Source organism: Nipponia nippon, unplaced genomic scaffold (assembly GCF_047370975.1).
Source record: "Nipponia nippon isolate SJK-2023a ecotype South Korea unplaced genomic scaffold, ASM4737097v1 scaffold_4, whole genome shotgun sequence".
Lineage (NCBI taxonomy): Eukaryota > Metazoa > Chordata > Aves > Pelecaniformes > Threskiornithidae > Nipponia > Nipponia nippon.
The window spans coordinates 104,742,806-104,886,984 of record NW_028262358.1 but is presented as its reverse complement, the minus strand read 5'-3'; the positions used below and the strand labels follow the sequence as shown (position 1 = coordinate 104,886,984).

The following is a 144,179-nucleotide window of genomic DNA, read 5'->3' as shown; positions in this document are numbered from 1 at the left end:
GAATAATGATGTTCTGTCAATCAGCAGGGCATGCCATTTACTTTTAACACTGTAATTTTGTTTTTTAATCATGTGCCAAAGAGGATAAAAATACTCAGGGTAGAATTAGAATCACTGAATTACAGAATGGATGACATCGGAAGGGACCTGTGGAGACTGTCTAGTCCAACACTCAGCTCAAAGTAGGATCAAATAGTGCAGGTAACTTAGGGCTACGTCCAGTTTGGCTTTGAATATCTCCAAGGATGAAGCCTCCATCACCTCTCTGGGCAACCTGTTCTGGTGTTTAACCACTCTCACTATTAAAAGGTTTTTTCTTATGTTTAAACGGCTTTTTCTGTGTTTCAATTTGTGCCCATTGCCTCTTGTCCAGTCAGCAGGCACCAATGAGAACAGTCTACTGCCCTCTTCTTCATACCCTCCCAGGTATTTATACACATTGATAAGATCCCCCTAAGCCTTCTTTTCTCCAAGCTGAGGAGTCCCAGCTCTCTCACACTCTCCTCTCCATCTGACAGATGCTCCAAGCCCTTAATCACCTTTGTGGCCCTTCACCGGACTTGCTCCAGTAAGTCCATGTCTCTCTTGTACTAGGGAGCCCAGAACCGGACACAGTACTCCAGGTGTGGCCTCACCAGTACTGAGTAAAGGGGAATGATTGCCACTCTCAACCTGCCAGCAGTGCTCTTCCCAGTGCAGCCGTGGACACTGTTGGCCTTTGCCACAAATGGTCATTACTGGTTCATGATCAGCTTCTTGTCCATCAGGACCCCCAGTCATGGCATTCCTATAGGCCCATTTCTCCAGCCTGCTGAGGTCTGTTGGAAGGGCAGCACAGCCACCTGGTGAACCAACCACTCTTCTCAGTTTTGTATTGTCTGCAAACTTGCAGAGGGTGCAGTCTGCTACATCATTTACATCATTAATGAAGATGTTAAACAGGAGTGGCCCCAATATCAACCCATGGGGTACACCACTAGTGACTTGCCTCCAACTAGACTTTGTACTTCTCATCACAAGCCCTTGAGCCCAGCAGTTCAGCCAATTTTCAGTCCACCTCACTGTCCATTTATCTAGCCCATGTCTCCTCACTTTGTCTATGAGGATGTGATGGAGACTGCCAATAGCCTCACTAAAGTCAAGATAAGCAACAGTCACCGCCCTCCCCTTCCCTACTGAGCCAGTCATCTCATTGTGGAAGGTTATGAGGGTGGTTATGCCTGATTTCCCTTTGCAATTCCATGCCGACTACTCCCAATCACCTTTCTGTCCTGCATATGTTTCAAAATGGTTTCCAGAAGAGTTTTCTGCATCACCTTCTGAGGTTCTGAAATGAGGCTAACTGTTCTGTAATTCTGTAGATCCCCCTCTCTTGCCCTTCTTGAAGAAAGGAGTGACATTTCTTTCCTTCAGTCCTCAGGAACCTACCTGAATCACCATGGCCTTTTTAAAGATAATTGAATGGCCCTTTTAAGGACAATTGAAAGTCACCTACAAGGGCATCAGCCAACTCACTTGGCACTTGTAGGCACATGCCATCAGATCCTGTGGACTTGTCCATGTCCAGTTTTTTAAATATTCCCTAACCTGATCTTTCTGTATCAGAGGTGAGTTTTCCTTCCTCCAGTTTCTTCTGTTTCTCAGAGGCCTGGAATTGCTGAAGTCCAGTCTTACCATTGAAAACCAAAGGAAGAAATAATTTTCTGTTCAGTTTTGGGCCCCTCACTCCAAGAAGGACATCGAGGTACTGGAGTGTCTCCAAAGAAGGGCAACAAAGTTGGTGAAGGGTCTAGAGCACAAGTCTTATGAGGAGCGGCTGAGGGAGCTGGGGTTGTTTAGTCTGGAGAAGAGGAGGCTGAGGGGAGACGTTATTGCTCTCTACAACTACCTGAAAGGAGGCTGTAGTGAGGCGGGGGTTGGTCTCTTCTCCCAAGTAACAAGCGATAGGATGAGAGGAAATGCCCTCAAGCTGCACCAGGGCAAGTTTAGGTTAGATATTAGGAAAAACTTCTTCACTGAAAGGGTAGTCAGGCATTGGAACAGGCTGCCCAGGGAAGTGGTTGAGTCCCCATCCCTGGAGGTATTTAAAAGACGTGTAGACGTGGTGCTTGAGGACATGGTTTAGTGGTGGACTTGGCAGTGTTAGGTTAACAGTTGGACTTGATGATCTTAAGGGTTTTTTCCAACCTTAACGATTCTGTGATTCTATAAGAAAGTCATTGTGTACCTTGGCTCATTGTCCTCAAACTTGTTTGTCATCAGGGCCCCTACCCCATTCAGCAGTGGCCCCACGTTTTCCTTAGTCTTCCTTTTGCTGTTGATACATCTGTAGAAGTCCTTCTTGCTGTCCTTCACATCCCCTACCAGATTCAGGTGGGCTTCAGCCTTCCTAGCCTTGTATACTCCTGTATTCAGAGATCTGTCCCTTCTTCCACCTCCTGTATGCCTCCTTTTTATGTTGGAGTTTAATGAGGAGCTCCTTGTGCATTCATGCAGGCTTCCTGTCACCTTTGCTTCTTTACTGACCTAAACTTTTTGTTTTCAGAATCTTGTTGTGTGAAAAGTTCCTCTCTTTGTTCTGTTGTGCTTTGTAAGTATATGCACCATTGGCTAGCTACCCTCTACAACATTACAGATTCATCGAAAATAGGCTTGGTAAGGGCCAAAAGAACTAACACTTCTAATAGTTGATTGTTTAATCTCCTTCTTTAAAGACTCTGGCTTCATCATCGTCATCACTGTAACAGTGATTGTTAGCAATGTAGAAATATTACTTCTATGCATACAAAATTGTGCTGTAGTATGGTTGCAAAAGAAATCATGACACTAACCTGTGTGACCACAAAAATGGAGGATGAAATAATTCAGCTCCCTAAGGTTAATGTAACAATATGAAGAAAAAAACTGCCTCGTCTTCTGGCATGTGAGAATACTACTTATCTACAACATATCTTCTGAATAGGCTGAAGAAAAGGAATTGTGCATGTTCAACTGTATATTACAAATTGGTGTTCATGGATTAGTCTTCAGACATATTCTTTTAGGAATAGTCCCTACAAAAGTTCCTTTGTATATTTTCCACATTAGATATTTGTTCAGATACACATTTATTAAGGACAGTTAAATTAACCACATAATAATTTTAAATAACATCTATGAAAAATATGTGACATACCACCAAAATGATCCGTTGAGAAATACAATTTTACTTAAAAAGTTCAAATATATTTTGAACAAAAGCCACCATTCAAATACTGTTTCATGTAATTAAATATCTCCTCAATGGTATCCATACAACCCCTTTAGCAGCTAGCATCCTGGAAGAGCTGCTATGGCCAGGCTTCCTATCAGGACTTTATAACTCCTGTGAATGGATCGGCACTTCAGAGATAAACGGGATATTTTTTAATATGTATTAGTAGGTATTACTACGTTCCAGAAAACTACAGAAAGTAACATAATGGTTGACTGTGTATTATTTGTTTAACGTCTCGTTTTCTAGAGAGAAACCTCGGAATGCTTAGTTCAGATTTTGTCATTTTCTGCATCATACATAGTTTTTCAATTTAATTGTAATTGTTAATTTTTGTCATAACAGGAAAATTCAGCTTGGGCAATTAATGGGCATTTTAATTTCATCACACTGAAAAACATAAATTAATGCCTAATTTTTGCAAAGAATGAAGGGCAAGATTTTGATAAGTAACTAGGGTTGAGTTCTTTGTAAGTATATTAGGTGCTTATTTTCACTGAATCTGTTATCTGAAAAGCTTTTATCATCTGGTCTTTGTGGCACCATTTTTAATTGTTTAATTTTTTACATCATAAAGGGATCCAGCAATCAGATGCAAAATGCTCTGTAGTTTTTTTAAAAAAAAAGTTTTTGAAACTGAATATTGAAACTGAAACTGGTACGAACAAGATATTTAATTACTTAAGAAAATCTCTTCCAAAAAGAAGTTCAAGAAATACATTTTACCTTGCAAAATGTTGTTGATGGAATTGGATTGAAGTATTATTGGTTAAAATAGTCTTGTTCAGTATTTCCATGTTACAAATTGAGATCCACAGGCTTTGCTTCCCATCAGGTATTCTTTTACTGTGCCATTTTGATCCCTAGGCTATCATTGTCTGGACACACAAGGCTTCTGATACTCACATTTTCATACACAGTAGCACAGATAAAATGAAATGCATCTCTGAATGTCATAACCCATCAAAAAGTGCCATAGATTTCAAATTCCAAATACCTCCACAATTGCAATTGATAATGGTTGTTGCACTGTTATGAGACCAGAAATGCTTGCAGAAAGAGCTAATTTTCCACTTAATGATTTAGTGAAAAGAATTATTTCAGTTTTCCAATGCTGAAGTATTTTTGAATGCTTTTCAGACTTTTTTTCATACTCAGGTTATAGGAATAAAACTTGCCATCACTCCTTCACCTTGAAGTTTCATACTAAGGTTTTAAAAATTACAAATAGCATAAAATAAACAAAAACCCCCAACATTTCACCATTGCAACTTTATTAGTTAGTTCTATAGTGAATTAGTTGTTTATGAGCAGCATAATTTCAAAACTGAAAGGCAGACATGCAGGAAAACTCACTGTATAACCAAAATTCCCTTCTCTCAGTGCTCATTTCTCATTTTCCCCCTAATACTACCTGCTAAGTAGATAAAAATCACTCTGGATCAAGCACAAATCACATTCTTGCTATTAAAGAGAGCAAAATTAATAACATCTTTTCTTCTTCCTGAAATTGGCTTTAGCTTTCATTCTCTCAAACCAAGCTAGTTTCCCCTTTCTCCTAGAACTGTTCAAATAATTTTTCCCAGTTTTATTCCCTGCCCTTTATGTATTGCTTAGCACACTGTTATCAGCAATAGATTTCAATATCCACATACTAGATGCCACCTGCCACTGAAACCCCAGGCATCTGTCCTTTGTGTTATTGCAATTATGCATATTGTCCTTTGGCTATCGGGGGGTAGAATTTCTAGAGTTTTCTTCCCCCAAAAGATCTGAGTAATATGTCTGATGCACCCTGAAGAAACTTGAGAAAGTAAACAACACTGTCTGTTTACACAGTAATTAACAATATTTCCCCACTTAACAATATTTCCACAAAAAAAAGAAAAAAAGGAAAAAAGAAAAAAAATACTTTCTTGTGTTTGAATGGGCAAAATAACTAATTAATATGTATCTCTGTTAGACTGTTCCCCACTTCTATTTTGTAGTCTATGGTAAAGGAGTCCAGCTGTTGGAAAAAGTTGATCCCTTGTCCCAGTCATGATGTTACCATCATCACCACTTGTCGTTACTGCTGCACTTATCACCCTTCTCCTCTGCCCACCTTTTCCAGCAAACCCAGCAGGGTTTCATCTCTTGCAAGAGCAACATGGGGGCACTGACTAAATTCTTAACAGGACAGGGAAAAGAAACTGGTGTCTCCTTCCCATTTTCTTAATGTTACTCTTTTTAAACTTGATCCTGTCACAGGCTGCAGCATGGTTAAGCATTCACCCAGGTACACTGAACTGAGGTCTCTCACCACAGGTTTTCAGTTCTAAATAAAAACGCTAGTATCAAAACATATTGGAATGCTAACAATGCCTCAAATGCTTACATAACTGATTGCAAATGAGGATTAGCCTGCCCTGGTAGCTACATTTACTTGCCAGCAGATGCTGGCAGAACACTTTTTCCCTGGGGAGGTTTCTCTCCATCTGCAGTTTTAAATAGCTTTGGATTCCTCTTTTGATCCATTTATCAACAAAGGTCAAAAGCAAATTTTTTGTTTAAGGTTTCAAGCAGTGTCCTAGTAGGCAAAAGAGGAAGTTATCAAGACTCCCTCCTCCGAGCAGAGGGACCTTATCACTGGGCAGTAGAAATGTGCTCACATATCCTTACTGTCTCTCACACTATAGGTTCTTGCTTTTTTTGTCCAACCAGTGGCACAACTCCTTCAGGAAGAATGGTTGCGGTTCTATTCTCGCATATTCTCAGTCTTACTTTTGCCCTGGCAATGAGGATATTCCACTAGGAAATTGAAGTAGGATGTTCAAAATGCTGGGAAGGAAGGACAGAGAATCAGTTATTTTAAAGGTGTGCACATACGTCTAAACCTAGTTGTAACCCTTAGCCTGGGCACTCTTGTGCCAGGCTCCTATGTAACACAGGGATGGATCTTTTTCCCTCCTCACCTAGCATCTTCCTGAAGGACAAACACTAGCACTGTGAATTCTGTGTTGGGCTCTGGGCTGGGGTTACATGCTAAATGTGGATTTTTCCTATGGTGGAGCTAAAGACAGCCAACCCTAGCAGATGGTTCAGCTGAGTCAAGATAAGACAAGTAAGAAAATTACCGTGAAACTGTTCTTCCTTATACCTTTTATCTCCTTACTACTTCCTCATTTAGAGACGTTATGAATTTCAGGGTGAGCTGTTTCTTCTCCTTCCAGATAAACGTCAAGGTAAATTTACAGCTCTGGCATCAGCTATATCATTTACATGTATATACTACAATATCAGCTGTGTTGTGACTGTGATCACTGTTTCTGTGTTTATAACATTCTATCTGACAGATAATACAATTGAACAGATTGGAAAAAGTATTGTTCCCTTAGTCTGGCTTCTGCAATAAAATGATACATTAGATAAGCGACACATTATGTTTTGCACTGATGTCTCAGCACAGTTTTATATTTTAAGTATTATTGTTAGCTAAGCAGCCTTTACAGTATGCCATTATTTACACTCACGCAATATCTTCAAGGGTAGCATCCAAGAGCAGATGTCAGACATTGTAGCCTTGTAACAAAAGCCTCTAGCCTATGATAAACATATAAAAAGGAATGTTCTTAAGAAGGCTCTCAGGTCTTTGCCCTTCTGGAGCCTGAGAGCCACATGCGACCCAGTGGAGTCAATGGAAATCTTTTCATTAACTTCAGTGAGCTTTGGATTAGTACTTCAAGTTGCTGTAGTAGTCCTGATTAGCCACTGTACAAATGTTAATGAGATGAGCTGAACAATGCCCTTAGAAGCTAGAAAGACAGAAGATATTTTTTCATCCATCCATTTATGACAAGGGTGAAGGGCCACGATGGAGGAATGTAAAGAGATACCACACAGTGTCTCAAGATGGGAAATGAAAATGCTCATTATACTCTTTAAAAATCCAGAGGGATTTAGATGGGTGAGTTTCTATTGGCTCCCTAATAATTCCTCTTAAGGATAAGTCCATAAGAGGAATTAGAAGGGAGATAATGACTGAGATTGATATACATTTGCTGTAACTTCTTTCCTGTCTGTCAGGACCATACCTATAGGCTTTTAAGCATTTCAGTGACATTCCTTAAGTGGAAAACCACCAATGGATACTTAAAAGTAGCTAAAGTGATTACAGCTGATCACTTTAAAGTCTAAAAAATACCTATTTTCTCAAAATGCTAATTCATTGCCACAGCAAATTCTGGATAATAAAGACATAAAAACAGGTTCAAAATTAATGAGGCATATTTTTGGAAGAAATGTTCATCTACAAGTATTAAAAATAATGGTGTGGATACAACTGAGCCTTGTGAAGTTTCTATGAAAAACATTCCTGGGAGAATATACTTAGGAATTCTATTTCCTAAGCACCCACTCTTGGCCTCTATCATAGATATTACCTTAGATAAGCTAGATGTCTTGGTTTTCAGTGTGAACCCAAAACTGACTGCTACTAGGCCAAACAGCGCATTTTAAAGGTTGTGATTGTCAGGGCGGGAGACAGAAACTAAGGAAGATAGAACAAAGACATATAAAGACATAAACAGATCAGCTGTGCATTAGATGGAGGTGTCTCACAGACATATACAGTTCATGTTACTCATTTGAAAAAGAAAAAAATACTCTGAAAAGATAGCAAAAAACAGCCTACTGAAAGCAATAAAACTTCACTGGAATTAACATTAGATTTAAGGTAAATAGTCCCATATGTCTAGATTTGTTAAGGTTTTGTCCATTATGTTGTCATTTGCCAAGGTCATATGTCTTGGAATATACATGTTGTTTATATCTTGGAAAAATTACAAATTGCCATGTCCCTCCTCCCAGCAGGAAAGCCTGGATGGAAGAAGTTTCTCACTGTTCTCATGTTAAAACTTTCTGTGTAAAAATAGAAAAATGTCATGACACCCATTAACTTTGTGAACCCTCAAATCATCTCCTAACATAAAAAGAAAGGACACTTGAGAAAATACAAAAACCTTTACACTATTGCAACATGAAGTATTGTTGATACCGAAATCTTTCATGTTTGTTTGTCTGTACACGCTCAAACAGATTTTTTTCCAATACATTGTATATTTTACAGTATATTATACAAACAATAAGCAATTGGAACAATCTCTGTCAAAATTTTGAGAAAGTGAAATTATATATTGCATTTTTGAGCAAGATATGATCAAGAAATCTTAATTTAACACAAGAATAACTGGATGAAAATCAGTGAAGGTACATAAGGAATTTAAGAGCACTGTTTTAATTCCAATTAGTCCCATGATTCCTTGACAACTATCAAGAAATGAAATTTCTACTAAAGGGAAAACTGTCGCTTACTTCAGTGCAGCCAGAATCACGCTGTATCTGCTGCATTTGATTGTGCAATTGTATATGTATTTCCTTGCTTATAAAATAGTCATATTTCTACCTTTTTCCCCCTGTGCCTTCTACTATTTTGCATAACAAAATCAGTTGCATCTTTTAGGCCACTTCTCACATTGCAAGCTCATAAGTAAAATATTTTCACAAGTCCCTGGTTAGTATCAGCACTGAAATACCCATTTTTCAAAGACATTTAATTAAGAAACATAAAATATTTTTCCCCAGAATAATTTATTGCCCACCTTAACATACTTATGACCATAATGATAAACATAACAGCTTGATAACAATCTCAGGCATTTCATTCAATCTTTTATCTCTTTGTGTATTAATATGTCCTCAATTTGTGACTTATCACCAAGGTTTTTGCCATCATTCCAAATGAAATCTGTTTTAAAGCCATATAATTTGCTCTTGCTTTTCTAGTGACCTTGAAAATTTCCCCATAAGTCTCAAAATAAGTTGTGCTTTACATTATTGATACCCAGTCAAACATCTGTTTTGAATGCTCTCTTTACACACCTAATCAGAGCTGCCGGTGGTCATTTGTTTACGTGTTCCATTCAAAACAGCAAGAGCAAAATGATATACTGGACATGAAATCTACTTTAACACCCAAATGCTGCAACCTGTTGGTCATCTGTCCATGGATGATAGCTAAGTTAGTACATACTTTCTTTAGCAATTAATTTGGAAGATGAGTAACCAAAGCTCTACTTTCAGCAATGAGTCATATCATGGGACTGTCTCTTCTCTATGCCACAAACTTTCTATTCATCTACCTATGACAGAAAGCAAAACCTGACATGAAACACTGTCATAATTCAAGACAGGAATTCTTCCTTAGGAAGGACCTCTCTCTTAAAAATTGGATATAGCAGCAACACATGTCCAATCAATGCAACTGTAACTTAAATATGCTGTTCTGCTCTTGTTGCACATATAGTTGTTTGGGAATTTTATAGGAAGTCAAGTACAAGGAATAAGTAATTTGGCCTACAAGTTCCTCCCTGCTGTGACTGCTATGTGGTTAACTTTGTTTCCATCTGCATCTTGCAGGAAGACAAAGGACTGTGATGGGTTTGACTTTGGCCGGCAGACAGACCCCCACCCCATTGCTCTCTCACTCCCCCTCCTCAACAGGATGGCGGGAGAAAATAAGATGGAAAGCTTGTGGGTCAAAATAAAGACAGGGAGATCACTTACCTGTTACCATCATGGGCAAAACAGACTCAGCTTGGGAAAAATTAATCTAATTAATTGCCAATTAAAAATATAATAGGATGGTGAGAAACAAAGACAAAAACTAAACCACCTTCCCCCCACCATTCCCCTTTTCCCAGGCTCAATTTCACTCCTTCATTCCTGACTCCTCTATGTCCTTCCCCCAGCCCCAAGTGGCGCACACTTGTGAGTCACACTAATGAATGGGGGTTGTGGTCAGTCCATAACAGCTCCTCTCTGTTGCTCCTTCCCTCTCACACTTTTCCCCTGTCCCAGTCTTTCAGGGTAAACCTGCTCCAGCATGGGTCCTCCACAGGCTGCAGTTCCTGCCAGGAGCCTGCTCCAGCATGGTTTCTCCATGGATTGCATCTTCCTTCAGGGCACATCCACCTGCTCTGGTGTGGTGTCCCCCACGGGCAGTGCGGTCCTCTCCATGGGCTGCAGGGGAACAACCTGCGTTACCATGGTCTCCTCCAGGTGCTGCAGGGGAATCTCAGCGCTGGTGCCTGGAGCACCTCCTGCCCCTCCTCCTTCTCTGACTTTGATGTCTTCCGGACTGTTTCTCACTCTCCTTTTTTCCCTCCTTCTCTGCCTGTGCAGTGGTTTGCTCTTTCATAAATATGTCACCCCCGAGGTGCGCCCACCGTGGCTGCAGGGCTCAGCCATGCCCTGCTCTGGGTTGACTGGAGCCGGCTGGAGCCAGCTGGAACCGGCTGTGTCCGGCATGGGGCAGCCCCGGCCTTTCCTCACAGAGGCCGTCCTACGGCTGGGCATAGACAGCCCGCACAATATCTCTGGACAACTCTGTCTACAACCAGCAGCTGGTAACACAGACATCCTCTTCAGATTGGCAAAAGCCACTTCCTTGGCTAGTAGAGCTTCTTTTGAGTATACCTTTGAGGGATGCATTTCTTTTAGACATCTTAACAATTTTCTGTTACTATGTATATGGTGTGCCTACAGCTCACTGGTGCCGAGAGAAGTGGGGCTCTGCAATAAAAACTAGGATTTTTTTTTTAACTGTACTGCTTGCTGTTTGATGGGGCCTATGGTCCAGGATGTTGTCAAGAGACTGTCATGGCTTGTCCAGCCCTCAGACCCCTGCTTGCTCCAATGATACGGCCATGGTGGTCAGTAATGACATTACCAGGGAAGACCTGGAGTATATCAAGCATGACTACGTGGCTCTTGGGGCAACGATGAAGGCCATGGTGGCCCAGGGTTCTTTCTCTGTAATCCTGCTGGTGAGAAAGAAGAGCTCAAGGAAGAGTGGATGGATCCTGTAGGTAAACAACTGGTTGCACAGCTGGTATCGATAACAGGGATTAAGCTTTTACAACTATTTTTGAGGATTTGAGGACTGCTAGGAAGATACAGGACCACCTGAGCAAGTGGGGCAAAATCATCTTTGCCAACTGGCTGGCCAACCTGCTGAGGAGGTTTCAACTAGGAAAGATGGAGGAGGGAGATGATGATCAACAATCAGATGAGGAAGACAGAGACTGGGGGGCAAGCAAAGGATGCAGGGTGATGTGGACAGGAGAGATGTGGTAATCATCAAACAGGGCTGAAGAGGAACTGAAGTATATGATATAAATAAGGGAGTGATGAGGGGGCAGCACTATGGGAGAAGCTCTCACACTTCTGGGAAATCAGCACAACTACAGGCTGTACACTAATGCATGTAGCATGGGGAACAAACAGGAGGAATTAGAGGTCTGTGTGCAGTCTCATTGGGATCAAAGAGACATGGTGGAATAGCTCATGTCACCATGGATGGATACAGATACTTTAGGAAAGATAGGCCAAGAAGGCAGGAAGTGGAGAGTTGCCCTTTTTGTTAGAGAGCAGCAGGAATGCATGGAGCTCTGCATGGGAACAGCTGGTAACCCAGCCAAGACCTAACTGATTGGGATCAAGAGGACAGACCACTCTGGGCAACATTGTGGTGGGTGTCTGCTACAGATCACTTTAACAGGAAGAAGTATATGTGTTCTTCTTCAGACAACTGGAAGAAGTTTCACATTCACAGGCCCCGGTCCTCCTGGTGGACTTCAATCACCCCAACGTCTGCAGGAATGGCAACACAGCAGGGCAGAAGCAACCCAGGAGATTTCTGGAGTGCATTGATAACAACTTCCTACAAGAGGTGATTGAGGAGTCCATGAGGAGAGGTGCTCTGCTGGACCTGATTCATACAAACAAAGAAGAATTAGTGAGGGGTGTGAAGGCTGGGCAGCCTCGGTGGCAAAGACCATGAGATGGTGGATATTAGGATCCTGAGGTGAAAGAACAAGGCAAAAATTCAGCTTGGTGACCTTTCTGAGGCTTCTCTAGTCCTTTTCTTTCTTATACCTACTAACAAATTTTACCATTAAATTTACAGTTCTTGTGCTTTTCCATTAGCAAATGCCTTCTAATTTTAACTGCATCATAAGTCCTTTGTATATTAGATGCCCTGACTGTTGGTGTGTTTATCTGAGCACTGAAAATTCCCAACACTGAATTACAGTCTTCCACAAATCATGCATCATAAGAAAGCTTCAGGTTTCATAAATTTTATCAGTCCTATAATCCTAGCATATTCCTAACTTATGATAGAAGCTATCCATGAGAGCTTTCAACACATTATTAGCAAAGGACACATGCAGAACAAGGTACTTTCCTCTGATTTGCTGCAAGGATTTATGCTTCTACCTCCAGTTGTTACAAGGTCTTCTGTATTACACTAATGAAAAATAAAGACTGGTATGATTCAAATTTGCTATGGGCAAATCATGTCAATTAAGGCTTGATGAATCTTGCCTGGGATATCAAGGAAACTGTAACAAATTTATAAATGGTAAATGTATGTGATCTTAACAAAGTGTTAACCCAGAGAAAGTATTGAAATCTTTTACTCAGAAGACAGCATTCAATCAGCAGTCTTGAGAAAGGCAAACTAATGAACCTTAATTCTGATTAAAACTCATTATTTGCCTCTATTTACAAAAGTTCAGCATGTCTTCTTTTCAAGATCATTATATCTTGGCCTCTATACCACCCATTAAAGGAAAACACTCATTCTGATGATTCAGATGTACTTTATAACTTTGTCTCATCCATGATGCTGTCGCTTTGAAGATACATCGATGATGAAGAGGTGCTAAACTGAACAGTTGCAACTCCTTACACTGTGATCTAGCTTCTTTTATTCTCTGATTTTCTGAATTACTTCTCTGTGGCTACTGCTAAGGATGAGCTGTATTGAGTATTGTTAAGTCAGGTAGAAAAAAGAGATAGTGGAAAAGAACAGATGTCCTTAGAGGCAGCATGCTTTCAAAATTAAGAGGACTATAACTGATATAATTGAAAAAAGTTTAAGTCACAAGAACCTTTCTTCAGATTTAAACTAGAATCCTTAAGCAAAACAACCCCATCCCATTTACACAGTCAAATATGTCCAAAGATACACAAAGTTCAGTTTTAAAGACAGAGATCACATCTATAAAACCCCAGGATTTTCACAGATTAGATTTAGTTTTTGAGGCAGCACTTTTATAATGAGGTTCATTCTTTATCGGTATATTGGGTCTGGCTGAGATGGAGTTAACTTTCTCCGTAGTAGCCTTGATAGTGTTGTGCTTTGTATTGGTAGCTAGAAAGGTGTTGGTAACACACCAGTGTTTTGGCTACTGCTGAGCAGTGCTTGCACAGCATCAAGGCTGTCTTTCCAACTTTCCCCCCTCACCAGTAGACTGAGGGTGGGCAACATCCTGGAAGGGGACACAGCCAGGAAAGCTGACCCAAACTGACCAAAGGGATATCCCATACTATATGACGTCTGCTTAGCAATAAAAGCTAAGAGAAAGGAGGAGGAGGAGGATGGGGCATTCATAATTACGACATTTGTCTTCCAGAGCAACGGCTATGTGTACTGAAGCCCTACTTCCTGGGAAGTGGCTGGACATCGCCTGCTGATGGGAAGTAGAGAATAAATCTTTTGTTTTCCTTTGCTTCTGCGCGCAGCCTTTGCTTGTGCTTTTATTAAACTCCCTTTATCTTGACCCACAAGTTTTTTCCATCCTACTTTCGCACCCCTGCCCCATCCTGCTGAGAAGGGGAGTGATAGAGTGGCTTGGTGGACACCTGGCATCCAGCCAGGGTCAACCCACCACAATCAGATAGCTCCTAGACTTCCATTCTATGTTTTTGCACACTTACAGCCTTGGCTTCCTCACTTTAATCCAATGTTGCACACAAAGGTATGAATCCCAGTACCTCATTCTTGCATTCAGTTTCCAAAACATAGCCTGAAGGAAAACTCTGGAAAGTTAAAACAAGGCAGAAATTTTAAGAGCTGTCCTTTGCCTTTTTAAATGCTGCCTTTCAACTTCTCTATAAATACCTCTATGTATTTCATAACCAAAGTTATTGTTACCTTTGACAACAGAGGTTTTTCATTGATTACTCTGAATATCTCATTTAACGATAAAAACCAATCAAATATTTTAGCAAATACTAGTATATTCTAGAAGGAGATATGGCAATAATAGTCACATATCTTCATGTGCCATATAAAATAAGCTAAAATTAAGTTAATATTCAATAAAGGCTCAAAGAATTATATAAAGATTTCCATTAATTGCAAGACAGTGACATTAATTGTAACAGTCCTAATGAAACTACATCAAATCCTCCCTGTATATGGCTGTAATACAGCTCGCTCTCTTCTCCACCCATGCTGAATTTTCTGAAAGCAGTAGTGTCTCTAAACCTGATGTCAAAATCCCTTTTTATGAGAGAGTGACTCGAGTCAGAGTACTTCAAAATATGTTTAAGTTGCCTTGTTAAACAGCAGGTAAGTACATATTATTAGTAAAGTAATTTGAGAAACTTCTTGCACAAGGGGTAAGCTTGGTCAAATTAGTTCTCATTAGATAGAACAGAATAGGTTATTTACAAAGTCAGTATAGTTTAGCTATATCTCTGAGCCCTTAATAACAGACTGATGAGTTTTTTATGATGAAAATTGCTTTCAAAAGAGTGATTTGCTAGAACTTTGTAGCTTCACCAGCTCACAAAGAATGCAGTAGACACCCATCCCCTGTGGTGTGCAACTAGAGTGCGACAGACAGAGAAACGAAAGCGGTATTATAGAGTTCTCATCACTTCCCCTTGGTCCCTGAGTTATGAGTTGCAGTACAGGATTTCCCTGTTACCTTCTTTGATGGCTCTGGTTTAATGAATCCCTGTTTCATTCTGAATGTCGTTAAATAAAACTGCAGAGACGATTTTTCACCCTACATGACCCAAAATAAAGCCAATTATGTGAGAGAGGGAGAAGAAAAGAGTTTTGCAAGAGACTAGTCATCTGGCAATACAGGGTTACCCTACTATTTCTACCATGGAACCCAGAATAGTAGAGGTGATTGGAATATTTTGGGAGCATAGATAACCAAATTGCAGAGAGAGAAATCTTGAGGTGTTAAAGTATGTTTCTCACATCTGCATTTTGTTTCTTTTCCCCCATTAAAAAGTGTAAAGCCAAATAAAACAATTTATTTAAATAAAAGGCAGCTAAACCCCATTACTTCCTGAAGAAAATTAGTTCACATACTGTGAGGGATTTGGAGAAAACAGTCCAAATATATTCTTGCATTTCGAACTGCCAAGGGGCTTCTGCCATTCTTTTTCATACTAAATAACGAAAAGCTCCTGTTAGCCTTATAAAGTTCTGCTCCCGTAACACATTCAACAGATGTGTTCTATTAGGAAGAAAATGCCTGTAGGGTATAAGTCCTGTGTACTCAGACTTCTTTAAACATGGACATATAAGGGATGCAGATACTTTGCCAGGATTATCTCTCTCTTTCTTTATGATTGAAATTCAGTGAGAATTTGCACAGGAATGAGGGAAACAAACCTGAAAAAAAAAATTCTTTCAAAAGACATAAAATATTGAGGGAACTAAATATATCCATTAGTAAGGTTCCCTTTGTGATATTGACAAAGTAACTTGAAAAAACACATTAACCTGAAAACATAACTTTTGGTTGATTGTTTACATTTAAATGAACAAAAGCACTTTTTTACAGTCAAGCTCAGGTTAGGTCCAATAAAGTTACATGTTGCAGCTAACTTTCAGACCCTTGAAACTTAAACTCAGATCTAGTCCCTCAATAGTATTTGTGGATGCTGGGCACCTCAGAATAGGTCCCAAAACAAATAACACAGAAGAAGCCAGCTCAAAGCAGCTATTAGAAAAACTATGAGGAGGAGAATGTGTCTTTGAACATCTCTATTGCCTAAATTGTCCTTGGCATGCTTATTTCTGTGCCGTCAAAGAGCTAAGAGGGATTTCATGTCTTATTCCAGAGAAATACTAAGAATGTGATCCTTCTGTCTTTTCCTGGTTCGTGCACACATGTGTGTGCACACTCAAACACCCCTTGTGAAGTGTGGGAAGACTTTGCTTTGTTCTTCAGTCTGAAGGGGCCTTACATGCACGCACAGACACACACACCTTAGAGTGACTCAGACAGTTCTCTAAGAGTTGTCACTTTGCAAGAAAGGACACTATTCATGTCTTCTGTAGATTTTTTCTACATTGAAGGATTGAAGAATCATCCATGATTTCAAATTTATGAAAAATAAAGATTTCATCAAAGAAGTAAAGACATAACATTGTTATCATGTGGCTAGGACAATCTTCTGGAAAAGAGGAGGGTTGTTTATCAAACTAGTAACTGTTTAGTATAAAATGTAGAAAGTGAACAAGGAGCAGGATTAAAATGGAGCTGCCTTCTCAGCAGAGATGCCTGGTCACTAGGCTATGATGTCACAGTCCATCCTCTGGGCTCTCTTTCTGTCTCTCTCTTACTTTCTTAATCTTAAACTCTTTCTAAATGGCAACACAACTTCTGAAGGGATGCAAAATGCCTGGTCAACACCACCCAAAGCAGCCTTAAGATAATATTCTCATGGAGATGTGTTCTCCTGGAGTGCATATGGCATAAAATTCAGGTTCTGTGCTTTCTTCATGGAGGCTGTAACTATGTGCTACTATACAGAGGGGAAGAAGGATTGAACTGAGCTTGGTTGAGCTTGGTACAATAGCGTGCTCGCATTTGCAAAGGCTTCTGTTTATACAGGGCACCTTGTGCCAGCTCAGCACCAACCCTGGCCATACAGAAGTAAAAGATTTGTGCTCAGAGTTTATGCTTCATCTAAATGCTTTAAGCATGTACAAAATGGGCAAAGTGTAGGAAAAGGGAGACTGCATGTTAATTTAGCATTTAGGCCGTTAAATTCTGTCTTTCCTCAATGAAGAAATACAATAACAAGGAAAAAGCTTGTATGAAAAAGCAGTTTTGGCACCATGCTACTGACTGCAAAACTGGGGGCAGCTGTGAATTAAAACACAAAACAGTTGATAGGGTCAATGTGGGGGGCAAAGTTGGCTATACAGAGGTAGGGCAGTTGGTAGAGCTAATACAGTTATTGTACAAGTGAGGACTAACTATGACAGCTGTTACTGTTCTTAGTAGAGGGCTTTGCACACTTAGACTGTAATAGTGTTAATTACTTCATCTCATTTGAATACAACTGAAAAAGCACAAGTATCTATTGAAATAAGTGTGGGGTAAATATTAAAAAGATGCATTTCTATGCTTTTATTTTTAAAGAACTCTCAAGTCTAAGGAGTTTTTGAAGGTTGGAAGACATTTTTTAATGGGCTTTGATAGGAAAAGGGTATTTTTATTAGGCTTAAGAGGGCTATATGTTTTATTAAATGCTCTCAAAACCAGAGACTGTTTGTAGGTAAGTGACAGTTAAAGTGACCCCAACTATAATTTATCATGCTCAGAGGCAAAAAGACATAAAAAAGCACCCACTCTGTGTTAGGGGGTCTAAGGTAAACGTAAAAACTGCACTCATCTCCCTGAGATGAATCCTCCTGTTGTATAAAAACCTGGTTGTACTTAAAGATTCAGGGAGATCTAATAGAAATTAATAGTTTACTTTCTGGTACCTAAAAAGAACTACAGAAAAATAACCTTATTTTGGTTTCAAAGTCATATAATAAAAAATTTGGAAATATCTACATTAAGGTTTCCTGTGTTATCTCAGTTTAACTTCTTTTTTGTTTATTAAATTATCGTTTATGTTTTTCCTAAATTTATTCAGTTGTGAGCAAAGCATGCAATGATATATCCAATTATGATTAAGTAGAGAATCAATGGATATCTGTAGTAACTTTGTTTTACTTGTTTATTGACACTGAAATTGTGGGTAGAACACCAGTCTTGGGATGACTTTCTTTTCAGCACCTGTTAGTATGCTTAATTCATTTTTAGGACTGAGTTTATTATTAAATACATAATTCTTACAGCTATATTCTGTTGTTTGGGATTATTTTTAGGGAAGGGAGGTAGAGAAACACTATAACTGAAGTAACTGTAAACCAAAAAAGGAGGAAAAAATAAATGCTAGTGAAGCATTGTAATTTTTCATAAGGTCTACAAGTAACTCTGTAGTTAGTTCAAGCCATCAGTAAGTCATCATTTTAAATATAACATATATTGGTAACATAAATTAACATCTCAGAATCTAAAGTCCTAGCTCTCAATTATTCAGAAATCAATGGGTTTTTTTTAACAGTTAGATAATAAATCCAAAATTGGTTTAATTACAAAATGAAGGAAGTATTTTAAAATTTGGTGTTTTATCATAGCACATAATATATATTTGTATATACTTTACCACAGTGAAGTGAAAGGTAGCACTTTATGTTGACATTTTATCCAGTAACAATTTTGATGGAGTTCCTATAGGAAAAAAAAAAAAAAAAACAAAACCAAAAACCACACCTTGATTTTGTCCATGAATTCCGAGATTTGTTTTTTTTTTTTTTTTTACGAGGAAGCAAAAGAATGTAAGTATTTTTAGTAAGCATAAGTTCTGGATTACAAAGCCTCCTGGGCATGTTATGTCATTTAAGAATTCACTCATGAATAGAAAACAAGGAAGCATCTGTGAAAAGATAAAAACTTAACTCTGATACAGAAAACATAACACAATTTTAATTAAGTTTGTCAACTAAGTACATAATTTTTATTCTGAAGGTGGGCAGCAGCCTTGTTTATACAGTGAATTGGGCATGCAAAGTCTATTGTTTAATGCATGTGAGACGTTTTGACAAAGTTTCTTTCAGACCATGGAATATTTCAAAACTTAATCATATTATTAGGAAAAAGAGATTTATGTATTTTACAATGAAGATATATATACTTACATAATAAAGATGTATATCTAAGATAACCCCTGCTTCATACAGCTTTTTCTTAAATAGACACTGAATAGGAGGGAACCTTATGTTGCACTTCAGAAGTAAACGTACCGCGCACATGTCAAGCAAGTCCTGTGGCTGAGAGCAGAAATGAGGCTTAGCCCGGTGCTGCACTCCCTGTAGTAGTACTGGCAAATTCGTGACACTGCTGCCAGGTTTGGCACCAGCAGAGATGTGCGCTAGCACCAATAATGATAACTTAAAGCACGTTTAAAATAAATTTCTCATTAGACATGAAAAAGCTTTACTACCACACATTCTGAAGTCCTAGAGAGAAGAATCTGAAAAGTTAATTTATTTGCATTTGCAAGGCCTGTAGAGTTGGTACGACCGCGGAAGTCAACAATAATTCTAGCTAGTTCCTTATTGTTTTCAGATATTTGCCTAAATTTACGGTTGCAATTACAGCTGAACTGAAGATCTACTTTTGGTTTTGGATTCTGAACATGCTTAGGTACATAAGAACGTGAGAAAATGGCATTAAATGAGTTAGGGAAGGGAATTCAGCCTATTGGCTGAGGCTGGATTAGAAATAGATTTAGTGTCTGAGACAACAAGGCTGAAGATCTAGGTTAATTTCTGGATCTTTCAGTGCCTGGAGAGCTAATACAGGTGCATATAAGTGGCAGGGACAATGGCTTCTTAGTTTGAAGGTAGATGTGAACTGCTCGTTTAAGAAAAGGTGTAAGATAGGACCTGGAGGGATGAAGGAGCATAGTGTTATTGATAGCACTTGTAAAGCACAAAGGGCTGTGAAATACCTGGCACTGGAATAGCAAATTGTTTCTGGTTAGTTTTCTAGATGTTACGGGGTTCTGGGTATAGTTATCAATAGGGATAAAGTTTGGTCCTGAGAATATAAACAGAATTCTCCAGCATCTGAAGGGTTTACCAGCAATGCTACCTACAAGAAGTATGGATTAGAGTATACCTAAAGAAAGCTTTGATTTAACCCTAAGAATATGAAGAAGTGATGAACAAGATTTCTTTTCAGGTTCCTATAGCCCTGCACTCCAGAATGCACAGTACCAGAGGCTTGAAGTGGGTCACATACACAGCACAGTATGTCCATATATACAGTCCACAACTGCATATATGGTATGTCCATATACAGTCCAAAACTGTGGAGTACAAATAAAATTTCTATTTTGGGTGGCAGTTTAACTTTGCAAATCAGGAACCAATTTTTTCAGTTCATTATGTGTGATTTGCAGGCCTAAGATGGTGTGATTAGCAGGGTAAATAGGTCAGAATGAGATGGACCTAGCCAGCAAGTCTATTGTTAAAGTTTGGTTTATATTTCATTACAGTTTGAAGATTAAGATTAAGAAGTACTGAAGATGTGGGCTACATGTAACCCATAAGACTCACAGAGTCAGGGACAGAAAGTGTTAAATGGCTAAGACTATTTCCAGAAGCTGCAAAAAAGGCAGAAAACAAGATCTGGAAATTGTAGAAACAAACCTCTTATAGCTGATGTCCTGTCTTAAAAAAAACCTAAATGTAATAAATAACCTCCTTTTACCAACAATCGATGCCCACATCAATACTAGACATTAGGCTTTCCATGAACATCCCTCATCTTGGCTCAGAAGATCCTGAACTACATTGTAACTAGTTTAGCTCTAGAGGCCTTGCTTTATAGCACCTAATCTTTAAAACAAGCATAGGTACAGCTTTAAATAAGATATACAACCTAAATCTACCTCAAATCTATGGAAAACCCACTTGCCTCTATTGCTAAACTCTTATCCCAGCTCTGTGAGACTTGTAGTTCCAGTTCTGGCATAAACATTGATTTTGGGTGTCTTCTGTACCAGTCCCTAACCAAGGCATCAGCCCTTACTCTAGTCTTAACCACAGTTTTCCTTTAAACACCAGTCTTTGTTTTAGTCTACACAGGCTACAACAATTAACTTTTTTCAGTCACTGATGAACGGTTATACTCCCTTACAATCATTACAGCACCCATCCTAGATTTATGTGAACCATATTCAAACCAGAAATAAAACCATTGACCCAGGCCGGCTGTGGGATCATCCTACTTCTGCAGGCATTAGAAAACACTAAATTCTCATAACTTTTCAGCACCTCTTGTACAGAACCCACATTTAACCCTTCCCTAGCCTCAATTCTAGCCTTTCCCTCAGCTATGGTTTAAGGGCCCACAAACTCCTTAACAGAACTTCTTGGCCCTGTATGCTCTGCTGAGTCGAGCAATAAACTCAATTTCTTCATCTGATTCTCTCACCTTACACTTATTTCTATTCCTAAACCTCATTAAAACAGTAAATCCTCCAACGCAACCATCATACCTAAAGACTCAAAAGAAGTAATTTTTTCCAACAACATTCATCCTCATTCTGCCTCCACAAAATACATCTTAAAAGACTTGAGTCCCTGCTCTTCTTAATACTACTCCATACCATAAAATTAGCCCCAGGCTTTAACTTTTGCATAGAACTATGATCCCTTCCTTTGCAGAACTAGCCTTAACTTCTTATACAGAGAAAAATCAGCTATAATTCTGGTCCTACAGACCTTACAGGAAAGATAAAGCCATTATCCCAACTCTGTAGTCCCCGTTACCATAATCTTGCTTTGTATTTTTAAACTTGTTAACAGCAGTCTGATCCGTAGGAAGGAGTGTCTAATGAGTATCATCTAGGAGATAGCTCTGTGGCTATTCCAGCCTGCCAGTGTGCAGTTAAGACAAAGGAAAAGGTTGGGGTTACAGCAAAATTAAAAGCTTACTGCATTATACTGTCAAGGCATGCTACTTGGCAAACTGGGGCTTGGACTGGACCTGGCAAGGTCTAGTATCTTAGAGTTAATTCCTAGGTTATTGTAGGCTGATAATAAGATTTGAGTTTGTTGTTGGTAGTATTATTGGGGAGAGCAGATTATAGAAATTTGGGAATAGCCATATTATGCATGGTGCTTTTACCTCCCCTCCTCACACCCCTCATGCACCCCTCCATCCAATCTTGAGATTAAGTTTAAGAACAGTAGTGATTGATTTCTTAAGGTTACTGCTGGATCTTGCTAAACATGCAGAAATTGGATGAAGGCTGAGTCTGGAATGTCTGTCTCCTTTTACTCCTTAACCTGAACTTGATATGAAAGCATACGCCTACCTTTAGCCAGAAACAAAAATGAAGTGTTTGCCCTGCTGGTTTCAACACTCATCTTAGCTCTGCATGGCTTGTGAGATGCCTGCAAGATCAACTTCTTCAGTGTCTATTCTGCCAGTGTTAACTGCATCACTGTTCCTAATCTTTGCTCTCAATTTGCATCTATTAATCATAACTGCCATAGAATGAACCATAACTCCCCCGCTCCTGTTGGCACCAGCTTTTATTCCAATACCATGAGCCTTTATTCCAATACTGTATTATCAGCTATTTGGTCTCACTTTATAACACTTTATAATGTTATGAAACTGGTGGGCACTAATATCTTACCCAGGGATTTAGGGAGGGATGAAATCTCCTGGCCACAGTGAAGTGTCTAGGCTTTTGAAAAAGGTGTGAGGTTCTTATATAAGACACAGTAAAAACTCTTCCTGAGTCCTCAAAGGCCAGCAAAAGCAAAACTTTAACTGACAGAGGTGGATGGGTTCAATGTAGTTATTTCCAGTCTATAATTCCCATCTATTGAATTCTCAGGATCATTGATTTATTGAAAATTCTAAGTTTACAGTTTTAGTAAAGGTTCCACTTAGGAGCATAACAGACATAAATTCAAAATGAGACGGGTGCTGGATGTGATACAGGTAAATATTTTACAGGTGTTTCTCTAGCTACTACAGGTACCCTTTGGTATGGTAAAGACAGGTTTGGGGTGAATGTAAGGGTTCAATAAGGACCAGGGACAAGGGCCTGAACTGAAATTCAGCTCCTGAGCCACCGAGGCCTCCAACACCACTTCTCATAGCTCTTTCACAACTCCTTTCACAGCTGTCTGATCCCAGGTTACATGGCTGCATTGTATCAGAGCTGGCCTTGACCACAGGTGGTCAAACACCTCAGAGAGGGGAAAAGCCCACAGGGGCTGTTGGTACACTGGGGGCCCTGACAGCAGGGGTGGGTGGGGAACACCTATCCAGCATTTTAGAAACAAGCTCCTACCATGAGAGCTGAATGAATGTATGCTAACAGGGAAGAGGCACCTAAGCAAGCAGATCAGCCTCTCAGCTTATTTCTCAGTTACACTGGCAGTATTATTCCCTGTTAACATTGTTGCAGCCCATGCAAGAGATGAACCCTAGGTTAGCCCGCTGATAGGTCAGTCGAGATAAAGACATCAAAATATTCCAACATCCACAAAAGATAATTGTGGCATCAGATGTATCACAATCAATAGAGAGTCAGATCTCTGTCACACTTTGTAACTAATATGGTTGAGCTATCCTACTCACGATCCAACTCTTCAATGTTGTTAACACCCATCTTCTGCTATTCTTTTACTGTATGCTGTGGGCTTTCTATATTCAGAAGTTGTGCAACCACTTGTATAGAAGTGTCCAAATAAATGCATGTCCTTAATATCAAAACTAACATCTCTGAAAACTTTCCAGGCAGCTGCTTATCTTCCCGTATTATCCTGAGGACAGAATCTCCACGTCTGTTACTGTGCCTCAGTCCTGAAAATCAGGAGCCAGTTGAAAGCATCAAGGACTTCCTAACCATAATAGATCCAGGCCCTGTGAATTATAGTCATCCTTCGCAACATGCCACAGAATCCCATGAAGATCAACAACTTGCTGTCTTTTAATGAAGTAAAATACAGTATCGGTTCATGGATACTCTAATAGCTGCTGAGAATGCTTTTCATAACATGTTCATATCAAGTAACTAGTAAGATCTAGCGTTCAGTTTTAGTGAATGCTAGACCACATTTTGACATGTGATCTTCCGTCCCTGCAAGAATTCCTGCAGCAGGTCTGAGATTTCCTAAGCTGCCTTCCACAAATTGGATGGTTTGACAACCCAAGGGTGTCTGGATCTCAGTAAGCCACCTGAAAGCTCTAGCAACACTTCTGGGTTACCCTCAGGATAATTATATTGGGAGTCAATCATTCCCTGTGAGTTTCAACATCATTGTACTTCCCTACGTGTTGGTTTTCTTTTTGTCATGGTCTACTGATCACAGCAACGGCTTTTAATCCTTTTCCTTAGTTCTGGAGCCTCTTGTTTTCAATGTTGCTCCTGGAGCTCCAGCTCTTATTGTGCCATAAGTTCTTGCAATTGCTCACAGGTTCTTCTTGAAACTTTTATCGGGACTGCTGCTGCTGCCTTTGTAACTGTGGCTATAGGTACGTTTGCTGCAACTGGTGCTGGTGGTGTGCTGCTAACTCCTTGTTTCTTTCTAAGGAATCTGTGATTCCTATGGGCAACAGCCTTGCTGCGCACATTCTCCCTCTCAGGTGGATCACCTTTGACTATGGTCATCGCAGGAGGTCTGCTGGTATCACTCCACTGGACAACTCTTGATCACTGGTTCAACACAAAGCAAATGTAGCAATTCTACCCAGGGAACAACAACAACAAAACCCCTCTTCCCTGAGTAAACAAGAAGTTTTTAAAAGTTATTATAGAAGAATCAGGACACACACAATGGCAGCCCCACTCTCCTAAAATCCACAAATACTTCAAAAATTGGAATGCAAGCTCTCCTACTCCTTGTAGCCTGGACCTTAATTTACTGAGGAAGGAATTAACCTCCTGGGCTTATTGCAAGCATGTGTGTATTGCTTTATTACAGAGCACAAATAGTTGATTTGCTAAATTCAGAAAAAGACACATGAACTCTATTTGAAGGAGCTAACAAAATTAGTTCTTGTGAGTCATCACTGCATTGCTGGTAAAGTGAAAGTATTCAGAACAGGAAGAATAGATTAATTAGCTTTAAACTTGAACCCTGCAAAGCTCGCACGGCTAGGATAAAACCAGGAACCAGCAGGTATATAATGGTTTTTATTTTATTTTCTAGCAAGTATTGATAGGTGGTTTATAAGGGTAACAGAGCTGAAGAGCAAAGCATAGTCATCTACAGGATTGTAATGAGGGTCAGAGATCATAACTGTCATAGGGTCTTTGGCCTACAGTAGAGTTAATTCTGCTTCCAACTCGGGTCTCTCAACAGAAATTGCTGAAAATCTTTTTTCTTCTTTTAATATAGATTTTACAAGATCTTCAGGAATAGCTGGAGGTCTGGAGCCATCAAACTGATGTTTATTTCTGAAGCAAGTATGATCATCATATCAAAATAGGTTATAGTGAATGCGATGGGATCCTGGGCCAGTATTAAGCAAATAGTTTGGTCTGGAGATGGGCTAGGGTTCAGGACTGCGAAGAACTGGGACAAGTGCTGTATAAATCAAATCTTTGGTTGAGTAGGGTGAAGGTTTGAGTTAACTAGCATGGTTTATGGTTAACATTTTTAAATATAAAGTAACTTGTTGCTGTCATGAGAAAAAATTAGCATAAAAAACCTGTGACATTATTTCTCCCCCTCCCCACATAAATGAGTAGAGTAGCTGCTATTATGTAGTTTAATACTCCTGATGCACAACAACAACAGAATAAGATACGGAAAGTCTGAGGAAGTGTCCTAGGAAAGACAAATAAAAGAACATTACAGTCAGTGCAGAAACAGCAGCCACTGCGAGTGGAGACAGTACCAGCCTCAGTCAAAGACATGGAAAAATTTTTAAAAAGGTGACAAGAACAAAAAATATGTGAATGCTTTGAACTGGTGGACACTTCAAACTTAAAGGAACTGAATATGCACAGACCTCTGAAGTATCTCTTCTTCAGGTACCAGAGGGTTTCCCAAAACATCTGTCCCATAGATCAAGAACAGATCTTGTTAATGGAGGCTATTTAGCACTGCCTAGACTTTTGCAGCAAATCTATCCATTAAGACACATGTGTTGGAAGACAAACTACCTAATTTCCATTGCTGACTGCTCAGCTGTCCTCTATTCAGGTCTATCACTTTGGCAGATCTATTGCTTTGTAGGCTCATAACTAAGCTTTAGGTGAACGGTGGGATTAGGACAAGAGGTTAGGGCAGTACAACCAAGAAGCTAAAGCCCAAGAGCCAGGAAGCGGGCTGGTGCTGGTAGGACCAAAGCGTTTATGACTGCAGGTTCCCATGCTGTTGTGTTATGGCTCGGTTGCACAGGGATTTCAGGTTATGTCAGGACCTCTCAAAACCTGCAGGGTTAAAATGAGGACTGCATCCAACATGGGCAACCGCTTTATTGAAAACTATAAGGAAAAGCTGGTTCACTGACTTTTATTAAATCTAATGCTGGGCATGATATTACGATTGTCATCTTATAAATGATGACAGAAAACAGATTTATTATTAGATTCTATGAGATTTGCAGAGCAAGGATGTTGGACACCAGCGAGGGTGAATTGACTAAATTCTGCAGTTGATATAAACCAAACTGGTTAAAAACTATGGTTAGGTTTGAAATATGATTACAGTTATAAAAACAGGGACTGAAAATGCTAATTAATTGCTATGTTTTATGGTGTCCTCAGAGCTAGGAGAAAAGTTAGAGCCAGTGACACAATTTGTAGTTGATTTTGAGGTAATTGAAGGCAAACGGGCTCTGGATAGGCTTAAAATGTAGCACCAAACTACTGCCACAACTGATCATTTTGATTCTGAAAGGTCTGGACTGCAATGTGTTTTAAATTTCTTAATGCCCTACGCTGAATTATTTGCTCTCACCCATAACATTCCTTAAGAGTGGCTGTACCTGTTGAAACCAAGATTCCACCTAGACCAGCATCCAGATTCTGACAAGAGAATGCATAGGAAATAGCATAGAAGTGCATGCATTTAATGATACATTTATCAGAAAAGATTACTCTTGGAATCCCCAAGAGTTCATTCACAAACTTCAGAGGACAGAGGTGTCAGGTTTTTTTTAAATTTAGTAGCCTTTTATTTAGTTTTTTCTTCCATAAAGTTTTCCAGTCACCTCTGAATACATTTAAACTCTCACCATTTGGAGCATCCTGTGTCAGTGTGTTTTGCAGATAAACGACACGTTGCGTTAAGAACCACTTCCTATCATCTGTTTTGAATCTAAGGCCCCCAAAGCTTGTACTGGGATGCACAATCATTCCCTATTTACTAGTGTACCCACAACACTCTTGATTTCATAGACCTCTACCACGTACCACTTCACTTACATAATTTCATAGAATCATAGAATCATAGAATTGTTAAGGTTGGAAAAGACCCTTAAGATCATAGAGTCCAACCATTAACCTACCACTGCCAAGTCCACCACTAAACCATGTCCTCAAGCACCACATCTATACACATCTTTTAAATACCTCCAGGGATGGGGACTCAACCACTTCCCTGGGCAGCCTGTTCCAATGCCTGACCACCCTTTCGGTGAAGAAGTTTTTCCTAATATCCAACCTAAACTTGCCCTGGCGCAGCTTGAGGCCGTTTCCTCTCGTCCTATCGCTTGTTACTAGGTAGAAGAGACCAACCCCCACCTCACTACAGCCTCCTTTCAGGTACTTGTAAAGAGTGATAAGGTCTCCCCTCAGCCTCCTCTTCTCCAGGCTAAACAACCCCAGTTCCCTCAGCTACTCCTCATAAGACTTGTGCTCTAGACCCTTCACCACCTTCGTTGCCCTTCTCTGGACATGTTCCAGCACCTCGATGTCCTTCTTGGAGTGAGGGGCCCAAAACTGAACACAGCACTCGAGGTGCAGCCTCACCAGTGCTGCGTACAGGCGCACTATCACCTCCCTGGTCCTGCTGGCCACACTATTCCTGATACAAGCCAGGATGTCATTGGCCCTCTTGGCCACCTGAGCACACTGCTGGCTCATGGTCAGGCGGCTGTCAACCAACACCCCCAGGTCCTTTTCAGCCAGGCAGCTCTCCAGCCACTTTTCCCCAAGCCTGTAGCATTTCATGGGGTTGTTGTGACCCAAGTGCAGGACTCGGCACTGAGCCTTGTTGAACCTCATACAGTTGGCCCTGGCCCAACGATCCAGCCTGTCCAGGTCCCTCTGCAGGGCCTTCCTACCCTCCAGCAGATCAACACTTCCGCCCAACTTGGTGTCATCTGCAAACTTACTGAGGGTGCACTCGATCCCCTCATCAGGATCACCAATAAAGATATTGAACAGGACCGGCCCCAACACTGAGCCCTGGGGAGCACCACTTGTGACCGGCCCCCAACTGGATTTGACTCCATTCACCACCACTCTCTGGGCTTGGCTGTCCAGCAGAAAGTCCCAATTCACTTAGCTGTTCCCTGTATAGAAGCTATTTCACATACCTGATCACCTTTGTTAAACCTTTCAGAACCTCCTCCAGTTCTAGTATATATTTCTGCAGTGGAGAGGGAGGAGGGAACACAGCTGCAGACAGATCACCCCACTCTGTGGAGAGGGAAGGAGTGGTTTCCACTGTGTTCTCTGTTCTTTTTTAAATCGTTCTTAATATTGACTTGATTTTGAGCACCAGGATGACATTTTTAACATAACTATCTATTTTAATTCCAAGACATCACTCCAGAAGAATAGTAATCAGCTCAGAGATCAATCTACTTTCTGTGCAAAATTTAGATTATTTTCCCCATATATTTTGCTTAACATTGGATGTATCTATACTGAGTTTCATCTGCCATTACAGTGACCATTCAGTCTTATAACAAGAATCTTTTCTGATTTTTCATGGTCAGGCTTTCATGAATAACTTAATACCAGTAAACACTATCACATTTTCCAAGGAATGTCTCATTTACAAATATGCTGGAAATTATCACTCTTATCACAGATCCCTGAAGGGCTCTACTGATAACCTTCTTGCACTGTGAAAATTTACTCCAACCTCCATTTTCTCTATTCTAGGCAATTATTTACCTATGTAAGGACTTTGGTTCTTATTCAGTGGATGCTTTATTTATGTAGGAGCCTTTTGAGAGAGTTTGTTGACAGTACCAGCCAGATTTCCCTAATGCATGCTGATTCCTCCAAAAAAGCACAAGAGATTTGTAAGGAATGACTTTCCTTTACAAAACTCATGTTAATAACACTGAAACACAATCATAGGTAGCTAAAACCTCCTGAACTATAGGAAAGCTAACAACAATGGAAAAAAAAATCCATTTGCTAAGAGTGAGGAATTCTAATGCACTGAAAAAGAAATGAATCATAGCAATGAAACGGGCCTTTTAACAAGACATGAATTGTTAAATTATTAATAGTGCAGAAAAGGAACATTTATTCAATTAATACTCCTGTTCTGTCTTTAGAAGGAAGCCAGATAAGATACATGGATCACATAGGAATAAAGGAAAGATTCTTAATTCACTAGTAACTCAGAAAGATATTAGACAACATCAAAAACAGATAAGCATCTTACAGGCGCATAAGATGTTTCCAGTAATACTTAATTGTTTGCTGACGAAATATCTGCCCTCTTGATTTTTATTTATTTATTACAGTGACAATGAAACTGTATAAGACTGAAAACACTGATTATTTTTTTTTTTCACCATTCAGGATGAGGAAATGGAGTGATATGGATGATAATTGATTAGTCTGATTCCAGTCAGAGGTAAATTAATAGACAATAATTTAAAAATTAATAAATAAAGAATTAAAATATGAGATTCTAGTTTTTGTCGGTCAACATAGATTTTAGAAAAAAATAGGTTTTGTCAAACAAGATGGGATGGATTTTTATTTTTAGACAATAGATTTTTGTTGACAAAAGTAACTGCACAGATATCATATTGTTAAGGAGTTAGAGATGTGCTACCCAATGCCATCCTGTAGCAACATGACAGAATGAACTGGCATTTGAGTTTTTAACAAGAGGTATGCAACTGTAAATCCAGATACAGCAGTGGTGAGAGTTACTGGCATGCTATGAACTCTTTTGATGTTTCCTTTTACAAAAAGGATGTAGAGGAAAAAAGTGGAAGGACCACAAAAAAATAACATAAAAATAATTTAAGGCCTCTAGAAAGTGTCAAAAGAAACATTCCATCATAAACTGGAACAAGAGTCGGTTGTTCTTGCCTTGCATAACATGAAAATCTCTTAAAATGGGCAAGTAAACACAATAACTTACCTCTGTTATCTTCCATTAACCTATGATTAATCCACTGACGTTGGAATAGTTAGTTGGGGCTGGCTTCATTAGGACCTTTTCTAGAGACATAAAGTATATGGGTATTTCAGCAACTGAGCGAACTAGGACCAAGGTTAATGGGGTTCTACCGAGTTAAATATCACCTGAGTTTGATGTTCTGTATGTATTCCTTTGGGTAAGTTAAGAAAGAACCATGCCATTTCTCTTTCATGGCAACAAAAATGTACCTGTTTTCCACATTATCTGGAGCAACTAATCAGAGCATCCATTTACCCTGGACACATGTACAATCAATACTGGAATAACGTTTCTTTTCCAAAGTATGCTACAGAAAACTGCCAGATCCATTTGCCATACTCCTGGGACACACTGCTGACAGATAACTGCTCTGCTGTCAGGGCCATCTCACCTTGAATATAGATTCAGATGAATAAGATGAAAACATTTATTTTTGCCATGAACATAAACCCCAGAACTTTTTCTGATGTTTCTTTGTACCTCACTGTTCGGTAGGTAACTGCTTGCCTACACAAGCACTTGCTTGTTGAACACAGCGAGTTTTACCTTATCTGTAGAAAAACAAAACAAAACAAAAAAAACCCCCAGCAATATTTAGTGGTTTGCTACTAAGAAATACCCTAAATCAATCATGCTCCTTTAATTTCTATTCCTTCACCCAATTTTTCAGACTGAGAACTTCCTACTACATGAGGAGAGCTAGTAAGATGTTTTCAAACGTGGCAATATTTCATTAGAGGAGCACTCCTTTGTTAAAAACAAAGTTCTGCGGAAATATTTTACTTTCTGTCAACCTCTGACAAATCACAAACGCAGCTCCATAGTAGGTTGCACCAAACAGATTGCTTCAGAGTCAGGCAACTGGGGACTTAACAGACTGAACAGCCAATCTCAAGATCAAGTGTCTTGGCACAGCCAGGAGTTGCAGGACATCATGGAGCCAAGAACATAGCAGCCTTAGGAAATCTAGTTAGATACAAGCTTTAAAGACCCTGGAAGGCCCTTCAAGACTTGATTTGTTAGACATCCTGTTCCACATGTTCCCTGTGCTAGTCTTAATTCTGGGGAACTCCCAAGAGTGCTCCCACTTCTGAATTAGTTGGGTGCACCATTTGATTTTGGAAAAATCACAGGATGTTCTCATTTCCTCAAATTATTTTAATATTTATTTTCCACCGTCAATATTTTTGAAGGTTTTTTATTTGTTTGTGAGATTGTCTCAAACCAAAAGAAAGATGTTTTGAAATGTTGGACTCTTGCAGAGAATGGAAGTTCCAGATTTCATCTAGCTTCTAATCACTATTACTTTGAGTATCATTATTTACTATTACTTTTCCTTTGAGCATTGTCCTCTTGCTCCTCTAACAAGAGAAGAATGGACAAAGAAAAGGAGACAAATAGCTCCATCTGAAACAAGGAGGTTTATTTACTCTGAATCCTGTGTTTTCAAATAGAATAATTGCAGAGGTCACAGCTGCATTGGGCAACACTGACCAGGGAACATTCTCACACTCTGTGACAGCCTCTAACAGAAACATCTGACTGCAGTTTTTTACTTAATTGAAACTACCAAAGTGATATTTCCACTACACTAGCACTGCAAAATAAGTAAGAAGATGGGTGTAAATAGCCATATCTGTGTGCAGTACCTGATGGCAGTGACAGAAGTTCATCTGCATTCCTTTAATTATAGAGACAATTTCTTTGGTATATCAGAACAACATTTTACAAAATTCGCATACAAGAGAAATAACCTCTTGGTCGAATATTTTAATTGGAAATTAACATTTTAAGATAGAAACCTTTCCCTTGTGGTAGTTATCACTAAATAATTACAAAAATGCATGAAGACCTCCCCAGATGACTATGCCAACTGGAAAAGGCGAAAACAATTGCACTGCTTCGGTTATCCAGGCTGAGCTCAATGTAAAATCTAAATGAATAACATAAATAGTGAATCATCAATTAGATTTTTATCTTTTATGATAACAAATAGGTACTAATTCAGCAACATAAGGTCTTCTCATAACTATACCTGTTGGGTTTTTTTTTCGTTTAGCTGTAGTTCCTAAATAGAAACAAGTTAGAGTGAAAACTGTAGAAAAGACTTTTACAATGTGATTTTTTAATATGACACTTCAACACCAACAATAAAGCAAGTCAAATCCAAGTCAGTTTTCAGTTTCAGAACCATTTGGTATTAATGTTCGGTGAGACAAACTTGGACAAACCTGACATTTTAGCTTAGAATAAGACAAAAAAGTGGAATAAATAAATAATAATAATAAACCCCTCAAATGAATAGAATGTTTCCACCTGTCTCAAAATGGTATTATTCTGTTATGTGTGAAAATTTCTCCATTAAAAAATAGACTAGTAATCTTTTGGGGAAAATCAGGTCAGGAAAGAGGCTGAAGACAGCAATCGCAGTAGCAAAATATTCAATAAGTATGTTATAGCTTGTTAAAAATAAGGTCATGTGAGGCAAAGTCAATTTTTGTCTTAGGAGAAAGACCAGCTTGTAAAGGTCACATAAAATTATTTTTTAACCTTTTCTTTTCCTTTTGGCTAAAACGAAAGATATTGACAATTTTGGTCCATTGCCATACAAGACCTAAAAGATCTTGCATTTATACAGACAATGCACATGAGGAGAAAAAGTAAAAAAACAACCTTTTTATTCTGTTCTGTAACTAAGTTGATTTCACTGTGATTCTTCCCAATTTATGTCGGTTCTTTGCTGCCTCCAGTGGAGGTTGTGTACAGCTGCCTGACCATAAAGACATAGAACTATTTTTTTAAGCTGATTTCAAGTTTTGAAGCTGCTTTTTGAAGCTGACGCAGTTCCCAGATTCCAGTGTTTATTTTATTCCAATTTAGGCCATGATGCAAAAAAGCTCCTGTCAGTTCTACCAACTGGTAAGAGACCCCAAAGGGGCGGCCAGTTTGCAGTTGCCTCTACCCCTTGCAACATGGTGGGACCCACAGGTTGTGCCTATACCAGAAGACAAAATTGAACGCTGCCAGGGGGGATTCCTGGCACGGGAACCCAACTACCGATACTGTTAAATTGTTAGAGCAGCCCCTGGCACATGGTTAGTCTGTGGCAACTCTCCTGATCGATTCCTGGGTACTGTTGGGAAGCCAGGCAGCCCAGGAAGTGTTCCTAATGAGCAGTTTGCGTGAGGCTGTCCTCTCACAGGCAGTAAGAAGGATGGACAGAATGGATGTGCCCTACCCTGTGCCAGCTGGCTTAAGTGCCACAGACTTTATCAATGGTCTTGAGCACATTATCTTTACTCCTGCAGATGCAGCCTGTGTATGCCAGGTCCTGGACTTCCCGTAGTTTGGCTGACTCTGGATGTTTTCTCTCCTCTAAAGGACAGCAGGCTTCCATACAAGAGACAACATTCACAGCCCTGGGCTAGTGGATGATTTCTTTATATTACCTCAAGTGCAGAATCAAGAAAGGCTAGGAGTTGAAATCCTAAATCTCTAGACTGCTCTCTATAGTCTTCTGCTGCTGTTGAATAAACTTTCTGCCTTTACCCTGGAAGGTAGCTGATTTCATTATGAAGTTGGTCATGAGGAGGCTGCCTGGGTACAGTTGGGGCTGCAGCGCTGGTTTCTGGAAGGAGAGAACCACTGGTCAACAGCAAACACACATATAGTAGACTCACTGCTACACAGTGCTACATAGAACTGCCTATGGACTGAAAAGTAGTTTCTCAGAATGGGATTAACTTCCCACCCTCCCTTAGCTGCTTTTGTAGGCACACGATCTCCAAAGATCCTACTTGCAGTCTTGCCTACAAAGATCCTACTTGCCTACAAGCAGTCTCCAGACCAGATCTTGCCGATAGGCCTGCTCTCCATCTGATCTGTAACAAGTCATCCAGCTGTCCACCAGATAGTCGTGGGGGCCTGCTCACGAAATGAGTGGCATGCCTGCCTACCGATGACCCGCAGAAGGAAAATGTACCTCTGCTTTGTAAAGTTCTCTATGCTTGTGCCTAGCATCCACATGCTGACAGTGAGTCATATGGGATATCCTTCTGTTGCCTGAGATGGCATTTGTTTTTCAGCATAAATTTTTTAAGAAGTGGTGCAAACACACTGTGAGATAACATTCTCAAATTTAGGCTATACTATCAAAACGTTATCATTTATCAGCAATGGCTCTAAAAAACACATGTGATCCACTTGTCTCCTCGAGCTAAGGACAATGGTTGGGAATGAAAGAGGAAGCTACTCTGCCTCTAAAACTACTGAGTTCTTATGTACACTGAAGCCATCCTCTTTCCTTTGGCACAGAGATCAGAGCAGGCCAGAAAATGCAATGCACTCTATCAGCTAATGAGAGATCGGCTAGGGCTTTTACTCGTAGTCTTAATTTGACATGCAAAGGCAGTTTCTGCAGCTGCAGCTATATAACTCAAAGTTAACAGATAGGAGTCAACAGTGAACACACATATAGTAGGCTCACTGCTGCATGGCAGCTATAGAACTGCTTACGGCCTGAAAGGTAGTTTCTTAGAATGGGATTAACCCCCCCCCTTCCCTTAACTGCTTAAAAGTTAGGGGTCTGGTCTGTATTAGTGTCCTCCTGTAAGCAATACTCTACAGTCAAGAGAGGTTTGACATGCTTCTCTGGGGCATTTATCTTTACTGTGTAAAATAAAGTATCTCTGAAAAGCTAAATATGGAATAATTCAGAGGAGCGGTCTCTGGAGATTTCAGGGGATACATTGAAGACCATGAAAGGCAACTAAAAAAAGTGAGATGATTCTCGTAAGACTTAAATTTCCTCCTGCTGGTTCAGTAGGATTTCCACAGTAGCTTGCATTGGTGCAGCACTGTTGCATTGGTGCAGCACTGTTGCATTAGTGCAGCACTGCAAAGCTGATGGAAGATAATTTTGGAACTCAATAACTGATGCATTGGCCAACTCAGAGCTGTCTTTAGCCTTGAATTTACATGCAGAGAAAAGTTCTAGCCAGAAATCTGGTTTGTTTTTTTTGTTGTGTTTTTTTTTTTTTTTTTAAACTGTCTACCAAACATCAAGCTGGCCCTGGCTGTAATACTGATAAAACATTTGGGAACTCTATCAAAGTTCTTCAGTTTTGGTTGCAGCGATGACTGATGGGATTTTAATCCTGTTGGCATTTGCATCAGGTAGGAAGTGGGGAAGTCCTTAAAATGCTCAATTGGCTTTAATACCCCTAACATCTGTTGAAGTTTTTGTTCTAGTTATATATGTTCTCTGGCTGATTTCAGTGCTACAGGAATTCTGAATGCCTCATCTTTACTCTCCCCAGCAGCTGTCATTGGGCATTGCCTCTGAGAGTTGGAGGCTCAGAGAGATGACTGAGCCAGGTGCATAAATATTATTTTATACTTATGTACAATACATTATATTGAAAACATATTCTGCATTTTCATAACTTGGAGCCAAGATTTTGGAAAGTATCATCTGTTGGATGCAATGTATATATTTTTCTATATAGATTTAAAAAGTAATTATCACACATGTAGACTCCATGTGTGTGGTCATTATTTTGGAAGTCCAGTTGCCGTGTCAACCAACTGATACCCACTCAATTAACCCAACAGAATTACCAGCCCCATCTCATTCCATCATATTTATCTCTAGCGGGATTGACGTGTAACCTGAAGATTAAATACCGTTTTTGTTTTGTGAGGAGTGAAAAGTCTGTTTTGCAAACCAACAGCGCAACTAGGCTTTTTAAGATTTTTGTAAGTTGATGTGATGTTTAAGGAAAAAACGTATTTCAAGATATTGTTCTGAGGTTCTGAGGTCAATAAAGAGCAACGCAAGGAGCATTTTTATAGTCCAGTTATACGAATGTCCATTGGAATTTTCTCCTAAGCGTACACTCAGTTCATGTATTGGTTATGAGCCCGATTTAGACAATCAGCTCTGCTCTGCAATCACTTCAGAAAATGTTGCACTTGCTTTTATTAAATATAGATAGGAACCCTTACGTCTGTTATAATCAGCTGAAACAAGTGCATGCTTGAAACTGTAGGGCTCTTAGCATGAAAATTTCACCAGTCTTAGAAGACCGAACCGAAGAGAACACATTTTCTTGTTTTCACGTACACCATGTAAGTAAAAGAAGTCAAGATACCTTTCCTTTACTGTCTTAGCACGGCATAATAGAATGGAATTGGTGAAAACAGTGACTAATGTGTGTTATTTAACAAAGCTAGAAACTCTGCCTGGCATTTGTTCTGAATCCCAAATGTAGTGCCTCTGTTTCATAACCGCCAAGGGAACACGGAACAGTACACCGGTCAAAACTATCCAACAAATACTGCATTTGATCTTCTCATTCGTGTATGCTTACTTCACAAGGTCCTTATTCTGAGGATCACGATGTTTACTTTAAAGACAGCGCATGATCTGCTCTCCCAGGTTCATGTTGCTTTTTGAGACTGGGTTTCATATCTCCCTCTCCTCCTTCTTTCAAGGAAAGCAAGCAGGTTTTTGTCCTGGCTGGGAAGGTGTGTTCATCTTTCATCTCTGCCTGAAGGGATTAAAACTTACATCTTGTAAATCCTGGAAGAATGCTTTATTCGCCATTCTGGCTGCCTAGTGTTGACAGGCGCTTCCTGGTATCCAGGGAAGAAGTCCAAGAACCTGTGAGCGGTCACAGCAAACAGTGCACCTACTCACTTTAGAAGCCTCAGGAGTCAGACTCAGGGTGGGTGGAAGTCTCGGGGATCGCAGTTTTGGCAGTATCTATGCAGGGTAGGAGCTTTGTAGCTTTTAGGTGGTTAGCATCTAGACAGTTAGCTTAGATGGAGCCCTAAGAAAATGTACTTAAGAAAATGTAACCTGTTGGAACATTAAATTCTCATCCTAAATCTGTCAGTGTGAATTTCAGTTAACTCCATTGAAGTCATGGGAGCTATACATATTTTCATATAATTCAGTGTAAATAAATCAGAATAGACCCTTGCCTCAGTTTCTGCATGCATAAAAAGGCAACAGACTGTTTATTTATCTAGCTTGTCTCTCAGTTAATATCTCCATTGTACTTTGAGTCTATGTCTACATTAGTAAATTTAAAGGGAATATTCCTGAGCATTGGAACAAAATTGTCTATGCTGTTAATTTGTCCTTGGTGTGTCTTTGGCCCGTGCCAGCCATCCCGTTCCCAGACTCATGGTGGAGCTACCTCACAACAGGGATTAGCGTGGTTTCTGATAATGTCCACTCTCTCTTCAAAAGGAAGCAAGCTACATAAACCATATTATTCAACAATTCACAGGTCGTTCCATGCCAGCTGGTCTCTGTGCCAGACATGCCAGACATGCCTGGGTACATCTAACTTACTAGGAAAGATGCAGCCTGACATTCCTGAGTTGAACTGGTGTGTGCTTGAAGCACAGGCTGCTCCTTCCTTGCGGGACGGTGACCAAAAATTTCACAGAAATTGCAGTTGTAAGCTAGGGGAGAATCCACCCATGTGTTTAGCTGACTTCCCGAACACCTCTTTCAGTTCTGCAGCTGTCTCTACCTTTTTCCAAAGAGAAAGAGATTACTTTGAATGAAGGACTACTTGAAACGTAATCGCAGAAACAGAACACCAGGCTGTATGCTACCTGGCTCATTTTCCATCTTCCCTGTCTCCATCAAGTGACCCTAATGTGTCAATATTTGGTACGACTAACTTGTAAATATAGCCATACCAAGTTATGTCATGCAAAGGGCTGTTCTTTCTCACCTTTGAACTGCTCGTTCAATTTTTTTTCCCTGAGTCTTAAGGTGACTGGAAACAAGCCATGAAGCCAAAGAGGAGGTAGGATTCTGGACTCCTGACAAAGGGTTCTTGCTCAGTCTTGCCTCCGGGTGTCTTTCTTCATAATTTTCTCCTTTTTTTTAGTAACTTCATTGTGAAAGCATGGCTAAGATTTCTGTAGCAATGGACATGCGTGCCATTTATATGTTGTTTTTAAAGGAAAGATAAATAGAGAGGTACTAGGGGAATACAATCGCGTAAAGTAAGAGACGTGCAGGGAGCGCCGCGGAAGGGAAATCACCGTTTTTCCCGTAGTCTGCCCGAGAGCTCGCAGAAGCCTGCCCCTGCAGCCCCCCTGCCCGCTCTCGGCCCGGCGGGAAGCGGCGCCTGCTGCCGGGGCAGCGCGGACGACCGTTAACGGCCGACCGCCGACCGCTCGCGCGCGGGCAGCGGGCCCCGCGCGGCGGCCGCGCCCCTCAGCGCCGCCTGGCGGCGGGCGGCGGGGCCGGCCCGGGGCTCGGCGGCGGCCGCCGGGGGCCGCTGTTGCCGCCGCCTGAGGCGCGGCCGGCGGCGCGCGCTACCTGCCCGCCGTGGGCAGGGGTGGGGGCAGCGCGGGGCGGGCGGCCCTGCCCGCCGCTACCGGCCGCGCCCCGCGCGCCTGCCGCTCCCAGCCCGCGGCCTGCGGGGGTTCGGGCGGCAGGGCCGCCTGGCGAGGCGGCGCCGCCTGCGCCCGTTTCGGCTGCCAAGGGAGAGGTTCATCCACGCAGTCAAAGTACGCAGGAAAGTTCGGCCGGGTCGCGTTTCACCCCGCCGCGCCGCACGACCCGAGGGGCTCCGCGGGGAGAGGCGCGAAGGAGCCGGGCTGCGGCCGCTCGCTGCGGGGAGGCGGCTCTCGCAGGAGGGGTCTGGCTTTCACAGGGAGGCGCAAGGCGCTGCGGGGTGCTGTCGCCCCCGTCGCCGGCTCCCCCGGGCCACCGCCCGCCCTTGGCTCGGCCTGTCACCCTCTTCTGAGGGAGCCGGCGGCTGCGGGAGCCGGCGGGGCTGTGCTGCCGGTGGCACTGCCTTCGCCCCCCTCCTCCTCCTCCTCGCCCCACCCGGCCCCGCTGGGAGCGCTTCCAGGCAGCGCCGCGCCGAGAGCCCAGGAAGCCGCCTCGCCACCCGGGACTGCCCTTGCCCAGAATCGGCGAGAAAGGCGACACGCCCGCCGCTTCCACCCAGACCCCGCTCCAGCCACCGCTCCGCGGGCTTCCCGGCCGGCGGGAGCAGAAAATAGCCTTCCCCTTCCCCGGCGGCTCGCCCCCGCCCCAACACCTCCCCTTCCCCGCCGCAGCCAGGCCCGGAGTTCCCGGTAAACAGGCGGCTTCCCCGCCCGCCCCCGCCACCCGGCCCCCCGCGGGGGACGGCGGGGAGCGCGGCGGCTGCGGCCGCGGGGCTTGGACCCGCCTGACGGGGAGCCGCGCCAAGGCCATGAATATTTCAGAGGCTCCTCGGCGCGTTTCTAATTAAAGGCTCGGGCGAGGCGCGTCCCCTCCCCGTACACAGGTCCCCCCCGTCCCCATCTTCCCGCCGCCGCCCCCTCCCGCTCCACACACACACACTTGGGACCGTCTCCTTACGTCGGCGAGAGGCGAAGGAGTGACTGAGCCCTGCCCGGGAGAGCCGAGCGAGGGGGAGGGACGGGGGGGACCGGGGCGGGAGGGAAGGGAGGGCGGGAAGGGGGGGCTTGTGCAAGCAGCGACGCTCCCGAGGTTGCCAAGTGGACTTTTATTGTTTTCCACCCACTTCCAAGTCGATACTATCTGCCGTCTCATGTCCATCCTATAGCCTATATAAGCGGCTGCGCTGGGGCTGGCGGCGATGGAGTAGTTCGCGGCTACGGCGGGAGCGCAGGGACGGGCGGGGGGCGGGCGGGCCAGCCGCGGAAAAACTTGGACTCCCCGCCGCTCGCGGGCTGCCGCCGTCCGGGGAGAGCCGGGGAGCGGCTGCCGGGGGAAGACACCTCGGCGTCTGGGACGCAGAGACAGGTAAAGCGGCCGGGCAGGGCCCGCCGCCCTCCTTCCTCCCCGTCTCCCTCCCCACGCCCCCACCCCCCCCGCCCCGCCGGGCCGGAGCGCTGCGTGCGGCGGGGCCGGCGGGGCAGCGCCGGTGACAGCCCGCGGGCGGGAGGGAGGGAGGCGGGCGCCGCCGGACGCCCGCCGAAGTTGGCCGGGGAGAGCGGCCGCGGGGAGCGCGGGGGGCAGGTTGCCGTCCGAAGGCGAGCGCCTCCGGGGACGAGGCAGCGTCCCCCGCCGCCGCTCCCTGCTACTCCCCGTAGAGGTGGCCGTGGCCGCGGCCGCCCGCGCCCCTTCCCCGAGCTGGGAGGGAGAAAGGGCAGCGAAGGGGAAGGCTGGCGTGGCCGCTCCCTGCCCCCGGACGGCTGCCCCCGAGCCGCGCACCGCCCGTCCCGCCGCTCCCGCCCGCAGCCCCGGCGCGGAGCTCCGCAGCGAGGGCGGGCGGGCTCGCTGGGGGCGCGGCCGCCGCGGCTCCCCGGCAGAAAATAAACTTCGGGGAAAGTTGGCGCCCCTCGCCCGCGCTCCTCCGCACCGCACCGCTCCGCGGCCGCGGGCCCGCGGCGACGGGCGACCCGCCAGGGTGCAGGGCGGGGGGTCCCGCCGAGGCACCCCTCGCCTCGCCTCGCCTCGCCCCGCTCCGCGGCTGCGCAGCCCGCCCTCCCGCGGGGCCCCGGGCGCAGGCTGCCGGGCGGGCGCTGCCCGGGGCGCTGGGGCGGCGAGGCGGGGCGGGCGCTGGGGCCGAGCGTGGCGCTGGCAGCCGCGGGGAGCAGCGGGGCTCCCCCGGGGGCCCAGCCCCGCGCTGCCGGGGCGGGCTGCCCCCCCGCCTCCTGTAACCTGCCGAGCCGTCTCCGCGCTTTCCTCCTGCGATGCTTCCCATTTCACCCCCATGAGTCTCCCCACCTCCGACCCACCCCCGTTTTCCTCTTCCAGTGAAACAGGAGGCCTCCCACGGCAGCGGACCCTTCCTTTTCATCTGCTGGTGCACCCTTCAGGTCAGACTGCGATGAGTGGACTGAGGTCTCCTGGGCTGCTGGGGCTGGTGCTCTTAATGCTCTCAGCAGGAAACTGCAAAGAGAAAACTGACGCCGCGGATTTGAAGGACAGGCAAAGTCTCTTAAATCTGATCATGGAGATCATTCAGGAACTGAAAAGGTACCACCTGGAGAAGGACAGTGGGGTGCAGTACTTCTCCAAGCATGACTATAACTTAGATCGAAGGGAAGTGGCCGACTACGGAGGATACCAGGACGAGCAGAGAGTGGGTAAGTCACAGCCCATGACTTAGGAGATCTTTTTTTTTCTGTAGGGTGCCTTGGTGAATCAGACATCACATCAGGTTACTAATTTTGTATCAAGAATTCACCGCTCAAAATACCTGCAGATTCCCTTTGGTATCAGAAACTGACACAGGCGGCAAATTTGGAATAGAAAACCTCCATTCACATCTCAGAGTCTCTTACTCTCTGGATAATGTACTCGACTGAAAGTCCGACTTCTGTGTGTTGGCTTTGAACATACCTATTAATAAAAGACTGAAATGGGCTGAGATCAGAGAGATAAGGGATGAAAATGCTCTTTTTCCTGGAAGTTTACCACTTTCTGAAATGTGCTTGGTTTATGTGTTTCTTGGAAATGACCCTAGCAAGAGTTCCCCTGCAGGACTATAGTATGTCCTTACAGATCTCACATCTAGAAGTCTTTCCTGCAGCTCAGCTTCATTAAACTTTTCGCCCTGCTTGTTAGTCCCTTTTGTACTCCGGAGGTAGCAGCTTTGAAATACTAGGGAACTGAAACAGAGTACTTCTCTGTCGCTGTACAAGCTATGACTACTTTGGGACACCCCTGCAAATCATCCTTCTACTCATTTGAATGGCTCTTCTCTAACCTCCCGTGAAAGCCCAGGTTTCTCTGTAAGGCGTTCAGGGTTGCGTAGAGCAGTCTGGCAGCAGCCATACCGAGCCATGTAGCGATGGATAGTTACTGCTCAGTCTCGTGATGTACTTCGGTGCATCCAGATGAAGGTTGATTGGGCTTCTCCTGCTGCCATCTCTAATTCGCTGTTCCCTGTCACTCCCAAACCCCTACGGCATTACTACTGCTCATCTTACCCCTCCTCCTGAAAGCGACTTTCTGAATATTTTCCAGCAGATGTCTACTCAACCTTTTTCCAAACTGGCTTTCATAGTATGCTATTTATTTTGCTTTTATTGATCGCATAAAGCTTCATTGTACCTTTTCTTCATTCTCATTCATATTCATATTCAAATATCCTCGTGATTTGCGTTTGTTGGTGGTTGTCATGAAAATGTTACTTCTCCATCTGGATGATTAATGAATATACAAAGGAAGACAATTTTGTTCCACTTAAGATCAGCATAGTGAGAACATTTTGTTTTATAAATCTTGAAAAGTTACAGAGGCCAGGCTAAGCAGGGAACCCTGATCTGCACAACTCTGAATCTCAGCGTGGAACACGGGCATAGTTTTTGGCCATCCTACGTCAGCGTATTGGTGCTAAACGTCTGGGTAGTGCTGAATAGTTATCTATGTAAATAATAAACCGGCTTCAGAGCAGATGAGTTGGTAGTGGTGTCATTGACTCCTGAGCAGGATTTTTCATTCTGTTATTATAATGGAGTTATTCCCAGCAACTCTAAAAAGGAACTACTGCTTAGAGTCTTTCATTTCAGTTTTGGCATCACTTTCCCAGTGAGCCTGTCCCACGGGAAATTTCTGAGTGAAGCATGTGTGTTTTTAATGCTCTTTATGACATAATTAGGTCAAATATGATAAGGTCAATTTTACTTACACTGACTAAAGTTAGAAGTAAATGAAGAATGACTTTCGAGAAGTGTCTAACCTCACAAGTGAATCAGATCTGGATGGAAATGCTCTCTGCTTTATATCTGATAAGAGGTGCCAGGGGAATGAAAAAGGCTGCTCAGGCATTTATGGTCAAATAAATAAAGCACCATGTAGTGTATCATACACAATCAGCACTAAGAGTTCGTAACGGAAAGCAATCAAAGATAGCTGTAAATCAGGAAGACACAAGCAAGGGTTAGGGCTAAAATGAATTTCAGTAAACCAGTTTCATTTTGCCATCTGCTGAACACAAAACGCAAGGCGGTAAACCACAAACGTAGGGAGCCAGAAGAGAGCAATTTGCCTGGGATCATTTCCTGTGAATTTTATTTACTGCTAGAGGGGGGAAAAAAAAGATTCCTGTAAGTAGATCAGTCCAGTTTTCATGATGACATCAGGACAGTGCTTGTACAAACATACCTGTGACAAGAGAGTGGATACATTTGCATAAGAGAATTAGAAGACACTAAACCAGACTTGAATATATCTTTGGGTCTTGACCACTAGCAGAATGTGCCGTTTCTGAGCAACCATGAACTAAAATTTCTGGAAGAATTTAAATCTAGGTAAACTTGATAATGTTATTCGTAGAGAACTAAAATCTGACTCTTAGTTAACGGTCATCATCGTTCATGACTGCACACCTAACAGACGTTACTTGTTTCATCATCACAGTGTGTTTCACAGTGCATTTTACAGTGGCTTCTTATGTAAAACAAGCGCGTCCTCTTTGGCCTACTGTATGCAAAGGGCTTTTGACCTCTGTGCATCTGTCGAGATGTAGTGGTGATGTACGCTGGACAGAGTTTATTCCCTTTCCCCATCCTATGCTTGGCAAGCGTAACTCCAGTGCAGCAGAGTGACTATTCTTTTTTCTGTCCAACAGAAATAGTTCCCAGAGATCTGAGGATGAAAGACAAGTTCTTAAAGCATTTAACAGGTATGTTTTAATTTTGGATTGGTATCCATCATTTCACATACATACCATAAGCTGCACTCTTCTTCCTGTGAGCTGTGCTGATTCATAACTTATTTTTTCTTTATATTTCAGGTCCACTCTACTTTAGTCCAAAATGTAGTAAACACTTTCATCGGCTTTATCACAATACAAGGGACTGCACCATCCCAGCATGTAAGTGCCGAAACCAGAGACTTTGTGGGGGGGGCTATTTCCTTTTCGTTGATTATTTATGTAGAACATATTTTATAGACATTTGCTATTTTGACTGTTCAGCTACCCATGTACCAGTGATGTTGACAGTGAATCCTTGCAACCCTTTTCTTCAGTGAATTACAAAAGTATAACTTTCGGCTTAGTTTAAAAAAAAAAAAAAAAGTGCTGATGGTCACAAATAAGCAAATTCAGCTTATGATCTCTCATCAGTGTTGGCAGCACAGAGAATTAAAAAAAAATAAAAATCAAACATTGACATTTATCAGTCAGTAGATGTGACTCCAGATTGATACTGAGGTGGACCTGTTGAGTAAGCAGATGCTATTTTAGTACAGCCTTTTCAGAATGGAAGCACACTTTATTTTACTTGTCTGAGGTCAAGCAGTTGGGTCAGTAGCAGAGCTGGGAATAGAAACAAGAGTTACAGATTCCAAGTTTCACGTATTAATAAATATTTCAGCCCGATATATTTTAAAGGCGTATTTGGTAAGAATTGCAGACTTTTTCCCTATTTGTAAGGCTTCAGATTAGGAGTACCTTGGAAAGATAAGGATTTACAGATAAAGGCTAACCATACCACGTTCCATGTACGTGGACAGAGATGGAAGTTGTTCATAACTAGTCTGTTTTGAACAAGCAAATGGTCATATTACCTTTTTCATAAGGACCGTAACACAAACATCATTTGACTCAGCACTAATGAGTACCCCAAGCTGTGAAGCTAAAAACTAGTTGGTCTTAAAGTCTGAATTAGCCTTTTCCTCCTGACGGGTGACATACCCACCAATATAATGCCTGGATAGTTTGTATGAATGGCAATTATAGCATATCTATGCTGTGAGTTAGGAATTGTTAACATTGCATCTCTAGGCAACATTAGATGTAGTTACTCATTAATGAAATAATGCCTAACAAAAATCAACATCAGTCACTGGACTGGACTGACAAGCATCTCCTTAAAGTAACTTTCTTCTAGGAAAATGAGGTAAACAGCCTGCTTTAATTCTTCATGCACAGTATGATGTTACTTTTTGATAATACCCTGATTTCAGGTTAATTCTATGTAAAAATTTAAAGGCCAAACAACCAAGAAATTAAAAGCATCTATGATGCTGCAACATGATGGTAGCCAGTACAAAAGCATTTTGTTGGCATACCTCCTAGTACTTTGCACAGCATAGTAACATTGGCATCTAAAAAGTAATTTACTCTGCTGTCCATCCATAATCAACTTTCATAAAATGTGCTTTCAGTTTGCCATGGTAAAGAAAAAAAATAAATCTCTTGATTAATTTTTTAGTTTTGCATTGGTTCTCATTATTATGAATACATCAAAAAGCAGAAGGTACCTAAAAGAAGAACTACTAACAATAGGACTGCTGTGGAAAAAAAAAAATTACTAGTTTTAAGATGCAACTCGATACAGTTATGAATGAATTTGTATGATGTGGTCACCTACTCAGGCTGGACTTAACATTCCTATGACTAGGAGATGTTATTTGTCTAATTCAACAGTTTTTCCAGGAAGAAAATCTATTGGAGAGTTGCATTACTTAATATTGATAGACTTGCTCACTGAGGGCTGGATTTCAAAGATAGATGAGCACTACTTATTCTTCCTCTAGTATGGAAATACTACAGCCACATGTTTAGATTGCACATTTAAGCACAGACACAGATGTATAAATTTTCATACATGCATACACTTGGAGATCCTCCAAGTGCACTCATGCTATTTGTTTATAGGTATGCAGAAGTCAGTTGCACAGTTACATGTCCCGTTAGACATAGCTTTCAGTTACACAATTTTTACACACTCCACTTCTGAGTCTAAGAAGCTGTTTTCTATACTGTTGCAAACGAAGGTGTTCATTGAACTTTCATTACGACAATAATTTGCACACTGTTATCAATTTCGATTTTTAAAGGCAAAATCATTTACTTTAGTAATCTATTTATGCTCTTTTTTCATGACAGACTATAAAAGATGTGCCAGGCTTCTTACTCGGTTGGCAGTAAGCCCAATGTGCATGGAAGGATAAAGGTAAGCTTTTTCATAGCAGTAACGACGTTCTACTGCATAGCAAAGCAGCGGATTTTGTGTTTCATACATGAAAATTCATAGGAGTGTAATAAGAATTGTCCTTTGGCTAAGGTATCCCCCTTTCAGAGTACTTGAAGTAACTGGCTTAATCTGGCAAACATTGGCAATAAATAAAGTGTACCCCCTACCGGAAGTCATTATATAGAAGTCCATGTGCATCAGCTGTGAATTATTCATAGCAGCATACAGTTAGCAGATAGTGAATTTGTCGTTCTAGAACAAAACACAACAGCTGTAGCTTATTTTTCAAGAGTTGACTCAGTACACAATTGCCTGTATTGGCAGCGGCAGCCCCTTTATGTGTGCAGCTGTGGATCTATGATGTACATTTTAGTATGAGTAACATATATGTATATATACATATAGACACATGAAAGCTTTATAAATGCAGATAGGTTGCAGGTGCTTTTATAGTAATTCAATTAAAATGTATTATTAGTAGCATTGGTAAACTAACTTTAAGCTACTCGGATTTCTTGGGATTTTCACTGTGTTCACCTCTCATGACTATGGGTTTATTCCCTCCCTTTTTGCCTACATGTACCTCTTATTCCTACAAATACTTTGGGAATTTCACCATGCACCAAAATAAAAACAAAAATCAACCAAGCAAACAAAAAAGTACTTCCAAATGATCTGTATTTCTAGAAAACTGACACATAAGAATACAAAAGGATTAATTTACATTCTGTCCTCAACCTTTACCTGAGACAAAAATGTAACCTCTGACAAAGGGATAAATAATAACCCCTATGGATTTGTCAGTAACAAATGCTGCCAAACGAAGATATTTTAACTCTGTGACAAAATACACATCTTGTGGAGAGAGTCAGTGAGAAAAAGCAATACCTGTTAAGCATCTTTTAGTTTATTTTTTTAAAGCATTGACACCGTTTTGCATAGCATTCTCACAAGCAAGCAAGGGAAATGTGATCAAGATAAATGTAAAAATGGCTGGAAGAAATATACAAAGAAGTTGTTAGTGCTTCATTGTCAAACTGGAAAAATGTATTGAGCAGCGTTGCACAGCTTCTTTATGGGTATGATATTGTTCAATATTTTTATTAATAATTTGGGTGATAAAAGACAGTATATTTATGGACGACAGTAGTGTAGGAGAAGCAACCATGTACCATCAAATACCATCTTGAAATTGAAAATAATCTCGGAAAATTAGCTGAATAGTCTAAAACCAGGATAAAATTTAAAGGCAAGAGAAGAATTATGAAGCCATGCAGGAGTAATCAACTGCAGAAATACATGGCAAGTTGTGAATAGCTGGACAGATAATTCTGTAGAAAACGTAGGGGTTGTAGTGGATCACTAACTAAGCATGTCAACCATGTCACACTTGAAAAAAGACAAACAACATACTGGAATTTATAAATAGAATCATTGTTTATAAAACACCTGAAATAATCACTGTTGCTGGAATACTGTATTTAATTAAGGGCACCACGAAGACAGAGGTGCTTCTTATAAGAGTCAAAAGAAGAGCAACATGGATGACCAAAGACCTAGAAAACTCAATTTACAAGAACAGCTAAAAGGAATTAGGATTATTTAATCTAAAGAAAAGACGACTGCAGGAAAACATGATGGCGCTATTCAGTTTTGTAAAAAGTGGCTACAAGCCATTCACTCTATCCAGTGTGGATAAATAAGACATAATTTGTTCAACTTTGCAACAAGAGAGGCTAGACATTAGAAAAGACTTTTCTAGTGGCAAGGGCAGAGGTAATACATTAAATCATTAGATGTAATTAAATCATTAGATGTAATTTAGCATCCTGACTTTACACTAAACTCCTCAACATTTCTTTAAGTATTTTCTGCCACGCTTCCTAAAATAAACCTAAAGTAGCCCAGCTACTTTACGTCAATGCAGACGTTTCTTATGTCCAATAACGACTACATTACTTGTTGTCTTCATTTGAAACATGCAGCCATGGAGAGGAATCTCTTATTCATACATTGCGTGTTCAGGAATGGAATCGTGGAAACAATTGCATATAGTATTAGGACAAAGGAAAGTTAGCAAATAGGTAAATCCTTTGGTCTAACTAGGAGAAATGCTAGGGAGTCAACCTTTCAATTGTAAAATCCAGAAACCAAGGAACAAATTAGCTATTACATAATGATATTCACCTGCAAAAGATGGGTAAATAAGGTTATTACCAATACTAATAAGCAGATACATCAGAGTAGGGAATTCTTTTCTTCCTTTCCTTATAAAGTTTTATCTGTATCTTTACATCCTGTCATGTAAACACAAACTCATTATATGAAGAAACAGTAACTAAAGTAGTTCACATCTCAAGCGGGGAGTCCGTTTAAAAAAAAGTCCATTTAATTTGGCCAAACAATTCCTTTGCTCAACTAGCAGGCATGTTTCAACATGAGTCACAGGCCTCCGCTTGTGTTATTTTCCACACAGACACAAGTCATGAACAGTATCAGCACTCCTAAGCAACCTCTGTTAGTAGAAAGGAAGGCTGTTCTCTACCACATATGCCTCGATCCACAGGTGTCTCCATGAAATTAAGCATCCTTCCTCCTCAAAGCTTTTCCACTGCATCGGTTCAATTTGTGTGGGTAAGACATTCCCTCTCACAGAAAAGTATAATGCAGGCTTTATTTGTTTTCATCATTTCATGGACCGAGCTGTAGAAAAACAGGTTATTTTTGTATTTTTCCACATACCAAACCATCCTTTTTCTCCACAAAGTGTAGAGTTATCATTAGTCCAAGGTGTTTTCAAGAAGTTGCAAAGTTTTGAACATAGTACCACTCACACATAGCAAGACAAGAATTCAAAGCCATTTCTTACTTAAGATGTATAGTATACAAACAGTTTATTTATAGTCTGACAATAGGTAAACACTTCTGGTTTCTGCCATAAGACTACTAGTTAGTGTCAGTTCTAAAGCTCAGACTAACTCCTGAATATTAGATAACAAAATTTTCTTACGTGATACTACTTCACAAAGGTCTAAATTCACAAGTAGAATTTGACTGTTTATATTAATTGTAATGACATATACATTTAAAAAAAATCTTTTTAAACTCTTACATTATAAACTAGTAAAATGACACATTCTTAATTATCCACACCTACTTTTTTCCCCCAACGAATTAGATTTCCTGTTTTGCTCAGCAGCTGATTTTCATTTCATTGGAGGCTTATGAGTGGGCTATAGATGAATTACTGCTTTTTGATACTTTGGAAAACTAGTAGTTTTGGTGCATTTTTCAGATCCACGGACATCTGTCCATGTTTAGAGATCAATGTGGGGGGGAAGAACAAGGAGAAAAAAAAGGATAATTTGGTTTTTATTTGTACTTAAAATGCATTTAGGACTATCATAGCTTTAAAGCACACAAGACGTTGAAACTCAGTGCTAAGATCAAACAAGAAAATAAGATCCAGAAACAGGAATTAGGCATGTTACTATCACAGTAGGTTCCCCGGGGTGGGGGGGTGATACAGTGTGTCTTATGGAGCCTTCACTTCTTCTCATTTATCTTACAGGTGTAACTGGGCTCCATCTTCTCTTTTTAGAGCCTATGTTCACATTTTGCCTGTCCCACAGATACTAGCAGTGCAGGGGCCCAGTAAGAGCCCTTTTACTTGTTAAGATTGCATGAGTGAAGCCAGAGCAGCATATTTGTATTACCACATCACTCAGTAGTCCTTTTTTTTTTTTTCTAATCAGCAACCCAGGCCATGTTCCTTAGTTGCCACCAGCACTATCTCCAACTAGTTTTATGCTGTAACACCTTCTCCTTCTCGTGTTCCAACACAGTTATGCTAGAGCCCTGTCCTTGATAGTCTTTTTTCTTCTGTCCTTCAGCCTCATTTTTCTCCCAGTTTCCTCCTAGTTCCCATACTCCGTGCTTGCTTTGCTCCACCCCATGCAGATACATCCAACAACCATTACATTGTCCATATCTGCATGAGGTAAGAAGTGTCAGGAACGAGATTCCTGAAGTCTTCACCTAAAGCTCCCAGTTCAGGTCTTGTGGATTTCCTGTGACAGACAGTGATGAATTTAAAAAAGAAAAGCTGGCCTCTTTGACAGCATTTGTCACAATCACTTTGGCTGCAGTCATACAGATTTTACTGCTTTTGTTTGAAAACCGCAGGTGCTACTGTTGGCGCCCTCCCTTTTCCATTACCTGTTCTTCAAGTGTTTGCTAAAGACCAACACTGATCTCATAATGTATGCTTAAAAGCTCCATGTGCCATACGGTGTAGTTTACGGACTAAAGACTGCACGGCCACCTATGATTACATACTTCCGTTTTGAAGATTTCTTCTAATTACTGTACTGACAAGTATTTATGTATTTTTAACTTTAAGTTTCTACAGTTAAATGAACAAAATAAAACTAGTGACACAAACAATTTTACACTAATAAATACAAGACTAGTGCAAGTAGTAGGAATCTCGGGCTGAGCAGAGAAAACAAGCTTTATACACTATAAAAAGCATATGAAAAAAATCTACCAGTTGCTTGTTTCCTAGAGAAGCAGATAAAATTAATATTTAAAGGAAAAGCAATAGAAACAGTATTTCTTGCTTAAAGTACATGGTAGGGTAAGAATAAATACATATACATACGAAGGTCAAAGATTCTTTATAATATAAATTCCTAATAAGCTAAAGCACACTGATAACTGAAATTTCCTTTGGAACTCAGAAGAATCTGTGTAAACTCCTCAAGATGTATTGACCATACTAAAAATATATGTTTAAAAAGCTGAAAATACAAAATAGACTTGGAAACTTTAAATACATAAAGCAAAAACTGAAATAGTACAGTAAATATCCCATGCGTGTACACTATATTATATATCCATTTTTTCTAACTATTCTTAAACCAAAACAATATTTGGGCTTTAACTTTTGTTTCAAGTGTTTTCTAACAGTGGAAACAACAGCCCTTAATTGCATTCTTTCTCACACAGTTTCTTATTCAGACTAACATCGAGTGCACTCAAGAAATGTCAGACACTTTCATTTCGTAAAAGTGAAGGTGGAATTAAGATGTGGGTTTTGCATATTATTCAGTGAAGGAAGACCCTTTTTTTTTCTAGAAAGTATAGCTTGATCCGTCATACACAACTTCCCATGAGATCTTCAGTCACCTCTGCTTGGTGACAGGAAATAGTTCCCAAGGTAACTAATCAAAGACTTCTATCAAACTATTGCTTTGAATTAAATAGCCAGCCAGTGTACACGTTACTAGTGTGGCATAGGCCAACTTTATTGAGGCAATTCTGAGTTTTCCTTACTAGGGGATCTCTGTGGCTAGCATCAGATGTAACATTAAGAGCTTTATTATCTTCAATGCACAGATCTCTGATCTGGTGCTCGCATTAGAGCAGGCTTACGCTTGGGCGTTCACACTTGGGGAAGGAATTTTTGATGTTAGCCCATGGACAACGTTCTGCTACAAAATGCTACTGGCACAGTATTTTAACGTTTATATTGATATTTAAACCACTAAATTCTTCTCTTATATACATGAGCTTTTTCTTACAGAGTTTATCTCTACCATCATGCATGGATAATGACTAGAACCAGATTTGGAAAGCTGTAATAGGCCTTTACAATATCTTTCATTTGTGCTTTTTAAAACTGGAACAATTGTATGGTTTGGTTGGTTTCAGCTGCTGGTTGCGTTTGTGTTTTGTTTTCTTTTCTTTTTTTTCTTTGCATTAGCAAAGGAAAACTAAGAATCAAATGAAAGAGAAGGGAGTTGTCTGGCCCCCTATGTTCTCAACACAGACTGCAGTCAAAGAGTATGCAGGATCTCCACTAAGAATACTACCTGCCATCCTTCAGCTAAATTCCAGTCTAATTTTCCTAGACTGATGCATATAACATAGACTATGTGAAATAAAAAAAATAAAATAGTACAAGAACAGATTGATCAGTGCTAAAAATCTGGGGCCTTTTCAAGGGTTTCTGAAAATGCCAGGGATTCAGAAAACTGCAATTTAGCTGAGCACTGCGAATCTAAGACCCACAGCTTTTGATCAGATACCCATACAAAAGCAGGTATAGATGAGATGACAAATGAGCATCCTATCCACTTCCAGTTTTTCACCCTCAGTGAGCTACATATTCCCATTAGTATAAGCAATGGGAACACTATGAAATTCTCAGTGTTTAACTTGTCAGTTGTACCACACACTGATCAGACCAAAAGCATGTTAATTTGTTTTTAAACATCGCTTTTAAACATTGCAGCTTAAATAGGGTACAGTAGGGGCATACGTACAGAAAATAAGCAAGAAAAATGCAAGAAAAGGAAAATTTACATCAGTTTCCCCTGTAAGAAAGGACATTTAAAAAAAAAAAAGTAGTATTTGTCCTATCTGCAAATCCAGAAAAAAACCCTAAATTACATTAAGCTTTTCTGTAATATTACATTTCCTAATAGCTTAAAAAAATTGCAAAACTAAATATGTTTAAATACTACTAACAAGTATTTCTGTATACATCAGTAGCTTGATTTCCAATGGATTATGTCAAGTCTGACTGACTTTGCATTCAAATGATTCTATTACAAATTATACTTAAGCAGTAGAAAATGTAGAGAAACTCAAAACATCAGAGAATTCACTCTGATCATGGGAAAGACAGGTACGTATGTTCAGGCAGACAATATGAAAGTTTTAACTGTGAAAAATGACATCAGCAGAACTCTAGTTTCAGAGAACCCACTGGTTTTTATCTCCCACATGGACTTTGGTGTCCATGAGACACACAAGCTTCAGCTGCATCTTTTGGCATGTAAGAGCAGTCTTTCACACGTGCGGTTCCTGTTGACTAATAAGACATAGTGCATTTTTTACTTCAAAATAAGGGCATTAACAGGTTGTCTTCAAAACATGTGAAACTGGGTACACAGACTTGCAGCATTCAATGGTTACCTGTCTAGAAAATGTGGTTGCAGAAAACAAACTCAGAAGTTACTGGAGAGCGGGGCCCCTCACTCCAAGAAGGGCACTGAGGTGCTGGAGCGCGTCCAAAGAAGGGCAACGAAGTTGGTGAAGGGTCTAGAGCACAAGTCTTAAGAGGAGTGGCTGAGGGAGCTGGGGTTGTTTAGTCTGGAGAAAAGGAGGCTGAGGGGAGACCTTATTGCTCTCTACAACTACCTGAAAGGAGGCTGTAGTGAGGTGGAGGTCGGTCTCTTCTCCCTAGTAACGAGTGATAGAACGAGAGGAAACGGGCTCAAGCTGCGCCAGGGGAGGTTTAGGTTGGATATTAGGAAAAACTTCTTCACCGAGAGGGTGGTCAAGCATTGGAACAGGCTGCCCAGGGAAGTGGTTGAGTCCCCATCCCTGGAGGTATTTAAAAGATGTGTATAGATGTGGTGCTTGAGGACATGGTTTAGTGGTGGACTTGGCAGTGGTAGGTTAATGGTTGGACTCTATGATCTTAAGGGTCTTTTCCAACCTCAATGATTCTATGATTCTATAAGCAATGTGGAAACCTGTAATTTCGTATCAGTGATTTTGATACCAGTGTCACAGAAATGGTTTTGACTTCATTCCAAGAAGCTATTCTGGGAAGAGTTAATAGAATGGGCAGCAAACTGAACCACTGCAGCTCCTACTCAGTTTGTGTTGCCTCTGTTTGCACGTCCCAGGGGCTGTATGTATATCACCAAATATCAGAAAGTTACTTCTACTTGTTTCTTGTTTGTATGAGTCCAAGTTTCTTCACTAATGGGCCCAATGAAACATGAAATCCTTCCTAGATTCTTCAAACCTTACCTTGACAGATCTATAGTACTGGACAGCGTATCAACAGCTTCCTGACACCAAGCCATTAAGACAGAGATTTGCAATCTGTTAATACTATCCTTGAGGTTTATGCACTTGACTTCACAGCTGCACTCATAGGAACAGTCTAAACATAGCTATGAGCACATTTTGAATAGGTAGAACTGTATTTTCCAAACCTGTCTACCTAAAATGAACCACCACAAACAGGGACAATGTCTAAAATTTCAGCCTTGATCAACAAACAAAACAGTAATTTAGCAGTCAGGCTGACAGGAACTAAACTGAGCTAAATCAGAAATGCGCTACTGGATTTTTCCAAAGTTATTACTGAATTCTCCAGTTTTATTTACCATTTTCAATATGATAAATACATTCTTAAACACATGTATGCGAATATAAAAATGATGAAATGCAATTTTCTTCTTTCTTTTAATCCACCAGATGTTATTACCATGAAAAGAAACACCAAGAACCAAGAGAAGTGCCTTGGAAACCAACAGGGAAATAGAACTTATTACCTTTATAACATATTCCATTGTGAACAAGAGATTTATTTTTGCAGATTGACAGACTACTTCCCATAATTCTTTTAACATGCATTTTGTATGTTGTCAACAGTTTGCAGATTGACATTCTTTACAGTAGCATAACTGCCAGTAGTCCTTGATGCTCCATACTTAAAAACACTTTACAACTGATGTGTAATGCTGCCAAAAATTATGTAAACACAAATATTTCACCAAGAAAATTGATGTTCTATTGCTTAATTCTACAATTTTAAGGAATGTTTGTTTGTATATCTAGAACTACTAAAGATCTGCTCCACAGTAGTTGTGGTCACTTGATATCCTTCATGCTTATGCAATTTTTTAAAAGTTTGGTTAAAACAGACTTGTATTGGGGTCACATTGTACCCTAGGAGTACAAACTGCATGACAAACAGGAACGTAATTCCAAGTAGACATATTTTTTGGGACAGTGGAGCATGGATTTTGTACACAAACACAAGCTGCCATTAATTTACTTTATATAATAAATGTATAAAACATTCCAGCGAACGTGCAATATGTAAATACTGTAAATAACAAGCGTAAGTAATAAAGTGTTTGGTATTAAGTTGTCCTCAGTTTGCTTTCTGTTCACTGAATCCAGGATTTGATAAACAAACTATCTTCTGGTAGCTACTATCATTTATCTGCACTTAAACCTCTTTGCAGTAAGAGTCTGGTAGAGCAAGAAAGGAAGGTACACCCACCTCAGAGAAGTCCAGTAATCTGGACACTCTCTACGGATTTGTGAGGATGGACAGATCGGTGTATTCCTGTCCTGCAAAATGCCCAGACCACAAGGTTGCTCCAAGTCACTACAGCATTATAAATTTGAATCTTTTTTTTTTATGACAAATGGTTGTTTGTGGGTTTTTTTTTCTCCAAAAAAAATCTGCAGTCTATTCATGATACTGCAAGGTGATATAATCAGTAAATATCCAATAAATCGTTTTAGTATCATAAAAGTTTGGAGTCAGTGAACGCTTACTCAAGAAGCCTTGATACACCTTTCCCTTTCTTCCTTAAATCGGATATTAAATCCGGTTGTCATAATAAAATAGCTCAAACAGGAAGAAAATCTTTCTGTGTGATCTGTACATGAACCTCAGGTACCTTTATCTTAATACTGGCATTTAGCTTCCATTTTATCCTCAATTCAAACCACAAAATGTAAAAACAAAACAAAACATACCCCTCCCCACCCTGAGAAATAGCTAGGAGCTGGGATTCTTGAAATTCACACTTAAGAGCCTTCAGCATCTAGCTCTTTAGAAGAAAAAAACAGCAGAAGTACAAAATGCCAGCCTAAAACACGGCTGTATTTAGTAAGGGAGAAGTACATATTTTGTATTTGCTTTCAGTGATCACTAAATGCTAAAGTTTCATTTCTCAGTGGAAGTAACACATGTACACCAAAAAACCGGCAGTTAAAGGAACCTACTGCTACAGGATTCACTTCACCGCTCATCTGTAGTAAACGTGTGGGTGGAACTCTGTGCTTCTCTGTGGTTCCACTGACTGAAATCAGATCACAGTGTACGACTTAACACGGGAGTTTAAATTAGTATAAATCTTTCTTTTTGTAGTAGGACACCTGAAATCTGGTTAAATAAAAACTTTCTAGAAAATTTCCTTGTAAAAGGAAAATAGTAATGTAATGACTTCATAAATGAATATAAGTAAGTTAATCCCATAGAAGATTTCACTAGATTTAGCAGAAGTCAGCACGCTTTGACAGAAGATACAACTATACCATAGCAGATTTTTCTTATTTAGTCTTAGGTATAAGCCTACTACCTAAACTAAAACAAGCCGTGGTGGGGGAGAGGGGGAAGGAGGAGTAGGCGCTGTATTTTTTCATTCAACGTTACATTTTTCATGAGTGGTATTTTAAACCAGTAAGAGCTTAGTCATCTGCATGATACACGATTTGCATATTAATCTTATGTTCCCTGTTTGTCTTGGAACCCCAATAATGGTACTGCGCAACTGTCGTCCCCGAAGGCAATTCCTGTTCTGTATTCTTGTATTCTACAGAGGTTTTTAAAATACCATGGTGCTCTCCCTTCCCCTCCTCACAAAGAAACCCACTAAGGATAAAATCAATCAATCAATCGGCTTTTTCCTCCTAGTAGAGCTGGTGAATTATTTAGCCAATAGATTACTTGCTGAAAATATACCTCAAGGCTGAGACTTTTAAAATCTGAACTGAATTTAACACAAATTGTTTTGACTTAGTATCACATTACAGGAAGATTCCTAAGCCTAGTGAAGGTAAACACCCATACCCTTTTATCTCCTGTCTGTTACCCCAGCAACTCAAAGATAAAGATTTAAGACTTTTAAATCTTAACTTTAATATGTAGGAAACTACAGGTTCAATTCCCACTCAGATCTTCTGAGTTATTTTACTTTCACTGAAATATTTTAAATGGTCATTCTGGCAGAGAATAACATTAGATTACGCCTCAATAGTTCCACTTCCGAGGTTAGTGCATAAACCCACATTTAAGATGGTCTGTCCCTAACTGCCCATCATTTTCCCTCATTCATTTTGACAAAAGTGTTCATGAAAGAAATGGAAAAATAATTTTTTTCCAGAGTCAGTACTTGATCTGACTTGAAATACTATATATATTACTCTGTCCCTGAAGTGAAACAGCTATTAACTTGCAAATTCCTAGCTTGTTCTTTAAAAGTCAAAACTATTGGTAATACAATAACGCACAAAGACCCTGATTTCTGTATTTAAGTGTTCCATCTACTACTTGCGTTTTTGTAAGCAAGTTCTTAAGTTTAATGTCTGAAATCTTAGCACGAAACAGAAACCTCATCAACACAAACACAGCTGTCCTACAGCAAGAGTCCCAGGAAACTTAATCCCCACTGTGCAGGCTGCAGCACATGCAGAGTGACACCAGGATTCCTTCCGCCCCAGGAATAACAGGGTCCTCTATCAAAATGCATCCCTCTTCCAGAAGGGAGAGTGGGTGACAAATACAGACACTACTCTACTAGTTTGGAAGGCAGACAGAGACAAAAAACAAGGCTAAATAAGAAAGTTTTACAGATCCAGTTTTACAGATAATGTGGTAATGCTGGTTCACACCAACGTTGGTATTATTCAAAATAGGAAAATTATCATGGTATCAGTTACATTACCGATCTCAGTACATTTACATTTCTAAGGCAGAAATGAAAGGTGATGTTCAGACAAACAGGCATGGATTTTTACAAAGCATTCAATTTTTGCCCAAGAGCAGAACTTTCTATTTACTGGCCTTCTGTTACCTTTGTATTATATTACAGGTGGCCTGTTTTCAGGTTGAACTATACTCTCAGAGAACGCTTTTGACAGGCCATCCATTCTCCTGAGTAAATCTGAAAATACTGTCCGACATCCACATAGGAACTGGGATTACAGCAAATTTCTCATTGATAATATTGCATGGATTTGAGTGTTTTACTACTATGAGAAGTAAATGCTATGTTACATGTACATGTACTTATATCAGTGTGCTAGGAATTGGCCAAAAGATCAAAGAAAGACTAGCCAGAGCAGTCCTGTTAACATCACTCACTGTTTCTGAACTGAGTTCATCTTAGTTAGCATAAAGATCTATTAGAACAAAAATTATTTCTTCTTTGAATAACTGAGCATTTAAACTGATATAAACCCCCATTTTCACAGGATCCTGATCACACACACAGAAGTTTTGCTTGCTTAAGCTCTGCAGTAGTGCTAAGAGCAGTGTCTGTCTGGGGGCAGGCAGTTCTTTTAGTCTAGCAGGCTCAATATGAAACAGCGTCAGTCCAACGGCTGTCTAACGATACTAAGATGACAGGCCTAAGTTACCATACATGAACTATTATCTCGCACACTCCCATTGAAAGCTGATTTAAATTAACTCACTAAGGGCACAATGAGAAGACCTCAGTTTAGTTAGTATAGCACATAAACAAGCAAGACGTTACTTTGGCAGTGCTTGTGAGAAAGCACTGAAAGGGTTTACAGATAAATTTATTCTGAACAATATACTTTATTATTACATTGATGTGTGACAAAATGGTTGATCATCTAATCCAATTAAAACTTTTCTATATTTTTTAATTAGATGACAGAAAAGTTAAAATATAAAATTAAACTGAAACTTTTGAACATACTGAGGCATAATTTTACAATTTAAATACATCAATCAAGTAACCCGTACGTATTTCAGGAGAAGCTAATTATTTTCTTTTAAAAACAAAATGATGAAGCATTAATGAGACTTGTCCAAAAATGCTTTACAGCATCTAACACACTGCTCGTAAACAGTTTCAAAGTCCTTTTCATTCCCCTAGGAAAGAACAGAGGAAAAAGCACGTAAGAATAGCAATACTGGCTCAAACAGAAATTTTTTTCAAACTAGTTTCCTCCTGTCAGTAATGGCAAATAACTGACATTAGGGAAGAGTAAGATCAGTACAAATACTTGGTGATAGTGTTTTGTGTATTTCTCCCTAATTTGAACTACCTGCAGCTCAGAAATTTCCACAGCCAAACACTGTGACTTTGTACTCAACAATCCTGGATGATCTTTCCTTCACATATTTCTTCCATTCACTTTCTGAGCCTTTATAAGCCTTTTCTTTTTTTCTTTACATTCACAGTAACCTGTCATGTCGAGTTTCACAGTTTAATGAAGCACTATATGAAAAAAAAAAAAAAACCAACCCAAAACAAAACGCACCTCTTTTTGTTTTGAACTCTTCCCACTAAGGCCATTTGATACTCTCTACTTCTTGGGTAATGAATAGCAATTCCTTATTCACCTTCCCATGATATCAAGATTTTACATAACTGTACTGCATCTTCATCCACTTCTCTTTCCTAAACTGAAGAATTTTAATCTAACTGGTTGCTCTTGGCTGATACTATTCAACCTCTTTGACCATCTCTGTCCATGTCTTTGTCTCTATCTTTCCTGATTACATCCTCTTTGCAAGGAGGCTGACCAACCAAGGCTTCACCCAATATTGAAAATATAGGTGCACTGCATTATTTAAATTTAAATAATTGTTATAAGCATAAAGACATGTTGTCCTTTCCTATCCCAATAATTTATATTATTTTGTTATTTTAAAATATATGTTTACACTTGGCTTTATATAACATCAAATTATATGTCACACGTCAACTGTGGGATCTGGAAAGATTATATACTATACATACACAACTTTTAATCAAGCCACCCAAAGAATTTCTTACACATACATAGTACGGATCTTCAATGATAAGTTGTTTTTGTGGATCATAACTTCCAAGTAGTTCAATTTTGGCCTTGCAGTCTTTAACTTGGTTGCTTTTCCTTTTCAGATCTCTGTAAAAGAGAAAATAAAATTTTCCCATGAATTTTTCTTCAGAACTTTTTTGGCATCAGCATGAGATGCTCATGACCGTTTCTAGAAAACACAAGAAAACAATATGCGTCTGGGCTCAGTCAGTTCTGTGGACTCTCTATGCTGCTGCTTCTTTTTGTTCGTTTCTTGTTGTGTGGGTTTTGTTGTTGTTTTGTTTTTTTTTTAATTGACTATGGAGGACATATACATAAACTTAATTCAGAACATAAACAAGCAGTCAGGCACTCGGCCTAAGGCTTAACAGAACTTTGTAACAGTAAGTTCATCAACTTCTTCCTCAATCAATCATTAGTGCTTTCAATGTCCACCTTTAGCTTGTATTGAACAAAAATGATTAAAATTGTCTAGATATTTTTCCAGAAGCATGAGTAAGCTTCTCCTATCTGTTCAAAACCAGTGTTTTAAATTGGTGTCCTGCAAGTTCTCTCAATAGTGCCTCTAACTCATGTGAAGTCCTACTACATTCAGTTAACAGAAAATGGTAAATTGGTGAGAGAGACCTGTCTTCCCTTTGACATACTGTAACATTTCATCAGTTGTCACATCCTCTTTCTTCTACGTTGCCTCCCATTGATAAAACATACTGGTTTTGAGATGGTATTTTCCCCATCTACTTATAAATGGTCGTCCATTATCCCAAATGCAGTTAAAACGTACCTCTCATCACCTTCAGATTAAAAGCAGCTCAGTGCTATGATTATCACAACGTTGAACAGCCAGAACATATTAAGTTATTTTAATATTACACATCTCCATACCAAATCATCATTTTACTTACCCAGCATTAAAAAAAAAGCAAAAAAACCCTATACTTAGTCATAAGCATAATCAGTTTTAAGAAATTGATTTCTAATTATTAATTAATTCTGATTAAGAAATTAATTTCAGATAGTTTAGAATGACAAAATAGCAGTGAGACCACAATACTGTTTTTCCTTGAAGAAAAATCAGGACTTCTCTATCAACTAAGAAGTTATTGCTTGAATTTACAGATTTTCAATAAATTCTCTAGCTTTTTATTATTAAAAAAACGTCTAACCATTTCCTTCAAGGCTTTTGGCGTACCACTTAATGAACAGGAGAGGGACAGGTGGCTCTGGTACTAAGGAAAAGGGAAGTCCCAAATCTTCCTTGTCTGGTACGACAGGCACTCCATCAACACCTGGCATCAGCCTGCCCTCCTAGTGCTATGGATAGGCATTCCCAGGGAAAATGGTTGAAAAGGGTGCAAGTTTAAGGTGAAACTTAAGTGTAGCAGTAGCAATATCCCTATTACAGTTGTGATGTTTCTTCTGTTCTATAGCTCATATCATATAAATTGTTAATACAGAAGTTAAGTTTTCATTTAAGAATTCAAGTGAAAATAGAAGCAAGCCTAGTCACATCTTTGCCTGACATGCTGCAATCAAGCCAAATGTTATATACCCTTCATTGATGCAGGCTTTGTAGGAGAGGTCATTCAAAACATTCTAGAAAATTCAACAAAGTGATACTTCTTTCAGTTAAGTGGTGCTGCTTCTAAAAGTCTTTATGTGCTACTAATAGGGTTTTATTTGGTTTTTGCTTTGTTGTTGGTTGTGGTGTTTTGCGTTTTGTTTGGTTTTTGTTTTTTTTTTAAACTAACTTTACAAGTAAAAGTCCTTACAAGCACTTTGACACTTGTAGTTTATTAAAGCTCAGCCCCTTAACCCCAATCATCAGTACGTATCAATTAAACAGAAATTTTGCTAATGATATCCAAATTTTCACACTAGACAGCTACTTCACCAGATCTTTCTTAAGCATAAATTGTGTCAAAGACACACTTAATTAGAACATGGCTAACAGTAACAAACAAGATTTCCCCCAGCTAACAACACTACTTATTTCAGAGCTCATTCTATTTCTATTAAAAAAGAAAAAAGAAAAGAACACACCATATTTAACCCCTTCCAAGTTTGCACAGTGTCTTTGAGATCCCATACAATTAGAAAAACAGATCACTTTGATCAAAAGACAGTATGTCCTCATTCTTAACTATACAGGCATCAGCTGCACATCTATAGCACAAAGTATACTAAATTTCCATGTCCTTAATCCTTGAGTGGCATCTATCACACAAATAAACCATTGAATTCTAGCTCATTAAACATATTAGAAGTAAAGAATCCCTCTATTAAGATATCATTCACACACACATACAAAAAAACCCCAAAACCAAAAAAACAAAGACACGCTAAGCAGTAAAACATGACATCTGTCTTCAAAATGACTTACGGGATACCACTACAAGCAATCCATATGAATTTGTTCTGTTTCTTCATACATTACCTTAGATTGCTCTCATCCATACATAGTATATAATCAAAGGTCTGGAAATCATCTTTAGTAACCTAGAATTAAAAATATGTGCTTTAGCCTACAAACTGTGTTTAATTTATAAAAAGGGGAAAAAAGTATTTTCAAATTCTGTAGTTCTGATTTATTAAGAGATACAGGTGGAAAAAAAAAAACTGTGTACCTTCATCAGCTTTTACAATAATTTAAGGCATTTAAAATATACTCTGCCATGATTATTTATCCATTTCTGTAAGTTTTCCACAAAAAAACCCAAGTTAGCTATTTAACCAATACTTTTTTTGTTCCAGTTTTCCAACTGGAAATGTTCCAATTGGAATTTCCAATTCCAATTTTTACCAATACTTTTTTTTTTGTTACCAATACTTCTTTTTCTCATGCATCAACTTAGAAACATCATTACAAGTGACATTTCTAATGCTTTCCAATTACTAAAACTAAAGCAGGTTTCCAGTTGTAGAAACCATGCAATAGAAATGTAGACAAATTACTTTCCCAACAGGAAAACAAAAATATAGGTAACCAGGAATCACTTGCAATACTTTCAATCTACAAATTTGTCACTACACAGAAAAAGATACCAAGTGAAATTCAAAGTTCAAGTATGATGTTATGAGTTACAATCTCTTAAAAACAAATGCACTCACAGTAATTTAGGCCATATAAGTTCAAAAACTTTATGATATGATGTGAAAAATTCTGGGATCTATTGTACATCTTCCTACCATCATACCATCTGTTCTTTTTCTTTCCTGTCGCTTACTGACTCCTAAACAAGAATACTAACTAAATTCAGAGATCCAAGTTCAGAGTCAGGTAGGCAAGCATTGCAGATAAACCACTAACTTAAGTATTAATGTTATCTGTATTGGAATAAGGATGGCTGTAGATTTTTACCAGTATAGTTATATATTAGTTTACATTTAAGCCTTAGCTTAGGGTAAAATCTTCCCAGACCCCACAATGCACAGTATGCTAGTATAAGATATCTGAACCAAGTGTCCATAATGAGGATGAATAAATGGAATAAAATCTCTAGTGAGTTCACACTAAGCCTGCATTTCATGCTTAGTCCTATGTGTAGTATCATAACCAAGAAACTTGGAAAGTTTGTTCAGTTCAGGTTTTTCTGGCAGGCATCTCTGGGAAGGATGGGCTAGAGAAGTGAGTAAGCAAGTTAAACAGACAAAAAGGCAAAACACATTATCCTAGAAGTCAGAGTTTTAACTTGTAAAAATTATTTACATATTCAAAAAAAGTTTTAGATGGAAAAAACAACCTTTTTTTTGTGTGTAAACAGCAAATAGATACTGATTAAGCTCTAACAGGCAGTAAGAAAAGATCTATAGAAATTATCACCAGACTAAAGCCATAAATGAAACATTCCACACAAGGAGAACTGGAGGGGTGAGGTGGGGGGGGGGGGGGGGGGGGCATTCGAAAAGAAAGGGTTAACGGTGAAAACCAATGCAGACTTGTTTATTTTCACTGTAAAAATATTTGCTGTATTCATGTAGTGCCTTTGACCTATGAAAATATTTTTGCAGTGGAAATAGTTCTGTTTTCCTGGCAACTCTAAGCAGTACCTCTACAAGCTGCTTCTGGTTGCTCTGCACAGCTAAACACTGGCCCCCTGTGAAAATACGCGGGCATAGATTTCTTTGTAGTACAGACATATGCAAGAAGAAAATAAAAAACAGTGAAAAGGAAAAACACACATGCCACACTTCCTACACTCTTGGTATACTTGACAACTTGACAATTATCCTATGAACCAGCACTAACACAGACGCAAATGCAGACCTAAAAACAAGATTACTGGTTGGCTTGTGCTCTTAAGCCCTACAGTAATATCAGATAGAAAAACCTTAATTGAGCAAACTCCAGTGAACTGAAGATATTCCTCAAAACTATGAGAAACAGTATTTTGGGGGAAGAAATTGAGGATAAAAATTTATGTATATTTTGAGAAGAGTAGTGGAGAGCTCAAATAGTCCATGTTGGATGGAACTACACAGACAACAAAAAGTTTACATTAAAAAAATGCATATAACTATTATTAAAGACCATCAGTGAAGAAACACATCATCATTCCAATTTGTTAAACATTTCCCTTTGTTTACAGAAAGGAAATCTCCTTTTCTCTGTCTAAAAACCAAAGAGATGCAGTAGTCCTCAAATTTATCCAGTTGTGAAACAGTGTCTAATACAACCTTCCTCTAATCTCAATTTCATATTTAAGGCAAATGCACGGTATGAGTCATACAGAAATCAATTTTGGCCTCAGCATGAATAAAAGTGAAATTGATTAATACCTATCTGTTTTATGCATGAAGACTAAGAGCTTAGAGAATTTCAGTGGGTGCATAAACATATAGCAACCTACTAAAACGTTAACAAACTTTATTTTATATACAAATAAATACATTTATTTTTATACTTCATTTTTCACTTAAAATTCGCTTAATCACTGTATATGATGGTAGGATGGAACCAATTTAACATTCTGTCTTACATAAATCATTCTTGTAGCATTTATGTCAGTTTTGAATAAAAAAAAGATACAATCCCAGATCATCATAATTATGCACAAAATTACATGAAAGAAAGTGCCTTTCACTGGGTGGGTAACAGTTTTCCACAGGAGTGAAGAGGATAATTGCATGAGGTAGTCATCTTATGACAGTATTTCGAAGGCAACAGGAGACAAATCCCTCCTATTTCTGCAGCTTCTGTATTAAATCTTTGTTAATCTGTTCTGAAACAAGTCATACACAAAATGCGTTCCTTGAGTTTGTCTCTAACAGTGAAACAAATACACTTCCACTTCTACTAACCTGACCATTCTGAAAAGTCCTATTCTACACTGTTAAGTCCCTCTCTTTCCAGATGTACTACGAGATTATATCAGGTCCACACAGTTTAGAGAAACAGCAGAGGCCATTTCAGAAGTTTGGAAAAAAAAAAGATATTGGAGCTACGTAGTTCACATCAGTACAAAATGAACAGTTCAGGGATTTGAAAATTTTCTTTATAAAAGAAACTGCTTGTACTGGGATGTTTTAGACAAATTTTCATCCTGTTAGTCTTTCATTTTATTGTCTCATTCTTGCTAATTTCCTCTCCCTGTATATGTAACATTTTAGGCTCTTTTGCTTTAAAAATCTCTTCATTTGCCAGAAAGTAAAAGCAAATGTCTTCATTTAAAGTGTTTTCATTCCCTCTCTGCCAAAGGAGGATATATAGGTTTGTTTCAAGGCAGAGGATCAACTGGTTTTGGACGCTTTGCTTTAGTTTAACTGCTCATAAACCACTCCAGTAATACTCAAGAGCAGTTCTCGAGTTTCCAAGGCTTATCTTTTAAGAATACAAACATGTTACACTCCTGTGACAGAAACACTGACTGATTAGTTTGAGTACCGTTTAGCTTGTATAATGATAAATAATGCTGTTTGTAAGCACTGGTAAATAGTAAATCCAGAACATGTAACAGGAAAAGATCACAATGGATTTTTTCTAGCAATTATTCTAATAGTAAAACATTTAAAATCTTCAATGATGTTGTGCTCAATCCTGTTTGTCTTATTATATGAGATTAGCATCAGGAAAGGTCAGCAGAGGGCAACTGACTAATTGAGGGAATTTATTTTAAAAAGTTAAAAAACTAAACATGCAGCCTTTGAAAGTGAAGAAAGTAAGTATGACCTCAGTAAGGTCTAGTAAAATTCTGAAGGGAACAGAAATGGAAGATAACAACAAGACTACTTGATCTTTTTGACAGTACAAGAACTAGTGGCATAAACTCAAGCTAAGTAAAGGTCGAGCCCTAAAGGAATATCTTATATCCAGAGAATAGTTAACTGAAGTAAGTTATGTGCATTTATTTGAGTGTCTGAATGATTTAAATAGATGCGGACACAATTTCCAATCTCTCTGGAATGCAGCATAGAAATACACATTCTTTTGTTAATGAAAACTGAGATGAGTTTTGGTAAAACTTAGAGGATTTCACTACATGACAAACCTGTCTTTGACTTAAGAATGCTTCAAGAGTATGTTTTCCTCTGAAGTTACCACCAACTGTGCTATTAATCTTGGGGTTTAGCATTCTAAATTTTCTTAAAAGATCTTCATGCAAGAGCAGAAGCTTTTTGTGATGGGTGAACAGGTATTCTACTTCTTTTTGGAGCTGCTAAATAAAAATACAATTCCTTGCTGAAAGAAGCATCACAGATTACTAGAGTAAGTGCATTTTTTGAAAGTATTAAAAAAAAAGTTTCAGAAAAATGCCCAAAATACTAAACATTTGAAGGCAGGATTTTTCTGTAATGCAGAAATTGCTCCAATGCTTCCTAATTATACTTCCAATGAAGCTTAATAACAAGAAACTCACTAACCTCAACTAGAAGAGTTACGCCACTTTGGAGTTCTTTGAAAAACTGCACATAGTATTTATTACTTGATGCTTATCCATGCATTCGTCAAATGACTTCTGTGATTGTAATGGTTACGGCTAAACAAAGCATGGGTATGAAGAAGAACGAAAATATACTCTTTTCTACCTGCCGTGCTTTATGTGCTGTCTCAATGCCATGATTTCTTAGACAGCTTAAAGCCCTTGCATCTGGGGAGCGCCCCACGTTCCAGTCTGAAACCGCAGCACTGTCTGTCATCCACTGTAACAACAAAACAAATACATACGCATATTTAAAGAAAACTAAAGTACAGTACCTGCCTGGCAATATGATTCATGGTAATGCCATGCTTCTTCATGCAATTCTGTCCTCGATAGTCAGGAGGGCTTCCTATTTCATAGGTAGATGTCGCTGCACTGTCTATCCTCCACTACAGAAAAACAAATTTATATTTTTATGTTTGCTTTCTCACTGCTTGTACTTCTACTAACTGGCTACAAGACAGTTATTTCTTAGGCAGGAACAGAAATAAACAGCTTACCTTATTTTCAACTTTTTCTTCAGTTACAAGTTTTCTAAAAACTGCTTCAGCTATTGGAGAGCGACAAATGTTTCCTATAGAAACAGGAGATTAAAGTGAAATTTCAGATGATTAAAAACAAAAAATCAATAACTGTGTGGATTTGTCAGCACAGATCAGATTAAAGATTTTTATTTACTTAGGTAGAATGTGGTTTGCTTATGCTATTATAACCCAAGAGATTCTGCAAGGGTAGAAACCCAGAGTCCTGCATCTGGGTTGGGGCAATCCCCAGTATCAATACAGGCTGGGGGATGAAGGGACTGAGAGCAGCCCTGAGGAGAAGGGCTTGGGAATACCGGTGGGTGCAAAATTGGATATGAGCCAAAAATATGCTCTTGCAGCCCAGAAAACCAACCGTATCCTGGGCTGCATCAAAAGAAGTGTGGCCAGCAGGTCGAGGGAGGTGATTTTGCCCCTCTACTCTGGTGAGACCCCACCTGGAGTACTGCATCCAGCTCTGGGGCCCCCAGTACAAGAAAGACATGGAGCTGTTGGAGCGGGTCTGGAGGAGGGCCACAAAAATGGTCAGAGGGCTGGAACACCTCTGAGCGAGAACTGGGGTTGTGCAACCTGGAAAAGAGAAAGACTGGGGAGACCTTATTGCGGCCTTTCAATATATAAAGGGGGCCGTACTGACAGGACAAGGGGCAATGGGTTTAAACTGAAAGAGAGTAGATTTAGATTGCACATAAGGAAGATACTTTTTTTTTTTTTTTTACAATGAGGGTGGTGAGACACTGGAACAGGTTGCCCAGAGAAGTTAGGGATGCCCTATCATTGGAAGTGTTCAAGGTCAGGCTGGATGGGGCTTTGAGCAACCTGATCCAGTGAAAGATGTCCCTGCCCATGGCAGGGGGGTTTGACTAGATGATCTTTGAGGGTCCCTTCCCACCAGTCTTTGCAATACATATTATATGACAATATGTAACTTATTAAAATAAACAGGAGGAGTATCATTTAAGCACATTGCTCTTTTCACCTCCTCCACAAAGAATCCATAATCACAGAAGACCAGCCAAAATTACAGAATTTAAATGGCAGCAAATCATCTTTATCTTCAAATCTTCCTACACACAGGCAAATTTCAACTAATTCTTTACTGGAGAATCATGAATGCTTGCCTGAAGTATTTACATTACTACCTACCTGTTAACAAAAACTTTTGGACAATTCCAAAACACAGCTACCACCACTGTGGAACCAATGCAGTGAAATGGCTAAACAACCTGTAGCAGAAATGCTCCTGACCACTGAAGTGAAGTCACTGCAGGTTAAACGGACCCCTTGTCAAGAGCAGCTTCCAGATACCAATTGCAAAACCCCCCAAAAGAAATCAATTACACAAGCTCTAAAAAACACCTCAGGAAAAGAAATTTTCCAAATGTTTTTTCATCCAAAGTATGGAGGATTAGGAAGAAAACGTAACTGGTGGCAAAGCTGAAGTGCTGTCAATCAGCCAACAAACAGTTAAAGTACTTAATTATATAAATACGTTATCAGTTTTCCCTTCCAATGGCCTCTGATTGCACTAGCCACTTGATTTGACCTTATTTGGGTTAAGAACCTATTTCAACAATGAAATAGTGCCCTGTTAAAAACAAGAAATAATGGATCTACAGCATTTTTGCTCCACTGCTGAAGCTGTAATTAACTTAACCATCTAAAGTAGACTTCTCAAAGATGCATGCAAAAATACATATTCTTTGGAAAAAAAAGAAGTCTCAACAACAACAAAAAGTCCATTCAACCGTTACTTTCTCTCTTTGTACCTTTTCATCCTTCAGAAATTCTCAGTAACTAGATCAATATTCATAATATTTGATATGTCACCCAGATGCACAATAAGTCATTCAAACAATTCTTCACTTTCCATCAAAGACAATGTATGACTTTGCTCATCTCTGACTTTTGAGCAGATAAGTACAAAATATCACAAATGGCAACGCTCATTTCTATACCTTTAAATAAATCACTCTTCTATTACTGGTTAAATTCTTTCCAAATCTCAAACAGTAAAAAAATGAAACGCTCATGAACAAACCTGAACTGCTGGCAGCAAAAAGAGATTTTCAGATCAGGCACTTAGCCTCATTTTCATGCCTATATTTCAAACAAAATACCAAGCTAAATACTTCACTGCTAAACAGAAAGAAACTGCTATGATCTGGGCATTTAATAACTTGCTGTCAATCATGTCAACTATAAAAAAAAAAAACCAAAGTGGGAAGTGAACCACTAAAGTAATACAAATTTGTTGTCAAAGATTTAGGGTACATCAAATCACTAAAGGGGCAAAAGGAACTGGCTAATCATTCAGAAACTGATCTTGCTGAAACATTAAGTGAATTTTGATGGCAGTATGTCTTCTTCCAGGAGAAAGCATAGTACTTCCTTTGTTTGAACTAGTTTATTCCAAGCAGAGAAACTAAATGAGTCTTGGAAGAAAAATAAAGCAGGAAAAAGTTGGTTTTATTTATAAAGTAAGTGAGAAAACAGGTTAGTACTTATTATAAAATTGTTAAAGAATATGGTAATAAATTAAAAAATAAATCTCACTTCTTTAATTGTGTAAGCGAGTTAAGCATTAAACAATATCATTTTAATAGGAAACAGAGGGAACATGGTAACATACAATATAAGACAGAAAAGAACCTTCATAATCAATAAGCCCAATCCTTTGATATTGCAGGCATATACAGCAACATTTCTCTTACAAACACATAAAGCTCTCTGTTAAGAAGCATCACCTATCTTAAAAGAATATTCCAGATACTCATTTCCTGTGGTAGCCAGAAACCTTCCAATTCCTACTTAATATTTGTTCTTGGAAGTCTATGTTCATCTTACCTTGGTTAACATCACTACCTTAAAAACCTTTCCTTCCTTCAACAGATACAGGACCCTTGTCAAGCATAGCTGTGCTAAACTAAACAAACCAAGCTCTTCATCTCCTCATGAAAATACCTGACCCTTATTTAATCACTCCAGTTAAGCCTACTCTGCACTTGTTCTAATTTGAATTTATTTTTCTTTAATACTGACAAATAAAACCACAGACTACACAGAAGAAGTTTTTAGCAATTTGTTTTATAAAAGAAAAAAAAAGTCTGAAATATTTACTTAGCGCTTTTGAAAATAACCTACAATCACATTTGACTCCTTCATGAGTATCGAATTTGCGATCATAATCCCCTACTTCTAATTTGTTCATTCCCTCTCCTTCTCTGTTGCTTCAAACAGGTGACCTTTAAGTCTTCTTTCTAAAATATTAAATTGTTTCCATTACGCCAGCTGCTGAGGCCATCCACTTTTTCTTGTACAGTATTTTTCCTCTGTATGAATGATCCCATGCAACTGTGCATGACCAGTAAGTTCCATTGCTACACTCCAAATTTCAGTAATAAGCAATGATTAATATTATTGGTCCTAATAATTCATTAACTAGCTGCCAGAATTTCAAAATGGTACTTTTGAAATAAATCCTTCATGGTTTTTCCTATTTGTTTAGCCTTCTGCTTTATCTGGATTGAATGACTTGCTCCAAATTTTCACTCTTCTATAACCTGCTCACTACTTAAAATAAATGCCATAAATATCATCTTTAATGATATCATATCAAATATCATTAAGAATGGCACCCTGATCACTTGCTGATGGAATCTATTAACTACCACTTCTAGCACTAACTAAAAACTGCAGTTCTATTCTTTTTCAAACAAACATGTAACCTAGTTTGTGACTTAAAAATTAATGTCTTCCGTGATGACACGTTCCAGATATTCCTGGAGGTATTGACACTATTACGGAACTGCAATCACCATTCAAATCTATTCTTGGGGACTATGGACAGAATCCCAGAACTGACTTAATAGAAGCTCTTTCCTCCGCATACTCAACAATATTATTTTCATCCTAACCAACTGTGTTTACCCATGCTACTCCTTGTGACTGTTATCATTCATTTCATCATTAATGTAAAGCCCTGTCTCATCTCACTGACATATGCAAACTTCAATCCTTGTTTTCCAGTCATCATCCCTTTCCCACTATAATTTCCATCGATTTCACATCCAGTTTTACATCTCCCATCTGTCTTTCCAGGCTTTTTTGAGGTTCCTCACAGATGCGCAGTATTTCCTAAGTTATAGACTGAGGGCCATAATTGGGGAATGAAGGAGGAATTCTCACAAAAAGATTCATAGAGAGATTACCTTCCTCCTTGGACTTGAACCATATTTTCCTTAAATGTTATCTACACCTTATCTTTGCTACCTATCCTCCTCTGGTGTTCCTTTCTCCTTTGTTGTATTTCTGACTGATCTGATCATGCTCTTTTTATGTAGAAGGTAACAGTATTAAAGTTCTCTGAATCGCCATCTTCTCCATTTTTTAAATTTCAAGCTTTTTAAGTTGTAGTGACATTTTCAATCATAGAAACCCAAGGTACCCAGACAGAGTCTGCCCATTGAAATAAATCCTACAAACATCTCCAAATATGATGAATCAAGGATAAGGGACTTAAATTTCAATCACAGAATGAGCACTGGAACTATCTGTTGATCACTTTCAGAGTCATGCTTTCTCACTCATTTTCTAGGGACAAGGACTCCACTGACAGTTCTCCAAGCCAATGCTTAATTTTTTTTTCGAGTTCTTACTCCAATCTCCGCATTAATCTTTGACCTATTTCCACACAAAAATGGAAGCATTGCTTCTACTGACAGGAGGGACAACTTGAGTCCATTTCATGCTCAGGTCCACAGCTCATCTCTAGGTACTGCTGACCTAATCATCTATTCTCTCAATTGTTTTTGTATCTTCATTGCTCCTTATTCAGCTCTCTAACTCTTTGAGACTTTCCCCAAATGTAAACAGATGCTTTTCTCTTCTTCCTTTGTTTTTCTGTCTGTTTTTTGTAACAGAAGTTTTCTTAGCTTTCATCCTCTCACATTTAAAAATGTGCTTTTAACTCTACTTATCCTTCCATGCATGGTCAGTTCATCTGAGTGACTGCTTCCCAGTATCATCTGCATTGTCCATCAGGTGCCCTTCATAAGCAAGCATTTAAAACTTACTACTCTGTTCCATTCTGTACTCAAATTCCAGTCTGAACTTCATCATGGCTCCTAGTTCTTTCCAGTTAAGTCTATCTTGTCACACTTAGCATGCAATTAGCTTTGTGAGGAACCATTCAAGGCTCCAATTTCAGTCCAGATTGGCTGTGAATAGAAAGGCCAGGGAATTTCATTCAATACTTACACTCCATCTGAAACACCTAAATATATAGCTACCTAAGTAACATCACCTAACTTCCATACATCCCCCCGCCAATACACAGTGGGATTTCTCTCAGACGTTGACTATTAGCGTGTGTGTGTATGTATATATAAGCAGAACTCATTTTGGCTCAAGATATCTAAACGGGCATGTCTACAGGAGCACTAGGCTTCAAAGCCCCTAGCCAGTCGAGGTGTAGTGGATGTAATCGATGTCAATAGCAATATGACTTGCCAGGATTCATGGTAGTCAAACCATCGGCTAATTAGCTAAATGTTCGCATTTTAAAAATCTTTCCCTGCAGCAAAATTCATTATACCGAGTTATCGGCACTGGAACGTTATGCTTTTCTCAGCAACCTAAAGGTTCCCCAGTAAAAATAAAAGTTTTCAACACATAAGCACCTAGTCACAACAATCAGACTCCTAACATTTTTTAAGCATACATCTTAATCTTATTTTCCAATTCCAAGATCACTTTGAGAACCATGCTTTCAACTCTCTAGTACTTCTGCATCATTCTGAAACAGATTAAATAAGGCATTGTATTCTTGCAGCTATCTTACCGGTGCTGCACAGAAGAAAGGTATTTTCCTTGCATTTATCTAACATTCTCTTCTTTATCCAAAAAATGGCATTACTTCTTTTTGTCAGCTTGCTAAGAACCCTCACTACAGCAGCTGTTTTCCATGACTTCTTGCATGTCTTATCCAACCTATTGCTTTCCCATTCTGCAGCTACAAATGGCATTTTGTCCCACAAAACCTTGTATTGGGCTATATGTAAACGCATATAATGGATCGTGACAACTGAACTAGGAAACTCAAATCTCTCTGTAACTGTAACCTAATTTCCTCATGCCCAATAAATTTTTTGTCATTTTAGAAATTATTTTATGCAGTCTAGATCTCTGATGGCAATACTCATACTCAGTGGTTCACAACAAGCATCAATTTTCTGAGAACCCAGCCAAAACCACTTTGTTTACTGTTCACCTGACTTACAACAGTTCCTCCACAGGTAGAGGAGATCAGTAAACCAGTGCCTCGTCTAAGATGCCCATACAGCTTGTGGGCAAGTCATCAGAGAGAAAGAGGTTGACTTATGTAATACAGCATCGTATTAAGCTTATTTCTGGAGCTCAACCATTAATTAGATGAGCTACGTAAGTGTAAAAAGAGAAAACTGCATTATGGTTCACCTCCAGTTTTAATTATTTCTTTGCCTTAAATGAAAAGCCTTTCCCGGTGCCTTTTTGTATACTGTAATTACATGTGTTGCTGGGTGCTTCATTTATTTCTCAGTGATGAGCAACCCTTATCATTAACAACACAGTTATGTACATTAACTAGATTGTATTTTGTTGTGTAGCGAATATCTGCTTATCTCTTACAAACAAAGAACACAGTCAATACATATTTCAGTAACAGGTTTCTTTCAAAATAATGTAAAAAGAAAATGTAATTTTTCGTGAAGGCTTGTGCTTTCAGGGATCAGCTCTCACTGAAGTGGCAAACTTCAGAATTAATGTGCTTAACCAGCACGGAATACTACAGATAAATGCAATTCTTTACATCTGTTTAGTACTTTTTTCAGCAATAACCATAGATATTATTTCTAATAAAATTTAGGACGAAAAAAATCTATTAAGGCATGAGTATCACTCTTCAAGACTAACAAAAAAATTAAACAAACTTAAAGCAGGAAGAAGAAACAAGTTGCCTTCAAAACTTAACTGAAAAGAGTATATATTTGACTGGAAAAAGGAAGTGCTTGTCATATCAATTAGATTTTATGTCACACACCACATACTGTTATGGTTATTTTTTTTATAACCCAGTAACACAGAAGAGGAAATATAAAAGGTATTTACAACATTTGTTTAAAAAAAATCAATCCCATTAACATCCGTCCTGACTTGTTCACTCTTTCCTCAAGCTTAATATTAATAATTTCGCTCCATACCTAATTATTATATTATCTTCCACTAATAACAGTTCCTCACAGATTCACCTGGGTTAGGAACTTGTTACAGTGCAAATCACCATCGTGGGCTTACAGACCCATAGATACGTATGAATTGTTCCGTGAAGATTACTACTGCCTTTAGAACATCATGTTTGGAAAGAAGGATGCATATTAATTAGATGGTTTTATACAAAAATGTTTGTCTAGGCAACTGGCTCCCAAATATACAGCAACTGATAATACCTTACTAAAGAATATTTTCCCTAAATTGTTATTATTAGGGGCTGGTTTTACTCTAAGGTAAACATCAGAACAAATTTCACAAAACTAAACTCTTGTTTTGCTATTCAATTAATCCGCATTTCTCCTATTACAACAGAAAAGCAGACAAAAAATTAACCAATAGTTTTGTAACAACACTGGCAAAATGCCAGGGATTCACAGGGATCAACTCTCAGCGCATAGGTGAGACTGTAAGGGCTAGGAAGCGGGTAACGTTAAAAGCCCTCCTAGATCAGAGCAAAGAGCCATCTAGCTTGTTATCTCCAAAAGGGAGCAGAAGCAGATGTTCAGAGAAAGCATGTACAAAATGGGGCATGGCTCTGTAATCCATATTACAGGTTAGCATATCATAATCAGGTTAGCAATTTGTTAGTTCTGAAGACGCAGAAGACCATCTTGCTTATCAGTAATCAATTGTCTTAAGCTTCAGGAAAGCATCCAAACCCTTTCTGATCCCATTTACACTTTTGTTTTCCATGCCTTCTCATGACATGAGATTCACAACTTAAACGCATAGAATATCTTTTAAAAAAAAAAAAAAAAGTGTTTCCTAGTTCTTCATTTAGGTAGCCCTTCAAAATAGTCTTATGCTTCTCACTCCTTTTCATGATGGTCATCGTTTCATAGACCAAAGTCGTCTCCACCCTCCACCAAGTTCTTTTTCTCACTTGAAGGCCTAACATATTTTCCCTCTCCTTACAGAGGCCGTTCCATTAACCTCAGTCATTGCTGTCACCGCGTCCTCTCCCCTCCTCAGGCCAGGCGCCCAGCGCGGCCCAGCGGGCCCGGGGGGGCCGCTGCAGACGTGCCCGTCAGGACACTCACTGGTGGGTTCTCCGCTCCCTCCTTGCTCTTCCAGGAGCTCAGCACCGAGCAGCCCGTTTCAGAGAGCTGTTCGCAACCACCGCTCAGTGCTGCTCTTGAGCAGCAGCAGTTAACTCGGAGCTCGCGTTGGTTTAGCCGTACTTCGGACCTGCTCTTCCCCACACATAACCTTGGCGTTTACCAATACCGGATTCCACGCGATGTTTCCCACTGACTACTCCCACCTACCACAAAGACAAACGGGAAGGAGACGGGATACCGCTTTCAGCCTCCCTTCTCAGCTACGACTCCGGCCCTCCCAGAGAAGGCAGACATCCACAGAGCCGCCCTCGGGCGGGACGCCTGCGGCTGCCGGGGCAGGCCTACCCGCAACCCCGCCGGCCGGCACCGCTTCCCCGCAGCGGCCCCCGCCTCACCGCGCTCCCTGCACCCCAGCCCGCAGAGCAGCGGGAGGAGGACGGGAGAAGACCCGCCTCTCCCTTCGCCCCGCTCACCCAGGCAGACGAACAGCACCGACTTCGCCTCTCCCGCCGCCATCTTCGCTCGGGGCCAGCCAGCCACCCGGGGAGGGGACCTTCCCGGCTGTCGCGCTGCCTGCGTCTCGCTTTACGGCACCGGCCGTTACAGCCGGCTACATTTGTTGCCTGATTTGAAAAAAATGGCGAACTGTGAAATTCTGCTCAGTACAAGCGTATGCACGGGTGGGTGGGACGGGACACGGGACGGGACGGGACGGGACGGGGTCGCACGCGTGCGCGGGGGCGGCACGCAGGCGGTTGGCGGCCGCCTCGGCCCCGCCCGCCTCACCTGCGGCAGGTGCGCGGCTCGGCGGGGCCGCCCCAGCGCGGCTCAGTGCGGCGGCGGCGAGGAGAAGCGAGGCGCAGCGAAGCGGGGGTGTCCCGGCCCGGGCAGGAGTGAGTATCCCCGCGGGGGGCAGGCGGGCGCCTCAGAGCGGGAACCGCGGCGGGGGGCTCCCGCCCTCCTCGGCCGTCGCCGGGGCTTCCATCGCTGAGGCGGCGCCCCGCTCCCTCCTACCTGCCGCCTCCTCCTCCCGGGCGGCCGCGCCGGCGGCCGTCTGTCCGCCGAGCCGCCGGGGTGGGCGTGGAGGGGGGGAGGGAGCCGCCCGCCTCCCCTGTCCTGCAGAAGCCCCCCAGAAGGGCCGCTGGGCTGGCCGCCCCCGCGGGTCAGGCTCCGGCCGCAGGCTGAGCAAGCGCGCTCTTGCACCGCCAGCCACGCTTCGTTTTTCCATTAATTTCTCTCCTCGCTCAACGCTGCGGCATGCGGTGCATCCTCCAAGTAGAAACTTAAGAAGCGTCGAACACGGCGTTGGCCTCGGTAGGCTGCTGGTGAAGTTGAGCGCACACGGTCTTCGTTTTCCAGAAGACCTTGAGTATTTTTTGGGGTTTTTTTTTTTGGATCTGGCTTCGTCTGCTGGGATACCCCCTGTACCTGGCCGGGTTTTGTAACGCTGGCCGCCGGCCCGCGGTGGCAGGGTGTGGCCGGGACTGGATTCCTCTGCTGCTTTTAAGACTTGTTTGTCTTGTTTTTCAGTCAAAATGCAGCACTCTGGAGGTTAAATAGAAATGCCAGATTCTAAATTTTGTGCCAAATCTGGGACTTTCAAATGAAAGTGATGACTAATTAACCATTATAACCTGAAAAGCTTATATATAGCATATTCTGTGGAATGGAGCAAATAGCACATTTCCTTTTATGCAAGTATGTATGTTGGCCTGCATATGTCACTTTTTGCGTAAATGCAGTGGTACAACTGCATTTTTTAATATTTATTTATTTTACTTCGCAGTGGAAATAATTGTCATCAGAAACATTCATTCTCTGTCCAGCATTCCTGTCCCCATGCCCTGTCGCACAGGTCCGCTTGCAGGTGTTGGGAGTGCGAGGTGGTGGAGCCAGAAGGGGTCCGTGGCACTGCTCAGTTACCAGATGTGGCCTCAGCAAAGGAGAGAAGGGCCAGATGAGTCTGTTGTGTAATTCTCACACGTAACTCTGCCATGTTGTATAACCTGAGCAGTGTAGAGTGCCTTTATTCCTCCTTTCTATCAAGTGGAGTGCCTTGAGGTGTCAGTATAGGAAATAGATTCCTTACCACCACCACCCTTCTATGCATTTGTGGGTCGGGGGAAATGAGGCTGTATATAGAAATCACTGCTATGAAATACCATTCTGGAGTTCATGTAAAACCCAGTATTTGTATGTGTGTGTTATGTGTAGGCACATGCCTCGCTCTAACTTTGAGACGAAGTATTTCATGTTTCCATGCCTTTGGGAGGGGAGTGAGGACAGTTAAATCTTAAGTGTTCTGCATTCTCAGCCCTCAGTATGGGAAGAGAGTCGGGGTCTGTACCTTCTTCAGTTAATGTCAACTTCATACCTTTGAAATGTACTGTAACTGAATTCACTGTTGTTTTTTGTCTCGTATCATGGTTTCTCACCACTAAGAATTACTATTGCTGATGCGATAAGCTCTCTATATTTTGGGTTTGTTTTAAACATCCATTACATTATTGTAAAAGAGCCTGTAATGCAAAGGCTGCTATGAAGAATAGGCTGTATGACTTAGTAGGAGAGAAACACTATTGTGAACAAGAGAAGCAAAGAGCATAGGTAGAACTCTTCAAACTCTTGATTAATAAATATCAAGCACTTACACTTCTTGGGGGTGTTGTTTGTTTTTTTTTTTTAAATGTTCTTTATTCCTTTTAGTTTGAAGAAATGTTTCTTGTGTGATTAATTGTAGAAATTATTCATCATGGGAATTAGTGACTTAGATTTGACCGATGAACATAGGGTATTGAGACATGTATGAAATGGGGAAATGAGAGGGACAGAATGATAGTGGCAGTTTTACTGACAGAAGTGTTAAATATTTTCTGTAGGAAATAGCTGGAGTCTGTATTTTGTTAAGGTGCCCAAACATTTTTTCATTCAGTTTATTATTGTGGTATATGGGGCTATTGTGTAGTACACGTTGGGGTTGCAGTCTGTCACATTTTTTTGTTCTCACTATGCTTCTGTCCCTGGTGAGAAGATAAAGAAGATGTTTTTCAGGATTTTGTTCTTAAAAGCACAGCTTTGTTTTAGTTAAAGCTTTCTTGTGTAAAGATTAATGTACTTGTTTACCTGCTTGGATTGTCTTGAAGCATATTCTTCGTGATTAAAATAGAGTTAGCAAGGTAAAGTTGGGATTACCTTTGGGATTTTTCCTGTACCCCTATGTCTAAATTTCACATATCATACTAACTCTTGTATTAACATGAGGAGAGACAGGCAGAACTGAATTCCTAGCTCTCACTTAGTTTGGGTCATGCTACTTATCTGGCTCAGTGGGCAGCACCCAACCCCCTTGGTACCAACTATTTACACATCAAACATATTATAATAAGTATATGTGAAAGACTTGCTAAAAGGTTTTCAGGTAGACAGTTTCCCAGGGCTTGGGTGGCAGAATGGATGGGTGTGGTGGCGCGTTTTGAGCAAAAGCCTGTAATTCTTGGAGGAGTTCACTTGTTAATCTCAAACAATCCCCATGGTAACTCTGCCTTTGGTTCTTGTTGTAGAGTGTACCACTGTCTCTATATTCTTGAAAATGCTGTTTTCTGACTATCTTTGTACAAACCGAGTAATTTCTTCCTCATGCCCCTTGTATTTATCCTTTCTCCTCGTGCAAAGGCTGCAACTCAGTCGTAGAACTGTGGATTTGGGATTTTAGCATTCTTGTCGTTGCTAGAAGTGACAAGGATTTTTGAAGATGTTTAGCTACAGGTGTTCTACTGCTCTGCCTCCCGTGCAGTTGAACAGATGTCTGATGTGCTTTTTGGAACAAATCCTCTGATTCAGCTGTGCCTCAGGCAGGTCGCAACTGTCTTCACATGCCACGGTTCCTTGGAAATAAGGAGACCTCACCTAGTTGAAACATCTTGCATGTACAAAGGGAACACATTTTTCTTTCAAGTGCCTTGTTCAGCTGTGTCAGTATCTTTTTACCCTCATATATTCAAACTGTCATCAGAAAGTTCATTTTCTAGGAGATGAGAGGAAATTCAGCATGTCTGTTTAGAATTTCCTCCAAGCCGACTTCAGTACAAAAACTGCTGGGAACCCAACTCATCAAATGCTTTTGATAATGTGGATTGCTCTGTGTGTTACAGGTTTTTTTCAAATTCCTTGAGTTTTCTCAAGGAAATAGTTAATTCAAAGTGGGATTGAGGACTGATATCTCATTAAGTTACCAAGTGATGCACTTTGTGTTTGGATTAGTTAAGTCCTTTCCTCTTTGTTGAGAAAAGTACTAAAAAATATGCACACAGTGAAACTGTGGGCATGGGTCTTTCTGCATGTTGTGGGTGGGTTTTTTGCATTAACAAAAGGGATATTCCATATGAAAAATATTGAGCTCCCATGGTCTAGAAGTACATACATAATTGGTAGCAAAATCTGAAAAGGCAGCTTGTCAACGCTGGCAGCTGACCAAAAATCTTGTATGCTTTTGGACACTATACATGACAATATTGACACTGACATAGCTAACAGGCATAAATACTTTTATTGCATTTCATACAATTTAATTTATTGAGATAGTCTGTACAGAGGCTAACCTTATTTTTGAATGTGTTATTTTATGTAATTACTGCATTTCAAATAAATTTTGCTTTACTTTCACAAAGGTCATCGGTTAACATCTGAGTTTGTATCTCTGTAAGCTTGAGTTTACAAAATCCCTGTGCTTAGAGGACAACAGCCTAAGAACTTGACCAGGGAGGAGATGTTTTCTCCTTTAAAAAAAGTCATAGCAGAAAGCCCTAAACCAAAGCTAGGTGCTTATAAAGGCTGCAAAGAGCAATTTGCCTTGGAACACGGGCTAATAGTAAAAGCAGTATGCGTGCAGGTTGGGAGTGGGGCAGTTTCCCTCTCCAGGTTCAGAGTTACCACAGTTACATTCTTCCAATAATACTGGCTTCCTTTGAGTTATCTTCAGAGGTATTTTGATTTCCATAACTCACACTAATATATTAAAAAAAAAAAAAAACAAAAAACAAAGCCAAAAAAAACCCCAAAACAAAAATCACAGGCTTACAGAGATGAGAACAAAGAAGAAATCCACTCTTTATCTCCATTACTTCATTTCTATTAATAGAAAGGCTTCTGTATTCAAAGTTGTTCTTTTTTGAATAAAGACTTGTGATTCTGTAGGTTTTGATATGACTTCATACTGTGTATTTGCATACCAAAATCCAAATGTAGATAACTGGGTTTCTCGTCATTGTTGTCTGACTTCTTAGCTGTCTTGGAATAAGCATACAAGTGCAATGCAAGATTCCATACAAGTTTTGAGAAGTACTAATCTTTAAAATGGCATTTGTAATTTTTTCCCTTCTCAAATTACTGTGATTTAAATATATAAATATATGTAATTTTGGAAATGTAAGCTTCATAAATTCAAGAATGACTTCTTATTATAGTCCTCTCCCCAATTCAATAAAAAAATCTTTAAAATGCTGTAAATATCTTAAGTTTATATAGTGATAGAAATGTCTGTGAGATTCTCCTCTTCGAGAAATATAATTGTTGGGCTATTTTCCTTTTAGAGAAGGTGCTGTCTTCTGTTATGTGACATTCCTTTTTCATATTAGAGTTCTTGAAGGCTGAATTTAGTTGTAACTTTAGTATGCTCATGAGGTTTTTCCTGTGCACAGGCTGTTGTCAACATCTAACTTTAGAAGGTTATTGCAGATGAAACAAGGAAAACCAGACTTTTTAACATGATTAAGAGTGGCATTTTTTATTTTCAGCTTTATTTTTAAGGACCATTTCACTTCCTTCCAATGCAGTGTTTGAGAAGAAAAATCTGATTGTTCATATATTTCCATCTGTCTTAGGTAAACCTTAAAATAAGTCCAACTCCTTGTTTTCTCTATGCTGAAGGCTGCAGGTTCTGCAGACCTTTCTGCTCTCTTCTCCCTCCCCCACCACTGCCAGCACCAGCTTCTTAGTGCAATACCATCCAGTAAACTCCTTGTTATCCAGGGTGGGGAAGGAGGAAAGAGTAGTTATGTTAATTCACGGTACAAAACCCTTCAGGGTTGTGAAGGCACACGTTAGAGTCTGGAAGTTAGTGCAGCTCAGCTGTGACTTTGCAAGGCCACATGGTTCCTGCTGAAGTACTTGTACCCTGCCGCAACTCTTACTGTCTCTGACAGAACTGACTACTCACGCCAAGCTTGTCAAGGAACAGTACTGCGTGAAAGTTAGTAAATTTTCAGGAATCCAAGTGATGAGGAGCATGGTAGAAATGCATGAGATTAACGTAAAGGCTTCACTGTACAGAGAGACCCTGTTTTCTCCTTTTCAACTTTGCTTTCATTGCCTTACAACGATGTATTTTCTGTTGTCTTCTGTCTCCCGTGCTGTTCTCCAGCTGACTATGGCAGAATTGTACAACATACACAATTGGCGTGAACCTCTGTCAATAATTGCTACTTTCTCATTCCCTGCTACTGCTTTCCTAGACTCCTTTTTCCTGTACCATTGGTGCTTTCCAGCAGGATGATCAGAGTGCGTGTTCTGAGGCTTTCCTCTTTTATGTTCCTTGGAGTCTCGAGGAAACAGTATCTGCTTGCTGGTGTTGGCTCCAAAACCAGGAGTATGGAGCTCAGGCTCTGACAGCAGGAGCCGGCTGGATCTCAACTAAAGGGGGTGGTTATTGCCATTATTTTATTCCATCCTTTCCCTTCAGGTTCCTTTTCAACTTCTACCACTATTTCCTTGGACTCCACAGATCTTTTCTTGACTTTTCGTTGACCTGGGCTGCTTTGCTGTCTACCTTTGGCTTTAAGTGTTGGAAGTAGTAAATGGAGGGAGACTGATCAAAACATGTTTAACGTATTCTGCTGCTTTTCATCCACTGCTCTGAATCACTTTTTCTTGGGCTAGGTAAAATGCTTACAATGCACGTCTTACACGCTGTTCTAGGAATTCCAAGGACCTGATGAATCCCAGGGCTGGAGCTGGCTACCACAGTACCACAATGTTACATGTTTGTGAAACCAAAATTATATTAATCTCTAATTGTAATGCTGAATTGAAATGTCTTGTTTAGGCACTTCTCCAACACTGCACTGTCTTGCTTTTCAGGTTTCTCTTTCCCATCAGATGTTCGTCTTTAACCTTTCTTGACTATGCTAGTTCTCATGTTTACGAATGTTCTTAATTTATAATTTTGAATGTTCTCTATTCATACTAGTGTTGATGTTGCTGCTATAACCATGGGTATTTGCAAATCAGCTGTGTTTTCATGTATTCTTGTGCTGTTTCTGAACTTTAGTGAAGTGAAAGTGAAGACTGAATTACTGTCTGAGGCTCATAGGAGGTATTTGCCATTGTTTTTTCTTCTTTTCGTAACCAAAAAAACCCAAACCCACCTTCCACCAAAATACTTCAAAGCTCACGCATACCTGTGTAACATATGTGTGAAATCTGCATGTGAAGCTTTGCCTCCACTTTATCTTCCATCTTCTTTGAAACTGTACTTTTCATATTCAGACTCTCATAATGCCACCATGCTTTATTTTATCTGTTCGTATTCAGCAGAATTTTGATTATATCAGAATTAGTTATAGCTTTTAAGTAAAAAGGCTTTATTTATTCTTTATTACACCTTGCTCAGATAATTTCACCAAATGTTCAGCCAACACATTATTACAGTTAGTCAGAATGTAAATTAGAGGCTGACGCACTTGCCTCATCAGCTTACAAATTAAGCAGTTAATCAGTTTTGGTGTGATATTCCCCCATGGGGTTTGTGTTGCTGACTCACATATGCTCAATATCTTTTCCTTTCAACAACAAGCAGCAGTGCAAATGAAGCTTGCTCCCAGCTGAGCATTGGCTGGTCACGGTATTCCAAATCCATCAGTCGGTATATCCTCCTGATAGAAATTACTGTTTTATTGCTCCTGGTTACCTCTTTCCTGAGCATTGGTTGAATACAAAACAGACAATTATGTGTGCATACTTAAAAGCTCATAGTGAAGACAGTGCTACAGGATTATTCCTTATGTTACTGAAGGGGTAAAATGAACATGGAAATTCTGCTTGTTTCTAAAGATTTAGTACAATTATTTTTATTAAAGAGCAGATATTTCTATAATGTCTGTTCAATGAAGTTTCAGTATTAAATCAGGTTTTAAGGAAAGAATTTTACAGTTCAAATCCTAAGGTAAGCTTGAGGGGAAAGAGAACAATTTGGTAGGTGAACAGAAGTTTAAACCATTTTTGATGTCGCAGAAATCCTACTTATGATTTTGTCTGTTTATACAGTGATTAAAATAAGTAGAAACAATATTTTGTCCTTAACCTTCACTATAATCTTTAGTAATTTTATTTCTATTGTATTTTGGGGCAAACACCACCATTTTATAGTGCAAACCTCCATGTACTTCTTTAAAAAAAAACAAGTTTTGATATATTTTATATATTTGTGCAATTTTCCACTTACTTGTTTTTTTAAATGAAAAATGCATAATTTCCTTTGCCTTTGGACAAAGTTTCACGAAACTGATTGATCTAAAATTTGATAGTGAGGCCTCACCCACGCTACATAGCTAACCATTAAACTTTGTCTTTTTAATGTTGATTGTTGCCTGTGTCCTTATTTAATCTTGAATTCTGTCAACAAAATCTTGAATGTGGTATAGCCTAGAGGGAGAGCCAAACCAAACCAGTTCCTCAGTGATAAAAATATTAGATTTCTTTTGCTGTGGCTCTAGCAATCTTAGCAAAATGGGAGTCCAGCCAGGCTTTATCAAGCATCATATTAGCTGTAATTAAGGTCAGGGTGTAGGCTTGTTGTTTGTTGTTGGTTTGGTGGGGTGTTTTTTGTTTGTTGTTTGGGTTTTTTTTAAAAAAAACAAGTCATCAGTTCCACAAGACCCTTGTAGGCATCCTGCTAGTTCCTTAGTATCTACATAACATTATGGAAATAAATAAAGGAACTCAAAATGAGCTACTATGCAAAGAATCATATGGTAGCCACTTTGAGTACTGTGTTGGTTTTCAGGAATGGAAGTGTTTAATTAGTTGGCTTGTTGATCCTGTCCATTGTTATTAGAATGTTTCTGTGCCATGCTTGCTTGCCAATTAAAGTCAGTTTAAATTTTGTACCTGCTGCTGTCTAAATTAAAATCTGGATTGAAGTAATTTTACTTGCAGCCCTTCTCTACAAGGCGTAGCTTTGAGCTCTTCAGTTTACAGTGCGTTCAACCTCTTCCTTTTTTCCTCCCCTCTCCCCCCTCTGTCTCTCTGCTGTGCTTTAGAAGTATCATCCATTTCTTAGCCCACTTCTGAAAATGCACAAATCTGGCTCCATGCCAGGTAACTGGCAGAATGTTGTCAAATCCTCCTGCTGTTTCTTAGTCCAGAAAAATAATCCTGCATTGCTTCAGTCTGTGGCAGGAAGGGAAAAAGCAAGGGACAGTGGAAGTGTCAATTCCTGTAGATATCCAGGGGATGCAGAAGCAATATTGATGTAGGCAACAAATAATACAGGGAGAAAGTGAGGTTTTTGCTGTTATTTTGAGGATGGGAAGTTAGGTTATTCTCATGCTTACAGTTGCTCTGTACAGCTAGATGAGGAATCTCTCTCCATCTCCCCTGTTCCCTGGTAGTAAAGGAACCACACAACACATGGCACAAAGAATACCCTTTTAGAGGGATTGGAGTGGAAATATGTAATTTTCAGTTTGCTCAAGCAGTGCTATTTTTCTGTGTGAAGTTTGCCCTTGGGAATATAATCTTTAGAATCATAGTGCAGATAAATAGTAACACCAGGATAAAAATAAGCCATGTAGGAAAATCATGGAGTCGGCCTAGGTATCTTGCGGAACTTTCAAAGTAAACACTGAAAAGAGTTACTTTGACATCCTCCCTCCTGCCCCAAGGTGCGACCAAAACCTGACTTTGAAACCAATTATGCATTGAGAGTTGAAGAGACAGTGAGGTAGTAATAGTATTACTTTTGCTGGCTCATGAAGTTCAGCTTTGAATTGTCTGCAATTAAATAGTAACTCCTGTGTGCACATAAGCATGCACACGCTATTTTCTGGTAACCATCAAATCTTTCTGAAGCAATTCTGAATCTGAAAATGCATATGAAAACTATGAATTGATTTTTTTTTTTTAACTCATCTCTTCTTGTTTGCAGACTTTTAGATTTCAAAGCATCTCATGTTTTCTCAGTGGACGTAGCTAAGGGATTTCTCTCGTAATCTGTTCGCAATAAGAATGTTTTGGTTTTCTTTCCTTTTTAGTAGTAAGAAGAAATAAATTGGAGATGTTCCTCAAAATCTGAGGTTGGCCAAAGAGAAGCAAAGGGGAGGATGGAATGCATGCAAAGATAAGGAAGAGGACAATGAGAGGAGCATAGAAGTGTATTTTATTTCTCTGTAATCTAGAAGCTGGATAAAGCTTACTTTTGCTCCATAGTGTTTTTTATCTCTGTAGTGTTTTTTTATCTCCAGCGTGCACACATCTTATTTTCATTGTCTTGATCGCTTTGCTAGGAGTCCTGCATGGTCAGGCACGTAACTGTCCATTTTACCACAGTCAAAATGAAGCATATCTTCCACTTTAATCTTATTGAACAGTAAGAAGAATTAAGTACCATGAAACATGTATCTTGAGAAGACTGGGTGAGTTATCCTCCCCAAAACTGAGACCTCTAGACTTACAAAACATGTTAAGTGAAAACCTACACAGAGAAGTGTTCACCTGATTATGCAAATGGACATGCACTGTGTGTTACAATATTAATTGTGAATTGTAAATTATAATATGCTAAAACTGTATTATTCATGCCTTCTTGAGAAGAATGGTGTTGCAATATGCTTTTTGTGACTGCCTCAATGTACTTCCATAGAAAAGCAAAAATCTTACTATTTTGCTCTTACAACATGCTGGCAGTGTTTCCCCTCTGACCTTGAAAATGCAATGTCAAGTACAAACAACAGAGGTCATGGAGACATTTGCGCCAGCCCAGTTGGTTAATCTGCCAAAAGCAATTGCCCGTTCATGTTTTGTTTGGGCTATGCTGGCCTCTCTTCTTGCTGTGTCTGTGTAGCCAGGCTGGAGCCTGGTGAACCAAGGAAGAAATGCATGTTCAAAACTCCAGCAAGCTAGCTTACAATTTTAGTGCCATAACAGTCAGAGAAAATTGCACATGCCAATAGCTTTTTCTGCGAGTCCTGAGCTCTTAGAGTTTAAAGCTTCACCTTCCCCTATCCCTTCACACATGGGGACTTGCCCATCATCTTAACTTTCTGGAAACAGAAGGGATGATTAGGAGACAGAATTAGTATGTCTTCTCTCTGTTACCACAACGCAGTTGAGTCTGTTGCATTCTATGCATCTATTTCCTTCTGTTCCCAGAGGATGATATTTCTGCACAACCTCGTGATGCCTGCTGTCACTTCAAACTCTCCAATGTTATACATGCTGCATTTTTGCCAAAGCCAAGCGTTGCTACAAGCTTTCACTGGGGGAGCTAGTTCAAAGTCTCAGCTGTCAAAACCTCTCTTCTCCTGGGAGTCTTCCTTCGTCCTTGGAGAACATACTAGAGGAAGACACTTCACTTTGAAAAATACTGACTATTCTAGTCAATGGAGCCTGGACAAAAACTTGTCTGGCTTGCTGCTAGGTGTTTCACTTAGTCTGAGCTGAATTGCTCTCCAAGCTTCACTGACTTAATCTCAAAATATATTTAGTCCTCACCTGCATGGCTTTGGGTGGGAATGTTGCCTGCAGTGAAGAACTGAATGAATGTTCAGGGATCACCAGTTAAAAATCTAGGCTACTTTTAACTGAAAGTTTTTTCTCTATGCACAGTCTTTTCTATGCTTTTGTGAATTTAAGAACAGTGGAAGTTTATGCAAATACTGTTGCTAGTTCTTTTCAGAGTCAAAATGTGAGGCTAGATGCATCTTTAGTCTGACAACATATTCATGTATTACTGGGACAATTTGTTGCTGATAAACGTGGAAATGGTGGATGTTGGTATGTTCAGACAGGAAAACAAGAATAATTAAAGTGATAGCTTTGAGGGGTTTTAGTCTTGATTCTTACATCTACTAACTCATATCTTTTTATCTGCCCTAAGGCCTCTTTTTTGCAAATGTACAGGAGAAAATATACTATTCATACATAAAATGGTATTTATACTGTTGCAGAATATTAATATTTTATAATACTTGATTCTGTTCAGTAGTTGATTAATGACAGCAGATCTGGTAGATCTAAATGGAATCAACAATCTTCTGCAGAATTTATGATCTCATGGATTTGGGGGGTAAATTTCAAGATTTTTTGTCTTTGCTACTGTAGTGTATGGTTTTTTAAAGCAAGCATAATCTATCCCTAATCCCTGCTTTTTCCACAGTTGAAATCTACAGAGGTGCTTATGTTGGATCACATTGGAGAGAAAATACTGATAAGCACTTCAACAGGAAGTAGGTTTCTAAAGGGAAGTTCTTGGTCTGAAACAGGATTTTGTTTACTTTCAGAACATGCTGCAAGTTTAGTTCTCTAAGTTTAGTTTCTCTAAGGAAATACCTTTCATTAATATACAGAGAAAGCAGAGATGCCCTTTTAGTGATGTACATTTGCTCGTCAACAGTTGTGGGTTTGAAGGACAGCAGAGTTGATGGTGGTACAGAGGAGAGCAATTAGAGTGATCAGAGTGATGGAGCAACTACCTTGAGGAGAGACTAAGAAGGTTGAGACTCCTGAAGAAGTGGAGAAGGCTGGGGGGCTGTGGTCATTTATAAAAGCATGAAGGTAGTGGATAAGTTGGATGCAGTAGTTGTTCACCAGAATTCATGAGACTTGAACTAGCAGGCATTCACTGTAACTAGTAGATTAATTTAAAATAGATCAAGTATTTCTTTAAGTAGCAGGTGGTGAGCTGCTGCTGCAGAGAATCAGCAGGTCTGAAAAGGTATTGGACAAATTCATATGGAACAAGCCCATGAATAAATAGTGACAGGAACAACTGAGGATGTATCTCCAACATCCTTGCCGTTATCGGTGTGGATTCTGGGGAATTACAAGGGGAACAGATTGCAGAAAAGAACTGGGCTTGTGTGCTCTTCCTAAGTGGCGTTGTCTGTTACTACCATCAGAGACAAAATGTGTGTCTGATGCAGAAGATAATTTCTTATATTTGCTATTTCTTGGTGTGTTTGGTTTACTCTTCATTTGTAAAGAATCACTTTTCCCATACAAATTACACTTGTTTATTTCTATATGAGCTATCCTGAACTGACCATAGACATAATTTCTTATTTCTGTCATGTTTTACAGTGAATAACCCTATACCTTCCAACTTGAAGTCAGAAGCTAAAAAGGCAGCTAAAATATTACGAGAATTCACAGAAATAACTTCCAGAAATGGACCCGATAAAATCATACCTCGTGAGTAAAGAAAATATTTTGATTCAGCTAAAAACTCCAGTGCTCCACTGGTTTGAAATCCTGCTCTCTTTTCCAATTCTCTCTGTTTTCACTGACCATAACTTGGGGAGGAATGAAGATCTAGGGTACCGTAACTTCTGTGAAAGTATTTTGGAAGTAAAGGGGTTTGGTTTGCTGTATTCTAGGCAGACATTACTTACTGGGAGAGATCTTTTGCGTGTTTACAACCACAGGGTATCTGCACAGGAAGGCTTTTCTCTGGGATGGATGGACTTTCTCATGCTCACCCTGTGAATGTCTGTTCTTAAGGGAGAACTTGGAATTGGAATAGTAGCTCTAGTTCTTGAATATCTGTGTTTATCAAAATTAGCTAAGTGAAAATAAGTTGAAGGAAAGAGATCAGGGTACATGTCTCCCTTGATACTGTTTAAGCACTCTTATTTGCTGCTGTCCTCTTTATTTTTGCAGTTGTTATTCTGTGTTTCTCCTAGTGTCTTCCTTCATATGATGTTGCTGGTTGTGGCTTTGAATTTATAACTATTATGTTCCAGAAGGCCTGTAATAAGACTTGCAGGATGATGACATTTTATTTGCCACAAACACTGTCTAACGATATAAGCTGATTACGCTGCTGTGTGTTGCTGTGATTTAAATTCAGACTCCTCTCCTCCAAAAAACTGTAGAGACATGGATGTCAACTATTTACTGCCTCTTTATCTTGCTAAGAGTACTCACACACAATGTTCATGGCAATAAGCAAACTAATCCTGTATGAGCTAACCAGGGTAGGTGAAGCAGTTGTGGCAGTGTAGAGATCAGAGCAGGCTAATGTAACCTGTGACTAGCTTTGTGGTTGACTATGCAGTGGAGGTGTCATTATCAGTTCAGCTTTATTGCAGTTCTCTTTAAGCTTTTGCTTCAATTATTTGACTGGTAGGTGTTCAAAATTGTTAAATGTAGAGTTTTATTTTCCTCTTCTCTTTGAACGACTCTTACAAGATCTTGCATAAATCATTTTGCTGTTTCAGCCCATGTAATAGCTAAAGCCAAAGGCCTTGCAGTTTTGTCTGTTATCAAAGCTGGATTTTTGGTGACCGCTCGAGGTGGAAGTGGAATTGTATTAGCTCGTCTTCCTAATGGAAGTAAGTGGATATTTTCCTTTTGTACTTCATGGGAGAATTAAAAAGAAAAAAAAAATTTTTCTTCATTATTTCTTTTCATAGCATAAAACACGAGATGTGTGCGGAGTCAAGCCAGCAGGTGACAATGTTTGGTTTGAAAGCTGTCTTTAAATTTTTGTGCCGACATTGGACCAGATTTAAATAATGCTTTCAGTATCTTTGTAGAAAAGTCTGAAATATAAAAGCCTATAGTTTCACATTCATTAGAATAATGGATTTTGTCCAGTCATGGACAACTATATGGTAAATAATTTGTAAAAAAGACTTGTTTAAATGAGGGTTTGTATTTCTTACATTCCTACCAGTGGGATAAACCATATAGTTATGTGATTTCATTCTAGTGCTCGTGAACATAGTTTTAAATAGAGAACGTGTTAGCATTTTTGAACACTAATAATAAAATCAGTATTTCTTGTAACATGTTAAAACTTCTGTAAATTTGTCTTGTTTTGCATGACAGCCTGGTCTGCTCCTTCTGCAATAGGAATTGCTGGCCTTGGTGGTGGATTTGAAATTGGAATTGAGGTATAATTTCACATTTGAAATAACTTGTTGGTAACTTTTTTTGCAAGAAATTAAAAGGCATTGACAAAGATCTAAATGTTGGTGAGACAGCAGGATCTATTTTTCTGTGTAAAAAAGCTATTATAAATTCATTTATACAAGACAGACAAAATACAGGGTTTTGATCAGTCTAATTGCTTGGAAAGACTTAAAGGAAAAGAAGTGGCATAACAGCTGTTTCCTCTATTTCTCACTTCTAGGAGACTGAATTTTTCCCTTATGGAAAACTTTCAGTCACTGTTCACATATAAGCCAATTGGAGTTAATTAAAACTATCCTATACTTAATACTGTATTAAATGCTTTGTCAAGGAGCACAAGAACTCTCAGCTGGCAAGAAACAGTGAAAGGAATTGAAGGTGGAGTAAAATGGAGCCTAGCTAATACTACTGTACTTCACACATTCCCCACTCAAACTTGTAATTACTGACTTCAGACTTCAGTTTGGGAGCACCAAAACTGACAGTGCCTCCTCTGAAGGAGTGCTATGGAAAATGACCCAGTTTCCAGCCAGCAGAAATGGTTGAGTAAGGGACTCTCAACATGTTCAGAGAAATCCTGTTGATCTGAGCCCTGACAGCTCTCCGCTTCTGCTTCTCATCTCTTCTTCCTCACAGCTCCTTCACCCTTGTTTGTTTTCATCTTTCCTCCTCTTTCCCACCCTAGCCTCCAGTCTTGTCCTTCTCTTTTCTTTCTGTTTAGCTTCTGTTCTACCAATTCCCAAAGAAAATCAAAGTAACAGTATGCTGCCAACAAGATCTCTTGCTATGGGCATTCTGCTCTTCAGAAGAATACATGCATAGCTGATCTGGGTGGTACACGGCAACCTCCAATGTGTCTCCTACAACTAGCCAGCTATCCCTGCCCTGACAGCCAGTTAGCTGGCACTCACGTAATGAGCAACGGATCAATATTTTATTGTATCTTCATTGTTCACTGTGTGATCTCAGGCATTATTACTGTGCACTTTTTAACGGATGCTGTGAATACAAAATTATTAATTTTTGTAAAGGTTTTTCTTTGGTTTTCATGGCTACAGGATCTGAACGCATTACAAAACATTGAGTTTGAGCCCCGGGGTTTGGGTTTTGGGGAATTTCTTTGCTTTTATGACAATGAAACAGACTCTTCAGATGCTTTGATTAATCTATGAAACTTCTCCTTTAATAATCTCCATCTGATATTTTAGAAAATGTAACTGTTTACTATTGATACTTACTCAAATAATTTCAATACAGAAGCTATTTCAGAGAGGGCGTTTTTTCTGAGCAATATTGTGCCCTTCATTTGAAATTTAATCAACTTATAAAATACTGTTTCCTTACTGGCATTATTGTAACACAATCTTATTTGCTTCTTCTAGAGAAGAGATGCTATTTGGAAATACCTAAGTGGCTTAGGAGCCCAGAGTCCAATTTCAGCCTTCTTTTAGTCATATATAAACTTAAACGTTGTAGAAATTGGTTGAATTTTATTCCTGTAGGAGAGGTTATAGTTGACATAGTTGTAGTGGTACTTATGGGTGGTTTTAAACAACAAGAAGGAAATCACAGACTTCAGAAGTCAGTATTTGCATGTTTTTCCAAGTGAAACAACTTGGTAGCTCAAAATAAAGACCAATTTTAAAATTCATCTAAATGCTTTCCTTGAAGGTTTTCTCACTGTGGATTCATTTAGTTTTAGCTGTGGATTCATCCTCTTAATGAGTAAGAGGAGGTAGCAGCATCCTGAATGACATTCTCTCTCCATCCCTGGATGATTCAGAAACTGAACTCATGTCAGCCATCTTTTGTTTGGAACGGGGTGGAGGTTACCAGGGGGCTAATAACAAAGGCCTCTCTTATGCTGTGTGTAATTCTTCTGGGCCAGCCTTGTTTTGCAAATAATCAGGTATTTCCTTTTGTATTCCCTGCTGTCACTGTTTGGAATTTGGGGTAAGTTGAAAGTTTTTTCTGAACCCAGCTTTCAGTCAAATCCATCCAATGAAGGATCAGGCACTGTAGTCCTTGGGCACATCTGTTTAAAAAATAATCCATCACAGTAAGCTACATAATTGTAATCTACTCTGTTGAACAGGCTGGTACTGTTGCAGTATTTTTTTTTTTTTTTAATACATGTAGTGTGTTTACTGGGCTTTCAAGTAAGACAGAGTGATCTTTATAGGATCATACTTGTGTTTGAAAGACTTTTTCCTTCTTTAAAATGCTTCATACTTTGGGAAAAGAGTTGTAGGAGACTTCTATTGAAATTTGTTAAATTAAAGAGAGTTATAGTTTTACAGTACTGATGGTAATAGGCATCAGCTTAAATAGTAGTAGAAGTTCTTTGATACGTGCGTGTTATTTCACTATCCAGGCAAATAAAGTCTTTTTAAAATAGTTTTCTTTTTTTTTTTTTCATTTTGCATTTGAATCTTTCAAAAATACTTTGTTAGCTCTCCAGTTACTTGGATTAATAGTTTCTTGAGAAATTGGCTACATCTCATATATTCAAGTCTTAAAAAAATAAATATTAATTCATATATATACATACACACTTAGATATATAATAACCCCCGATATCCGATCAAGAAAATGAAGTTTTGTCAATAATGGGAAAACCTGTATTCTTTCTATTGTTGTTTATTCTTTGGACAGACAAATAAGTAATTTTTGTTTACTAAATTCTGTCTTACTGTTATTCGTTCAATTATGGAAGGATCAAAATGATTTTCTTAATCTGATCTCTCTTCACATCTGAAAATGCTTTCATAATTGTTTGCAAAAGCCAGAGAAAATAAGAATTTGTTAATTAGGAAATTTTGAATTAAAATAGCATTTCTGTTACAGCTGTTGTCTATCACATACTGACCATATCTGCACTTGAAAAAAATCACTCAAATTTGTTTAAAAATGTAAGTGAAAGAACTTTTAGTTTCCAAATATCTTGCAGAAAAAGTATCAACTTTCTTTTGAAACAGTTTTCGGAACAATCCTTTGCAAGAAAGGAAGTAATTCTCTGAGAGAACGAGAGATTCTTTCTTGAATTAAAACCTTGATAAATCTGGAGCTAGTTTTCATTTGGGGAAGGGAACATCTTCGATGCTCCCACCTGTTTTCCTGCAAAATGTAAGATTCTTCTCCAATGCCATTCTAACTTTCTTAAAAAGTGTAGTGCTTTTATTTGATATTATATAGGTTTCAGACTTAGTGATAATATTGAATCACGAAAGAGCAGTAGAAGCTTTTGCCAAAGGAGGGAATCTTACACTTGGAGGAAATCTTACTGTGGCAATTGGACCTCTGGGAAGGTGAGTAAAATACTTTCCTAATATGGGGTAGGTTTAAATACAAGGTAGAATTAAATATGGAAGATAGCTTTTAAAGCTATATATAAACATTCACATGACTTTTTTGATATATTACAAAACAACCTGTGCAACCTATATATTGACTGGACCATATTGTTCTTGTATTGTTATACCTTTTCAGTCACTTGTTGCTTTTTTTTTTTTCTTTTTTTTCTTTCCTGATAAAGGCATTTATCAGTAGAAGGAAAGTGTTCTGAGCCTTATTCTCTTTTTGTAGGAGACTGCTTGGCTAGGCTCAATAAAGAGCACAGGTGCTACTGTTCCTGACTGAACTATTATTTTCATTGATCTATGGGCCTGTGCTTTCTGTCACCACAGATCTACCTGACAATAAATAAAAAATACACCAAATAATTACTTTTAAATCCTAAGTGGTTAAGTCAGCTTGCTTTTAAGGATGAGATGATATAATCACAGATTAACTTAATTTGGAAGGTACCTTAGGAGATCTGTAGTCCAATCTTCTGCTCAAAGCATGACTAGAGATCAGGTTGCTCAGGCGTTTATTCCAGTTGGGTCTTGAAAACCTCCAAAGAATGGAGACAGCTCAGACTCTCTGGTCAATCTGCTCTACTGCTCACCTGTCCTGATTGTGAAAAGTTTTGCCTTACATCCAATCAAAACATTCCTGTTTCAATTTATGTTCATAGCTTCTTGTCCTTCCACCATGCACTGCTCTAAAGAGCCTGGCTTCATGTTCTTGATTGCCTTTTCATAGATATTTGAAGGCTGCTGTTAGGTCCCCCACTAAACCTTCTCTTCTCCAGGCTAACCAAGCCCAGTTGCCTCAGATCCCTCTTGTCGGACATGTGCCTCCTTATGCCTTTGTTTTTATGATGTTTTTACTCATGTTTTGTCAACTTTTGTGAAAAAACAAAAGGTTAAGATGATACCTGTCCACAGATGAGATAGATCTGTGGATCAGGGGAGGGCAGTGGATGTAATCTGCCTTGCAAGGCATTCAGTATGCTGTCCTGCAACATCCCTGTGTCCAAACTGGGACATCGTGGCGTCAGTGTCAGAGTGGGGCAGTCTAGCAAACAGGTGAAAAAACAGATGATTAGGTTTGAAGAATAGTGCTAAATGATTCATGTTGTACTCAGAGGCCGGGTTCCTGTGGAATTTCTCAGAAGACTCTTCCAGGACCTCTCCTGGTTGATGTTTTTATCAGGGATCTGGAGGAGCAGATGTAAAATATGCTTTTCAAATTTGTGGATGACACCAAATCAGGAAGTACAGCCAATACACTTCAGAGTAGGGATGCCATTCAGAGTGAGAGAGGAGAGAGTGTAGAGGAAAGATCCAGCAGGAAACCTTGTGAAATTAAACAAGGACAAATGCTATATCCTGCACGCTTGGTTGGATGAACCCTCTGCAGTTGTGTAGGCAGGGCCAACCAGGCTGGACAGCTGCCCTATTGAGAACGTGCCAGGATCCTGGTAGACAGTAGGCTGAGTCAGCAGTGCATCCTGACAGCAAAGGCAGCGAACAGTATAGGGGGCTGCATCAACAGAGCTGTAACCAGTAGATAAGAGAAGTGATTGTTCCCCTTTACCTGGCACTTCATAGACTGGGCCTAGAATTATGTGTCCAGTTTTGGCCCTGCAGTACAAGAAAGATGTTTGTGAACTTGAATGCATCCAGCAAAGGGCTACCAAGGTCGCCAGGGACATGGAGCACATGAACTATGAGTCTGAGGGAGCTCAGCATATTTAACCGGGAAGGGAGAAGACCTTGAGGCCTTATAAAAGGCTGCATTCCCAACAGGGGATTACCAAGACAACAGACCCCCAGCTCTTTACTGAGGTGCATGGCAAGATAGTAGGAGATGGTAGTCATAAATTGAAACAAGGAAGATTCTGACTGGATATGAGAAAAAAATGGTCAATATTAGTATAATTGAGCATTGACACAGGTTGCTCAGACTATGTGTGGAATCTGTCTCCTTGGAAGTGTTCAAAAACTGGCTAGACAAAGCCCAGAGCAACCTGATCTCAATTTTGTGTTGTTCTCACTTCGAGCAGGAGGTTGGACTGGCTGACTACCTCAGGTACCTTCAAACCTAAAATATTCTGTGATCTTGTGTAGGACAAACATTGTAATCTTCCAGTTCTATTGAGGTCTGATAAGTACTTATTTGAAATATTTTGTGCTGTTTTGGGCCCCATAAAATCAATGAAGATTTGGATAGAGTTCTGAGTCACCACAAACATAATCAGATTGTTTTAAAACATGATCAAAACATGGGTTAATCATTTTCAGACTGGTGAATGCAAGACAAGGTCTAACATGGAGCATTCAGATAAGGGAACATTGTTCTGTGCTTCAGAGGAAACCTCATTAAACAAATTAATTACTTTGTATTGGGTCCTGTCTGAAATAAGAACTGAAAATGGATTTCGGGTCTGACCCAGCTCATATTCAACAGAGTTTGTATGAACAGAGAGAATTAAAACTCTTGCTGGGTTTTGGTAGGATTAAAATAAAAAGACAATTGCTGTTCACATTGCAAAGCCGTATTGAAGAATATCAACCAAAACTTTTTTCTTTCTAGAAATTTAGAAGGGGATGTTGCCCTGAGAAGCTCTGCTGCTGTCTATACGTACTGCAAATCTCGAGGACTGTTTGCAGGTGTATCTCTGGAAGGAACCTGTTTAATTGAAAGGAAAGAAACAAATCGCAAGTAAGTTCTCTTCAAATCTAGATGATTCAGTGAAGGCATAGTGGCAAAATGAACTAGGACACATTCAATTTGGAAAAAGAATTTGTTGTGAGAACATACTGTGCTGAGTTTAGAGTTTCTTGAGGAGCAAGGGTGTCTTCAATTTAGACATCATGCAGTGGGTATTGAGAAGATGCTGAATGTTTAGAGTTTATATATCTGTGGTGGGTTGACCTTGGCTAGCTGCCAGATGCTCACCAAGCCGCTCTATCACTCCGCCTCCTCAACAGGACGGGGAGAGAAAAAATATGAAAAGCTCATGGGTCAAGATAAGGACAGGGAGATTGCTTACCAATTACTGTCAGGGGCAAAACAGACTCGACTTGGGGAAATGAATTTAATTTATTGCCAGTTAATAAGAGAGTAGGATACTGAGAAATAAGAACAAATCTAAAAAACACCTTTCCCCCACCCTTCCCATCTTTCCACGTTCAACTTCACTCCCAACTTCTCTACCTCCTCCATCTGAGTGGCACAGGGGGATGGGCAATGGGGACTGTGGTCAGTTCATAAAACTTTGTCTCTGCCACTCCTTCCTTCTCACGCTGTTCCCTTGCTCCACTGTGGGGTCCCTCCCATGGGAGACAGTCCTCCACGAACTTCTCCAACATGAGTCCTTCCCACGGGCTGCAGTTCTTTAAGAACTGCTCCAGCATGTGTCCTTTCCACGGGGTGCAGTCCTTCAGGAACAGACTGCTACAGCGTGGGTCCGCCACGGGCTCACAAGTCCTGTCAGCAAACCTGCTCCAGCGTGGGCTCCTCTCTCTGTGGGTCCCCAGGTCCTGCCAGGAGCCTGTTTGAGCGTGGGCTTCCCATGGGGTTACAGCCTCCTTTGGGCGCATCTACCTGCTCTAGCATGGGGTCCTCCACAGGCTGCAGGTGGATATCTGCTCCACCGTTAACCTCCATGGGCTGCAGGGGGACAGCCTGCCTCACCATGGTCTTCACCCACAGGCTGCAGAGGAATCTCTGCTCCAGCACCTGGAGCACCACGTCCTCCTCCTTCTTCACTCTTTGGTGAGACTTTGGTGTCTGCAAAGTTGTTTCACATATTCTCACTCCTCTCTCCCTGTTGCTGTTGCGCAGCTTTTTTTTACCCTTTCCTAAATACGGGCTCAGCTTTGGCCAGCAGTGAGTCCATCTTGGAGCCGGCTAGAACTGGTTCTGTCCATCATGGGGCAGCTTCTGGAATCTTCTCACAGAAGTCACCCCTGCAGCACCACCCCCTACCAAAACCTTGCCATGTAAACCCTGTACAATATTGTAGAAGATAGCTATTGAGATATTTACTGCATAATGAGAAATATTATTTTAGGCCCCTTGAAACCAAAAAAATCTGGTTTAGAGCATCACTGAATTTGGGAAAATATCCAGCTTATGAAATGCTGCTTTCTTTGTGCAGCCTATTAAGCTTAAAATCCAAGGAACCACTGAGTGTCTTGCACTTGCGTGTTCTGTGTTTATGAAAACTTTGATTCTGCTAATATCAGCAACGACTAATACTGCTTTTAATGACAGCATGTTGGTAACTTTCATCTAGCTCCGTTCATAAAATTAAGGTTCCAGTGCTTCCACTAAGGAATTTTACTACATCATTAAGGAATCTATTACAACGTTTTGCAAAACTGGTGTGTGTTTCTTCAGTTTGCTGTGTGATTGGCTTTCAAATGGTCTAGCTGATGCATTCTGCATGACCAGGAACAAAATATTACTGGTGAAGAACGTTTTGAAGTAAGGTGATAGGAAGGCATTCAAGTTTGCAGGAATTACTTATCATTCAAAATTTACAGCATTGAACTAGTTCTGTCATTTCTCAGTAGATGAGCAGTAAGAGAAATGCAGGGCTGGGGAGAGGGGAGGAACACTTGCACAAGATGGATTAATCTAGACATTGAAACGTAATGGTGATAAATACCTGGCATCTTTTCTTTTGTATCAGGTTTTATGGGCAGGATATTCGGGCTAGTGCCATCTTGCTTGGTGATGTGCCTTTTCCTGCTCAAGCAGAAGATCTTTATGAAACTCTAGCATCCTTCACTGAAGTATATGAAAATGAAGAGCAAAAAAATAACCCAGGAAAATCTGTAAGGGAACAAAGAAGGGTTTGTGCACCTCTTTTTCACGTAGGCTTTTTCTGTTCCTGAACTGTTTCTAGTCAGTTGTAATGTTGATGTTCATGTGGCATTCTTAAGTTCTCTATTGGATGCTTAAAGGCATAACACGTTGCAGATACTGCATGTGAGTCACACATTTGTTCAGGTATTGCCCTGGTAGGCTCTTCTGGACAAGAATGTTGCTGGTTTTGATTTGTGTCCTCTGGAATAACAAAATATATCGTTGTTCTTATAGTAGTGCATAATCAAATCTGAGGTGATGATTAGAAAAGTTTGTTCAACTATTCCTAATCAAGTTAATCTGTAAATAAAGAACATACCAGGTTTGATGTGGATACTCTTCATTTTTCTACTTTTTCTGTCTTCCATTCAAACAATCTCATTTACAATACAATACGATACCATACCGAGAACTGTAGAAGATGTTTTCTTGTTGATGTTACTGATAGACAATCATTTACTTCCATCTTTGTTAAACCCATGTTGAATTACTTTACAGTCATGTGTATGTCACTAGTTCTTTAGTGTGCTTCTTGAGTTCATACAATTTCAGTGGAGAAAGAATGATGTTTTTTTCAGTCTAACTTGACAGACCTCTAGGCTCTGAAGTTACAATCCACTTCCAGGTGTGATGCAATTTTTTCTTTTTAAATGTGTGCACTTTAGGTAAATGACCCACCTGCTAGACCATCATTGAGACCAGAGCCACCTAAACCCGCTGTTAGGCCAGCACCACCAGGTTAGAAAACACTTTAGTAATGATTAATTTATTCTCTATGTAAAATTAGAGCATTAAAGCTAATGAATGTTATGCAATTATTATAGTAGTAGCTGTCTCTGTGAAAATATTTTGTACTAACTCTTCCTTGGGCAAACACTGAAAGCATGTTGGGATAGTGCCATGAGTAATAAAGCATACAGGTTTTGTTTGTTTGTTTTATATTAACAAATCTTTTCTCTCTGACAGATTTGCTGTAGAATTAGTGTTTGTATAGTTACAGAAGCATGTGGTAGTTCAAAGGAAGCATTCAAGTTTATTGGATATGTAGAAGCCCCATGGTACAATGAAACTTCTTAGTAAAAAGAGCAGTCCTACTAGAAACTGCAAGTCCTACTTCTAGAAACTTCTGGTTTCTAGAAAACTAAAATTTCTCTTTTAGGTTGTCATTATCTTTTAATAGGTAGAGGTCTTACAGTAGAGCAGAGGAGGCAGTTTTGGCTCCATAGCAGTTTGTCTGCCAAAGTGCTCTCATTGAAAGTGAGGCTTTGCTGTGCAGCTCCTGTTGTTAACTTGGTTTATTTCTCTGGACAAAGATATAAGGCAGAGTCCTTATTTCTTTCTTCTGTGCTGCTCCTTGGAGAGCTGCAATCATTTTATAACTACTGAACATGTATAGAAAAGCAGTATATGAAATATAACTATATGTTAGTATATCATATAACTTGTTACTTAATTTTCTCTTTCAGCTAAAAAGAATACAAACAAACTTTATCCTGAACTTCCAAATGATTATGCCTCTGTGGGTAAGTACTAAGCTTACACATATTTTATTAAGGCAGTGTGGACTTCTAGAAGTCCTAAAAGTACTTTGGAAGACATCTAACAACGTATGGCCATACTTATTTTTCTTTATTGTCCATGTGTTAAAATGAGATTCAGGTCTTGTATGCTCTCCTGAAAAGATTTCATAAATCTGAATCTTATTCCCTGGCTTTACATTTCAACAACAATGTTCTTTTTCTGAACAGCAAAAGTTCTTTTGCTTTATTCACAGAGCTTGAAAAATGCACTGAAAGTAGTAAAACTGTTTTATATTACCACCTAATAGAAGTGAAAAAGAAAGCTGATATAACAAGCTTGTGTCCAAGTCCTTATGCAAGATACTATAACTCCTGTTTTAATTAAAAAGTGCTTCCACAGGTCATATCTGATTATGCTACCATAAACACATATTTCCATTGCAATTATACTCCTTGAGGTTTTTGTATTGAGTTGAGATAACTCTGCATTATACTAAAAAGATTCTACTTGTTTGTTGTTCTGTTCTGGTTCTCTTAAGCTTAAAGCAGTTTCAGCTCTAACAGGAGAATCTTACTCTGTAGTATTTGCAATGTAACTCTTGAACTGTGAGGCCCATCATCTGGAAACTTGCAATCTGTTAGGAAAAATTTTATTATCAAAGTGGTTATGTTCATTTGGCTGCTGTAGTGTGCTCTCCCACCAGGAGTCTCATCTTTCACAGATGAAAGACTGTTAGCTGTTTCAAAGTCAGTGATATAAATTATTTCTCCCATGAAATATATTGTCCATTTGATAAATGTTGTAGTGGTCTCTGCTAGGATCAAAAGCAAGACCAAGACTTTCTATACTACATATATATATATGTATATATGTGTGAATATGTACACACATTTTCACATATTGCGTACACCACTTGAAAATAAAATGAAACAAAAGATCTCTCTTTTACTTTTGAAAATTGAGCTGAAATCAAGCTTGATAATAGATCACAGTGAAAAGTCTATTTCAGGCAGAGTAATTTGATTTCACACGGTATTTAACTCTGTTGTCTGAAGGCCAAAATCATGATTGTATTTTTCATTTCTTGGTTCATGTAATTATTTTCACTAAAAATTAAGATAAATTATGTGTGTCATTGTCTTTGCATTCTCCTTCATATCTTCTCTCCATATATGCTGTTGGTGGGTGGGTGTGTTGAGGGCACCAACACAGGAGGATCTTAAGCGGAGCTGTTCATGTGACTTCTGCAGATCAAAGACTTCCTGAGAATCAAAATTTGCTATTGTGCTGTAGGACTTGTACCAGGAAAAGAATGATGACTCTAGTGATTTGTACTCAGCAGCTGTCATCCAAAAAGAAAGAAAAATTGGTCTTCTGGCCATTAAAACTAAACTTTCCCAGTCTTAAAAAAAAACCTGACCAACTGAGAAGAGGTTTCTAAAGCAGTAGGAAAAACTTGCACATGTTTGCTATATTAAAGGGAGTGTTCTTCCATTCAGGTGCAAGTGACAAGGTAGAAATCTTCCAGGGCCATCTGTTTATGGCTTTCAAGATTCTTTGAAATCAAGATGTAGACTCAGTCTACTATGGAGGATTCCTAACGATTTCTAGAAATACACAATCTTATCTTTGAAGAGTGCAAGAGGCAGTAGGATCTTCTGTAAATGACACTTCCTGCAAGAAACATTGTCTCATGGTAAATTTTTGTTTACATTACAAGCTTGGCGTGGTATATTTTGCCTTCTATTGCAGGTTTTATTTCCATAGGTAACAGTTTAAATGCTCTCTGAATCCACAGAAGTACTATGTATTTCTAAAGGCTAAAGAATTGTTTTTATCACAGGGAAAAATCAAACTTGAAGTCAGTTCCCTTAAGTGTCTTCAATACCATAGCATACATGCATGTTGATGGGAGGCTGCAAGAGTTGCAGCCCCTTTCACATCAGTTACAAAGGGCGTATTAATGCTGGGTGATGGAATGGAAGGAGCCTTAAGGCCAGGCCTCCTGTCAGTAATATCTTCCTGCCTGTTTATAGTCTGGATGATTTCAACAGAGCTGCCTAGCAGCTATAGCTCGTACTAGCTAATCTTTATTGCAGGATTAGTTGCTGCAACGGATATTCTACAGTGATCTGAAAAAATAACGTACAACATTTTTTGCATCTTTCTAGTTTTTTAAAAAAAATTGTTAGATTTTAAAATTGTTAGATAACTAATAGAAGAGTTCATGACACTAATCTTTAGATATAAACTTATAAATGACTGGTGCAAGTGTAAGTTTCGATATTGAGCAACAAGCTTGTCTGGGTTGCCAGTAGTAAGGACTTGCTTTGGGGCGGGGAGGGAGGAGGTTGGCATTGTGTTATGAGGTTTTGGTTTTGCAACAGTTAAAAAAGTAGTAGAAAGGTTGAAACATTAATTCTTCTCATGAGATGGAAGAAGAGCTGGACTTGTGGATGAAACATTTTTATTTTATGTGGACCTGAATTATCTAGATAGGCAATGTAATATAACCTGTTTCAAATGCAAGAAAAATGTTAAATGAAAAACGTTTTTCTAAACTGATAATGTGATTCTTTAACTCAGATGCATGTAGATAGTTTTCATGTAACTGAATGATACTTCGGGTAATACATTTAGTTGTAAAATGAGGTTCAGTAATTCTTTAAAATGTTTCCAGAAACCTGGAAATACCACAAATGCTATTTTAAAAAAATAATAATTTGCAGAGACCTTTTACAATTCTGGAAAAAAAACCTAAACTCATAGATGATATAGTTATTGTGATTCAGTGAAGTATGATAGTACAATAGTAGAGATTTTTCTGGAGACTGTTCAGATAAAGAACTTAGATTTGCTTATGAGTATGAAAGTTCGTGCCTTACTAGAATTAGAGATTTGCAGCTTCATTTTTCTACTTGTCCGTTCTATGTCATACAATCTAATAAAAGGGCGAACTGGCCCTTCCAAGCTTTATTGCCATGATTTAGCTTTACTTTATCTGGATAGAAGGTTTCTGCAGAGTTGTGTACAACATCTGTAATATAAATGACCTGTGGTTCTTTAGTGTACTCCTTGGGCATTGTAGGCTCAGGAGAAGTTTATTTTATTAGGACAGATTTTTTTACATACATTAGGTTGATAGTTTGTCACACTAGAATATATAATCCTAGATACTAGTTTTTCATTGGTGTTGTGTTTTCTAGTTATTTCTACTTGGGTTTCTGCCATGGAGCAGCAAGTAACCAAAACTGTAGATAAATGCTTACTTGACTTACCTGTCTATCCTTCTAACAGATTGCTGAATACTATACAATTCTGAAAACGTTGCAGTGATGTGGTTTCCCAACTGAACTGGTAGCAGCAGGAGTAGCTATCTGCTAGTAAAAGCAGGAGCTGGGATAAAGTGAACGTTGGTGAGAAGTGAATCATTAACAGGCAATTAGTTCAGAATCAGAAGTCAGAATTTTTTTTTTTTTTTCACTTCAGCTCAGCTAATCAGAAAAGGGCTGGTTCACATATTTAGAGAAGAATCACTTAAAATTGCCAAGATGCTGGAACAATCAGGAAACAGACTTAAGGCAGGAATGGGATTGAAAATGCAAAAAAACTGTTTCCTTCCAAACACTGTTCTTTCACTGTGCATTCACAGTTATCAAAAATCGTCATGGGCTTGAGTTCTCTGGTCTTGAAAACATATACTGGCTCAGTGTTTCATTCTGCCTCTGCTCAGTAATATGTTCGCTTTCAGGAACGTTCATGAACAAGAGGGTGGGTCTATGGCTACAATACTGTAAGACAAAATGCTCACTGTAAACACAAAAGCACTTATTTTTATAATAGTGTATTTTGTCATAATTGGGAGAAAGCAATGATGCTCTTTGCATCTTTTAAGCAGCCATATGATTTGCTTAGGAAACTCATAAGCACTTGTGCCTGTAAAGCCTAAGTGTTCAAGGGTTTTTTTATATTTCTTTTAGAAACACTGGCTTTCTTACCTTCCACTTCTAAATTTAATTTTATCTTGGGGAAAATGTATGCCCTCTTCTTTTGGTTTTTGAACTGAATAAATTATCTATCTGCAGACATTGAACCCTTAAGACTATTGTGCATAAAATCGTCACACCTAAACTTGATTACAGTTTGATTTTTTTGAAAAAATCAAAATACGAATTGTAACTAGTTTTTTCACTTATTTTAAAATAATATGAAAATATAAACAGATTGTTACTTCCCCATTAGGCATATATTTGTATTCTTACATACTGAAAGAAGTGCTATATCAAGCTTACTGATGAAGACATGGAGGCAGATGAGAAATTTATCATCATTTTTGAGAAGCTAAAAAAAACCCTCCTTCCTTCAATGATTATCAACCTCATTATTAAAAATTTATGCCTTCCCATAGAAATTCGTCTGTAGCTTTTAGACGATGATGTTTGTTGTGGCTTTCTTCACTATATTAAAGAGCCCTTTCCTACGTAGAGGGGTTTTTTTTGTTCCCCTCTTGTTCCCTTTGAGACACTTGTGCTGTAATCAAATCACCTTTTGATCTTCCTTGATCTTTCTTTTGATTGCTAAACAGATTGATGAGCTCTGTCATAAGTAATTTTCTTTTTCCTCTCAGATTTTAAATAGTGCTACAAATAGCAAATTCTAAGATGCAAGCTCACTGAGATCAACAAGATTTGGACTCCTAAAAGCCATAATGAATTTGGACTAAACTCCAGTCCTTATCTTTTTTATTATTTATTTATTCATTTATTTATTTTAAGCTTCTTACATATTGCTACTCTATGTGTTAAAACAGTTTCAGCAATATCAACCCTTTCTGATCAGATGGTACCATGAGGTGTGGTAAACTCGGTTTGTGTTAACTGAATCCCTCTCAGAGATGCTGCTTTTCATGGTTACAGTTCTCCAGGAATTGAGTCTGGCCCAATTCTCTATAATTTCAGAGATGATCTCAATGTTTCTTTCAGTAATCTATAAATGCCAGATGGTTCACTAGATCTATGAAAATCTGTTTGCTGTGAGAATTCCAAGACAGATTTTCATGCCTCCTGGAGTGTATTTTGTCAAGGAAACTTGAGGGTCTGTATGTGAATTTCTTGTTAGTATATTATGGGTTTTTTTGTGGCCAGTTAAAAACGTGTTAACTAGCCAACACAATTATATGGACTAAGAATTCATAGACTGCTTCTGAGGTAAAAAGCTTTAAAAAAAAAAATCTGTTTTGCAGCTCTCTGAGGGCAATAGCATAATTTTTACTTGTGACTTCACCTCCTATTTCACTTATTTTACTTGCCTGTCTGTTCTGCAGTTCAGTTTCCATCTGAAACTTATGATCTTGTTATTTTTAGAGCTACTACCCTGTAGGATAATATTGATCAAATTCAGAGAAAAGGCAAAATATAGCCTGGAATGTGGACACCATTCTAGTGCTCTCTGCATTAATTAGTACCTCTAATTACATGTACTGCTGAGCTCGTTTAAACACGATGTAGTGAAACAATAGAATTTTTAGTTAGAGCTGCTGAAAGAGAGCATCACCCTATGTGCTTGCAACTTTAAAATAGGCTTGTTTGCTAAATATGTATTGAAGCAATCGATTTATTTTTCTGATATGTGTCTCTTAATTTAATTTTAACAAAACTAGTGCTGTTTTGGAACAGCTCAAATTTAACTGGAAATCTAACATACGGCTATTTATATTAGCCACACAGTTCCACATTTAGAAATACCCACTGACAAAAAATTCTGACAGCTACGCTATAAGAGAAATGTAAGTGTGCCCAAATCTCCTCTTGAAGAGCAACTTTTGACTTTGGCATTTTTATTGTAATTAAGACTAAACACCACAATAGTAAAGTAAAAGTATTTCATCATTTCTGGACCAAATAAAATTCAGGTATCTCTGTGGTCTCAGGCTAATTTTTTCCCAGTGTAATATCTGAATTTGTGCTTTTCCTGTGTTGTCAGAAAGTATATGCTTAAAGTCTGTCTTTCTAGAATATTGTCAATATTGCAATTTTTGCTTCTTTCTGTCTGTTCTGGATCAAGATGATTTAAAATGCTGTCATCATTCTGCAGATTCATTTGCCAATTTGAATTGTAGTAAAAATGAATCAAAAGCTTTTAACTTTTAGTTAAGTAAGATTATAAAATCGTTTTTGTACCATACTGTCTGCATAGACCTGGAACGGAGAAGGAATCCAAAACCTGTTGTTTTTAAGGATGGAGGAAGACTCCATGGTTCACAATGAGGGGAAAAATGCATTTTGCTTTTGAACTGAAAATTAAATCATCCATGGAAACATGATTTATTTCTGTCACCGAGACTGGCTGATATTTCAGAAATGTTGGCCCTCAGTCATCTTCATAAGCATTAGACTGTACACTTTTAAAAGTCTATTCATTAATTGGGGGTATGAGAACTCGGAGATAAATAGAATAATCTGCTCCACGTGATGGAGTGCTGATAAAGGAAGCTGTTCTTTCAACTGAATTTCCCGTATTTCTGTACTGTTACTCACTCCTGTAGGTAAGGAAGTTAACTGGTTAATGAAATTGTTCTCCCATTGTGTGTCTTCATGGGGAAGTGGAGTAGACATTTCTTTATTGTGAATAAAAGATACTGATTTCAATAATTAACTGAAAACTGGATAAAAAAAATAACAAACTTGGATAAAATCATATAGGTGCTGTGGATGTGTGCTATGTGTTTGGAACTGAAAAAAAGCCACTTTTCATTCTTCAGTTCATGAATTACTCGTTTTCCAAGAAAGGCAGAGATTTGCTGTAGAATCAAATAGAACTCTTTCACATTGTAAGCAAGAACCCTCATCAAGCTGTGCAGTAATCTGTTCCTTCTATACTATAATTTGAGGAGGAACTCTAGCAGATTATAAACTGTAAAATCAATAAGACGGCTCAGTGTGACTAATAGATATTTGTTTTAGAAAATTTTTGCAAAGTGAAGTACATGATGTATCTGTCATAATCCTTCATGACATTGTCTACTAATTTAGTAAACATGAAGAAGTTAACCCCCTGGAAAGTAACTAAAGTATCTTTTTTTTGTTTGTTTTTAAGAGTTTTAGCTAAGCTTGGTCTGTTTTTATGGTTTTCATGGCAAAGCTTGTGACATGTTTATATTTAGTTACCGGAAAAATAAAACATCCATCTGGTGATCCCCCACAGTATTAATTTTCTTGCTATTATGAGCTCTTTCTTAATACTAACCAAACCCAGGAAATCCCAGGAAATTATTTTTGAGACTATTTTTATCCCTGATTCACTTTTACTAGGATCGTACTATTACTATAGTGAATATAAGAAGTCAGATAATCAAGCTGCTTACGGCTTATGTTGTGGCAAGCTGAGAGGAAAATATGTAGCATGCAGGACTCCCCTGGTCACCCTGAAACAAATAACTTCCTGTGTATAATCAGCTAACTCAAAATACAGCAAGGCACAGAGAGAGATTGAGGTCAGATGTGCTAGGATGAATTTGGGGTCTTTCTGATGTGTGCAGGCATTGGCAGAATGTGAAACAGATATACTGGCATGGGGAACAAGATTTTTTCTTGGCATTTTTTAATGGCTTGGAATAAAAATTAGGAAATTAGAGCTAAATCATATTAAAATCTCAGTGCAATCTATGCTTATTTTTTTTTAGTGTAAAGCACCATTACAGTGATAATCCTGATTCACAGCAGTTAAAATGTGAAATTGTTCATGTGAAGATACAAATGTTAAATGGTATAGGTTAAAGTCTTTTATCTGAGGCCCCTGTAAAGCATGCAGCTTAATGTTTTAGCATATTTATGAAATAAATGCTTAAAAACTTGTTTCAAAGCTGTGTACTGCATTAGATAGTATTTTCTTTCTGCAATGTTCAAGTAGTAGGAGAAAGGCAAGTTTAAATTGCTTTGCTATCTATTTATCTAGAAAAACCTTTGGGAGTATGGGAACTTCTGCTTCATTAATGCTAACAGAAGCCAAACTTAAGTACCTCAAGGAAGTGATAGATATACAGGATTTCTGTCCAGACTGTGGCAAAATGCCCTGTGCTTGATTGACTTGAGATGAAAGCTGAAACACTGATCTAAGAAATGGAGATCATTTTGCAGTAACGGTAGGGTGAAGCTTTACAGATCCATCTTGATAGAAGGGACAAGAAACTTCAGCACATCTGAAAACTGCATGTTTGAGAACATCCTGTCTTCCACACGGTCCCCACCACTCCTCTTCTCTCTAGTGAGAGGCGGGAAGGAGATGGGAGGAAATGCTTCATAGCTGTTCCTGGAAGGATACTGAACATCTACTTTATACTAAGTGCTAAGGGAAGACTCTCGTAATACTTTCCTTTCTTTGGGAATTAATTAGTTTTTACCCTGATGGAACAACCACTTTAAATGTATTTGTCCATGACCAGTAAAATTAAGTGCCATGGCTCCCCAAAAAATGATGTGTTCTCTGTTATGGAGGGACCTGAGGTCCTGCGTCTGCCCTGGCTGTGCTAGTTCACCGTTACATCAAGCAGATCAGCCAGCTGGATATTGCTGATTGAACCAAGAAGGTCATTCACGTTTTGTGGAAAAACTGTCAGTTCCTGAATAAGAAATAGGAGGCCTTGCAAAAGTAAATCAATAAGGCAAACACTAATATAAACTAAATTAGTATGACAAATAAGTGTTCTAGAAATGGTATAATAATGCTTCTCACTTTTACAAAAAGATACGCTTTCAAGAAACTTCTTACATGTTCAAGGGGAGGTCTGGCAAGGATTTCATTGAGGCTTCTCTGGTTATATTCCATTGGGTTTATCTTTCTCATTAACAATTTTATTGCCATATTAGGTAACCTTCACATACTCTTTTTCCAATTGTTTGTTTCTTTAAGAAGCTCAAGTGGAAACAACCCCTACTCTTGTGGAAAAGAAGTGAGGTATTATTAATTTCTTCATACACTGCGAGACTTACCCCTCTTCCCCCTTTCATCTCAGTGGTGCATGTTTGTGTTCTTAGCAGATCCTTTGCTATTTAGCACAGAAGGAGTCAAAAGAAGATAAAAAATAAGAAAATAGAAAACTCCTCTGTAAGGAAAAATAGACAGGAAAACTTGCTCTGGTACACAGTTCCATGTATTTGTCCCTGCCGTAAGGTTCAGACTGTCTCTTCCCTACTCCTTCCACTGGCTCTGCCATTTGTCAACTGCTGCAGAAGGATGAGGAAGAATTTGAGATTAGTGGTACAGCTGGGTATAGGGCAGCAGAGAAAGTTTAGAGGTACTGTTGGGGGGAAAAACCCTGCCTTCGTGTTTGTTGCACATCGCGCAAATTGGAGTTAGTGACTGAATCCCATCTGCAAGCCAGAATTTCCTCATACTTGAACTAAGGGATGTTTTTTTCACAATTGTAGTTAAGTAAGCTTTTTCTTTTGAAGGAGCCTGTGCACATCCAATATTCCACTTGACCTAAAAGCATACGTAGCTTTGCATCATGTTCATAAAAGTATGAAGAATACTGTCAATACCGTTCTTAAATTTTAACTGAAATTTGCAGAACTGTTTGCTGTTTCATTTCATGGACTTTATCATACCTGTGTACTTTTTGGCCAGACTGATGTAATGAGTATTCAGCGAAGGCTGGCTGTGCTAGCTGAACACAGGTTGTGTGATGGTGGCAGTTCAAGGTGCCTCATCCTCATGAGGGTGGATGTTGCAAGTTGCAGAGTTTGCACTGATCAGTTTAGGCTCTAGTTCATGGGTCTGTCCTGTAGCTAGCTCTTACTGAAGTTGTTCTGTGGTGAAGTAGGGGTATTTGCCTTTCTCCTACCAGTTTACACTGTGATCAAATGATACAGGATTGTGCCATAGGATACTGTAAGTGGAAATACAATTGCTTGGGTCACCATTTTGCAGAGGAAGGGAACATCTGTTCAATACCTTTTGAAATTATAAGCTGATGTAGCCCGGGGTGTAGGCAGAGCTAATAACAACCGTACTGGTGGTAGAGTAACATAACAGCAATAAGAATAAGTAATAGTGGCAAGAATAAATCCTAGCATAAATTTCAACAGCCCCTGAGCCCATTAACCCAACTAAAGTTGTGGTGGATTGACCCTGCCTGGACGCCAGGTGCCCACCTCTATCACTCCCCCACCTCAGCTGGACAGAGGAGACGAAAATATAACAAAAGGATCGTGGGTCGAGGTAAGGGCAGGGAGAGATCATTCACCAATTACCATCAAAGGCAAAACAGACTCAACTTGGGGAACTTAGTTCAATTTATTACCAATCAAATCAGAGTAAGGTAATGACAAAATAAAAACTAAACCTTAAAACACCTTCCTCCCACCCCTCCCTTCTTCCTGGGCTCAACTTCACTCCTGATTTCTCTACCTCCTCCCCCCCAGCGGCACAGGGGGACAGGGAATGGGGGTTGCGGTTAGTTTGTCACATGTTGTCTCTGCCGCTCCTTCCTCCCCAGGGCGGGGACTCCTCACACTCTTCCTCTGCTCCAGCGTGGGGTCCCTCCCATGGGAGACAGTCCTGCATGAACTTCTCCATCGTGAGTCCTTCCCACAGGCTGCAGTTCTTCACAAACTGCTCCAGCATGGGTCCTTTCCATGGGGTGCAGTCCTTCAGGAACAGACTGCTCCAGCATGGGTCCTCCATGGGGTCACAAGTCCTGCCAGCAAACCTGCTCCAGCGTGGGCTCCTGTCTCTGTGGGTCCCCAAGTCCTGCAAGGAGCCTGCTCCAGCATGGGCTTCCCATGGGGTCACAGCCTCCTTCAGGCATCCACTTGCTCTGGCGTAGGGTCCTCCACAGGCTGCAGGTGGATATCTGCTCCACCATTAACCTCCATGGGCTGCAGGGGGACAGCCTGCCTCACCATGGTCTTCCCCAGGGGCTGCAGGGGAATCTCTGCTCCGGCACCTTCAGCATCTCCTCCCCCTCCTTCTTCACTGACCTTGGTGTCTGCAGAGGTGTTCCTCTCACATATTCTCACCCCCCCCTCTCTGGCTGCAGTTGCGCAGGTTGGATTTTTTTTCTCCCTTCTTAAATATCTTATCCCAGAGGCGCTACCACCGTTGCTGATGGGCTCAGCCTTGGCCAGCAGTGGGTCTGTCTTGGAGCCGGCTGGCATTGGCTCTACTGGACATAGGGGAAGCTTCTATAAGCTTCTCACAGAAGCCACCCCTGTAGCCCCCCTGCTACCAAAACCTTGCCACGCAAACCCAATACAAAAGTTAACAAGAGTTTTCTATATATTGCAGGTGTTCACATAATATAAATATGTCATTACGAAAGTGGTAGACTTAGTATTAAAATAGTTAGGAGTTACTAGCTTTTTTTACAGAAAGCAATTTCTGAATCTTTCTGTTTTAATTACTTGAAACTTCTTTCTGCTTTTCATTATTATTATTTTTTATTTAATTTATTCTTAGCAAGATTAAATCGGTTTTGTCTCATGCTTTCCTGTTCTTTAGCTGAAATACTTTTCTGTTTTATTCCTTTGTCCGGTAGTAGTAACCTCTTTCATCTGAGTTTTACACTGTGAAGCTCATTTTTGTTTCCCCTTGAAGACAGGCTTTCTGCTCCTGGTCATCCTATTCCTCGTCCAGTTTTAAACATTGGTGATTAGAACTGTCAACAGTACTTCAAAAAGGCCTTGTACAATAATATCATTTTGTATTGTTTCCATATGATTCTCATATAATTTTATTATTTTTGACCATTTTTTCTAACTAGTGCAGGGAAGTTTTTCTTCATGCAAGGCTGAAAAAAATTTTCAATCATTATTTCACAAAACCTTACCCTAGAAGCTGGCAGAAACTGTATAGAATTAAGTTGGGTTGACTAGTTTGGTTTGTGGTGGGTTTTGTTTGTTTGCGTTTTTTTGGGGGGTTTTGGATTTTTTTTTTTTTTTTTTTGAGGCTGTAGGTTGTTTCCCAGACTGGAGTAAAAGCTAAGACTTCTATCAAGAGAACTTGTTCATGTGCCATTAACACATTAGGAGAACTTTTGAATCTGACAGTACAGAGATTTGAGAAGCAAAATGCAGAGACAGTGTATTCTGGTTGAGATGTTAACTCAGTATGTGTAGAGGAAACATGGAGAAGCTTGTCAACATAATAGAAGATCTGCAAATCATTCTTAAATCTTCAGTTTGACCTGAATAAAACAGTGCTCAGTTCTCGTTACTGTACTTTTCAGAACATGAAGGTTATGCTTAGCATTGCATCTCAGCTTTTGCAGTATGATTTCAGCACAGGCATTATTTGCATTAATGTAGTCTTGAACATAACAAAGCCCTTGACATTTATATAGTTTATTTGACCATTTCAGTTTGAATGAAAATTTGAATGTTTTTTGAAAAGGCAGAAAAATCAAAAAAGTAATCAGGAAAAGTACTGTTACGGAATTGACTCTTGCAAGCAGGAGGTGGGTTTTTTATATCCTAAATATCGAATACATCCACAGATGCTTGACAAAAAAGGCACTTCTTTAATGCAAAAGCTGACTGTGCTGAAACAAAGATAGAAAGCATTCCATCAGCAGATGAAGATGATGAGCCAGCATGTTCCCTAGTAGGCCAGAAACTCAAAAACAGTGAAATATGTTTCATACTGAATGAGCTTAATTTGCACATTAACTTAAACTTTAAATATAATCAGATCTGTTTTAACCACTAATGAAACCACCAGTTTTGTTTGCTAGACGTGACACTGTTCAGTAGTGACACAAGTTGGTGACATGGAAGGTGCTTTGAAATGGTCCATTTTCAGCTTATGTGGAAGAGGTCAAAAATATTTGAGCCTTTTTCTGGGTTTTGTGGGTCTGCTGTAAAAGTGCGTATAATACCTCCTTTCCATGCATACAGATTTGCAGCTGATCATTAATTTCTCATCTGTTGAGGCTCCGGAGCCAAATTGAGGGTAGCATACCTTGTACGGAACGTCTGTGGCTAACTTTGCTTTGTGCTGCCTTTAACAACAAGTGTTAAACATGGAATAGCTTTTTCCAGCCACCATTTCTTTATTAATGGAGAACATAGTTATTCAGCGATTCCAGAAATCAGCTGGAGGGCTTTGTAACACTGGAAACCTGGACACGGTTCCTACTTGAAGTAATAGATAATGTCTAGCTCTGCAACTAATTCAGAAAATAGGGTTGGCTGAGACAGTTCTCATGGAAGTGAAAGAGGGCTTAACATTTGGTTTTGCACTCCTTTCCAGGACAGGTATGTGCATTTAGTACCAAGAGGTATTGAAGAGTGTAGTTCCCGGAATGGTACAGGCCTTCCTTGATATCATCCGAGGTACTCTAATGTTTTGAAATTGCCTTAAATCTACAGCTGCTGTAACAAAATAGACATCAGGTCTTCTGGATATAGGACATTTCTTTGCCTGTAAGTGATTGTAGAATAGAGTGAAGCAACTGGTGCCTGCCCTCCCTCTTCAGAGCAGGTTTTTGTAACTGATAGCACAAATAGGCATTTGTGTGGGCATTTAAAGAGTACTGCTTTACTGCAGTGTCAGTGAGGCTCAGTTACCCTAAAAAGTCCATCCTTGTTTTCTTAGTTATGAAGAAGGAATTGTTTTCAGATTTCAATGTTGAATTTAAATACTTTGAGAATCTTAAGAAGCTTTTTTTCAGAAAGGAAAGACAAGTGATTTTGTTCACTTACCCAAAACAAGCCGTGATTAGTGGCAAAACAACAGCTAAGGCAAGAGATTATTTGTTCTAAGCATGATTTGATGAATATCATGTCTCCTGACCTTTGATCAGATGAGCATTATTGGACATTAATTGGATCAATAGTGTCATATGACATACTTCAGGTATCTGTACAGAAAGATTTATGCTTATATGTGTTTATAGCAGATTAGTACCTGTAGATATAAAATGTCAAATCTACTGTCCATATTTAGGACTTCCCAAACATCTCTTCAGTGAAATATGAGTTTGTTGTTTTGTGTATGGTGAGGGTTTTTTTGAGGTGAGTCTACAGTTAAAAAACAAAATAAAAAAGGCCATTAAGGAAATTAGTAGTTTAATGTGGATAGGACATTTGAGATTTCACTTGTAAGATTGAACAGACACTTGGTTTGTGATTTGTCCAGAAACAACTAAAATGAAATTTGTAAGTAGGTATATGTCTCTTCTGCTCTAGAAGCTGAGATGAAACCCTTTCTTCTTAGGTTAAAGGCTGAGCGGCGTAATCTAAGAATATGGAAAATGAAGCACATTAGGTTGAAAAAAGAACTGATGTGTATACTGGTGTGATTCAAGAACTGAAATTATTTTCATGACTTCTAGTATTTAGGATACAGTTGGTCTACTATTCTTTCTGAATGAGAGTTGCATGGAGACTTTTTTTCTAAGTAGGCATTAGCACATGTAATATTTTGTTGCCATACAGGACATGAAAAGTTAATTTCTTGAGAGTCCCATACTACCATATGCTTCTGTTTTACTGCCTTCCCCCCGCCCCGCCCCGCCCCCCCCCCCCGGCTGATGTTTCTTCTTGACTTGAGAGAAGAAATCCATGACATCTTTCAGTTTACTGCCCTCTTTTTCTCTATGCAATAACTCATGGCACTTCCTTTCATCCCTTCTCTGACTTTCCTTACTGCACTTCCATCTTAAGTCTTTAAACACAGACCAGTTGTCACTTTCCAAAGATGCTGCTGTTTTAGGCCTATCACCAGGCATAGTGAATGATGAAGCCTGAGAACAGACATTGTCCAAGAAGTGCCCAGTAAACCTTAACATTATAAAGTATTTTGTTTCTGCTTATCGTGACATTGTAACTTAGGTAATTCAGTAATCTGACTTAACTTTTGTGCGGCCTAGCTGTGAACATGAATGCAACATCACCTTTGTGGGTCTAAGCCCCAACTTTGAGCCAGAGTTCACATTACCTAAACAATATTTGTTAGAAACTACTTATGAACAGTAAAGCCTCGGAATTCAATTATCATCAAAGCATGGGCTATTAATTGCATTAAACTTCTACATCCATAAAACATTACGAAATATAAGTATCCAGTGAACTATACCTAATGAGGTCTTAATCTCCAAGATGCCAGTTTTCCAAAAGTCACATGGAATAAGATACTGTATCTGTCATGTTTTTATTATTGCATGTGGTCATAAAGTCAATATTTTGAGGCAATGTTGTTTCAATATTTTATAACATCACTGTGGAAATATTTTTTTTCTTTGTTTACATTCTAGCAAGTAAATGAGCCGAGCCTTTTTAATAAAGGAATTACATAATATATGCAAGAGGTTTTTAAATTTGAGGAAATATTCAAACTGGTAGTCCCATCAATTGCAAGCCATATATTTTCTATTTTAATAACAGAATACTGTTTTCTGTTGCAGTTTTCATCATTTTGATTGCTTTCTAAACTCTGAGTGGAAAAATCAGTTGTAACAAAGGATTTTTTTTTTGTATGTGCATGTAGTTAGTAATAAACATACAATTACGTACTTTTATAGCTTTATTTCCTTACATCCTAGAGTATCTTTTTCTGTGTTTTCAGAAGTATTCTGTGCATTTTTGACTGTTATCATAACATAAATGAAATAGTTTCCATTGTTTTGTTTCTAAGGAGACAAGTTTAGGGGCATACATGCATGCTTTCAAACAGCTGAACTATTTCGAAGATTGTCTTTTAGAATATCATCAAAGCGTGTCTTCAATTGTTTCTTTTTTCTAACTCAGTAGAGTGTGACTCATCAGAATTATGATCAAAACCACTGTTAATTCACATATCTTGAATTTAAAACTGGTATTCATTGTTTTAAAACTCTTACTTAAAAGCAATTACAAAATGTAGTAGTGACGTAAGACATGAGATACTTCAAATCAGAGGACTGAACAGCTTGCAGGAAATTGGCATGTAGGAATAATTAGTCGTTTCCTCAAAAATCCAGCACTAAGCCTTACATCTTTCTTCCACACACTCCCTCTTGGTTCCTTTCCAATGCTGCTTTGACTATCCCTGACAAAATTCACCTAAGAAATCAAATATCTGTAGGGCATAACTTTATTGATAAGTTCGTAAGTTATTTTCATAGCTGCTGTTTAACATAATAGTTCAGAAATAGACATAAAATGTAATGGAAACCAAGAAGGTAAGTTACAGATATAGTAAAACATAGATACTCCCCAGTATGACTGATCATATATAACCAAGACGTCAGATTTGCCTCATGTTCTTGAAAAAGGTACTGTATCACTAAGACTATTACTACTTTCAGCTTCATAATTCTTTGGAGAAAAGAGAGCTGAAGAATTAGCATTATCTCAGACAACACGCTGTCCAATTTCTCTCTCCATATTACTGGTCCAGCACACAATTAGTGCTTTGACTTCAACCTGATTAATGCTGATCTTAACTGTTTTCTATATTAATATGAACAGGTCAGTATTAGGCCCATTTCCTTAGTCTCTTTGAAACAGCTGCACCATTTAATACATGTGCTGGTATTTCTTCTTATGGTCAGGGAACAGATAAAGGCACTAATTACAAAGACATCTTTCTTTTCCCTCCTAACTTTGCATCCCTCTAGTCTTCTGTTTGCTAGCTTCCTTTTTTGTCTTCGTTGGAACCTCTCCTTTCAAAACCCACTAATATTAAAACACTTTATAGAACTGATGACTTTTCATTGGATTAATGATCATCAAACTAATGAGTAACATCTGTGTTCAATATTGTATTATGTTGAATTTCTAATATGGCTCTGGGTTTAGGGTTCTGGGATTTGAAATACATCCATTCATATTCAAAATCTATAGCTCTATATTGAAGTTTCTTTAAATTATGTACACATCCCCTTTATTTTGATTTCACTCAATCTTCATTGTTAATTTTTTTAACTTCATTATCGTTATTCTAAATGCATTTGACCCCTTAGCTCTGTGTTGTCTAGCTTTATCACTTATTCTGCAGCCTTGGTTCAGCTCAGCCTTCAGCTAAAAGAGTGGCTCTGCTATGTCACTAATACTTCTTTTCTTCGTGTACCTCAGCTTTCTGTGGCTTCCAGCTCCTCCAGTGTTCTCTACTCTTCTTCCCCTTCTATTTTTCCTTTGCTGATTTCTTCATTTATTATTTTATCTCCTCATCAGTAGGTCTGTTCTGACAGTCTCCTGTGCTGATTCATCCCAAATATTTTTTTATTTTCACATTCAGAAATAAATTTGTGATCTCCACAAAATGAGTTCTCTGTTCCTTCAGTTCTGTCACCGTTCTATTTAAACAGCTCTGCTCTTAACGGTAGAGTGTGAGAAGTCAGTTACCTACAGGCCTCGTACCTTATGGTAATATTCTCTTTAATCATTTTCAAGAAAAATTAGGTAAAATTGAATAGATGTGGAGAAGAATAAGTGCAGTGAGTGGAGCAAGGAGTCACTGATATGGGGTAGCTAAGTTATTTTTAGTGTAACAGTCTGAAGATTTAAAAAAATATTTTTTGACTATAAAAGCCTAAGGAAGATAAAAGCCAAGAAAGAAAGGTTTCAGCCAAAGGCCAGTGTCAACAAACAAAAAAATAGATGTAAACTGGTAGTGAATTACTTGAAGCTGGACATTAAGAAAGCTTTCTTACCAACTGGGGGAGTAGAGCTTTGAAATAGCCACCCCAGATGACTAATGGGGGCAAAAAGAGCAGTGGCCAAAAGGGTGGTTTAATGTCTGGCAACACACCAGACTCCAACCTAAGTCTCAGAGAGTGTGCTTTATTTAGGTACATGCTCCCAGTCTCATCTGTGTGGAAGTCTTGCATTACTAGATCATTCTTCAGGTCCTAGCCAGTGTCTGTCCCCTGTTACCAGTCCACACTGGGTATCTTTCAGACATGATGGTTCTACTTGTCCTCAGCTAATATCTTCTGTAAACTTTATGGATTTCACAGATGCAGAAGATTCTCATTGTTTTGTCCCCTGTGTCTCCATTTGCCCCAGGTATCCATCCTATCTTGTCGCTTCCTTTTGACTGTTAAACTCAGTCTTATCCAGCAATATCTCTTCCCAGTGTCAACATCTTATCCTCTTTCATCTTATAAAGCCCATAGTTGATCGTATTGGTGTTACCTAATCTTTTTTTATCTTGTTGTTTGTAGTTCTTCAGTACTATGCTGGACGGTCTTTAAAGCAGTTTCTCTTGCACTCAGTTCAAGCCATTGGCTCTATCTATGCTAATAAATTAAACATTGCAAGGGAATGTACTTGGGCACTGAAACTTTATCATTTATTCTTTTAATTGTTAGCAGGTTCCTGGTATGATTTTGATCTGGGAAAAGTAGTGGGCTGTGAAATGATTCCATAGTAGTTTGTAAGTTAGCATGTGCCAGAGACTGTCGCCAGTAGTCAATATGAATGAAGCTACTCTGATTTGGAGACGTGGAGTTTAATAGCATGGACAGGGCCAGACTGGCAGTTGGCCTTGGTATTGCTCCAGTCACTGGAGTAAACGTAACTGGTACTTCCGAATCTCTGGTGACTTCTTTATAACCTTGTATTAGAAAGTGCACCCCATCTTCCCTTAACCTGATAGATTAATTGCTGTGTCCTGTTTTCTTTGGTAATATTTGTGCTCTCTGAATTCTATTGCTGGGCTATGTCTGTAATTGCCTTTACATCTATATTTCCAGTGTGTCACTGAGAAGGCGTCTTTACCAGCCCTCCATTCTTCTGTTAAGATTTCCCAGCTAGCTATCCTTTGTCCCTTTTCATTTACTAGATAACACTTTCTACAGACACCTCATAATTACCTTTGTTCCAGATCTATCTCTTCCTGCCTTGCTCTGGTACTCCCTTGTTAATGAATTATGAATTCAAGCTAAAAATGATCAAATAGAATTTGAAACTGCCTGTTGCTGACCACTGCAGAGCACATATGATCTTCAAGTTGAATTTCTTTAGTTCTCACTTTCTGAGCAATATGAGTCCTATAGATTTTTCTATGAATACCATTTCAAAGATGCAGCCTTTTCTTTCCATCTCCACGTTTGTCCAGGCTTTTGTCCTGTTATGATTCAACTGTTGCAACATCCTTCTCTCTGACCTTTGCAAATTCCTTTACTCTCCTCTTGATTCAGTTCTTGCTGCAAAGTTAATTTCCTGCCCTATCACTTTGCCCATATCATTCTCTTTTACATTCCTCCACTGATGCTCAGGTTAAGTATCTTTGAGCTCAAACAGAACCAAAAGCACTCCCTGCCAGATCCAGCTTTCATCCCATTCTTGTGAGTATTACAGATGGAACTTAGCGGTTCACCTACTACTTCAAAGTTAAAATTATGCCATTTCTCTGCCTGCGTCTAGGCATCATCGTATTGTCACAGGGAAAGACTGCTCAGTTCATATAGCTTAAACCAAAATAATGATCAAAGTGCTTTATTAATTCATTAATGACAGATAATTAGCTGATAATCTGTGAAGTATACATTCAGAATCAATATCAGAATTACAGCAAATAAACTCTAATATTAGACAACTACAAAATATTAATAAACACCTGAAGTTTCTAAATGCAACCTCCAAAGTTTCAGTTGCACTTACAGGCATGCATGCATATCAAGTGTTACATGTACAAAGCTTTACATTCATGCACATCCCCTCTCACAGGTAATATGGGTTATGAGCACACACAATCTAGTCTGGCAGGGCAGGTTCTCCTATGTGCACAAACCTCTTGTTGGCGATGTGGGCTCTACATGTGCTCATGCAGCTCCTTACAACCTACTGATCCATATGTTGCCAAGAAAGCCCCACCACAAAGTCACACATGCACAGAGGTGTGAGTCCCTACTGGGTGCACTGCCTGCTGTCGCTCCCCTAGCTGCGCGCAGGCTAGTCACGCTATCTGACAGGTTGGCTGCTCTGTCTGGCTTAGGCAGAGGTGATGCTGGCAAGGTGACTTCTATTTGTGTCAGCTTGGGTTTTGATTACTGCTGTTTCCCATCCAGCCTCTCTCCCCAGCCCCCATTACAAATGTTCATGCTGCTTTTATGCTTAAAGGTAATTTCGTTTCAAAAGTCTCTGAAGTTTTTCACCAAATCACAGAATGGTTGAGGTTGGAAAGGACCTCTAGAGGTCATCTGCTCCAAGCCCCTTGCTCAGGCAGGGCCACCGAGAGCCAGTTGCCCAGTTCTGTGTCCAGATGGCTTTTGAATACCTCTAAGGATGGAAAGTCTGCCACCTCTCTGGGCAACATGTTCCAGTGCTCAGTCACCCTCACAGGAAAAAAGTTTTTCCTGATGTTCAGAGGGAACCTCCTGTGTTTCAGTTTGTCCCCATTGCCTCTGGTCCTGTCATTGGGCACCACTGAAAAGAGCCTGGGGCCAACCTCTTTGCACCCTCCCTTCAGATATTTATAGATATGGATGAGATCTCCCCTGTGCCTTCTCTTCCCTAGGCTGAACAGCACCAGCTCTCTCAGCCTATGCTCATAGGAGAGATGCTCCAGTCCCTTCCTCATCTTTGTGGCCCTGGACTCTCTTCAGCATGTCCATGTCTCTCTTGTACTGAGAAGCTCAGAACTGGACCCAGCACTGCAGGTGTGGCCTCACCAGTGCTGAGTGGAGGGGAAGGATCACCTCCCTTGATGTGCTGGCAATACTGTGCCTAATGCAGCCCAAGATACCATTTGCCGCCTTTGCTGCAACGGCATGTTGCTGGCTCATATAAAGCTCTTGAATGAACCTAAAGGTTGTTTTCCTCTTTAACATGTCTAGTTGGGGCCTGATAATGGTGTTCCTTTTTAATACGATAATTTGGAGCAAGCATCCTTCAGAATATCAATATATGTATACACACACACTATTCACACTCACAATCGTACCTTAGTAGGTCATGTTGTCCAGGCCATTTGCTAAGGGTGGCCATTAAAATCTTCTATAAACTCTTCATTGTTGCTGGCACCAACTATCATTTTTTACTCAGTGATTTGCAAGACCCAGTAGTTAACCTGGTTCTTCAGCCTACTTTGATTCTTTTGTGAAATCTAATTATAAACTCAATACTAATCCTCTCCAAATAAAAGCCTAGTGTCCCATAACAGGTAAAAAACTAAGATTTCTGTCTGTTCACTGTTAGCTACAGCTCTCATCCTAAACCTACAAGTAATAACCAAGGCTTTCAATGCCTCTGAACACTGTACTAGTGATGATAAACCTTGTTGATACTTGATATATTTGTTTTTAAAAGCATAGGTGTTTGCATCTGCCTAGATCCATTAGTTTTCCATCATTTGGTCTGTTTGTTGGTTATCTCTTATTTCTGCTGCACAAACAGGGTTCATGTGGTTGCTTAGTTTTCTGGTCTCTAACCAATGAGAATTCTATTGCAGCTTTTCTGTAAGCTGACACTTTTTGGTGGAGCTTTTATGCCAGCACTGTGCGACTTCTGTCATCTCTGATGCCAGAGACTCATCTGACTTTAACATTTTGCGTGGCAGTTCCAGTCACTTCTCTCTACTTCTTTACAAAAAACAGAGAAAGTAGAAGTCAGTATGTTGGAAGTTAGTTAGCGGTTGGACTTGATGATCTTAAAGGTCTTTTCCAACCCAAACGATTCTATGATTCTACGTTGAATGTGTTGCTCGTTCACACTGATTTTTAAATAACGAAAACGTTAGCCATGCATTCTAAAGGTTGCACAAAATATTTGAGTAAGGTAGAGAGACTGTTCAGGTTCAAGGAAAAATGTATCTACCTAGACAATTACATTTTCATATGATATGTTGCATCCCAATGGAAGCAATATTACAACCTTTCAACTTCAAAAGAAACCAGGTCCACAGCTGATTTACCAAGTAGAGATTTAGCAGAAAGTGCATAATACATGGACAATCAACAATAGGATTACCCTGTCAGTCATCAGTACCCTCGATCAGATAGCTCATTCGCAGTAACAACTGAGCCACAGAGCTCCTTTTTTGCAAGCTGCTTAATACGGTTTGGATGAACCCCAAACCAGCAGTAACAGTTTGTGTTAGTTGACTTACAGTTTCTATCATCTAGGTGCACACGTGACCCACAAAGATCCTGCTAGCTCTCTAATTGCTGACAATTAGTGAATTTTGTAAAGTGGGTGTTTAGCAATCTCACCACTAACCTCAAGCACATAAAACTTATTTCAGTTTTATTGCTGTGTCAATGGCCAAAAGCTGCACTTTACAGTCTGTATGTAATTCTTCTGCAAGTTCTTCAGCATCAGACATTCAGTGGCTATGGGATATACATCTATGCCAGTAAAATTAAATTTGGGACCCACAGCTGGACTGTACTATTCTGTCTTCCAACTTGGATTTAGTTTTTGAAAGCTTAATAAACTGAACCCAAAATGATGTAAAATGCCTGTTCTTCTCTAAAAACCAGTCTTAGAATCAGGCTATGCGTTTACAAATATTTTATAGGTTTGCATTAGAATGTGAATGTGAAACTAGCGGCTACACCTACTACTCAGTTAAATAGTGTGAAGGCATTGGCCCAAGCACTATAACTCAGTTACCTATGTGGTTGTGTTGTTAGAAAGTTCCTTGGCATTATTCTCACCTAGCACGTTCCCAGTTAATTCATGGATGTGCATTAGGAGTTACTCCAGTATAGAAAACAGTAGGTAGTTTGGATGTGGCTCTCCTCCCTGGATGGTGAGCATTTATTAGAATGTATGTGGCCAGTCTATGCCAATTGGCCTCAAAGTCAAAGAAAGGCTCTGGCACTCTTCAACTAATTAATATAAATGTAGCCAGTGTATCTGTTCTATAGCAACTTTCTAGAGCGTGCTTTCATTCTGTAGTAAATGTGCTGTAATTAAAGATAGTTTTATCGCTCTTTCATTCACTCTGGGTCTGGTACTGCAGCATGCCCAAGAGGCCGTAAATTCACTCTAGTTTATACCTCATCAAGTCCATAATCCATAGCAGTACTCCTTAGCAAAAAGTTCAGATCATTATGGTATGTAAAGATGAATAAAAATGAAAGAATATTGTGGTCAGAGCAGTTTGTTATCCAGCATACGCCATACCCATGTACGCTAGAGCATTGAATATGTATGCTGGCTGCTGCAATAATTGATCTTCAGCCAAAATTTCTATATTTCTGTTTTGACCACTGTGTTTGTAGAAGTGTGCTGTGTGTATTCAGATACCATTAATTAAGGATTTTCCACAATGTAATTTGTTTTTATTCCAGTGTGCATACTCATAAATCTCAATAATTTCAGTATCATATGCTGTATGTAGCACTGTAGCACCATCTTGTGTGAGCTGCAAACGTGGTTTCAATATTGTCCTGGTTTCAGCTGGGATAGCGTTGATTTTTCTTCCTAGTACCTGGTATAGTGCTGTGTTTTGGATTTAGTATGAGAATAATGTTGATAACACGCTGATGTTTTAGTTGTTGCTAAGTAGTGTTTATCCTAGTCAAGGACTTTTCAGCTTCCCATGCTCTGCCAGGTGCACCAGAAGCTGGGAGGGGGCACAGCCAGGACAGCTGACCCCGACTGGCCAAAGGGCTATTCCATACCATATGACGTCATGCTCAGTATATAAACTGGGGGAGTTGGCTGGGGGGCAGCGATGGCTGCTCAGATACGGGCTGGGCGTTGGTCGGTGGGTGGTGAGCCAATTGTATAGTGTATCACTTGCTTTGTATATTATATTATTATTACTATTACTATTACTACTACTCTATTTCATTTTACTTCAACTATTAAACTGTTCTTATCTCAACCCATGAGTTTTCTCACTTTTACTCTTCCGACTCTCTCCCCCATCCCACTGGAGTGGGGGGAGTGAGCGAGCGGCTGCATGGTGCTTAGTTGCTGGCTGGCGTTAAACCACGACAAATATATGCATTTAGCAATCTTCATCTTGACTTTAACTATTTTATTTAAAACCCTTTTATGTAAAACTGAAATCACGAAACAAGAACATGAAATAGCTCCCCCTTATAATATATGTGGTGGACTTTGTAACAGTACATTCATTTAAGATACCTGTTTGTTAGGATGATCCATATAAATATGAGGCATGGGATGCTGCAATCTGGAGGCAATAAATATGCATTTTATCTGTTTTACTCTACGAAAATACAGAAGTAAAGCACAGAGATTAGAATCTTTGTGAGAAATAAAATTAAACTATAGTACGGGAAAGAGCCGCTAGGGAAAATTAAGTAAGAATTTTTATGAAATAGCTGACAGAAATAAAGCTGGAAAATGTTTTTAAATTATAGCAGGTAGCAAACGGGGCAAGGACTCAGAAATCAATGTTCATAGTCAGCTGCAGTGCTGAGGTTTCTGCATGTTTGGAAAGATGCACAGGGGGCAAAAAGTGGGGAGGGAGAAGCATAAAACAAACTTGTTCATATGACAGAGCAAACAATGATTTGAGGCATGATTGTGGTGCATCAAATGCACTTCTACACTTCAATATCTCACACGCACTTCTTTTGTTTCACCTTTTCATGCTTTAATTTGTGTCTAGTTTCCCTTCTTTTTTCTTCCTACTTTTACTGAGCCAATTTCAGTATACTCAAGAGTTTTTGTAAGAGGGATTGTAGTCTTATTTTTAATGCAAGTTCAGCCATCGGGGAGGTAACTACTATTTGCTGCCATTCCTTCGAGTCCAGCATATTAAAGTGGGGTGACAGTTCTTCTATTGAATGTAATGAAAAGAAGCTCTCTCAGTCACTTCTGGCACTTTCAGTCTCTTCTTTTGTGATGCCAATTATCTAATTTTTCCAAGTTAGGGCAGTTATAAATATATAGTAATGCTAATTGTCCTTGGTTATCCATTTGAACACTTAGGTGATGGAAACACACATGGTTAAGAACTCACAGTATAAGAATTTGTAGCCTTCATCGTAACATAAAACGCACTTTTACCCATGCGTGCTGCCTGAATGTGGCACAGGGGTAAAACACACCCCATCTTCCTTTTTAAATGCAACTGAGTCGTAACTGTTTTCATGCCTTAGCACCTAAAGAGTCCTGAGCCACAGTATTTTCTTACTGTTCTTCAATTAAAACTAGGAGTAAGAAGTCAAAGTGTCTTTTACTTCTGTGGGTTTTGCTATGATTTCCTCAATCAAAACATCTAGCTTCAAACCACGCTTTGCACGAGAACACATCATATCATCCTGACTACATCAAGTGCTTGAATTCTTGGAGGAAGATCATGTAATTGCTGAATACTCAGAGACTGTCAGGGTTTGAAGTGTGGAAGTGAACAGGTGTATTGCTCCCTTTTTTTGGTGGGAGTAACTGGTGGAGATAAGGACCTGATAAACATGGGTATTCTCATCTGGTTTTGTTTTCACATCATAATAAATAGTGGTGTGTGACTTTAGATCATGAATATAGATACCAGGAGAGAAAGACTGTGTGATCAAGGAAGACAGCATTTGACTTCTCTGCAACCAACACTCTCCCAGTACATGACCAAAGAATTTTGTATTAAGCGATTGCTACAAATGTAGATCATGAAGTAAAAGAACTGGACTATGGAATGAACATATATATTGACAAATGCTGGGAAAAGAATCTATGCTGTTTATGCATACATTTGTAGTCCATGTTTCTTCACTGTCTGTCCTGTTTTGGCTACAGTTTGTATTTGGGAGGCTTGGGGGCAAAAGGATTTTTCCTCTTTCTTTTGAAGTGATAAAAGCAACTAGAAGAAAAGTTCTGTGGGTATTAGTTGTTGACGACAGACTGCCAAAAGAAAAGTTGTATCGGTGCTTCTCTCACCATCCTTTCTAGCTCTGTACTTACAATGTGTAGACTAAGTAGGAAGAGCTTGGGTTTCCCCTTTTGCAACACAGTTGTGGCAGCAAGCGGGTGCAGCTAATTCTAAAAGTGTTTAATCTTGCATGCTTGAGCATTTGTGCAGCCATCATGTCCATATGAGCAATACATCCTGAAATCTCTCCACTTGACTGTGTAAACGTCTTCGTTATTTCCTCTTAACTAGTCTTCCATTGCACCTTCCATTTTTCACTTTTAGATGTATTCATGCAAGAGATTTAACTGTTTTCTAAATCAACATTAAACAAATGCAACTACTTTGTATAGTTCAAACAGTCAAAGGAATTGAGAGCAAACATAATTATTGGCAAATTGAAGATATTCACTTAGATTGACATTTCAATAGTAATAAACATTGAGATATGAGCTAAAAAGTGTCAACAGGAGTGGAGGCTGGGTAATGGTATCCAAGACTTTAGGTGATGGCACATGACTCATGGCACGATTCCAACCCCAGTTAACAACTGAAATAGCTATGTAGGAGCATGGTGGAAAGAGAATTAAAGCCATTTGTATATGTGGTCTAAAATACTACTATGCAAGCCAAGTTGCTTCCAGTATGTCAAACCATAATCTGTTCTTTCCGCTAGCACTTTTCGTGTGTTTCGTTCAATGTGCGAGATACACCAAAATCCTGACACTGCAAAACCCATGGAAAGAGAAGGGAAGTGCTGTGGTTATTTTGTATTTTATCATCCTATATTCTGAATATTGTTAAAAAATCAAAATCCCTGCTTTAAGTTTTGTAATTTCTGTGAAGAAACTTTCAGAGAGAATACATACCAAAACTAAAACCTGAAAGTTGTTCTGTTCAGCAATCTTTCAGGAAGTATTTGCACTTTCTTCAATGCACTGCTTTTGTTCCCGCTGTTTCTGACCATATGAGGCATATAAAAAAAATTGTTGATCTTTATTTTGTGTAGAGTACTACTTTATTTATTAAATAGGCTGTGCTGGTAGGCTAGAATCCAAATTTCACTTGCCTAAGAATGTAGTGGAATGAAGGGATTTTTAACGGTTTGTATGCTCAGATAAATTATTTTGGTTACTTTGTCACTGTTTTCTACTGTCATTTAAGAATATTGCATTTAAGGACTTACTGTATGTGCAGTTTAATAATTTCCTTTTTATTTAATTTCTTTCACTTCAGGTAACTCTTGGAGCAATCCAGTAGAAGTGACAGCACTTTATTCGTTTGAAGGACAACAGCCAGGTGACTTGACTTTCAAAGCTGGAGACAAAATCACAGTCACAACCAAAACAGATTCCCAGTTTGATTGGTGGGAAGGAACAATAGGAGGACAAACTGGCATCTTTCCAGCCAATTATGTTGCCATAAGTAACAACTAAATTTGTGTAGAAGAAAATATTGAAGCAGTAATATATTTACACTGAAAAATATATGTTAACTTTTCAGATTTTATTAAAATGAGATTCTTGATCAAGACTATCCTAACACAAAATTGAAATGCACTAAATGACCTTAACTTTCCCCTAAGCTTATTTAAGCAGGAGGTGATAGTCAATTTATGATGAAGTTTTATTTTTAAGCAAGTTGCCATACAAAATGTACTCCAATTTGTGTCTAGTTTCAATTCTGTCTTGCTATATGGATTTATTTTTTACATGAGGGAAAAATTACAAATAATTTAAAACTAGACATGCTGAAAAAATACTGATTTTATTAAATTATAATTTATGGTCTCTTTCTATAATAAATGCTCTCAAATTTGCTTCAAACCATCTCTGAGTTGGAGTTCTTTACTAAACACAGATATTTTTTCGCAGGTATGGCAGATGAAATTACCTTTATACTTGGTTTTAAAAATCACTTTAGGCATTGCAGTTTTTCTTAGTAACTACTTTAGGTCCGGTCCCCAATGTTTGTCCTTGTTAGGCATACAAAGACCTTTATTTAAACAACTCTGTAACAGTTAAGCAGTTCAGCTTGTCTGATAGCTTGTCTTATACTGGCCTCATCTTTGAAGAATTTAAGCACTTCGGAAAGTTTGTTTAATAAAATACATGAATAGTCCCTCCCAGAAAATATATAGGCTTATGATATCCCTTGATTCCTGTAGGAACTTGTTCCACAGATGGAAAGCAAGACAGAGAAATCTTTGCCTGGTTCACAAGTGAGCTTGCACAACTCTTCCTGCTTCTTCCCGTTTAAGACTTGTTTAATGTTTAATCTTTAAGGAAAGAGCAACATAGAGTAAATTACACAGTAAACAGAGTAAATTAGTAACAGTAAGACAGGGAAGATATTTCTGCAGCATATATGTAGTAGTAATGTATAGCACTATCATTCTCAGATTTCAACTTAATTTTGAGTATTTTTGTAAATCAACTTCATTTTACAGATGCAGATATTGACTTGAAAGTTGATGTGACAAATCAGAACAGAGGTGAGAATGAGACTTGGGGTTTTTGAGAACCAGTTTAGTTTCCTTCTTGTTACTGATATGCTGAATTTGCATCTTGCATGGAGTTAATGCCAAGATGATAATTATGCTTCTTCAGTCTCGGGTTTTCCCCACTAGAAAATGCATTAAGTCCTTGTTTCTTCTAACAGTGCCATGAGAATCAGATGGAAAATTAGTATGTGTGATCTTTCCAGCAACCAAGTTGCAGCTGATCTGCTGTTCTGATCTACTAATCTATTGGGTGCTGTTTAGCTTTAAGTTATCCATCTGAATGCGGTTAAGCCTAGTATAGAGGAGGACTTATCATCATTAGAAAATCATTCTGCTCCACTCATTGGCAAAAGTTTCTGAATCATCCCAGAAATCCACTTCACTCACACACTTTTGATAAACAAACTCAAAATGAGACAGAAGAGACTGAAACTATAGTCAGATGTGTTTACTACCTTTCAATGAAAATCCGTCATATTCCTTCCCTCATAGACAAGATGTATGTGATCTGTCTTCAGACGGATACCACCACCAAACGGATCCATACCGCTTGCAGTATTTTCTAACCAGCTGGAAAGACTTAAATAACCTTACGTAGCTGCAGTGGAGTGTTAATATATGCCTTTAGAAGGACTGTTGTAGCATCTGCCAGTTTGAGGTGAGAAGGCAAATTCTTCTGCATTTGCCTATCTTTCACAGACTGTGTCTGTTGCTTATTAAGCAAGGAAACACTGAATCATCTAATATCAAGAATCAGTGAACAGGATTAATAATAATATCATAGACCCAGAAGCTAGATATGCCACATATTCACAAAGAATCACTCCTGCATCTATTATACCCTGTTGCTGCACTTTAGTTATGCAGTACAAGCTGAAGCATCCACTAGCAGAATTGTGCTGTAGTAATTCATTAGTCATTTCCAGAATGCTGGCTGCTTTTTCAGCCAGTATACTTGCCTTTGTGTAGAGTTGTTAAAGCTTCTTAACCCATCTCAAGTGTCTGTTTCCATGAAACTGTCAGAATTTATGAACTTGCACAGTAAAATCTTTTTATTGTTTATGTAAATTCAGTTTCTTGGATTGACTTAGCTTAGTTTGGGAAAAATGAGGCTTGTCTAATCTAAGTGTTCATGATAGTCTGTAGACTCTGCAGGATAGTACTGATTAACTACTAAATCCAAGCCACATTTTGAAGGGGAAATATTAAATGGGAAGTGTATCTTATACCTGCAAAATTCCCTTCTTCCTCTAAATACAATACAGGAAAGAGAAGATTCAGTGGATTAGCCTAATTCAAGAAAAGCCCTTGGTTGTCAAACCTTCTGGAAGCACTATAGAACTCTGCTGCCTGATTCTGCATGCCTTTGACACAGGCTGGATCAACCCATGTCAGTGGGCTTAGGCTAATTCCAAAAGCATTTTTAGTTATGGGCTTTGCAGTAAAAGGCAGTCTGCGTGATTCTGTAAACTAAGAGATCTGTAAGGAACAGGTAGTTATGTAGCAGGTTTTCTGCAGTAGGTCTAGGAACAAAAACCTAGAGATATACAGAGGCACCCAAGAGATGCTTATGTTCTGGTAAGAGAGGTTTTCCGTGAAAGAAAGTCCATGTGTTCCTTCGCTACAGGATGCCTGACCCAGATCCAGAAGAAAGAGAAGATATTGAAGAAGATGGTGCCTCTAGCACAAAGTATTAAATGTGTTTGTAGACCAGTTATGAGGTGCCCGGCATCTGGTTTTTAGTGGGGGTTGGTAGGATAGATGTTTGTAGGACCAAATCAGTAGGTTTCTGTACTAGAAGAGAAAAAATGAGTTATGGAGTCATGGGGTTCCCTCGAGGGGATAACAGGCAAAGTACTTCTGCTGTGGTGTTGAGCAGGTTCAATTCATCATCTTGCTCATATAAGCAGTTACCTTCAGCATATAAAACAACTATTCTTATTGCTCAAGTGCAGTTAATCAGACAATAGTAATTTCTCTATATATATAATACAGGTACTTCCCATATTTATTTTGTGACTATATTTTATATATGGCAGCCCAATTTCCTGTCAGTCTTTGTAGGCTTTATTTTGAGCAAGGTGATTTCCAAAGCATAATAGTTAGGACTGTACACTCTGTGCTCAACACCATCAGGTAACTTAATCATAATTGTTTTTAACACAAAATGTTTCACCATCCTAAATAGTCAAAGTAGGAATCTTTCTTGGAGGAAATCTTATGGATTACCATCTTATAGGCTTCAAATTTTGAATTCCATGGTGTCCAGAAATATTTTTTTCTGTTGCACCTCTAAGCATTTTTCTCTGGATGTGACTACCGATGGGTCACTGGACTGGCAGAGCAGTTTTGCAAGGTGCGCTACAAAGAATCTTCCTTCTGACGTGACTAGCTGGTGTGTTTTCACTAACGTACACATATTGGCAGCAGGTTTGCAAGAAAGTTTTTACCCACTCTGGCCTTTTATAAAATATCAAATGATTTGTCTGCTAGGAACGTTTGAATGCATCTTCCCTGCTGTCTCTGGCCTAAGGTTTATCCTTTCAGGGACTGAAATGCTTGGGTAAATGTCACAGTTGAAGGACAAGAAGAATGAAAACTTCATTTATTCTCACCCTCAGCATGAGTTTGGGTTTTGCTTGGTTTCCAGTGGACTCAGAGATATTCCTCATAATAGTTCAAAGGACTAAACATTTTTTTTTGAGGTAAGTCCAAGGTGGTTAAAGCCTTACCATCTATATCATTTTGTGATAGCTTTCACTGCTTACAACTGGAGGAGAAAGGGAAGTAGTCTTGTTCCTCTTTTAACAGTTTCCACAGTCTGCCTAAACTGTATTTTCCCCCTACCCATATTTTCAAACGTGAGTTTTAATTAGTTCCTAAGCTTCCTCTGTCACCTACAGGAAGGCACTTCTGGAGCCTTAGGCATATGTTAAGACGATGTAGCTTCTCCACTGATCTGAGTTTCTTCAGTCCATGCAAGTTTTTCCTTGTGAGGCTGTTCACTGTCCAGTGTACTGTCATCAAGCTAACTCTGTTTCTTCCAGAATAAAACCATACCAGAGAATATACATTGATGGTAACAAGACTATCTACAAAGTCTATCCAGCAGAGTTCAACTCACAGGAAGATCCTAGTGTATACAATCTCCTCATCAGCTTTTGGATCAAGACTCCTTCTCTTTCTTCTCTGTTTTATGTGTTTTCAAGACATATGACAGCTTAGTTTCTTCAAATCCACCCTTTCCATACAATAAAACTTCAAAAGACTTGATATCTGGTTTATATCAGTATTTAGCAAAATTTACATTATCTGATTACCAGGTCTGTTACTTTTGCAAGGAGAATCCATTGAAAAGCTCAGAAAAGCACCATAACTACTAAATACACCAAGTTTTACATAATATTCGTAATCGTGTGTCCTGGTTTCAGCTGGGATAGAGTAAATTTTCTTCTTAGTAGCTGGTATGGTGCTGTGTTTTGGATTTAGTGTGAGAATAATGTTGATAACACACTGATGTTTTAGTTGTTGCTGAGTAGTGTTTACCCTAGGCAAGGACTTTTCAGCTTCCCATGCTCTGCCAGGTGCACAAGAAGGTGCACACAGCCAGGACAGCTGACCCCGACTGGCCAAAGGGTTATTCCATACCCTATAACGTCATGCTCAGTATATAAAGTTGGGGGAAGAAGAAGGAAAGGGGGGACGTTTGGAGTGATAGCGTTTGTCTTCCCAAGTAACCGTTACGCGTGATGGAGCCCTGCTTTCCTGGAGATGGCTGAACACCTGCCTGCCCATAGGAAGTAGTGAATGAATTCCTTGTTTTGCTTTGCTTGTGTGCACAGCTTTTGTTTTACCTATTGAACTGTCTTTATCTCAACCTACGAGTTTTCTTACTTTTACCCTTCCGATTCTCTCCCCCGTCCCACCAGGGAGCAGGGAGGGAGCGAGCGGCTGTATGTGCTTAGCTGCCGGCTGGGGTTAAACCACGACATGGTGAAACAATAATATCTGCCAGTTCCATGCTTCCAGAATTTTCAGTATTCAGAGTATTTAGGCAACTGTCTGTCAACAAATGATGTAAATAAGAAAAGTATTCTGCTTATGGTAATGGGACAGGATGATATGTTTTAAAGTTTATCTTTAAACCATTAAGATTAGCTTAAAACCCAAAGTACTCATTTTATCCTGATACCAGCCAAAGGTACTAAATGCAGGGAGGAAAATGAAAAAAAAGGTTTTGTTCTTTCTTACAGGCATTTCATCAGCTAGTTGTTAAACAGAAACAGCATGCAACTCTTATCTTTCTTCCACATCTGTTTTAATTAATGCATCCACTTTTATTAACTGTTTTAAATGGTATCTATGCTTTCAGCAATTTAAAAGTTTTTTAAACCTTATTCAGTTTATTCCTAACACCTCTCTTTGACAGCCAACGTAATTTTGTCCATTTATGTTCGTTTGCGATACTTTTAAGTACATGACCAAAACCATAATTATAGTGTGTTCAAATTCTATTCTTTGCAATCTCTGTTTTGCCAAGATCTGTTAATTTACTAGTAATTTAACTCATAATTTTAAAAATTAACTTTGATAAGTATAACTGCAAAACTTTTATTCTGACATTTTCCTCCATTCTTTTTTTCCTTGCAGGCCATTGCTGACCAAAAAAACACTTCTGTTAGGTGTAGGTGTAGGTTTCTGTCGTGGCTAAGATCTCCAGTTCTTCAGCAACGAGTAAACAGGTAATCCCACTCTCCCTTCTCATATCAGGCCAAACATTCCCATTTATTGAACCTTCCACAGAAACATCTCAGGCTGGTCTTTCCTGATTAACTGTTCTGTTTCACTCTTTCTGTATGTGTGCATACACACACACATGCACGCACGCACACACACACATACGCACTGGGTGGTTATTTTGGATCCATGTTTGGATAAGGACCAGCTCAGTCCAACTGAATGTCTTCCTCAGTGATGGTCTGTTCTGTTTGCCTTAATAAATTGGGAGCAGGATGGCAGGCGGAAATTCCTCAGGATTGAGTACTGGCATCTCCTTGAAAAATGACTGAGTTTCTCCTTTAAAAGCTCAAGACATTTCTACAGTAGCTCTAATCATACTTGCACAAATTTTTAAACCAGATTTTTACAAATTGTGTCCAACTTTACAGTCTTAAATCCATATTGCATACATTTCTACCAATTCTATACACAGCTTATGCCTATATGATCATAAGGAAGACAAAAATAGTCATTTATGTAGCCTTTGCAGTAGATCTTTAAAAGAATTGTCTGATCTAAAGGGAGCTGAACTGCAGCTGCTTGTGTTGATTTATTGCAGGTACTTAGATGCACAGAACTTTTGAAATGTAGAGCTTTCTTCTGTTTTACCTAAATATAGAAACAGCATCCTACCTGTAGGCATCTATTTCTAAAAAACTTGGCCAGAACATTTGAAAATCAAATTAGGTTGTATTGAGAATCTAAATTTATCCAACACTTCAGTCTAAAAGTTCGTGGGAAAACATTTGTGAGTTTTTAATTGGTTTTTGCTCTTAATTGAATTAGAAATACTGCAAAGAAAACCTTTTGGGCTTTTCCCATGCCATAGCTAATGTAAGAAAAATACATAAAAAGAAATAGCAAGCTTCAGTCTTTGGAAAAGGTTTTAGTTAATTTCATTCAAAATTAAGTGCAAATAGTTCCCTAAATGTCAGAAGTGGATGAACTAATGCATACTAACCCTAATGCTACATTGTTGGTCATGTATTCTTCTATATCTGCAATCCATCCTGTAATTCTTTACCTATGTGTTTGGTTTTTTTTAACAGTAGAAATAAAAATTCCTGTAACTGTAGATTTCAGAGGAATTCTGCCATCTGCATCACTAAGATGAGCCTTGGCATCTGCCTTTATAAAAGCAGTTCTTGAACCTTTTACCTGGCAAAGTTTACCTTCCATTTAACCTTATGGAAAAGGCAAATACTCCTAGCACACTTATGCATATTTCTAGCCTAAAGCTAGCCTGCAGGTCATTTTAAGTATATGAAGTGTTTCCATAAACTATTGAATACAATTCCATTCACAAAAACAATAATCATAGTTAATTTTATTGTTTAAGAAATTTTGAGGTGAAGAGTTTCCCCTCGTCTTTTCTGCTTTTCTACCTGTGTATCCTTCTCCAGTCTTGTACTAGTCCTGTGCTATGCCTGGCCTTTTAGTATCTGACTTGCTCAATGCTCAAGGACTATGTTTGACAGCATCCAGGGCAACTAAACCTAACCTTCCTGTGGCCTCCCTCTAAACACTTGAGTAATGCTAACCACTGTACCAAATAGTTAGCTGGGGAAAAAAAAGAGACTAGTTAACTGGCAGCCTGCATTCTCACACCATTCCTGTAAATGAAAGTTGTTGTTCTGTCAAATCAGATACGTGGTCTCACAACAAACATTATTAGAATTCTGAGTTTCTGAACATCCTGTTTTCACAGTATTTGTAGTGCCTTTTTTGCTTTCAGACATTTTTATTTTATTTTCCAAATGCAAATGCTAGTCAAATCCTTTTCTCCAAGGGTTTTAAATCATTTTAGACTCTAATTTTTACACAATTAAGTGTGAGTTATGCCTCACAATAAATTTAGATGATGCTGTTGAGGGAAATAAATAAAGCGCCTGGATGCAAAAGTATTGTCACAGATTGACAGTTCCAGCTGCCTGGGAGACGTTTTTAATTACTAAAGTATCAAGTCACTTAAATAGGTGCCGTTCTGTAAGATCTTACCAACTGCAGAAACCTGGGCCAAAATGAACTTTTTTTAAGCAGAGGAGATGTCTGTTAAAATACTGGTTTTAATTTGAGTTATACATTCTGTGGTGGTCGGGTTTTTTTGTGAAAACTGGATCTGCCCATTACCTTTTAAAACCTGTCTCAGGCTATTACTTGCTCTCAGCCTGGTATTCCCTTTAGTGTGTCTTGTATTTTAATGTTTCCAATTTCCTTCTGTCATATTTGATGTCAAAATTAAGGCCACAGTTAAGCCAGAAATTCAAAACATCAGTCTCTTACTCTAATTGGTTTCTTGTCAGCCATCAGATTCTTACAAATGTGAACCGGGACAAGCTGCTCTAAGATTTTGCAGCCTAAGATTGTGTTTGATGTGTTTTGGATCACTTCTTTTGCATATCTGATTTCATGCCTTTCAGACTAACCCCTTGTTTCCTTCTGGCAATGCTGAAAATACTTGGGCCTGTTCCAGCTGATTTTACATCAGTGGGATTCTTTTGGTAGCTTTGAGGTAGACTTTAAATGTTAAATGGTGCTAAATTTATTTAAAATCTACGTTACTCTGCTGACTTTGCTAGGAGCCAGGCTACTGCTCAAATTACAGTGTAAGACAGAGATTATTGATGTATTTATATGCCTCTGAGAACAATCCAATCAGTATTTTCTCCATGGTCATCACAGTCTCAAGCAATACATACTCTTTAACGTAGCTTTCCAGTAGCTCACATTCCTAGCAGAAAGGATACTGACTTTGCATCAGTCCATGCTAAGTATTTTTTTTCCTATATTACCATCTATGTGTTCTTCTGGTCAGTCACTTCTGTCATTTAAAAAGCCATCCCATACATCTCACATGTTTGAAGTCAGTTACAACTGAAGCTCTGAAGCAGCCCTGACCTTCTTTGCAGATTCCTGTGCAGGTTGCTGGCATCTTTTCCTGTAGATCCCTTGGAGTATGGTCATGATCATGGCAGCCAAAGGAAACAGGCTTTCTTTTTGAAGATTCCTAATCGTAGTTGCTCTTTGGATAGCATAAAAAAGAATTTGCTATATAAAAAGTAAAATCCTGTAGCTATTTCCTTGTTTTGCCTTCTCAAGGTTTGGAACATTACCTTAGCTTAAGTTAGAGTATTTCATGATATCAAGAATTTTTCTCTTGTAGCAAGGCTTTTTCTTCTGATACACAGAGGTTCCATTCCGTAGAGTAGCACTCATTGCCACGCTGCTGATAAATGTTAAAAAAACTAAAACAAAAACAAAAGTGGAGGGGAAGGATATTCAGCACCAACCAACACATCATCCAAAGAGCATTTTTGGTTTTGAAAATATATCTAGATGTGTGCCATCTACTTTCAGGTACCTGTTCAGGTAGGTTTAGGAGTCCTCCCAAGTTAGATGTCTGTTTTTCCAAAGCAGTCAGTCAAGAGAGGTAGGTTGCATGAAATGCTTTCTAGAGTGGTTTCTGGAGTCTGTAGTAGAGAAGATTAACTTGTTCCTGGAAACTGTCATCCTAATGTCATTTTGTTGGCAATCCTTCAGGATGATCTCTGTATATAAATACTTTATTCTTGCATTTCAGAAATAAGTATGATATTTTCTCTATGACTTTCTAAATTAAGCAAGGAGATACACTTTCAAATCCTGTTAACAAAAGTTTCCAAACTGGAACATGAACTGAAACTATGGATCACTGCCACTGTGAATGAAGAATGGAAAATCTAAGAAAGGGAAAGATATAATTAACAGCAATATAAGTTCATATCTACTTCAGTAATAGGAATTAATATGGGATATTAATCTTAGTTGCTAGTTTTGACACACTCAAACTATCTGCTTATTTCATCATTGTCTTATTTGGTACTAAGACAAATGCTGGATAAAAATATGTATCTCTGTAACTTGATATTCAGAGAATTGTTTTAGATTTATAGAAGACCCTTCAAGTTATTCTTCTTTTGATCAGTTTAGAAATATTCTTGGCAAAACAAAGAGATGGAAAATAGTGAGTTGAAAAGAGAACGTCCTGAACTGAAGAAAATATAGATCTCATGAAAAGTTGTTATTTCTTAAAATTGTTCAAATTGTACATTGCTAAATGGATTATCTTAATCTAGGGCTCTTAATTTAACAATATTAATTGTTTATGATATCTAACATACCAAGCCTAAGGGAACTCAGGTAGCCTGGAGTATCTTTCTTTTACATGTTATAATATTAAAAAAATATATTTATATTCTCCTCCTGAGGGTGATGTCAGAATAAAAAGCCTAGATGTTATTCACTTACTTTTTAAAAATGCCAGTTTTCTTAAACATGAAGGGTTTTCTGTTAACAACTGGGCTCCAAAATCCAAATGAACAAAATGTTTAACATGAAACTCAGCAGTTTCACATTAATAGATCCTGGCTGACAGTATGCAACTTGGACATTATTGATTACAGTTCCAATGAGATGTACTAACTTTAATACAGCGTACAAGCAACATGTGCAGGCAAGCCAGATGCAAAACTGAAACATTATCTAAACAAAGTTGATTTCAAATGTTTCAAATGTAAATAACCCACTGGGTGGTCCTTGAGACTGTCAGCAGTCATTATTTTCTGTAGCATAAACAGGGCTGTCAACTGGGATTTCTGTCACAAAGATAAAAAGTCATTCTTCCCTAGCAAAGCCTAGGCTGTTGTTTTTAAAGAAAGTCATGCACTTCCATGATAGATGGAGAGTTCCCTTCTGGATTTTAATGAAAGTAATTTATAAGCTGCCGTGAAAACTAGAATAGGTGTCTGAACAATGTAGACTAGGAGATAAGTAAAGGTTAATAGAATTAGCAGAGTAATAAGCCTTAAAATTCTGGTATGTCTAAATAAATGCATAATTTCCATAGATTCGCTGTGTTTGTTTTTCAAAGTTTTCTGCAGGTAGCAAAAGCTAAACCAAGAAAGTAGATACCAACAGATAACAAACATATAACCTTGGATGCAAAAAATCATTGTACGTTTGAGGCTACTGCTCGAATTAAAAATATGAACATGATCAGTTTAAGTGATCTGAAATATTAGTTGATCATAGGGATTTATACAATAGCTTTAAGATTTAAGTCCTCTAATCTGATTCAGATATAACAGAAGAGTATTATTACACTGCCTGCTTCTACTTAGTTCAATGGCAGCTGAGCAATTAAAACATCTTAAGAAATCTGCTCTGATGTCTCTAAGCGCAAAATGAATTATATAGCACTATCTTCGGTATCAGCAGTCACATCTTGACTTTATAGCCACTGAAATCTGCAGGGGCATTGCCATTGGCTTCAGTGGAAACATGATTTTGGGCAGTGGAACACATCCAAGTTTATTTCAAAAATTGTTTAAGACTTTTCCAACTGATTTCCTGGAAGAAAATAAAATTTTCAGGTTCTCCTCAGGTTCTCTCACCTTTTTGACATTTCCTCCTGGAAAAGTGTTGTCAGGGGTCTTTACCTCCTTTCTGTAATTGTCCTGTGCACTGCTCAAAAACTAGAGAACTTCATGCTTTACTGAACCACAAAGATGTCTTCTTCCTATGCAGGTATTTTCTTTGTGCTTGAGGAACCAAATATAGATTCTACCTTCCATAATAGAGTTATCCTTTGCAACATGTATTTATTCTTACTTACATGGTGCAGTGAAAGCTAAGTAGAGTCAACTGAAACCATTAACAACGTGGTTAATCCCTCTTGGTGCCTTGGCTCCTGAATATATATTACGTCCCTTAGTAATTTTTGAAATAAGGAAGGAACAGGGAATTCCTCCTCTGGAGTGTGACATGAAACCTGAAAGTCTAAGGAAACAATGTACATTTTAATGTGATAAATGAAAATGGTGGAAAGCTTTTGAAAATTGTCAGGGCTCCAGGGTGAGTCTGCACTCTCATCTTTTTGTAGCCAGGAATAGCATCACAGTTCTTTTAATCTTAAACTGAATTCCATGATGGCACTTCTTTTCTTCCAGATGACATGACAAGCTAAACTCAGCTGTATTTGACACCGCAAAAAATATCTCTTAATCTAAAAACCTATGACCAGTGATGCAGAATTGGCTTTCTTCAAACAGTCTCTTACTCATTCAGAGATACATGCAGGGAAGGGTTAAAAAGTCAAGAAATCGTTATTCCTCTCTATTACCTAAATCTTCATTCTTTGCTTGTATGTTCTACAAAGTCTGTGTAGTGTTGCCTTTCTGCTTGCCAGATTGCCTAGCTACATTTTTTCTTTTTCCTTCCCCCCCTCTTCCAGTGTGCTCCCCATTTCCTCTCGGGCAGCCGCCAAGGATTCACCTCACCTTTTTTTCCCCAAGGGATTCTGTACAATCCCTTCGACCCTTGCATTCCTGTCTTGGGAAAACAGCTGTATAACATGGCTGGCATCCTGAAACAGCATCTTCCCTTTTAAATCTAGCACTTGTATTTAACTCTCTTAAGTTGTCTATAGTTGACTTTACCTTTTTCGCACTACAAAACCTTTCAATCTGCATAACTATGTAAAATAATATTGTGGATATCCCACTACTTTCTACTGCTAAAAAGAATTTGATAGCCAACTCCTAATAAGATCAATGAATTAAATATGCCTAAAATAGTACAGGTGTATTGCATAGGGTTTTTTTGTGTCAAAAGTAACTTTAATCCAAATGACAATGTATTTTAAACAGATCTTTAGTTCAGCAGATGAGGTCAGCAGGTACTTTGAGCGCAAGGAAGCTGTAAGTGTCTTTGTCCCATACATGCTTCATGAGGTACAAAAAAACTAGCCTTTACTGAAGTGAGATGAAACCTGCCCAAGTACCACTCAAATGATGGCCAAGCTTAAAGAAGATTACTTAAAGATTGTGAAGAATCTATTGCAGGACTTAGTACAGGAACAAGATAACCTTAAGTGAAATATTGCACACAGAAGGATGGCAATGGTATCTATGCTTTGTGAAACAAGTCAATGTATGTTAGTATGAATTTCCACTATTTATGTGGGAAAGGTGAATGTGTTCATGTTTATGCAAAACTATTTTTTCCAGCTTATGAATTTCAGTTCCCTCAGAATAAAGATGGTACAATTATCAATTCAGCATGCTATAAACACTTATGCTACCTATCCACAGATGTTTTTCCCTGCATTGCATTTGACCGGAGCTCCATGCCAGACATACAGCTATCTGCATACCACATGCAGACCTATGTAACTGAAATGATGACAGCGAGGGACTATCCTCGCGTAAGTATTGAGAAGTGTATGGAGACCGGTGTCCCAGTTTCTGGGTCCTGAAAGGGGAATGTGCTCTTCTTGGTATGTGGTCTTCTCTGATTCTTTGAATCACAGCTGTGGTTTTTGGTTTTAACAAAAGTCATTTTTTTCAGCAGAACAGAATTTTCCACAAAATCCTCCTTTTCACGAGAATTGTCCATTTTTTAAACTCTTTAAAATAGAAAGTGTTTAGATTTACTTTTTTTTCCGAAAAAAAAGTTGAAGGATAATTTCAGGAAAAATGGAGAAAAATAAAATTTTCTTCAGGTGTGCTTCAGGTGTTCCAGCCCCCTGAGACTTTTCTTCTAGTGTTCCCAGTAGTTTTGTCATCCTACAGTCTTCCAGTAATTTTCATACGTTTTGCTCTTAGATTTGTGTTTGTGCATTTCACAGCCTTTCAGAGCAAAGAAACGTTACTGAAATAAAAAGGGATTGAAATCCTTTCAGTAGAACGTGTGCGTCGGAGATATACAGAAAGCTGTAAATGTGCGCTTTATAGTTATAGTCCTTTCCTTCCTTTTTTCTTCACCTGGCACCATTTTTCTTGCAGTAACAGTACAATAGTCTAGTAATTGTCTGTAGTAAAGAAAATGCAAACTTTCCCCTATGCACTGACATGTCAGATTTGAATGTTAAAGGAAAATACACTGAAGCCAGCTGAAACTGTGGTTGCAGAGAAAGAAGATTCTTTCAAATCCTGTTCTTTGGTATCTTTTTTATAAATATTCATTGCATTTATTAAATCAATGCCAAAAGGCTTTACTGCGTCAGTAGGTAATAAAGTGGAAGGACTGGATAAGCTAAGGGTAGATTCTGTGTAGCAGTTTTTATGAGTGCCTCTGCGTGTGTGTGTCTCTATATGTAGTATCTGGTGAAGAAGTAATGCTGGACTGAACCTCTTTGATTGGATTATATTGCGCCTTGCCCTTTCCACCGTTATTATATTATTAGCTGATGTTTATTTCCATAACTGTACTTTTACTACAACTGTAAAAAAATAAGAGCCTGCTTTGAAGTTCAGGATTATATTGTGCTGGGAATATTACTTAGAAATTGGCTAAAATACAGCAATGGAGGGAGGGGGCTGAGCATGGGAATTTTAAGGCTGAGTGGAGTAAAAGCCATAGATGTTCTGAAGCTCTGGTCCCGTGACCTTTAATAACATAGCTTTGCTTCTCTTCCACTCCACAAGCAGCACTGCTGATTTACTTGCATGAATAAGATTTAAAGGATCAAAACTCTAACTTGATACTGGTGGGCATATTGGCATCATTTGGTTTAGTCTACTGTAAGATCTAATTTTGCTCTTATTCAGAAGAGAAAAATTAGAAGAGCAAACTCCCTACATAGTCACTGGAGAGAGGTAGGTGCTTCCAGGGGGGCCACTTAGGCAGTGTCAGTAAAATGGCTAAAGCAGACAGCGTAGATAATGTGCTTCTGAAATATAACCGTACCATGTCGTTCTTGGAAACCTTAGACAGAGACTTGGGTGCATGTTAAGATTAGTCAAAGAAAGATAAACTTATGGTGGAGTTCTTGCTACTTTCATTTGGAATGTTAATAGCCCAAATTAAACAGTGTAGAGTACTCCAAATACCAGAGCAATGAAAAAGTTTACAGCAGTGATATCAACATTTGGAGTCTCCATGTTTTTGCAAGGTCTGTTCACTTCCCATGACTTTCAAAATACTTGTACATTGCCAAATATAACTCAGGGTGAAGATACGATGTAGGCCTGATTTTAATTTGAGTGCCTGGGTATAATTCCTTCACCAGTGTTACCCCATGAATCCAAAACAGAACCGAACCAAATAATGTTGCTTTCTATTATAAGAAGTCTATTACATTCCTATAGATGAAATAAACTTCCAGGTTAGTGTACTCAGCAAGAAGGCCAAAGAGTGAACTGGCATAGAAAAATTCTCCCTTTAAGTAAGAATAAAGTGATTTTCTAAAGTCAGCACAGAAATGTCAGTAACCTCTGTTAAAATTCTATCTTCTCTGGGCAAATGTAGGTAAGTTTGTTCTCCAACTCGGACAACCTTATCTTTTATACTCCTGAATTCAGGTGTTATGTACAGCTTTCCCAGCAGAGATAGTGGCATGAGATAAAGCGTAATCTTCTTAAACCAGAAGAGGAAGTTTTGGTTACACCTTTTTCGCAAACAGAAGTGACCAAGGACCAAAATGCCAGATGGGGAAAAAGGCAAAGCAGCAGGCAGAGAGAAAAAAGTTGGGCATTTGTGTCCATCCAGCTCGCCAGTCTGCCACTTGCTGGATACACTCCGGCTGGTCGAGCCAGCCTCACTACTTAGTCTTCCCCATGTGCAGAGGGAGCAACATCCTGTGTTTAAAACACTTCATGGTCTAACATGCAAGGAACTGAACACAGGCACGTTTCGAAGATGGAAGTCTGTTTCTAAACCACTCCCATTAGATTCTTTGTGCTGGTACCGTGGCTGCACTGTTCAACTTACTGCTTGTGTACAGTCATTTTGGACTAGTCACTTATTTCAGGGGACAGCACAGTAATATGCTGAGCTTCCTGTGGTCTCCATGGTGTTAAAGAAAGTGAAAGCAAATCAGTTGTAATATTGCTATGCACCCACAAAATAATCAAAGCTGTATCCTAGAGAAGACTTGCCATCTTGGGTAAACCCCGGCTATCCTAGGCATCCATCACTCCAAAAGCAAACCTTTGGCCCCTTTATATTTTCATAATTATATATATATGTTATCAAAAAGAAGCAAGAACGTGGGAAAGGAAAAAAATTTTTAAATAAGCATCTGTACTGTGGGAACACGGTGGGGGAAGAGCAGTGAAGGCAGCAGCTTTCCTCCATGGCAGAGTGGAAGTCTGTGAAAGGTTCTGTCACGTACACGTTCATTTTGTTTAGAAAGGCACCGTCTCCTGAGCATCTGCCTGGCTTACCCTAAAGCAAACAGATAGCAAATAGGTCTGTCTCAGAGATGCTAAGAATGTCCATAGCTTGTGCTTACTAGGTCCAAAGCCAAGAGGAAACCAGGCCAAGCAAATGCACCTTCTAGTTTGGCAAGTTCGGGTGCTGGCTGTTTGCTGGTGGGAGTATGCAGATGCTACATACCCTATCTAACCTGAAACACCTGTGGGAGGTGGAAGTTTCACATGAATGGT

The 144,179-nt window shown here is 39.2% G+C and overlaps 3 protein-coding genes and 1 long non-coding RNA gene across 5 annotated transcripts in view; 3 read left to right on the top strand and 1 right to left on the bottom strand.

The window, feature by feature from the left end:
- Positions 1-39,906: 39,906 nt before the first annotated feature.
- On the top strand, positions 39,907-58,525 carry ALKAL2 (ALK and LTK ligand 2). Its single transcript, XM_087774601.1, has 6 exons — positions 39,907-40,173; positions 41,131-41,462; positions 43,952-44,005; positions 44,117-44,197; positions 46,217-46,283; positions 54,588-58,525. The coding sequence occupies exons 2-5, from the start codon at positions 41,204-41,206 to the stop codon at positions 46,279-46,281; spliced, it is 459 nt and encodes a 152-aa protein (XP_087630727.1). The 5' UTR covers positions 39,907-40,173; positions 41,131-41,203; the 3' UTR covers positions 46,282-46,283; positions 54,588-58,525.
- A 140-nt stretch (positions 58,526-58,665) lies between these two features.
- Positions 58,666-76,718, bottom strand: ACP1 (acid phosphatase 1). Of its 2 annotated transcripts, none has more exons than XM_087774600.1 (7): positions 76,590-76,718; positions 76,277-76,426; positions 67,390-67,463; positions 66,996-67,109; positions 62,407-62,468; positions 59,951-60,056; positions 58,666-59,034 (listed from the first exon to the last, which is right to left on the bottom strand). In XM_087774600.1, exons 2-7 carry the CDS (start codon positions 76,317-76,319, stop codon positions 58,957-58,959), a joined length of 477 nt encoding a protein of 158 aa, XP_087630726.1. In that variant the 5' UTR covers positions 76,320-76,426; positions 76,590-76,718; the 3' UTR covers positions 58,666-58,956. The 2 variants fall into 2 exon arrangements, with proteins under 2 accessions (XP_087630726.1, XP_087630724.1); XM_087774598.1 differs by lacking the exon at positions 66,996-67,109 and adding an exon at positions 67,165-67,278 and having other exon boundaries at positions 76,590-76,704.
- Positions 76,476-128,299, top strand: SH3YL1 (SH3 and SYLF domain containing 1). Its single transcript, XM_087776395.1, has 11 exons — positions 76,476-76,483; positions 76,555-77,117; positions 89,157-89,267; positions 90,296-90,409; positions 90,909-90,973; positions 94,188-94,300; positions 96,915-97,043; positions 99,022-99,184; positions 99,863-99,935; positions 100,664-100,720; positions 127,707-128,299. The coding sequence occupies exons 1-11, from the start codon at positions 76,476-76,478 to the stop codon at positions 127,904-127,906; spliced, it is 1,596 nt and encodes a 531-aa protein (XP_087632521.1). The 3' UTR covers positions 127,907-128,299.
- Positions 128,300-133,629: 5,330 nt separating this feature from the next.
- LOC148053461 (uncharacterized) overlaps positions 133,630-144,179 on the top strand; it is a 14,980-nt gene continuing 4,430 nt past the window's right edge. The window contains exons 1-2 of the long non-coding RNA XR_015708869.1: positions 133,630-133,715; positions 140,883-140,995. This is a non-coding gene — a long non-coding RNA (uncharacterized LOC148053461). The remainder of the gene's footprint in view (positions 133,716-140,882; positions 140,996-144,179) is intronic.

Bases quoted from the DNA above. Each gene is read 5' to 3' on its own strand.
- ALKAL2 (XM_087774601.1), top strand. From the start codon at position 41,204: ATGAGTGGACTGAGGTCTCCTGGGCTGCTGGGGCTGGTGCTCTTAATG. The intron at 41,463-43,951 runs GTAAGTCACAGC...TCTGTCCAACAG, and splicing joins CCAGGACGAGCAGAGAGTGG to AAATAGTTCCCAGAGATCTG. The intron at 44,006-44,116 runs GTATGTTTTAAT...TTTATATTTCAG, and splicing joins GTTCTTAAAGCATTTAACAG to GTCCACTCTACTTTAGTCCA.
- ACP1 (XM_087774600.1), bottom strand. From the start codon at position 76,319: ATGGCGGCGGGAGAGGCGAAGTCGGTGCTGTTCGTCTGCCTGG. The intron at 60,057-62,406 runs GTAATGTATGAA...TCTCTTTTACAG, and splicing joins ATGGATGAGAGCAATCTAAG to AGATCTGAAAAGGAAAAGCA. The intron at 59,035-59,950 runs GTATGTGTAAGA...GTTCTTTCCTAG, and splicing joins TCATTGAAGATCCGTACTAT to GGGAATGAAAAGGACTTTGA.
- SH3YL1 (XM_087776395.1), top strand. The intron at 97,044-99,021 runs GTAAGTTCTCTT...CTTTTGTATCAG, and splicing joins AGGAAAGAAACAAATCGCAA to GTTTTATGGGCAGGATATTC. The intron at 99,936-100,663 runs GTTAGAAAACAC...TTTCTCTTTCAG, and splicing joins TGTTAGGCCAGCACCACCAG to CTAAAAAGAATACAAACAAA.